The sequence below is a fragment of the Bufo gargarizans genome, chromosome 2 (genome assembly GCF_014858855.1).
Source record: "Bufo gargarizans isolate SCDJY-AF-19 chromosome 2, ASM1485885v1, whole genome shotgun sequence".
In the NCBI taxonomy this organism is placed as follows: Eukaryota; Metazoa; Chordata; class Amphibia; order Anura; family Bufonidae; genus Bufo; species Bufo gargarizans.
The window spans coordinates 469637935-469782113 of record NC_058081.1 but is presented as its reverse complement, the minus strand read 5'-3'; the positions used below and the strand labels follow the sequence as shown (position 1 = coordinate 469782113).

The window sequence follows — 144179 nt, the reverse complement described above, 5'->3', positions numbered from 1 at the left end:
CCATAAAAGCCACATTTAAAGTGCCTTTATGTTCAGTCGCTTTCCTCTGGTGGAGTAGAGAAGTCAGGGGCAATCCAGGCCTTGTTTATTCTGATTAGGCTAGTTTCACACTAGCGGCAGGGGAGTCCGACAGGCTGTTCTGGGGGGTGAACAGCCTGTCGGATCCGTCCTGCCGCTAGTTCATGTGTGCCCCCGGATTGCCACTTCGTCCCCATTGACTATAATGGGGGCGGAGTTCCGGCGGCAGAACAGCAGCGCCCGGCGAGAGGCAGCCGGACTAAAAGTACTGCATGTCGTACAGCTCAGTCTAGTCCCTTATACCCTGCTCTGTGGCGGTGTGCTGTTTGTCACCTAAGCTAATTAGTTTCAGCACGGCCTGTTGCCGCTTCCCCACTGCAGTGCTACACTGCTTCCAGCTACTGGCTGATGGCTGACTGGTGCTGCAAGATGAGAATTCAGAGGTGGAAGTGGAGGAGGAGGTGGAGGAGGAGAAGGGAAGGGGGGTTGCAGCCACTAATGTAGGTGGTGGCGGAAATCCTGATGGAAGTAGGGCCCACAATCCTTAGCGTCGGTAGCACCTGTGCCATCCCAGGGTACGACTCGCTCCTGGCCTCCAAAAGCACTTGTCCATGCGTCAGTCGTTAAGTGGACCTTCCCAATAACTGGGTCGCTGCCATCGAAGGACCGCCGCCGCCATCAGGCGGCGGAAAGCCTCAGTGTCCAGAAGCCTTAATGGCAACATTTCCAGGGTCAGCAATTTAGAAAGGTGCGCATTTAGTGCTATGGCCTGTGGGTGGGTGGCTGGGTATTTGCGCTTTCGTTCAAAGGCCTGGGGTACGGACATCTGTACGCTGCACTGGGACACAGAAGTGGATGTGCTAGCTGATAGTGCTTGCGAAGGTCCAGGTGCAGGGCGAGAGGCATCCGGGCCTGCGTCTTGGCCAGGGGATTGGCCAGCACGTAACACAGGGGAAGAGGAGGAAGTGGTGTGACCCGCACAACACTGGTTGTGGACCCAGGCGATCAGCCCACCTATTAGGGTGGTTTGATGCCATGTGGCGGATCATGCTGGTGGTGGTGAGTTTGCTAAAATAACTGAAGTAAAGTGGCCTAAATGGGAGGAAACGCTAAAAAAAAAACCCACTGTGGCGTGTTTATAACCGGGGGAGCAATTCCTTTGCATGTGATCAGTTACTAACGGCAATCCCCAGCAAAAATGCATAAAATGGAGGATGTCGGCAGCGAAATACATGCACCACAATGGTATCCTACACAAGATGGAATAGTGTGTGGATGCAAATATAAAAATACATAAATCACTGCGAAAGGTGCACCACAATGAAATGCACTTGACAACTCGGGCTAATCCCTACAGCTGATGTTACGAGCTGAGACTTTAGCCAATGTATTCCTGTCAGAAACACATTGGAGCCCTTTTGGACCACCGTCAAGGTATCTCAGTGTGGCATGGGTTCCTACCACTAGACTACCTAGTACGGTACAGGTTGCAAATGACAATTCTTTTATCGGCCGCACTTTCCTAAAAAACACCTAGCGGAACACCTAGCCCTTGACAAGGGAGATTGCCGCAAAGGGGGTGCTCCAGAGAACAGTTGTGGGCCTGTTTGGTGTGGCCCGCCTTCTCCCTTTTGCCACCCCACTGCCTCTTCCAGCCTGTTGCAGTGCTGCGGATCAGTCTCCCTCTGTACTGCTGTCCTCACTCTGATCATCCTCCTGACTTGTTAACCTAACAAGAACCTCACTTATTGACTGTGTCTCATCCTCTTCTATAGTGGTGGAGCTCTGCACACTGGGTTGGCTGGTGTCAGCAAGGACTAGATAGTCGTAATTAGTCGTAATTAAAGACGAAAAGATTGCGGCACACAGGAACTTCTTTGCAATTACATATCATTTATTAATTTGACATCATAATCTTTGTCATGATCCAGATACATTATGCATTATTATAGCCACTTTTGATAATCGTGCCGACTGGATGTTTCGATCCTAGATGGACCTTCTTCAGCGGTCTAGTTATCTATGGTACAATGACAATATGAATCCCATTAGAATCCCGACATACATGATCAAAAATATGATGTGGAATAATATAAAGATAAAAAAAACTTCCATCTGGAGGTAAAGCATGTTGATCAGACATTGATAAGAGTTGCCTATAGTAATAGGAGTGTAGAGGCCCCAATACAAAGGAATGGGGAGTAAGGGGCGAGAGGTGAATGGTCAGTTAGTCGATCGGAGAACAGGGTTGCTAAGACTAGTCAGCTAGCATAGATATAAGTAAAGAGATATATAGGGGGAGATATAACAAAAAATAATAAATAAAGAATAGGTGGTGTCCCACTAGTAATACCTGGTGTCTGTGGCTGGAAATATGGCACGCTGGATCACAGGACGCTAGCCTCTGAGCGTGGTGCTTTAAAATGTATGGGCTGCTTGAAGTTCCGTGATCGGAGCTTCACGTGATGTGGGAGGCGGCGGCCTGGCATGCGTTCCACCACTACGTCACGTGACCCCAGAATTAGCGATCTGCGTACCACAGGGATTGCCTATAGTTTAAATGGGGAGGAGGGACTGGAACGGATTAGAAGATAATGTGGTTGTATGCAATACCGAATTACTACTTGAGGAGAATAATGGAGTTGAAAGGGAGGGGATATATGCACTCTGTGTATTCTATTGTATGTAAGCATGAGTCTCTGCAATATGTAGAAAAGAAAGAGGGAAATTGTCATCACATATGTGATTGGTGCATAACGGGTTGCCACATTGCATATCAAGTTATCACATTGTATAGAGATATGAATGATGGAGAATTCAGATTATGCAAGTGAGGAAGGGGAGAAATTAAAGGGTAAAGAGCGAATGAATATCTAAGTAAAAGGGTGAAGAATAAAAAGGAGGGGGGGGGGGGGAACACATAGGGTAAATAAGATTTTCCTGTAGAGGATTTAACACCATCGTTATTAGTATATATAGTTAACATCAAAGGCACCTGGTTCTAGAAGGAAGGGGGAGGGGAAAATAAATGGGGGGGAGGGGATAAGGGGGGTAAAAGGGAAGTGGGAGGGGGGGTGTCTCCCCCTCACCAGATGCGACAAGAAATTCAACGCGTCTGAAATGTATTCCAGAAGGGCTTATCATTTTGTCCCACACCAAATCTAAATACATTTACTCTGGAACAAGGACTCTAGAGATTCTATCGAACGCTAAGACTTAAAGTTCATTTTAATCAGGTGGACTCTAAGTCACAAACTACCACAAATCCACCCAATGAACTATCAATAGAAACTTTGGGTCTTAGAAATAGGAGCTCGTTCATGCCTCCACAAAATAAACATCCAATTGAGACTTACATCACTCTCTCTCAAAATACAATACAGGAAATCCTGACTATGAACACCCAAGGTTATTTTAGACATACAAATAATTTATCAGTGGAGGAAAGGATGGCCTTCAATACCCTACAGACTAATACTGACATTGCTATCAAGCTGGCTGACAAAGGCAGCGCCTTGGTAATAATGGACAAAGCGGAATACCTCCAGAAGATCAGAAGACTACTAGCAGATACCACTACGTATAAAATTTTACAAAATGATCCCACCAAAAATATTCAGGGATTAATATCACAGACATTGATGACATTTACAAGCCAAGGGGAAATCGACTCCAAAACAGCCACATTTCTCACAAAACAGGACCCCATCACACCGTTTTTTTTATACATTACCTAAAATTCACAAGAGACTTAACAATCCCCCGGGACGCCCCATAGTGGCCTCCACAGACTCCGTCTTCTCTCCTCTTGCAATCTATATGAAAAAAATCCTTACTCCACAGATCAGATCGTCCAAATCCTTTCTGCTTGATACCACCAACTTTGTCACCAAATTACACAAAATTGACTTGACACCCAACTGTACACTACTGACGTTTGATTTAAACTGCTTATATACGTTAATCGAACACGATAAGGGTCTTTAAGCAACAGCTAGGTTACTCCACACTAATTCCAACTTGCAGGACAGACAACAAGACTTTTGTCTCAAACTATTGAATATTATATTCACCAAAAATTTATTTTTGTTCAGGGATAAATATTATGGCCAGAGGAGGGGGACCGCTATGGGGTATAATGTGGCCCCTCCCTATGCAAATGCATATATGATGGCATTTGAAGATTATGCATATACACGCCCCCTATTTAGCCAATTTGCAATTATTTGACATCGATGACATCTTTTGCATATGGAGGCACCCCGAACCCACTATCCACAAATTTGTCCAGGATCTTAACCAGGCACATACCGAGTTAAGTTTCACCAGTCACACCAGTCAGGACTAAATTAGTTTCCTAGACACTATGGTTAAGATTGACCAAAGGGGAAACATCACAGTGCACCTTTATAACAAACCCACTGACTGTAATAGCCTGCTCCATTACAAAAGCTGTCAACCTAGAGCAGGGGTCCTCAAACTTTTTAAACAGGGGGCCAGTTCACTGTCCCTCAGACCGTTGGAGGGCCGGACTATAGTTTAAAAAAACCTGAACAAATTCCTATGCACACTGCACATATCTTATTTTGAAGTTAAAAAACTAAACGGGAACAAATACAATATTTAAAATGAAGAACAAGTAAAGTTAAATCAACAAACTTAACAGTATTTTAATGGGAACTATGGGCCTGCTTTTGGCTAATGAGATGGTCAATGTCCGGTTCCATATTTGTCACTGCTAGTCGTAACAAGTGATGCAAGTGTGCAAATTGTATTCTTTAAACACAGACACTGTATTCTGGCATATCAGACACACAACTCTTTCCTTGTACTGCATGAAAAAGTAATCATAAGTCCACTGTTCTTTAAATATCCTACGCTCCGAGTCAATTTTTCTTTTTCTTGACATCATTGTTTCTTAGGGATTCCAAATTGCTATTAGTAAAATACCAAAATATACAGTACAGACCAAAAGTTTGGACACACCTTCTCATTCAAAGAGTTTTCTTTATTTTCATGACTATGAAAATTGTAGATTTACACTGTAGGCATCAAAACTATGAATGAACACATGTGGAATTATATACATAACAAAAAAGTGTGAAACAACTTAAAATATGTCATATTCTAGGTTCTTCAAAGTAGCCACCTTTTGCTTTGAGTACTGCTTTGCACACTCTTGGCATTCTCTTGATGAGCTTCAAGAGGTAGTCACCTGAAATGGTTTTAACTTCACAGGTGTGCCCTGTCAGGTTTAATAAGTGGGAGTTCTTGCCTTATAAATGGGGTTGGGACCATCAGTTGTGTTGTGGAGAAGTCAGGTGGATACACAGCTGATAGTCCTATTGAATAGACTGTTAGAATTTGTATTATGGCAAGAAAAAAGCAGCTAAGTAAAGAAAAACGAGTGCCCATCATTACTTTAAGAAATGAAGGTCAGTCAGTTCGAAAAATTGGGAAAACTTTGAAAGTGTCCCCAAGTGCAGTCACAAAAACCATCAAGCGCTACAAAGAAACTGGCTCACATGCGGACCACCCCAGGAAAGGAAGACCAAGAGTCACCTCTGCTGCGGAGGATAAGTTCATCCGAGTCACCAGCCTCAGAAATCACAGATTAACAGCAGCTCAGATTAGAGACCAGGTCAATGCCACACAGAGTTCTAGCAGCAGACACATCTCTAGAACAATTGTTAAGAGGAGACTGTGTGAATCAGGCCTTCATGGTAGAATATCTGCTAGGAAACCACTGCTAAGGACAGGCAACAAGCAGAAGAGACTTGTTTGGGCTAAAGAACACAAGGAATGGAAATTAGACCAGTGGAAATCTGTGCTTTGGTCTGAGGAGTCCAACTTTGAGATCTTTGGTTCCAACCAACTCTGGTAACTCCTTCAAGACTGTTGGAAGACCATTTCCGGTGACTACCTCTTGAAGCTCATCAAGAGAATGCCAAGAGTGTGCAAAGCACTAAGCAAAGCAAAAGGTGTCTACTTTGAAGAACCTAGAATATGACATATTTTCAGTTGTTTCACACTTTTTTGTTATGTATATAATTCCAAATGTGTTAATTCATAGTTTTGATGCCTTCAGTGTGAATCTACAATTTTCGTAGTCATGAAAATAAAGAAAACTCTTTGAATGAGAAGTTGTGTCCAAACTTTTGGTCTGTACTGTGAAAATAAAGAAAACTCTTTGAATGAGAAGGTGTGTCCAAACTTTTGGTCTGTACTGTGTAAATAAAGAAAACTCTTTGAATGAGAAGGTGTGTCCAAACTTTTGGTCTGTACTGTGTAAATATATATATATATATATATATATATACAGTACAGACCAAAAGTTTGGACACACCTTCTCATTCAAAGAGTTTTCTTTATTTTCATGACTATGAAAATTGTAGATTCACACTGAAGGCATCAAAACTATGAATTAACACATGTGGAATTATATACTTATCAAAATAGTAAAAAACAACTGAAAATATGTCATATTCTAGGTTCTTCAAAGTAGACACCTTTTGCTTTGATTACTGCTTTGCACACTCTTGGCATTCTCTTGATGAGCTTCAAGAGGTAGTCACCTGAAATGGTTTTCACTTCACAGGTGTGCCCTGTCAGGTTTAATAAGTGGGATTTCTTGCCTTATAAATGGGGTTGGGACCATCAGTTGCGTTGTGGAGAAGTCAGGTGGATACACAGCTGATAGTCCTACTGAATAGACGGTTAGAATTTGTATTATGGCAAGAAAAAAGCAGCTAAGTAAAGAAAAACTAGTGGCCATCATTACTTTAAGAAATGGAGGTCAGTCAGTCCGAAAAATTGGGAAAACTTTGAAAGTGTCCCCAAGTGCAGTCACAAAAACCATCAAGCGCTACAAAGAAACTGGCTCACATGCAGACCGCCCCAGGAAAGGAAGACCAAGAATCACCTCTGCTGCGGAGGATAAGTTCATCCAAGTCACCAACCTCAGAAATCGGAGTATAACAGCAATTCAGATTAGAGACCAGGTCAATGCCACACAGAGTTCTAGCAGCAGACACATCTCTAGAACAACTGTTAAGAGGAGACTGTGAATCAGGCCTTTATGGTAGAATATCTGCTAGGAAACCACTGGTAAGGACAGGCAACAAGCAGAAGAGACTTGTTTGGGATGAAGAACACAATGGACATTAGACCAGTGGAAATCTGTGCTTTGGTCTGATGAGTCCAAATTTGAGATCTTTGGTTCCAACCAGTGTGTATTTGTGTGATGCAGAAAAGGTGAATGGATGGACTCTACATGCCTGGTTCCCACCGTGAAGCATGGAGGAAGAGGTGTGATGGTATGGGGGTGCTTTGCTGTTGACACTATTGGGGATTTATTCAAAATTGAAGGCATACTGAACCAGCATGGCTACCACAGCATCTTGCAGAGGCATGCTATTCCATCCGGTTTGCATTTAGTTGGACCATCATTTATTTTTCAACAGGACAATGACTCCAAACACACCTCCAGGCTGTGTAAGGGCAATTTGACCATGAAGGAGAGTGATGGGGTGCTGCGCCACAGTCACTGTACCTGAACCCAATCGAGATGGTTTGGGGTGAGCTGGACCACAGAGTGAAGGCAAAAGGGCCAACAAGTGCTAAGCATCTCTGGGAACTCCTTGTCACGGCTGAGGATGGGGAAAATCCTCAGCCGTGCGATGCCAGAAGATGTTAGGCTGCTCGGCCAGGACGACAGGATTAGGGAGCAGGTCACCTCCTAAAGCGTCCCTAACCTGACCCTAACTCCTAGCTGCATGGGCCGACCTTTAATGTAGGAGGACCCATGCTCAGGAACCTCGGATCCCTAACTCACCCTCCGACCGGTCCCTGGACTAGGAGTCAGGGTAAGACGGCCTGTTCCTTCTGGACATGGAGGAACAGGGGTCTCACTGGCCAAGCTGCAGGGAAAAGGGGAACACTAACAGTCTTACGGATATGGCAGGTGAACTGAACTAGTTCCACCTACCTGCCACAGCCTTGCTGACTGGATCCCTGTGCACACAGGAATCCAGATCCATAAGCTGCACCAAAGGAAAATCCCAACTGAACATGACATAAACATCACACATAAACATGACATAAACTTACTGTGACATAATCTTTATGACCACAAGGGTGGCCCTCACTGGCAGGTTGAAAACACAGGAGGCTGCTCCAGCTAAGCATGGCTGAAGCAACCCTCAGACATGTGCTAAACACTGAGGCTTTATAGGCCAAGAAGCCACACCCAACAGTCAGACACACCCAGTGACTCACACACACACTGGGAAGGGAGTTAACCCTTCCAGCACCAGGGAAGGGAAACACAAACTTAAAAGGGAAAGTGTCCAACTCAAGAACACACTGTGGCTGTTGCCGCAGGCAACGACATGGGTGGCAACCATGTCCTGGGAGTCAGACTGAAGGCCGGGACACTGCCACCACATGTACACAATACAGGGAGTGCAGAATTATTAGGCAAATGAGTATTTTGACCAAATCATCCTCTTTATGCATGTTGTCTTACTCCAAGCTGTATAGGCTCGAAAGCCTACTACCAATTAAGCATATTAGGTGAATTAGGTGATGTGCATCTCTATAATGAGAAGGGGTGTGGTCTAATGACATCAACACCCTATATCAGGTGTGCATAATTATTAGGCAACTTCCTTTCCTTTGGCAAAATAGGTCAAAAGAAGGACTTGACAGGCTCAGAAAAGTCAAAAATAGTGAGATATCTTGCAGAGGGATGCAGCACTCTTAAAATTGCAAAGCTTCTGAAGCGTGATCATCGAACAATCAAGCATTTCATTCAAAATAGTCAACAGGGTCGCAAGAAGCATGTGGAAAAACCAAGGCGCAAAATAACTGCCCATGAACTGAGAAAAGTCAAGCGTGCAGCTGCCAAGATGCCACTTGCCACCAGTTTGGCCATATTTCAGAGCTGCAACATCACTGGAGTGCCCAAAAGCACAAGGTGTGCAATACTCAGAGACATCGCCAAGGTAAGAAAGACTGAAAGACGACCACCACTGAACAAGACACACAAGCTGAAACGTCAAGACTGGGCCAAGAAATATCTGAAGACTGATTTTTCTAAGGTTTTATGGACTGATGAAATGAGAGTGAGTCTTGATGGGCCAGATGGATGGGCCTGTGACTGGATTGGTAAAGGGCAGAGAGCTCCAGTCCGACTCAGACGCCAGCAAGGTGGAGGTGGAGTACTGGTTTGGGCTGGTATCATCAAAGATGAGCTTGTTGGGCCTTTCGGGTTGAGGATGGAGTCAAGCTCAACTCCCAGTCCTACTGCCAGTTTCTGGAAGACACCTTCTTCAAGCAGTGGTACAGGAAGAAGTCTGCATCCTTCAAGAAAAACATGATTTTCATGCAGGACAATGCTCCATCACACGCGTCCAAGTACTCCACAGCGTGGCTGGCAAGAAAGGGTATAAAAGAAGAAAATCTAATGACATGGCCTCCTTGTTCACCTGATCTGAACCCCATTGAGAACCTGTGGTCCATCATCAAATGTGAGATTTACAAGAAGGGAAAACAGTACACCTCTCTGAACAGTGTCTGGGAGGCTGTGGTTGCTGCTGCATGCAATGTTGATGGTGAACAGATCAAAACACTGACAGAATCCATGGATGGCAGGCTTTTGAGTGTCCTTGCAAAGAAAGGTGGCTATATTGGTCACTGATTTGTTTTTGTTTTGTTTTTGAATGTCAGAAATGTATATTTGTGAATGTTGAGATGTTATATTGGTTTCACTGGTAAAAAAAAAAAATTGAAATGGGTATATATTTGTTTTTTTGTTAAGTTGCCTAATAATTATGCACAGTAATAGTCACCTGCACACACAGATATCCCCCTAAAATAGCTAAAACTAAAAACAAACTAAAAACTACTTCCAAAAATATTCAGCTTTGATATTAATGAGTTTTTTGGGTTCATTGAGAACATGGTTGTTGTTCAATAATAAAATTAATCCTCAAAAATACAACTTGCCTAATAATTCTGCACTCCCTGTACAACCAAACATTGCCACGGGCAACCACAGTGAAGGGAAGATGTCAGTGCACACCACACATAAAACAGCGTGCACACAGACATACAAAAGTGCATACAAACCGCACACATAGCTGTTGTCCGCGGCAACCGCACTTGAGGCTAATCACATTATGCCTCCAGCTGCGGTTGACACCGCAACCCAAACCGCGGGCAACTGTATGCGGCTCCCAAGGAGTCACGGCCATAAACATGGTCGTGACACTCCTTCAAGACTGTTGGAAGACAATTTCAGGTGACTACCTCTTGAAGCTCATCAAGAGAATGCCAAGAGTGTGCAAAGCAGTAATCAAAGCAAAAGTTGGCTAAAATATGACATATTTTCAGTTGTTTCACACTTTTTTGTTATGTATATAATTCCACATGTGTTAATTCATAGTTTTGATGCCTTCAGTGTGAATCTACAATTTTCATAGTCATGAAAATAAAGAAAACTCTTTGAATGAGAAGGTGTGTCCAAACTTTTGGTCTGTACTGTTCAAAAGTTTAAGACCACTTGAAAAATGGCAAAAAATCATATTTAGCATGGCTGGATCTTAACAAGGTTCCAAGTAGAGCTTCAACATGCAACAAGAAGAAATGAGAGTGAGACAAAAAAAATTTGAGCATTCAATTTAATGAAAACAACGAATAAACAGAAACAGGCTGTTTTTCAGCTGATCAAAATTTTAGGACCACATGCCTTTAAAAGGCCAAATCTGTGCAAAGATGTGGATTCATTGTCATTTTCTGTCAGGTAGTCACACGTTGTGATGGCAAAGGCAAAAAAACACCCTTTTTGAACGTGGTCGGGTTGTTAAACTGCATAAGCAGGGTCTCTCACAGTGCGCCATCGCTGCTGAGGTGGGACACAGTAAGACAGTCATTTGGAATTTCTTAAATGATTCTGAGGGTTATGGAACAAAAAAGTAAAGTGGAAGACTTAAACAAAAATGTCATCAGCACTGAGCCAGAGGATCCAATTGACTGTCCGTCATCACACTGGACGATCCTCTACCCAAATTAAGGCCCCTACTGGTGCTGAATGCAGCCCCATAACCATCAGACGGCATCTGAGACTGAAGGGCTTCAAAAACAAAAAAGCCTTCAAAGACCTCGTCTCCTTGAACGCCACAGAACTGCTCGTTTGGACTTTGCAAGAGAGCACCAAACATGGGACATTCAAAGGTGGAAGAAAGTTTTATTCTCTGATGAGAAAAAATTTAACCTTGATGGTCCTGATGGTTTCCAACATTACTGGCATGACAAGCAGATCCCACCTGAGATGTTTCTTATGTGCCACAGTGGAGGAGGTGCCATAATGGTCTGGGGTGCTTTTTTCTTCAGTGGAACAATGGAGCTTCAGGAAGTGCAGGGGCGTCAAACGGCCGCTGGCTACGTCCAGATGTTGCATAGAGCATTCCTCATGACTGAGGGCCCTTGTCTGTGTGGTAACAACTGGGTTTTTCAACAGGACAAGGGACTTCTTCTAGGAGAATAATGTTAAAGATGTGTGAATTTTATTCTATATTTTGTATATCTAGGATTGTAATGAGTTAACTTTTTCTACTTCCAAGTGCCCACCCACCCCCCTCTTTGTTTCAAGATTGGAGAAGAGAGGGGGGGGGGGGCAAAGGGCTGTGCTGTGAGAGGTGTCTGTTTTCTTATCCTTGTACAGGCGTCCCAACAACGGAGCTATATAGAGAGTGAAGGAGTGCAAAAGCCAATTATATGGCTCGATGATATGTATATATTATTCACTGCCTATAGAGAAGCACCTCTTTGAAGTGTCACATATGACGTAGGCAGTATTCTTGTCAGAATAAACTCCATTACAAAATGGCAATGGTAACTAGATGTTTACATTAGTTCACATTTCAAAGTAGGACCCAGTGCGCAGAAGCCAGGGTGCTATCTCCTCTTTTCTTATCTCTTCTTCCCTTTTGACCAATGAAACAATGTTTTAAGCCTCAGTGAGGACTGCTCTCTTCTGAAGATGTATATACGCTTACCCCATGTAATAAAAGTTAGAGATTGCTTTGACTAACTTCTGTGTCATTGTCTAGTCTCTCAGCCACGCGTGGATATTAACCACTGGGGGAGTTCATTGATTTGGAACACCAGAGTGTATCTTAAATGCCCTAATTTAGGGCGGTTTAAACAATAACATCACTCTTTTGGCCCATCCTGCGTGTTCCCCTGATCTAAATCCATTTGAGAACCTTTGGGGATGGATGGCAAGGGAAGTTTGCAAAAATGGACAACAGTTCCAGACAGTTTAGATGGCCTTCGTGCTGCCATCTTCACCACTTGAAGAAATGTTCCCACTCACCTCATGGAAACGCTTGCATCAAGCATGCTGAAACAAATTTTTAAAGTGATAAACAATAACGGCGGAGCTACTCATTAATGAGTTCATGTTTGGAAGTTGGATTTCTGTTTTGGGGGGGGTTTAGTTTTTTTTTGGAGGTGTGGTCCTAAACTTTTGATCAGCTGAAAAACAGCCTGTTTCAGTTTATTCGTTGTTTTCATTAAATTGATGCTCAAAAAATGTTTTGTCTCACTCTCATTTCTTCTTGTTGCATGTTGAAGCTCTACTTGGAACCTTGTTAAGATCCAGCCATGCTAAATATGATTTTTTGCCATTTTTTCAAGTGGTCTTAAACTTTTGATCAGGACTGTACCAGCAATAACTTTGCACGTCTCCCTCTCTCTCCCACGAGCCAGCGCCCAAATTCACTGCCCACAAGTCACCGCGCAAGTCACGTCCAGCCGGCCCCTCCCACATGCCCTGGCTGCCTCTGAGTCATGAGGTGGGAGTTGTAGTCAGGCTACGCTATTCGGTTCCTCCCACTGCCAGGAGCTTGATTGCGGCCGGACTACAATTCCCATGATCCAGCGCTTCAGCCGGCCAGCCAATTGGTGGCCGCCGCCCCCTCTTCCTCTTCCACCAATGATAGACTGGCTGCCGGACTGTTCGTCTTTTATGTTGTAAAAAAAAGTAACGTACAGGCAGCGGCGGCAAAAACATAAATGTCCTCGGCGGGCTGTAGTTTGAGGGCCCCTGCCCTAGAGCAACCGAAAAATCCTTACCCCGATCACAATACTTACGAGTCAATCGCATTGTATCAGACCATGACATAAAAAAGAGAGACTTAATGACATGATACAAAAATTCCTTACAAGGGGCTATCCACAATCCCTTCTTGACACAGCATTAACTAACTTGGGAGGAGTCACATCACGGCAAAGTCATAACCAAAAGAGAGTAGCATGTGTTACCACATACCATCCCATAATACCCAAGATCCATAAGGGTTTAAGGCAACACTGGCCATTACTCACTATAGCATACTCAGATAATGAAGAATTCTATCAACCTCCACTAACATGTTATAAGAGATCCCAGAATATCAGAGACAAACTCGTCAAAGCAGATGTAGGGAGCTTTGCCAGAGTACCGAGACAAATGTTTCTGCGAAGCCAGAAACAGGGAACATTCCCCTGTGTGAACTGTGCTAAGTGCTCAAGTGTTATTAAGGGCGAATATGTCACCCACCCACGTACAGGACGACTTTTTCCTGTCAAAGGATTTTTCACATGTGATTCCAGCTTTGTGGTGTATTTAGTGAAATGCCCGTGAGGTCTCGTTTATGTTGAAGAGACCACACAACACATTCGAGATCGTGTGAGTAAACACAAATCTACCATTAGACTCGGACACACCATGTTGCCAATCCCCCATCATTTCTCTGAGAAAAAACATCAAGCATCTCAGTTACGCTTTCAAATATTGGAACAGACTGATCCGCCCAGACGTGGCGGTAATCGGACACTGATTTTGAAACAGAGGGATGCCCGGTGGATCCATAAACTTGAAGCCTTGTCGCCCAATGGACTGAAGCGTGAATGCAACTTTTTTTTATAAGTATATGAACTTTATATACATACAGTATATATTGGTTGTTGTTTCCATAATATTGAGACTCAAAATCAATTTTTTCTTTCAGACCCATTGATTTTCTTGTCGCATCTGGTGAGGGTGAGACACACACCCTTCCCCTTTTACCCCCCCTTATCCCCTTCCCCCCTTCCCCTTCCCCTCCTCCACTCCTCCCCCGTCCATATACCACCCCATTCTGCCCCCCTTTCTTTTCCCCTCCCCTCCTCCCCTCTAGAACTAGGTGCCTTGATGTTAACTATATACCGTATTTTTCACCCCATAAGACGCACTCCCCCCCCCCCCAAAAGTTTGCATACCACCACATTATCTTCTAATCTGTTCCAGTCCCTCCTCCCCATATAAACTATAGGCAATCCCTGTGGAACGCAGATTGCTGATTCCGAGGTCACGTGTTGCGGCAGTGGAACGCATGCCGGCGCCTCCCACATCACGTGAATCTCCGATCATGTGATCGGAACTCCAAGCAGTCCATACAATTTAAAGCACTGCGCTCACAGGCTAGCGTCCTGTGATTCAGCACGGCATATTGCCAGCCATAGACACCAGGTAATACTAGTGGGACATTACCTATTTTTTGTTATTTATTATTTTTTGTTACATCTCCCCCTATATATCTCTTTACTTATATCTATGCTAGCTGACTAGTCTTAGTAACCCTGTTCTCCAATCGACTAACTCACCATTCACCTCTCACCCCTTATTCCCCATTCCTTTGTATTGAGGCCTCTAAACTCCCTTTACTATAGGCAACTCTTATCAATGTCTGATCAACATGCTTTACCTCCAGTTGGAAGTTCTTTTTAAGCCTTTATCTTTATATTATTCCACATCATATTTTTGATCATGTATGTCGGGATTCTAATTGGATTCATATTGTCATTGTACTATAGATAACTAGACCGCTGAAGAAGGTCCATCTAGGATCGAAACGTCCAGTCGGCACGATTATCTGGATCATGACAAAGATTATGATGTCAAATTAATAAATGATATGTAATTGCAAAGAAGTTCCTGTGTGCCGCAATCTTCTCTTCTATCATCCTTATCATCAACCTCTTGAGACACTAATTTCCGTTAACTTATTGGCAACTGTGTCTCATCATCATCATTATCCACCTCGTGAAACACGAATTGCTGTTCCCCACTGTCATCTTCTTCTGACTGTGGATGCTCAAGAGTTTGGGATTTAGTGCACAAGATCTCCTCATGTCCCTCTTCAAGCGGGGTTGGCGAGAAGCCCAAATCAAGGAATGGCGATGAAAAGAGCTCCTTGGAATATCCGAGGGTGGGATCACTTGTTTGCCAAGACTCTCCATGGTGGAAGGAAGGAAAATCAGGGTGAGGATTCTGTTGACTAGACTCTTGGCTACTAATACTGGACTTTGTGGAAGACAGGGTGGTATTTAACCAACTGGAAGCATTATCTGCTGCAATCCAACCGACCACCTGGTCGCACTGATGTGACTTTGAGAGTGGTGTCCTGCGTTGCCCTGCAAACTGGGACATGAAGCTAGGTATCGTGGATGAGTTTCTTGTGCTCTGGCAACAGGCACACATTCACCGCGCCCAGAGCCACGGCCTCTTCGTGCACCATCAACAGCACGGCCACGTACCTGTCCCTTACTGCTCGTTTTGAGCATATTAAATGGTATATATGCTTGCAAGTATGTCACATGTACAGTAGCGCACATTTTGTAAGTGTATGCGCAGATAAATTAGACTGAATGTCACAGATATTTAGGATGGGCAAACGTTACACAGGAGATGTAGAGCAGGTAATGTCGCCATCACCAGCGGTGAACAAATTAGGCAGAATTTCACAGATATTTAGGATGCGCAAACGTTAGACAGGAGATGTAGCGCAGGTAATGTCACTGTCACCAGCGGTGAACAAATTAGGCAGAATGTCACAGATATTTAGGATGGGCAAAAGTTACACAGGACATGTAGCACAGGTTATGTCGCTGTCACCAGCAGTAAAATAATTAGGCAGAATGTCACTGATATTTAGGATGCGCAAAAGTTGCACAGGAGATGTAGCTCAGGTAATGTTGCTGTCACCAGCAACGAAAAAATTACACTGAATGTCACTGATATTTAGGATGCGCTAACGTTATACAGGAGGAGATGTAGTGCAGGTAATGTCGCTGTCACAAGCGGCGATAAAATTAGGCAGAATGTCACTGATATTTAGGATGCGCTAACGTTATACAGGAGGAGATGTAGTGCAGGTAATGTCGCTGTCACAAGCGGCGATAAAATTAGGCAGAATGTCACTGATATTTAGGATGCGCAAGCGTTACACAGGAGATGTAGCGCAGGTAATGTCGCTGTCACCAGCAGCGAAAAAATTACACTGAATGTCACTGATATTTAGGATGCGCTAGCGTAATACAGGAGATGTAGCGCAAGTAATGTCGCTGGCACCAGCAGCGAAATAATTACACTGAATGTCACTGATATTTAGGGTGGACAAATGTTATACAGGAGATGTAGCGCAGGTAATGTCGCTGCCACCAGCAGCGAAAAAATTGCACTGAATGTCACTCATAATTAGGATGGACAAATGTTATACATCAGGCTGTTCTTGGAACTGCCTGCTCCCAGTGACCGCATGTGTTTCAAAGCGGCTCACGGCGCAGACACAGGTAAGGACTTACCTCTGCATCGCCGGACTTGGGAATAAAGATGGCAGATCGCATGTGTTCGTCGGCAAACACTGCGAACTGGCCATCACTGCAGGTAGGTGTCACGACCTATCGCTGACCCTGTTGTGCCTGGGGTCAGAAGGTAGCAGGGGGTGCTACTCATTCGGTTTCAAGAGATCACTCCATGACCTAGTGGCGGGAATGGATCCTGGTCAAGGTTTTCCTGCTTAGGTTTGCGATCCTTTTCTAGTTACCAGGTTCCCCGCTCCCTGCACCTGGTCCCTGCTCCACTGCTTCTCCCCGTGCACAGATGAAAACATCTGGTGTCAGGGGGGGGGGGGGGCATAGGGAAGCATTGGTTTTCATGTGTTAAGCGTTTTACAGTGCGTTTGAACGCTCTGTAAAACGCACCAAGGCCCGGCTATCACAGTTTCTCTGCAGCCCCTATAGCAATGGCCCTGAGCAGGACCCAATGTCAATTAATGGGGGTAGAGTGAACCAGTGTCCAAAAAAAGCCCCTTTATATTTTAGCTATTGCCTACTTCTATATGGTTACCCCTCAAAGCGTACATTCCAGGCAGTGTCATGTCATATCTAGTTCAGTCCATGCTATAAACATTTTCCACCGTCTGGTTCACAAGATTCCTTAAGTAACCGTATTCATCTCTGTCGTTTGTTCAGTCCTATAAATAAATTAATTGTTAAAATGTATAAATGCAAAATAAAATGAAAGAGCAAATACAAAAAAAGAGAAAATATGTCACTATTACATACCATATTGAAAAACACTGGATACAATTGACATGGGGATAATAATGGACAACAAACTGAAGTGTAGCAAGCTGTGCCAGCAGCTGCTGCGCAGGCAGATCAGATCTTCTGCAAGCAAGTAGCATATCTTCCATGGAGGCAGAAGATCCAACTGAAAAGGGGGATGGGGAGGCCCTCATGAAACACTTCTGTTCCCAAAAATTTAAAAAAATACATTTTCATGCAACCGCCATTTGGGAGGGTCAGTGCAAAGAGTTTTTTATTAAAGCTTCCATTGCGATCCATGGCAACTGTATAAATTCCTATTCACTGAGCCCCCCTAGTGGTGACTTCAGGCAGTTTCATAATGCACTGTATGAGGGAAGCTGCATATTTAGAGCTGTATGGAAGATTTATCAGGCATTTATGCCAGTTGTTTAGTGTGACTACACTGATAATTATGGTGTTCAGAATGAGCACCATATTTATGAAGCACGTGTTCGGACTTTTCCAATACAGAGGTCAGATCAAGTGTTTGAGGCCAAGAGCGACCTTTTTTTTCATTTTTTTTTTACAGTTTTTTATAGCATTTGTTTCCACTAAATAAAAAAATGTAAATTCTTCAGAAATATGTGTTGTTGCACTTTCTGTTCTGCATTGCCTAGCAGTGTTTGACACACACATATTCTGAAACTGGGTGGGGCAGGGGAACTCATACTAAGTTTTGCAATGGGGCTCTGTGAAATCTGTATACACCCATGTTAGGAAAATAAAGAAGAGCAACCATAAGGAAGCAAAATTCCACAAGGTTGTACTGCTTACAACATCTTTTACTCTATACAACCTGACAGATCCTTGCAGATCCTTGCATTGATATAATCTAAGTTACCTAAGTTACCTAACCTGGCTACTTACCTAACTGATGTTCTCCTTTTCTTGAACTTATCTATAAGGTATAACTAAAAATAATCAAAGATTCAAAAATAAAAAGAAGCTAAGAGAAAGGGATATTAAATATTCTCTTATATTCCCGGCCAAATTGCGGATTGTTTTTGATGATAAACCCTTTTTTTTGACACCGCAGAAGAAGCCGCGGATTGGCTTGATCGAAACAATCGATGATATAATTGGGTTATGATCTGGCGGGAATAATTAGTATTATAAGGGGCTTATACCCCTAAATGTAGTTTTCTTTGCTTCTTATTGGCGGTGTGGGGGTGGCTGAGTGGGGGGAGGGTCGGGGGTTGGTCTTAGGAAAGAAATCTACTACCATATGTGGTGGATTGTTTGTGGGAGGGGGGTGAGGGGGGGGGGGGTTGGGTTGTGGTGCGTCAAAGTGGATGTGGTTCCCCTTTTTTTGGTTTACTAATTTTTTTTTTCTTCTTGTTTTTTCCTCTTTCCCTCTCTCCTGGTCCTCTATTTAATCATTGTTGATGACGATGATCAGAATTTTTGCTTGGAATGTACGGGGTTTGGGGGAAAGAGGTAAGAGACAAGCGGTTTTCGACCTGACTCAGGCCCATTTACCAGCAATAGTATGCCTGTTAGAGACCCATCTCACTGAGGAGACCACTAGAATGGTCGACAGGGGATGGGCTGTGCATAGGTACCATTCTACCCTCTCCAACTACTCGAGAGGTGTTACGGTGTTGATACACAGACTTATTGACTTCGTTTGTGAGGCATCCTCTGTCGACCAACAGGGGAGATTTATTTTTCTATATTGCAGGTTAGGGGGAGAGTTATGTATTTTGGCTTTTGTCTATATCCCTCCGCCATTTTCTTTTTTGGTTCTTAATTCTCTGTTACTATTTATGGATAAATGGCCAGAATGTCCAACACTGATTATTGGCGATTTTAACTGTGTCATCGATCCTCTACGTGATAGGGTCTCTATGAGTGCTAAGAGTGTCAGTCCGGTCCAGGGGTCTCCCCTCGCACGGTTTTGTCTGGAGGCTGGATTTGAGGACGCTTGGGAATATCTGGGACAGGGGAAAAGGGTTTTTTCATGCTTTGGTAAAGCAGGTAAATCGTTGTCCAGAATAGACCTTGTATTGATAAATAGTAAATATGTGAAATTGATAAAACGAATGAAATATGAAACAAGGTCAATATCCGACCATTCCCCGTTAGTACTAGAATTATGCTTGTCTCCGGAAAGATATACACTAAGACCTCCCTTTAGACTAAACCCTCACTGGCTATCAGTTATAAAGACACATGAAGTAATTCGAAATGATATAGGCCGATTTTGGGATATTAACTACGGCTCAGCAAAAATTCAAGTGGTATGGGATACCTTTAAGGCGTACATGAGGGGATTGATGGTTAGCAATATCACGAATCTTAGAAGGGAATATGGAAAAACACAGAAAAATCTAGAAAAACATGTAGTGTCAGCGACAGAATCCTTTCACATGAATAAGACGGAGAAGAATGGGGAAAATATGCAAAAAGCCACACAAATATATGCTAATTTTCTACTGGATAAAGCTCAACAGAATCTCTTTTTTAAAGGGCAAAAATACTTTTCAGAGTCTGGGCGACCCGGTAGACTCCTCTCCCGAGTAATCTCCAATCAACAACCCAAAAAATATTTAGACAAGGTTCGAATGAGGGATGGTAGGATAGTTTCTGGACAGGGTCCGGTGGAGAAGGCCTTTGTTGATTATTTTCTAGATTTGTATAAGGCTGATTCTAATATTACAGATGATAAGATAGATCTCTATCTAGATAGGATCAACTTTTCAACTATCACTGAGATGCAAAAGAAGGCATTAGAACTGGAGGTCTCACTTCATGAACTTGAGGGAGCTATTAAACTATGTTCAGCTAATTCTACTCCTGGTTCAGACGGGCTTCCATATGAATTCTATAGTAAATACGGGGATTGTATTCTTCCTAGACTATTGGAGGTTTTTGCCAAATCAATGGAGGATGGGATGCTGCCAGATTCAATGATGGAGGCTACAGTGATACTCATTCCAAAAAAAGGCAAGGACCCTCTAGATCTAGAATCTTATAGACCAATTTCACTGCTTAATGCAGATGTAAAGCTTTTGGCGAGGGTCCTTGCTACAAGGCTTTCTGGGGTCGTCTCCTCCATAATCCATCCGGATCAGAGTGGTTTTATTAAAAATAAGGGCACACATCATAACTTACATCGGCTCTTTTCAAATATCCAGGCCCCTGGGGGGACCGCCCGCTCCATCCTGTCATTGGATGCCTCTAAGGCCTTTGACAGGGTGGAGTGGCGTTTCCTCTGGAAGGTTCTTGCTAGGATGGGCTTTGGAGAGAGGTTTATACGCACTCTTAAGTTATTGTATAGATCCCCAAGGGCTAAATTGAGTCTTAATGGAATTCTGAGTAGCAGTATCGAGTTAAACAGAGGCACCCGTCAGGGTTGCCCATTATCTCCCTTATTATTCGATATGTATATCGAACCCCTTGCGATGGCCATCAGGCAGGACGATCAGGTTAAAGGATTTGGTACGCTAGGAATACAAGACCGTATCTCATTATATGCAGATGATGTTCTGTTTTTTATAGATCACACGGAAACTACTCTCCCTAGGATTATTCAAATGGTTAAAGTATTTGGTGAGGTGTCTGGTCTTCTTATAAACTGGGCCAAGACCAGTCTGCTCCCAATAGACCCCCTGCCACAGAAAGAGGTTCCTGTTACACAGTTGGATATTGTTGATACTTTTCAATATATGGGTTTGACTATATCGCCTCGGGTCGAAAACTTTGTAGAACTTAATCTGATCCCCATAATGGTAAAGATTAGAGCTAAAATAGGGATCTGGCTGAAACTTCCCCTATCTAGAGCTGACCGAGTTTCACTAGTTAAAATGGTGATACTACCACAATTTCTTTATGTGCTCAGGAATACACCTATTTGGATACAAGACAAACATTTTAAACTTATGGAAAGAATAATTAATGATTTAATATGGGGAAGAAAGCGAGTTCGAATTAAGTTGGAATATTTGTATAAATCAGTGGAGTGCGGGGGGCTAAATCTTCCATACTTTAAGGGGTATTTTATTGCAGCCCAGCTATTGAGGTGCTATGAATCAGAGGACAGTGCACTCCTGGGGAAGTTGGTATCTAGTCACGCTCACAATAATATTTTTACCTTGTTGGAATCTGGCCTATTGAAGAGCTACGAGCAAGGCTATAGAGAGACTATAAAATTACTCCTTAAGGTGTGGGCTACAACTAGGACATGGTTGAAGGTTAAGGGTTCACTTACATTTACGCCTCTTTGGCATAATTTGTATTTACAAAGGCTGGATGAAATTGCAGCCGACACATTTTGGCAGAAGAATAAAATTTTATATATTTCACAGGTAGTTAAAGATAGAGAAATTAAACCCTTTATAGAAATGACACATAATATAAAAAATCTTTCATGGTTTAGGTATTTTCAGTTGCGATCTGTATTATCTAGTTTGGATGATAAGCGGCTGTTGGATATAGATAATTTATCCTTTCTGAATGATTGGGTAGGGGGTACACTTTCTAGAATAAAAATTTCAAATATATATAAGTTATTACTTAAGGTACGGTTTAGTGATATACACTCACCAGGACAAAAATCGTGGGAGGTGGATTGTCCGAATTTACAAATAGAAGGGTGGGAGAATATTTTTGGGAATTTATTTTTATTGTCCCAGAACTTTAATCATGTTTTAATACAATTCTATATTTGCCACAGATTATATATTACTCCCCTATGGATGAATAAATGCGGGTTAAGAGACACGTCCAACTGTCCCAAATGTGACACTGCAGGAGCAGACTTTCTCCATATGATATGGACCTGTCCAGAACTTATAAATTACTGGAATGGTATCAATAATTATATTATGTGTAAACTAAAAATTCGAATTCCTTTTGAACCACAAGTATTTGTTCTTAATGACCTTTCCAAACTAAAAAATCATAAGTATCAAAAGATCTTCCTGAGTAGAATATTGATGTTGGCTAGAGTTTTGATCAGTCGGACCTGGTTTGCCCGATCCATTCCAGACATAAATACATGGACAAATTTAATTGATAAGGTAAAGAACTACGAGAAAATTACATATAGACGGAGGGAAATTGAATACCAGTGGAGCAGGATATGGGGTGGTTGGAGGTCTGATTAGCTGAGGTCAAGTTGTTTTATATATAGGGGTCCTACTTTGACGCACCACAAATCGGGGGGGAGGGAAGGGAGGGTTTTCTAAATGTTATGAAAAGACGAGTTGAATATATTTATATATAATTGGTTGGGTCACTAAGAATTGAGAGATTGTAAAAACTTTTTTATTGTAAATGTTTTGTAGTTTTCCCAATAAATTTTTTTGGAAATAAAAAAAAAAAAAAAAAAAAAAAAAAAAAGATTCAAAAATAAAAAAAACAGACACTATAATAATAAAGCCTTAGATACATTTCTTTAATAATAGCAACTGATGATTCTGCTGATTTACCAATGCTCTGGGGGAATGTTCACATATTGGATTTTTCCAAGGGAATTTCTGCCATATATTTTAGTTGCATATGCCACGACCTGCTGTGTTTTCTGTGTGGTTTCCATGTAAAACAGTGGCAAGAATTAACATGTCCATTCTTTTCGACTCTGAGCACTCGTATTAACTATAGAGCGGATTTCAATTTAAAGGGATTCTGTCACCTGCTTTTAGCATTTTAAGCTGGCACCATCGCCCAGAGGGGCGTTTTTTTCACTCTCCGGTGCCCAGTGACACCCCCCTGCAGTGCCCAAGACAGCCTCCTGATCATCAAAACACCTCCCACAGCCCGGCAAACGGTTCCGCCCCTCCTCACATCATAATCTACCTTATAGATATGCCCCGTCCTCCTTCCTGTCTGCGGCCAGCAAACTCGCGCAGGCGCAGTACTGCCTGCGGCCTGCGCGTGCGCGATCATCAACCTCCTGAGGGCAACAGCCTCAAAAGTCTCACTGAGCATGCGCCGAGCCCAGTGATGTGACCTGAGCGCTGTTGCCCTCAGGACGTTGATGATCGCACAGGCCGCAAGCGGTACTGCTCCTGCGCGAGTTTCCTTGCCGCAGACAGGAAGGCGGACGGGGCATATCTATAAGGTAGATTATGACGTGGGGAGGGGGCGGAACCGTTTGCCGGGCTGTGGGAGGTGTTTTTGAGGCTGTCTTGGGCACTGCAGGGGGGTGTCACTGGGCACCAGACGGTGAAAAAAACGCCCCTCTGGGCACCTTGGACCCTAATTAGCATAACATAAAAATCGCTTTTATATCAAAACTACCAAACGAAAATAAGTAAAAAGAAGAATCCTGGAAATAAGGTACTTTAGTCAACATAGCGATGGTGCCAGCTTAAAATGCTAAAAGCAGGTGACAGAATCCCTTTAAATCAATGGAGCACTTATGTTAAGAGACGTATGCTGTCAGCAAAAATGCGGATCCGTTTTTTTGAAGATTAGATGCTGTCCCATTCACTTCTATGGGACCTTTTCTTCCATTGCACAGCTCATCAAAACAAATAAAACATGTCCTATACTTGTCAGTGAAAATCAGGACATGGCCCCATTGAAGTCAATGGGTCAACAAAAAAAACTGAACTGTCCGCAAAAAAAAAATCCGCATTTTTGCGGACAGCATATGGCCGTCTGAATGAGCCCTAATTGTTTTAAATGATGCATGAAATCCAGCACTAAAAAATTGCAAAAACACATTTAAAAATGCAATGTGAACATAACCTAAAAATGAAAAAGAAAACTGAATAATTGTAAACTTGATTTAAGTCTGGATGATATAACAAAAAAAAAAAAAAAATATTATAAAGGATGTATCCAAAAATGAAGAAGGTCTAAATGACATCATACTGGGATGCCCAAAGATGAGTATTTATAAGGACCGTCCAGTTTTGAAAACCAATTCATATATACTATTAGGGAATTCTGAGTTATTAGACAGGGTATTGGTGAGAGTGGAGAGTCCAGAGCTTTTCACACTCTGGAGGACCAGTCCTGCCCCGCATAACACAGAAACCCATTCATTAGAATAGGAACTGTGCAGTGGTTAATTTTCCCAGTGTTGGTCCTGAAAAGGAAATAAAACACTGACAGGTTTCCCCACAGATTATAGATCAGGGATGTCCATCCGGCAGCACTCCAGCTACAACTCCCACCATGCCCTCCTGTAGGCTGTAAGCTGTTCGGGCATGCTGGGAATTGTAGTTTTGCAACAGCTGGAGGGCCACAAGCTGAGCATGCCTGTTATAGATGATCGCTGGGGTCCCAGTACTGTTTTCATTTTATTGTTGAAGCATGCCTGTGTTTAAAAAAATGGCTGTGCTTCTTTTCTTTCATTATTTAACTGTTAAAGCATACCTAAGTTTTCAAAAACAAAATTATATAATGGCTGTGGTTCTTTATTTAATCATAACTGTGAAGGAATGTGTCAACTCCCTAAAGTCTTTTTCAGCCATATTTTCCTGTTTCAGCTGCACAGCTAGATGCATTTCACTCAGAAGCAGGAGGCGTATCCTTTCTGTGAAATCTGCCAGCACTGTACCGCTGTGAGGTCCTTTCTCTTACTTCCCACTATGTTTGTTTTCAGCCCCGGAGCTCACAGAACAGATACAAATGGGGAAATCACATTTACAAAAAGGCAGGAGGCTCCTGTGAGTTCAGAAGCAGTTCTTTAATCAAGGTCAGGATCTTAGCTACCTCTGACACATCACGCTATCACATCCTCTCTTCTGTCTCTGTTACTAAGGGTGGATCTTGCCTGACAACAGGCAGTGGACTGCAAAATAAGTGGAAGTAAGCCCTAGTGGCCCTAACTTTACAGCTTCTTTCAAGTGGATGCAGGCATAATTTAGAAATGTGTTATTTACACCATTGTCTATTAAATGAAATAAAATTGTGTGAAAAAGAACAGTCATTCTTTAAGGGATCCTAAATGCAGCATACGGGTAGGCTACCTGACACTGCTAGATTGGAATGTGTATTTCCCTTTAAGCCAGTCAGGCCGGTTACCGGCAATCCTTGTCACAGCCAGCAGAGGGAGCCCCCAGTTCAGTATAAATAGGCTAGGGCCTAGCTCAGGAAGGCAGAAGTTTCTAGACTCAGTGCTGAGAGGGTAGAGTAAGCCCTGTAACCGGATTCCAGATCCGAGGAGAAAGTTCCCCTCCTGAGTCAGTATTCGTAGAAGCAAGAAGGGCATAGTTAAACAGCCTGAAGACCCAGAATAAAACAGAAGGCGAGTCTAATCAGCAAGAGGTACTCAAGGTAACAGAGGAGGTACTTGATAAAGACATATTCAAGGATACGCCAGAGCTAGGGCATCAGACCTTGGAGAATAAGTCACATGTTTCAGGATCAGTCAGGAATAGAGTGCAAGCCTCCTGTACTACAAGTCCTGTGTTTAACCCTCTGAAAATCACCTTGCTATTTCCGGCCTGTCTGTAACTTATGCAAACCCACTGTCTTCATATGCAAATCAACTGTCTTCAATGGAACTGCGTTTCCACCTATGTCCATGCATGATTATTACTGAAAACCAGTAAAGTTCCAGTTTTGGTTGGCTATCACGTGGTTACTCCATTATTCCACATAACATTACACGGCGTGTCACCATTCAATTGACACTGGCGTCACGAACATTTATGAACTGCCTGTTCCAGCCGCTGCCCAGATTGAAGACGACAGTGAATCCCAGGTTAGTGGGTTGCCCTGCACTACAAAGCCCAGCATACCTAAAGCTACACTACTGACCCCCTGGGACACTGCATCGCTCTTTTTGGCGTCACGAACAGGATCCGCATACTTCTGAAGTGCAGAGAAGTGTGAACTGTGTGCTTTAACTATTCCACCACCGTATTGCGAGGACTGTACCCTTTATTTCCAATTCGGTGGATTACAATTGTGCCTGGGAGAAATCGGAGGCGCTGTGCTGTGTTGCGCTACCCCCAGGAAAAGAAAATCATGGTTGTGGATTATAATTCATTAACTCCTCAACAACCCTGCTTGCTGTCAGGGAATGGTGATCAAGATGGCCACCGGCCGCCTGGAGTAAAGTTTCCCGCGCTGCTAAGGACCTTCGTGGGCGGATCCCTTCAAAGACATTGAAAATCCCGCCCCTCTTCATCATCGCACCGCCGCGGCCCTGTTTCCTCTACGTCACTGCGGTCGCAGGAAGTCCGGAGTCTCTCGAGATTTGGCCTGCTTCACACCCGGCGATACCGGTAAGAACTTGTATCCAGAGGGAAGGGGATTGTTCCGGCCCTTTTAGTCGCCAGCGGCCGCATCTTATTAAACTAACATGTCAGATCCGGGAGTTGCCGAGCGGCCGGACCCGGGAGAGCTTGCGGCTCCTAATCATCCTATAGCCCCCAGCATGATGCCCTTTACCATGCCTTACTATTTTGGGGCCCCATGGTTTCCCCGCTATAACGGAGAGGCCCATACCCTAAGAGACTTTAAAGAAAAGTTGCTGGCCTTATTCAAACTGTACCCCATAAATGCCGATCAGCAAATGGAAATCTTGCTAGCGCAACTGGAGGGGGCTGCCCGCAGAGAGGTATTATCCTGGCCTGCTGCGGAACGGAGTACTCTAGAGCAGATATTCACCAGCCTCAGGGCCACTTTTGAAACGAGGACTGCCTCAGAGATAAAGATGCACTTCTTTGGCAAGAAACAGAAGTCCGGTGAGTCCCTCCGTGACTATGCCCTATAACTTCAGGAGGCTTTGGGGGCTGTAATCCAGATAGATCCCAAGGAAGCTGATAACCAGGATCAGACCCTGAGGGAACAATTTATTACCGGAGTGTCTAGTGAGCAAATAAGGACCCAATTAAAGATGCTGTCCGCCCAACACCCTAACAGTACCTTTCTGGACTTTAAAGAACTGGCTATAAAAATTCTGGGGTCAGCAGTATCTACAGAGTTGAGCACACCACCTGAGTTATCAGCCTGCAGGTCAAAACCGTTTATCATTAACCGAGCTGAGGCCGGTCAAGCTGTTCAAGCTACAGCTACCGATACTATCGCCATGCTGACAGAGCAAGTAAATCACCTCACTAAAAGGGTAGAGAGAGTGTGCAGAAGAATGGAGGAATGGGAAAAACCTATGATGTCAGAAGAAGAGTTCCTGTCACCTCCTAAGCCGTTCCCACCTCCATACCAAGAGACTCACCCCAGGGATCCTGGGAGGCGTAATAGGGATCGCAAGTGGCCCGTGTGTACATACTGCAAAAAGGTGGGACACACAGAATCCACGTGCTGGCAGTTAAACGGGCAACCCCTGAGGCTGAGGACCACCCCTCGGGAGGTAGAACACTAGGTCCAAAAGATCCAAATTGGATGCCACGGTATGTAGGATCCCATCCTAAAATCAATGTCGAGATTAACGGGGTCCCCTTTGAAGCCCTATTAGATACTGGGTCTCAGGTCATTACTATTCAGCTGCCCGCCTTTGAAAGATTCTGGGACACCAACCAATTGACCCAGCCGCCTGAATCCTGGGTAGAGATTATCGCCAGCAATGGCAAACCAGTAAAGATTCATGGGTACTGGGAACCCACCCTGCAGGTGGGAGAAGTAACCTTGCCTCAACAGGGGGTGATAGTAGTACAGGCCGGCGACAGAGGAGGACATCCTGTCATTCTAGGCACCAATGTCTTCAAAAACTGTTATTCAGAAATACTTGCCATATTACACCAGACCCTGCCCACTGCTTCCTCTGCATCCAAGAGGGTGATTCAAAAGACTATCACTGTGTTAAGTGCCCAGCAGAGGTTTGCTAATGGGAAAGGAGAAATTTGTACTGCCAGGATCCGTGATAATAAGCCTGTGACTTTGCCTCCTAATTCCCAAACTCTCTTATGGTGTCGTGCTGTCCTGGGAGTCCAAGGCCAAGATTATCCAGCCCTGGTGGAACCAATCCAGATGGAGAACTACCCTTATGTGAGAGCTGCCAAGTGCCTGGTGAACGTCTCCCAAGGTAAAGTACCTGTCCGTCTGATCAACCTGAGTGATCATCCTGTTGCGCTTACTAAGCATTACCCTGTTGCCCAGCTTTCTCAGGTGTTCTTCCAAGACATCATCCGTCTTCCAGTGACAGAAAAGCCGCCAGCTGCAGTCAGCGGATGTCCGCCGGTGCCCCAGTCACAAGTACCCTGGTGGGAAGAGCTACATGTCGGGGACGAGACTACCCCCCAACGTCAACAAGAAGGGATACTACAGCTTGTCAAAGAGCACCACCAGGCCTTCAGTAAACATGCTACTGATTATGGAGAGGTTAGTGCCATACAACACACCATACCTACTGGCTCTCACACTCCTATCAAGGAGAGATACAGACCCTTACCGCCTACTTCATATCAGACTGTAAAAGAAATGATCCAAGAGATGAAAGACTCTAATGTAATCCGGGACAGTCGTAGCCCGTGGGCAGCACCCCTGGTCCTTGTAAAGAAGAAGGATGGTGGTATCCGTTTCTGCGTGGACTATAGAAAAATTAATCAAATAACCCACAAAGACGCGTACCCACTGCCCCGCATTGAGGAGTCACTAACTGTTCTGGGCTCCGCTGCCTATTTCTCCACATTGGACTTGACCAGTGGCTACTGGCAAGTACCCATGGCCCCGGCAGATAGGGAAAAGACTGCTTTCACCACTCCCATGGGCCTGTTCGAATTCAATTGTATGCCGTTCGGGTTATGTAATGCCCCAGGAACTTTCCAGAGACTAATGGAGCGGTGTTTGGGTCACAAAAACTTCGAAACAGTGCTGCTGTATCTAGATGACGTCATTGTGTACTCAGAAACATATGAAGACCATCTGAAACACTTAGCAGAGGTCTTTGAAATCCTTATCAAATATGGCCTGAAGGTAAAGCCATCCAAGTGCCACTTGCTCAAACCTGCGGTAAAATACCTGGGGCATGTGGTAAGCGGAGAGGGCGTACAACCTGACCCTGATAAGTTAGCGGCTGTCCGTAACTGGCCGGTCCCCACTACCGTCAAAGAGGTGAGGGGTTTCCTTGGTTTTGCCGGCTACTATAGATGTTTTATCCCCCATTTTGCTCAAATAGCCGATCCTATCCAGGAACTCTTGAGGGGGCAGCCCAAGAAAAGTCCTAGAACTCCAGTGCCCATTGAGTGGAATGAAGAAAGAGAGATAGCGTTCCAGTTGTTAAAAAAGAAACTGACCGAGCCTCCCGTGTTAGGTTACCCAGACTACAGCAAGCCCTTCCCTCTGTATACTGATGCTAGCAAGCGAGGCCTGGGGGCTGTGTTAGCCCAGATCCAAGAGGGAAAAGAAAGAGTGATAGCTTATGCAAGCCGCTCCCTGAAAGGAGCTGAGAAAAATGACCAGAACTATAGTTCCTTCAAACTAGAGTTCCTGGCATTAGTGTGGGCAGTGACGGAGAAATTCAAAGATTATCTAGCCGCTACCCCATTCATTGCATTCACTGATAATAACCCTCTGGCACATCTAAATACAGCTAAATTGGGGGCTTTGGAGCAAAGATGGGCCTCTCGCCTCGCCAACTATGATATCTCTGTAAAATATCGTGCTGGACGTACTAATGACAATGCTGATGCTTTTTCCAGGCTTCCCACAGAGACAGCTCCTGATGATGTGCGAGATGCTTGGGAAGATGTAGAAATGCCGGCCTTCTACCATAAATTTGCTCAACAGGATCAGGCTCGGGCTACCAGTGACAGAGCTGCAGTTCCTTCACCCTCCAGTAGGCCTGAACTCAAAGAAGAAAGGTGGGTGAAACTACAGTCTGAAAGTAGAGTGCTGGGTGAATTGTTGGACTTCATTACCAGTGGCAGAGCCCCTGAGAGGATTCGGCGTAAGAGTACAGATCCTGAGCTCATCAAACTGTGGATCTTCATACAAAAGGGCCTGTTGCTACGGAGAAGCCTAGACCCAGTGTCCAACGAAAGAGTGCATCAGATTCTCATACCCCGACGAGATGCAGGTATGGTGTTGGAGATGTACCACAATCAATCCGGTCACTTTGGGGTCCAAAAGACTGAGGCAAATATCCGCCAGCGGTTTTACTGGGTGGGCATGAGAGAAGACATGGAGAAGTGGTGTCGGGAGTGTGTAGCCTGTGCCTTGAAACGAGGTGAACACCATGATCAGAGGGCACCACTGAGACCCATTGTAAGTACTCGTCCTCTTGAACTTGTCGCCATCGACCATGTGAAACTGGAGCCTAGTCGCTCAGGGTATGTGTACGCTATGACTATTATTGACCATTTCACTAAGTTTGTTGTAGCGGTGCCTGTGAGAGACCAGACGGCCAAGACTACAGCCGAACTGTTCTGGAAACACTTCCTCCTGCCCTACGGTTGTCCAGAAAAGATCCTCACCGATCAAGGTCCTGCTTTTGAGTCCCATCTGTTCCATGAACTGTGCCGCCTGCACAACTGTAAGAAGATCCGGACGACGGCCTACCATCCGCAAGGTAATGGATTATGTGAAAAAATGAATCAGACCTTGATAGAGATGCTGAGGACCGTGCCTCCTGAAACCAGGGGAGATTGGCCTAATCTGTTGCCACAGCTCATGTTCACGTACAATCATACCATACACTGTTCCACCGGGTATACCCCCTTTTATTTGATGTTTGGGCGCCAAGGGTTATTGCCTGCTGATCACTCCTTGGACGTACTCGTACCTGATTGCATCAACCCATTACCTAATACCGACTGGGTTGCTGAACACCAAAGGCGATTGAATACGGCCCAAGCTATTGTTCAGGAACGTATGGACTATGCTAGAGACCGGCAGCAGAGAGACTATGACCAAGCAGCCCATGCAGAACCCTTGACAATAGGGGCTGTGGTATGGTTAAAAAATAACCGCCGTACCAGTAAACTGGACAGTAAATGGGAGCAAAGTCCCTATGTTGTCACTGCAATCCCAAATGTTGGAACTCACACTTATGAGATCACCCGGGAAGGCAGGGGATCCCAAATTGTACACCGAAACCGGTTAAAGCTCTGCCTGACACCAGAACCCAGTGCCGAGAGTTCTATATCTGAACCCCCTGTGTCAGAGTCATCAATACAGCCCGAGGATCCTATGCAGGCTGTCCGTAATCTAAGGTATGACGCTGATCCCATGCATTGGCTTCTGACACCATGGTTGAACTTGTTGGTGCCCGCTCCGGCACCTACAGTACCTTTACTTCCAGAAGAGCCGGTTCAAGATGCCCCGGATCCAGTTCCCCCTCTAGTGGATCCTGTTGTTCCTGTTGTTCCTGACCAAGGTCTCACGGATGGAGATCCTCCTGTTGCTACTCTCTCTTCTACCTCGGTGCTAAGGGAAGAGGAAACCCCTGTGTTGAGAAGATCCACCCGGATGACCAGGGGACGTCCGCCAGTCCATTTAGGAGACTTTGACTATGCTGGTGGTGTCTCCTTCCGAACAGTTGTTACTAGAAATAGCCTGCTTGACGTGTCTGCGCAAGAATGGACTCCTCCACGTGAGCCCTTGCCTGTTCTACACCCGCAGGAAAATCCTGTGTAGTTCTTTATTATACTTCAGTCAAGGAAAAAATAGACTAACCTGGTTCACCTTAAGTCCGCTGTGCTAGGTCAGCGGCCGTGCCTAAGAAGAAAGAAGACGCCCCTTTTTCTTGCGTCATTTGTTCATCAAGTCGCAAATGTTATATTTTTGTGTGAAATAGTTGTTTATCATATTTATAATGTAATGTTTAAATTATGCATCAGCTTATGTTGGTTCAGGTATGTGTGTGAGTACGAGGCCTTACTCACGTTAAAGTCTGGGGGTGTGCAGCATACGGGTAGGCTACCCAACACTGCTAGATTGGAATGTGTATTTCCCTTTAAGCCAGTCAGGCCGGTTACCGGCAATCCTTGTCACAGCCAGCAGAGGGAGCCCCCAGTTCAGTATAAATAGGCTAGGGCCTAGCTCAGGAAGGCAGAAGTTTCTAGACTCAGTGCTGAGAGGGTAGAGTAAGCCCTGTAACCGGATTCCAGATCCGAGGAGAAGGTTCCCCTCCTGAGTCCGTATTCGTAGAAGCAAGAAGGGCATAGTTAAACAGCCTGAAGACCCAGAATAAAACAGAAGGCGAGTCTAATCAGCAAGAGGTACTCAAGGTAACAGAGGAGGTACTTGATAAAGACATATTCAAGGATACGCCAGAGCTAGGGCATCAGACCTTGGAGAATAAGTCACATGTTTCAGGATCAGTCAGGAATAGAGTGCAAGCCTCCTGTACTACAAGTCCTGTGTTTAACCCTCTGAAAATCACCTTGCTATTTCCGGCCTGTCTGTAACTTATGCAAACCCACTGTCTTCATATGCAAATCAACTGTCTTCAATGGAACTGCGTTTCCACCTATGTCCATGCATGATTATTACTGAAAACCAGTAAAGTTCCAGTTTTGGTTGGCTATCACGTGGTTACTCCATTATTCCACATAACATTACACGGCGTGTCACCGTTCAATTGACACTGGCGTCACGAACATTTATGAACTGCCTGTTCCAGCCGCTGCCCAGATTGAAGACGACAGTGAATCCCAGGTTAGTGGGTTGCCCTGCACTACAAAGCCCAGCATACCTAAAGCTACACTACTGACCCCCTGGGACACTGCATAAAGAGCAGTGACTGTCCAAAACATAAAATCTTTTTTTTTTTCAGTAATAGCAGTATAGCACCATTCTTGTCCATAGGTTGTATGAGGTAGGTTCTAGGTCAGAGCTAATTACTTGAATGCTGCAAAATTAAACAAAACCAATAGACAGCAATGACAATAGTTCTGGAAAAAAACAATAGCCTAAAACATACAAATTTTTCTAGGTTTATGTAACTCTCAGTGGAGAGACCCTGGGGACTGGACTTCACCAGAGAATTGACTATCCAGTTTATAAAACTCCTTTTCATTACATTGGTGATACTCTTGTAATCAGCAGTTATAGCCAGGGAAGCTGCAGGGGAAATAAAGCAAAGCAATTGTGGGACCTCCCTCTGTTACATCCATATTTTACATATTCTAACTGTTATCTATACTTTAAAAAGGCGGAACTCTGATATAAATATTTGCTCCCCCATCTACTATATATATATATATATATATATATATGGAATTTTCTTATTTGCCCCCCTTAGTCACCACGGCTGAGGTGTGCCTGCAATCTCTGCATCTTATATAACTACCTGGCAATATATTTGATGGGATTTTGTTTGTTACTTACATATGTATGACATAACAGCAAAATGTATGGCTGCCAATATAAGAAATATGAAATAGATATAGGTCTCATTCTTCTTATTCGGGGGCTCAGAAGTTGGTGACAGTATCTAAAATTCAATAAAAACTAAATAACAATGCAGTAATTAAAAAACTTGTATATAATATCTACTACTAACATCTAACTAAGGGCCCATGCACATGACCGTATTATGTGGTCCGAAAAAAAAACAGATGACATCCATGTAACGTCCGTGTTGCATCCTTTTTTTGCATCCTTGTAACAATGCCTGTCCTTGTCTGCAAAATGGACAAGAATAGGACATGTTAAAAAAAATTTGCGGAACAGACATGCAGACATACGGACACAGAATGCATATGGAGTCATTCCCGTTTTTTTTTTTTCAAGCCCCATTGAAATGAATGGTTCCGCATACGGGACGGGAAAAAAACAGAATGGAAACGGAAGAAAAATAAGTTTGTGTGCATGAGCCCTAAAGGTGCATTCACATGACCATATGTATTTTGTGGTCTGCAAAATGCGGATCTGTAAAAAATACGGATGACATCTATGTGATGTCTGTATTGCATTGTTTCTTTTTTTTGCGGACCCATTGTAACAATGCCTATTCTTGTCTGCAAAAGAGACAAGAATAGGACACGTTCTATCTTTTTGGGTGGAGATGCGGAACAGACATACGGATGCAGACAGCACACAATTTTTTGCGGACTCAATGAAATGAATGGGTCCTCATCCGTCGGATGCAGAGCAAATAATACGGTCGTGTGAATGGGCTGAAAGGGGCTTAGATACTGATGACCCATCCTCAGGATATGTCATTAATATAATTGGTGGGGTCCGACACCTGGCATCCCGATCAATCAGCTGTTTTGGGAAGCTGTGAGTGCTGGAAAATAAACAGTGGATATAGATGGAAGCAGAAAGCTCAATCCACTGTGTAGATTCCAGGTCCATGCACAGTGGACAGAGTCTTTTGCTTACGTCTTCCCAAAACAGCTGATTGATAGGCGTAGTGTGTGTCAGCCCAGCCCGCCCATCACTATCTGATTTTGATTACCTATCCTGAGAATAGGTCATCAGTAGTGTTGAGCGAGCATGCTCGGTCGAACTGCCGTTCGGCTCGAGCATTGCTATGCTCGGCAGATCCGAGTGCTTGGCTGAATACTTCAGGTGCTTGAGTACAATTTAATACAATGAAAGTCAATGGGAGATCTGAGCATAAAACCAGGCACCCCCTGCTCTGAAGAAGAGAGGGTGTCTGGTTCACAAAAAAAGGTTAGAATGTGATGGAAAGCCCATCAAAATGGTTTGGAAACAGCATTAAGAGGATAGCTGGATGCATCTTGGACTCCTATTATCTACAACATACAATAGACAACCACACAAAGACATACAATAGACAACCACATCTATTGGTTTTATAGTCTTCTGACAAGAATATTAAACTATGAGTTTTATGACAAGCTTATTAGTGTAGCCTTTTGCATGGAAAATTCGCAATAAAAATTTGCAATTAGAATATTCGCGATCTCCACTAGGTCAGATATCTGACACTGAGAAAGCTGAGTAATAACTCAGTGATAAAATCTGACACTGGGAAAGCTGGGTAATAACTCAGTGATAAAATAGGATACTGGGAAAGTTGGGTAATAATTCAGTGATAAAATCTGACACTGGGAAAGGTGTGTAATAACTCAGTGAAGATATCTGACACTGGGAAAGGTGTGTAATAACTCAGTGATGATATCTGACACTGGGAAAGCTGGGTAGTAAGTCAGACATGGCTCCCCTAATCAGCACCCAAGGGAACCATTCAGGCCCTGGGAGCACAGTGAATTAGCTCCAGGTGTGTGCTGTTTAAAGCAGCAGAAACCCATCAGCTATGGTCCCTATCCAGCTTCTTAGCAGGTGGCATGTTTAAAGGCCTTACTTCCACCATACATGTATAGCAAAGGTTGGGAAGGGGTTAAACAATCACCCTATTGAGTATCTATGTAGAGGCAATTTTATATACACATTAATATGAATCCTGTATAAGTGTGTATACATAGAGAGCTGTCACTCATAAGACCACCCACATGACTATTGAGCTCAGAAAGAGCAGAGATTTTAATCTATAAATTACAAGGTTTACTGAATCTTTTCCCACAAAACTATCTATCAATCTGCTCATCTCCTCCTGCTCATGCTGCCTGTGAATTGCACTGCATTTTCATGGTAACAGGTTCCCTTTAAAGAGACTGAACATTGTTGCTATCAAGGACTGAGAGAGGCAGGTAAAGGCTGGGGAGACATGCTTCATTTCCTGACAAGTTATGGACTGTTGTTCTTGTACATAAACTCTTATAAGCATTGAATCTTTCTGAGAGAACCTCTACGCTTGTGTCCACCCTTGTGAGAGTATTCAGTAAGAGTTGGGCCACAGTTTATGAACAAAGCCTATAAATCTGAGTGAGTCATTACAGTGTAGAATTGTTCCCCTTGAAACTTAAATAAAAATCTTATGTTTTGCATCATTCTTAACATCCCCTGCACACTTCCCCAGCTATTATTGTAAAACTTGGCACTGAAACAGCAGAGTGGAACTCAAGATGTCAGAGGGTGGAGACAAGCAGAACCTTCATTGTGACATTCTTGTTGGAAGAGTAGCGCTCCCCTACATCTTCACAAAGCTATTACGTGTTCGTGACAATCACATGGAAGACCACCTACCCTTTTCAATCTTCAAAATCACATCTACCATCTTATCTTTGAATAGTCCAGGAATCTCCACACGGCAGCAGTAAGATCCTTCATCTTCTTTAGTGGCCCTAGTAATGGTCATAGACACGTTTCCCAGATTAATGTTCCCCAGTAACTGGTATCTATCAGATTTGCTCCAGGTCACATTTTCACCATCAGTTTCAATTACCTTACTTACAATAAACCCATAAAGTTGAACACATGTCTCGTCCCCAGCACATGGTGTATGTCCCATCATTGGTATTATAATTGCAGGGTAACATCACTGTTCCATTATTTGTCCCGGTCAAATGTTCTATTGCTGCCAATACAACTGTGCATTAAGAGTACTTATTAGAATTTAGAAATAAAATACCATTATCTTTTATTTATCAACATTTTCTCTTAGTAATCCAGTTTTACATTTCCTTAACAGAAAACTAATATAGTAATGTGTTATCTTAGGTGAGAAAGCCATCAAAAGATGCAGCAACAGGACATATAGAATTATTATCCATCTGGGGTAAAAAAAAGGGTCGGAATTTCTAAAGCAAGGGATGCTGCATGACTCAATCAAGCTAGATCTACAAGAGTATGAGTCAGAGTATGTAGTCTGCACAACTTTAGGTAGAACCGAATTCTCTGTTCTCTAGTTTTTTGTTAATTCAATATGATGTGAGAGATATGTGTATTATTATTATTTATTATTAAAGTGCCATTCATTCCATAGCGCTGTACATATGAGAAGAGGTATACATACATAATAATGTCACGGAAGGTGTACAGGAAACTAGAAGACACAAAATGAATATCCGACTCACTGGATCCAAAACTAAGGAACAAAAGGGAGAGCCCTGCATCAGACCTGGCTCTCTCCCTGACTGCTCAGCCTATGCGAAAATCCCAATGGTAGATGATCGCATATCCTCGTACCTCGACTGTATAACACCTGAACACCCTATAATAGTGAGGGGACGCGGCCACCGGCTCCCTACACTTGATACGGAGGGAGTCAGGGTCACCTGGGCCGGCTGCTGCAGTGAAGGGAAAATGTCACAGTGCACACCAAACATAAAACAGAGTGCAGACCAGACATACAGAGTGCATACATACACACACATCAACAGGTGTAACCGCATGCACTTGACAGTAAGCAACCTAGCACCAGCTCACATGTTGCCAGCGGCAACCACAAGTGAGGCAACAAACTAGCGGCCCTCACCTGTGGCTGAACAACAACAACCAAACCGCAGGCAACAGCATGCGGACACAGGAGTCATGACCGTGGCCGTGACAAATACAGACAATTGCACTAATCATAAACAAGACGAGTTAAAAACTGGTACAGAAAGAGAGAGGGCCCTGCCTGTGAGGGCTTACAATCTACATGGTATGGGAGAATGACACAGTAGGTGCGGGTGAAGTTGGTCATGGCGGTATAGAGGCAGCAGGGTCACTGGTTGTAGGCTTGTCTGAAGAGGTGGGTTTTAAGGTTTCTTTTGAAGGATTCCACTGTAGGGTCTGATATGTTGGGGTAGTGAGTTCCAGAGTATGGGGGATGCACTGGAGAAATCTTGGAGTCGATTGTGGGAAGAGGCGATAAGAGGAGAGGAAAGAAGGAGGTCTTGTGAGGATCGGAGATTGCGTGTGGTGGTGTATCGGGAAAGTAGCTCAGAGATGTAGGTAGGGGACAGGTTATGGATGGCCTTGTATGTATTTGTTAGTACTTTGAAGTGAATTCGTTGGGCAATGGGTGATGTCTGGACCACAGAGGTAGATTTGTGTGTCGTCAGCATAGGACTAATACTGAAAGCCATGGGACTCTATGAGCTGTCCCAGGCCAAAAGTGTAGATAGAGAAGAGCAGGGGTCCTAGGACAGAGCCTTGCGGGACACCAACAGAGAGGGAATGAGAGGAGGAGGTGGTGCGGGAGACGCTAAATGTCCGGTCTGTGAGGTATGATGTGATCCAGGAGAGGGCCAGGTCAGTGATGCCAAGGGATGAGAGAGTTTGCAACAGAAGGGAGTGGTCAACAGTGTTGAAGGCAGAGGACAGGTCAAGGAGAAGGAGGACAGAGTATTGTTTCTTGGTTTTGGCTGTCAGTAGGTCATTGGTGACTTTGGTGAGGGCAGCCTCAGTCGAGTGGTGGGGTCGGAAGCCACATTGTAGGCGGTCAAAGAGGGAGCAGGAGGAGAGGTGAGAGGACAGTTCAGAATGGACATGTTGTTCAAGTAGCTTTGAGGCATACGGAAGAAGTGATATGGGGCGATAACTGGACAAAGAAGATGGGTCAAGTGAAGGCTTTTTGAGGATGGGTGTAATGGTATCATGTTTAAAAGCAGAGGGAAAGACACCAGAAGTTAGTGATAGGTTGAAGAGATGAGTTAGGGCTGGGATAAATACTGTGGTGAAGTTAGATATGAGGTGGGATGGGATTGGGTCAAGTGCACAGGTGGTGAGTAGTGATGAGCGGCAGGTGCCATATTCGATTTCGACGAAATTCGCGAATATTCGATAGAATATTCGTTTTATATTCGTCGAAATCGAATATTCGTCATTATGCTAGTTATCGCGAATAATATGCGATTTAAAAAATCGCATATGCAATTTTTTTTAATTTTTTTTTTATTTTTTTTTTTAAACTTAAAGGCTACTCTCCTATTGAAATCGCAAATGCGATTAATATAACACGAAATAATCGCATTTGCGATTTCAACGTAATTCTCAAATCCGACAGTACATTCTAGTATATGGAGACGTTACCATGGTGATGGGGACGCTCCATGAGCATGGCATATAGCAGGGATCAGCAACCTTCGGCACTCCAGCTGTGGTGCAACTACAACTCCCAGCATGCACACCTCCATGGCTGTTCTCAGGACTCCCAAAGAAGTGAATGGAGCATGCTGGGAGTCGTAGTTTGACAACAGCTGGAGTGCCGGAGGTTGCTGATCCCTGGAATATAGCATTACTAAGTAAAAATCGCAAATGCGATCATTTCGTGTTATATTAATCGCATTTGCGATTTTTTTTATTTATTTTTTTTATTTTTTTTTACTATGGTTGGCTTCAATGGTAGAATTAGCGAATATGACGAATATATTCGTTATATTCCACAAAACGAATATACGAATGTATTCGTCATATTCCACAAAACGAAGATAACGAAGTATTCTGCATCTCAGTTATATCTACCTATTCATCAACTTCGCTAATTCTAGCAATCATATAGGACAGTTTACTATAGAGACAGATAAGTATAATTCGCTATGCGATTATATGACAGCTTTTTTTTTTATATAAATAGAATAATTATAATACCTGATAATTATTATAATCTATTTATATAAAAAAGCAAAGTAATATAATCGCATAGCGAATTATACTTATCTGTCTTTATAGTAAACTTTCCTATATGATTGCTAGAATTAGCGAAGTTGATGAATAGGTAGATATAACTGAGATGCAGAATACTTCGTTATCTTCGTTTTGTGGAATATAACGAATATATTCGTATATTCGTTTTGTGGAATATAACGAATATATTCGTCATATTCGCTAATTCTACCATTGAAGCCAACCATAGTAAAAAAAAAAAAAAAAATAAAAAAAAAAAAAAATCGCAAATGCGATTATTTCGTGAAATATTAATCGTATTTGCGATTTTTTTTTTTTTTTTTTTTTTTTTACTATGGTTGGCTTCAATGGTAGAATTAGCGAATATGACGAATATATTCGTTATATTCCACAAAACGAAGATAACGAAGTATTCTGCATCTCAGTTATATCTACCTATTCATCAACTTCGCTAATTCTAGCAATCATATAGGAAAGTTTACTATAAAGACAGATAAGTATAATTCGCTATGCGATTATATTACTTTGCTTTTTTATATAAATAGATTATAATAATTATCAGGTATTATAATTATTCTATTTATATAAAAAAAAAAGCAGTCATATAATCGCATACCGAATTATACTTAGCTGTCTCTATAGTAAACTGTCCTATATGATTGCTAGAATTAGCGAAGTTGATGAATAGGTAGATATAACTGAGATGCAGAATACTTCGTTATCTTCGTTTTGTGGAATATGACGAATACATTCGTATATTCGTTTTGTGGAATATAACGAATATATTCGTCATATTCGCTAATTCTACCATTGAAGCCAACCATAGTAAAAAAAAAAAAAAAAAAAAATCGCAAATGCGATTAATATAACACGAAATAATCGCATTTGCGATTTTAACTTAGTAATGCTATATTCCATGCTCATGGGAACGTCTCCATATACTATAATGTACTGTCGGATTTGAGAATTACGTTGAAATCGCAAATGCGATTATTTCGTGTTATATTAATCGCAATTGCGATTTCAACGTAATTCTCAAATCCGACAGTACATTCTAGTATATGGAGACGTTCCCATGGAGATGGGGACGCTCCATGAGCACGGAAGGCGGCAGAAGCGGCAACGGGCACTGACTGGAGCAGCCAGGAAGCCAGGAATCCAAAGGACAGGTAAGAACAACTTTAGGGAAGTGGGAAAGAAAAAAATATAACAATTAAAAAAAAAAAACAAACGAATATTCGAAATAGCGAATTTATAGCACTATATTCGAAATATTCGCGAATTAGCGAAGTGCCGATATCCGCGAAAAAAATTCGCGATTCGAATATTCGCGCTCAACACTAGTGGTGAGATGTGATCTGGAGAGTAGAGTGGAGAGTTTTTCTTCTGTAATGGTGGAGAAGCAGGTTTTGGGAGAAGAGGACCGAGCAGTTGTGTAGAGGGTCTGTGGGGACTGTGTAGTGAAGCTTTCTCTGATGTGGACTATCTTTTGTTTGAAATATTTGGCAAAGTCCCCGAGACAGAGAAGGGAGTTAAAAGTGCTAAAAAGTTGTTTAGGGCTGTGGGCCAGGGAAGATATGAGAGATTAGAAGTAGGCCTGTTTTGCATCAGCGAGTGAGGATTTGAATATGAGGAGGGAGTGCTTGTATGCGGTGAAATGATCTTTAGAATGGGATTTCTTCCATCGCCGCTCGGCAGCCCTCGAAGCTTGTCTGAGTTTTTGGGTCAGGTTGGTGTGCCAGGGTTGTCTGTTAATTTTTAGGGTTTTGTTGTGTGTGAGGGGGGCAACAGTGTCCAGAGCTGTACTTATTGTGGTATATAGGGTGGTAGCAGCATCTGGGTCTTGGAGGGAACAGATGGTAGAGAGTGGGAGAAGAGAGTCAGAATGCAAGCGAAATTCGAGATGTTTAAGGTTCCTGCGGGGGTGGTCTAGTGTGTGGACCGGGGGAGCAGCAGAAGAGACTAATGAAGAGAAGGCGAGTAGGTTGTGGTCGGATAGGGGGAGAGGCGAACTAGAAAGGTTAGATAGGGAGCAGAGGTGGGTAAAGATAAGATCCAAAGTGCGACCATCTCTGTGGGTGGGAGCTGAAGACCACTCTGATAGGCCGAAGGAGGAAGAGAGCGATAGGAGTTTAGAGGCGGCCGAGTGGCAGGTGTCAATAGGGATGTTAAAGTCACCCATGATGATAGTGGGGATGTCTGCAGAAAGAAAGTGGAGGAGCCAGGTGTTAAAGTGGTCAAGAAAGATGGTGGCTGGGCCAAAACACCCAAGCAGGCATCCGTATCCAGTGTGACGCCACACAGAAGAATCCCTTCATTGGATTACTACCGTGGCTTCCCTCGCGCGCGAGAGTCACCGGCCGGGAACACGCACGCTGGGAGAGGAAGCTGAAGACTCACGTACTCCACAGCAAAACAGCACCACCACCTATACTCAAGAGCAGTGTTTCCCAACCAGTGTGCCTCCAGCTGTTGCAAAACTACAACTCCCAGCATGCCTGCACAGCCAAAGGCTGTTGGGAAACACTGCTCAAGAGCAATACCAGCTGACATCAGAAACAGGCAAGCGAGCGTTCCAGAGCCTAATTATTTAGTATATTATAGTACTTAAATGAAATGAAGGTAAAAGTAATTGCACATTTTTTATTTTTACTGTTTACTGATCACTAGTGATGAGCGAAGTTTTGAAAAAGTCAATTCGGTCGATTCACCAAAATTCGATTCATTACAAATTAATTAGTCACCCATCGCTATAAATCAGTTATACCAGTGGCGTACCTACAATATAGGCAGACCACGCAGCTGCTATGCGGCCCGTGAGGAAGGGGGGCCCGCAGTGAAGTAGAGTCCACGCCCCTGTCTATCTTCCTAACTGTCTCCCGTCTGCTAGCCCGACCTCCTAGCTCCGCCTCCCGCCTGCTAGCTCTGCTCCCGCCTGTTAGCTCCATCATGCCTGATTCCTCTGGATTGCCACAACCCCGCCAGTAATGAAGTAAGTGACCACTTGTAGTTGAGGACAGTGCAGAGGTGTGTGTGGGGGGGGTCACTCAGCTTTCCCAGGCTATTCCTCTGCACATATGCCATTCAGCTGGTTGTCACTACATTATGTAATGTGACTCCGCTTTCCTGATGTCCTGCATGGCACAAATGCAGAGGCATGAGAAGATATGAGGGTAGGTGGGAGTTGTGTTACTCAGCTTTCTCAGACTATATCTCATGTCTCTCCACATGTGCCATTCAGGGCAGCAGAAAAGCTGGGTGCTGTTACATCATGTAATGTCACTCAGATTTCCTGCTATCCTGCAAGGCATCAATGCAGATAATAAGAACATGGAAAGGCAGGGCGGAGGGGTTCACCCAGCTTTCCCAGAGACTCCTGTCTCTGCGCATGTGTCATGCAGGATAGCAAGTAATGTCAGTGTCTCCCAGCTATCCTGCATGACTCGGGGGAAGGGAGGCACCCACTTCCTCAAACTTTTCTCATGTCTTTACTCATGTGCATGTGCCATGCTGGACAGCAGGAAAGTTGGGTGGTATTACATCATGTAATGCCCCAGATTCTTGTCAATATATGCTGAACACCGCAGGAACCTACCAGATACCATTCACTATAATGGGTCTGTTGGGTTCGGGCGTGAGTACTGCTGCATGAGGTGGGGCAGGGGAGAAGTTAGGGAGGGTAGTGAGAGGAGCCAGGGTGCATAGTGGGAGGGACTAGGAAAGGGCATGGGGTCCCAATTTAAATTCTTGCTATGAGGCCCAATGATTTCTGTATACACCCCTGAGGTATACCCATATGTCATGATGGCTAAGGGAACTGTTGGTACCACTTGGAACCGAACTCGAGTTCGGGAAAAGGTTTTTAACAGTAGAAATTATTTTTTGACATTATTACCCAAAGTCTCGCAAGACTTTGCAAAGTAATAACTTTGGCTCATCTGAGTCAATACATTCTAATACTGTACGGAGCTCCGTACAGTATTTAAACAGAATTTTATGCGAATCCACTTCGGATGTTTCATCCAAAGTTGATTCACTCATCCCTAGTCTGAACTATTAAAATATTAATAAAAATGTTATGTGTGCTAATCGCTGTAATGTAAATTTTTCAAAAAATTATAGTGATCAAAAAGTTGTACATACCACAAAAAATGTACCAATAAAATCTAAATTTCATCCAATGAAAAACAAGCCCTCATACAGCTCTGTAGACAGAAATATTAAAAAGTTATGGCTGTCAGAAAACGGTGATGCAAAGAATTTTTTTTTATCTGTTATTTTGATATTTATTTATTTTATTAGTATTTTTTATTATGTTTTTATTTTATTAACCCCTTCAGTACCAATCCAATTAAATCCCAGGGAGATTTTTGCAAATCTGACATGCTTCACTTTATGTGGTAATAACTTTTGAACGCTTTTACTTATCCAAGCCATTCTGAGATTGTTTTCTTGTGACACAACTTTATTCATGAAAAAATCCCAAATTTACCAAAAATTTTGACAAATTCACAATTTTCTAAATTACAATTTCTCTGCTTTTAAAACAGAAATTGATACCTCATAAAATATCTATTATTTAACATTCCCCATATGTCTACCTTATGTCGGCATCATTTTGTAAATGTCATTTCATTTTTTTTTTGGGATTTTCGAAGGTTTAGAAGTTTAGAAGCAATTTTTCTAATTTTCAACAAAACCATTTTTTTTTAAGCACCAATTTGTGGCAGTAAACTGCTCTATGGGCAGGTGGCAGTGGTCAGAAGGAAAGGAGCGCCATATGGATTTTGGAGGCAGATTTTGCTAGAATGGTTTTTAGGCACCATTTTGTATTTGAAGAGACCCTGATGTACCCCTGCAGTGGAAACCCTCAAAAAGTGATCCAATTTTGAAAACTACACCCCTTAAAGACTATATTAAGGGGGGTACTGAACACTTTGACACCGTATGCGTGTTACAGATTTTGGAAACACTTGGCTGTGAAAAATGAAAAGTTTAATTTCTTCCAATAATATGTTCCTTTAGCCCCAAATTTTTCATTTTCACAAGGGGTAACAGGAGAAAAAGCAACCCATAATTTGTAACCCATGGCACGATTCAGAACGGAAGGAGCACCATATGGCTTTTGCAGCGCAGATTTTGATGGATTGGTTTACGGTGCCATTGTTTTTCATTTTTAAGTGATTGTCCTATGTGGGGGCCCATTACAGGACGAGTTGATGTTTTCATTGGTACTATTTTTGAGTACATAAGAGTTTTTGATTGTTATTACACTTTTTGTGAGGCAAGGTGAAAAAAATGGCTCTTTTGGCATAGTTTTTTAATATATTTTTTTACAGCATTCACCTGAGGGGGCATATAATGTGATATTTTTTATAGAGCAGGTTGTTACGGACAAGGCGATACCTAATATGTCTATCATTTTTATTTTTGTCAAGTTTTACACAGTGAAAGCCTTTTTGAACAGAATAAGAACTTGTTTTTTGTGTTGCCATTTTCTGAGAGACATTTTTTAATTTTTTGGCCGATTGTCTTAGGTAGGGTATAATTTTTTGTGGAAAGTGATGATGGTTAGATTGGTTCCATTTTGGGCTAAATAAGCCTTTTTGGTTGCTTGGTATTACACTTTTTGTGGGACAAGGTGACCAGAAAAAAACAGTTTTGGCACATTTTTTTTTTTTTTTTTTGCGGTGTTCACCTGACTGGGTGAATTATGCAATTTTTCTATAGAGCCAGTTGATACGGCCATACCTAATATGTCTACTTTTCTCTTTTTCCCTATTTTTCAAAATTTTTTAAAAACTTTATTTTGGGAAAAGGATGCTTTTTTTTTTACTTGAAACTTTTAATTTTGTAAAACTTTTTTTTTTTTGCTTTTTTTTATTTATTTATTTGTCCCACTCTGGGACTTCAACTTTTGGGGTCTGATTCCCTGTATAATGCATTACAATACATCTGTATTGTAATGCATTGGCTGTAAGTTTATTACTCAATGTAATACACTTACAGCCCGCTTCCTGTGAGATCCAGGGGACTGGATATCACAGGCTCACAGGTAAGGCAGCCACGATTTCAGGCATCATGCTGCCTTCCAAGCCATCAGGTCCCCGTCACAGCAGCGGGGGGACCCGATGAACACCCAGGACCTGTGAGGATACTGCACATGCCGCAGTTATCGCTGACCATGGCAGCACGAGGGTTAATGTGCTGGCATCTGTATTTTCCCCAATGCCGGCATATACAGCAGGGGTCTGGCTACTAGTGACTGCTGGACCCCTGTAGCTGATCGAGCGGGTGCAGCTCCTGTGCCCGCCCGATCAGCGCGCTGTACCTGTATGGCACTGGGATTTCAGACCCAGTTCCCAGCGCCGTACATGTACGGGCTGGTATCCTACGGGTTAAAAGTAATTAATAAACCTAAAAAATTCAAGTTTCGTATTGCCATATTCGTATTGAGCTGGAGAATAAGGACATTATGACATTTTTAAAGTACAGTGAACGCAAAACCCCAAAAACCTTGGTGGAATTGTATTTATTTATTTTTTATTTAACCCCACAAATAATTTTTCCCCCTATTTTCCAAAAACTGACATGGTAAATTAAATAGTGCTTTTAACTAATACAACTTCCCCCCCCCCCCTCCCCAATTTAAAGTTATGTCTATTGGAACTTTGGGAGGAAAAAAAAAATGGGCCCTGTACTATATGCTCTGAAAAGAATACAATAAAGAACTTTCAAAATGGACTGAGAATAAATATAAAAAAGTACACATTAAAATTGTAAATGGCTCTGTTCTGTCAAATGGAAAACTACTTAAAAAACTGAAATTATTTTTTAACACTGTAGACATTAATCCCTTTAAAAAAAAAGAATGATTTCCATATTTCAAGTGTAAAATAAAAAACGATACCAAAATATACTTTAAACTGTATGGTATTTTGCTTTAAACATGTATTACAGTTACTACCAGATGGGCCGAACATGGTGGATGGCTCAAATATAGCCGCAGGAATATTGCCACAAGGGACGGGAGCCTGAAAACTAGTAGCTGCCATATAATATGTTGGCCAACAGCTGTTGCTGGTATGGGGTTTATTGCTGTTGTGGCCTGCAATCTCCTGAAAATGGGGCCAATAGTTGACCACTATATACATTTTACCTAACAATCAAAGTTATATTTACCTTTAACCCTTGCATCCTGAAACTACATATGAAGATTACCTCGTGGTGCAGCAGGTGACCGGCAGCTGGATACAACGGAGAGAAAAACGGCCATGGGTCAAGAAGAAAGCCACCCCCCCCACTTCAATTGCAAACCTACTTCTCCAACCCCAGTGCTTTCCCTTTCGTCCTAACCAGCAGCACAAGTGGGGTGTGAAGCTGGTCAGGACAGGCGGAATTTTTAATGAACAAAAATTTCTGCCTAAGTATCTTAATTAGTAATTAACTCCCTACCCCATATAACCCGGCCTCAACTAGACGGGGTTGCTTTTTTTTTGTCCTGTGGACTCCGGGACAGGCTAGACTCCTTACTGGAGTCTCCCATTGTTAACCATAAAATTATAATATGGTTATTATAATCTTTAACTCTGCCTTTTTTCTTTTTCCTAGGTATCCTGAACCTGCCCCCTCCTACCTTGGGAGCGTGCCTCCGGTGGATCACTTCAGAGCCCATCTGTGTTAGATCTCCTGGCTGCTGCAGGGGTCTGAAGGCATTATCAGATGCAGGGGGGAGATGGCGGCGGTTTGGCTCCCTGTCTCCCTCCTTGTGTGCCGCTGAAGCAGTCACTTCGCTCCTCTGGCATCTCGCGAGTACCGGAAGTGCGTCGCTGACGTCATTTCCGGTCCTCGGCTCCGGCTTCCAGCGCTGTGTTCAGCGCTTTCAATGCTCAAAGTACACCCTAAGTTCGTGCCTCAGTTTGCTGGGGCACCTAAAGGGGAAAATTAGGAAGGTTATTGTATATTTATTAAAATTGTACCTTTTAACCGGGAATCCACCCCCTGGGGGGGAAATGACGGTAAGCTCCTCCCCTTTGTGCTATTTAAGGCACCTGTGTGAGGCAGGTCAATGTTGCTCTCAGTTTTCTGAGCTCAACTGACTTCTGCTGTTGATTACTCCTGCACCCAGGAAGTTTTTCCTTGAAGTCACCTTGCTTGCTTCTAAGATGGCATCGCCACCTCACGGTAAGGTACTGCTCCCCTTTTTTGTACCAATTTGGGTCCAAATTCTTATTCTGTGCTCTGTGTCCTAGGTAAATCTACCCAGAAGCAGAAACATCTCGCCTGCTCCACCTGCAACACCCCATTGCCGGATTCGTACGAATTCCATCGATGTCCAGGCTGCCGTCACAGACCAGCGGACCCAGAACCTACGATGGTGGATATGTTTTCATGGATGAAACAGTTCATGGATACGTCTATTGCCGAGATTAAGGGAGCAGTCTCCAACAAGAGGCACAGACAGGCTTCTCCTGGTCCTGTTCCCATGTCTGAAGACGTCGTCTCCATTGAAGACAATTCTTCCTCTGAGGAAGAGAGTTCGGCCTTCCTCTTTTCAAAGACTGTTGCGCTCCATCAGGTCAAGGGACCATGATGTTGAGCAAGGGGAAGCTCCACAGTCCACCTCTAGGGGGCCAAGGGCCTTTAAAGTGGACGAGTCTTTAAAGAAATTAATGGCAACCGAGTGGAAACACCCGGAGAAGGGGCCAGTGTTAACAAAGAGATTTAAACTAATGTTCCCTCTTCAGGATGCGGATTCCTTAGTTTGGGTTCCACCTCCAAAGGTGGATATGGCCATATCAAAGCTCTCCAAGAGAACCCTAGTGCCCTCAGACGACGGCAGCAACCTAAAGGACCCCCTAGACAGACGAGCAGAGTGCACGCTTAGACGCAACTACTCGGCTGCCTCCGCCTCTGCCTCAGTTGCTATAGCGTGCTCTGAGGTATCAGAATTAATCCGTGCACGCACTCTCAGAATCCAATCAGACTTGGATTCTGGGGTTGCCCGGGACGACATCCTGGACCAATTCAAGACCCTCTTACTGGGGATCGATTTCCTAACAGATTCCTCCCAACAACAATTTAATTTGCGGCCAAGTCGATGGCGCTTTCCTCAGCCAGTAGGCGCCCACTCTGGTTAAAACCATGGACGGCGGACAACACGTCCAAATTTAACCTTTGCTCCCTTCCCTATGAACCAGGTAGATTATTCGGTTCTGAGTTAGATTCTCTCATGGAGAACCTAGCGGACAAGAAGGGTAAATCCCTCCCCCAGCAGTCCTTTCGGGGTCGAGGAAGGGGTAGAGGAGGAGGAAGATTTCAGGGGGGAGACAGAACCCAGAGGCGTTCTGAAAATAGTAAGAGAGGTAGGGGTCGCGGTCGTGGAAACCGCAGGCCTGATCTATGACTCTCCACAGGCCGTCAACCCCCCTCCCCTCCCCCCTAGTGTCCCAGAGGAAGGAACAGTTTTCAGTTCCCCAGTCGGTGGACGCTTAAGTCTATTCAAAAATTTTTGGATGCAAAAAATTCCAGACCCTTGGGTGCTACAGGTGATAGTGTCAGGGTACACAATAGATTTAATTTCCCTTCCTCGGGACAAGTTCGTCCTAACAAGGACCTTAGCACCCGACAAACAGTTAATCCTGGAAGACTCGGTCCTCCAGTATATACAGAAAGGAGCATTAGAGGAGGTTCCTCCTCGCGAATGGCGGCAGGGGGTTTATTCCCCCATCTTTCTGGTACCAAAACCATCAGGAGACTGGCGGATGATCATCGATTTACGTTACTTAAATCGCTTCATCAGGAAGAAGCGTTTCCGGATGGAAACCATTCGCTCTGTATTAAACATCCTGAACACAGGAGATATGATAGTAACCATAGACCTGAAGGATGCTTACCTTCATGTTCCCATCTGCCCAGCACACAGGAAATATCTCAGAGTTGCTGTGGCCTTGCAAGGGGTAGTGAAGCACTACCAGTTTGCTGTATTGCCCTTCGGCATATCCTCAGCTCCGCACACCTTTACAAAGGTAGTGGCTCCCGTGGTCGCCCATTTAAGGCTTCTTGGGCTAGAGGTCGTACCGTACCTGGACAATTGGCTTTTAAAAGCCGCAAACGCAGATGTCCTGCAGAGTCAGCTTCAACAAGCTCTCCAGATTCTCCAGGGTCTGGGTTGGTTGATAAATTGGGACAAGTCGCACTTAGTCCCGTCAACCACGAGAACGTTCTTGGGCTTTGTGATCAATTCACAACTGATGACCCTATACCTGTCCCCTCAGAGGAGGAACAAAGTAATAAAAGCCGCACAGTCTCTTATACCACCCAGACGAGTCTCCATAAGGGTTCTTATGAGGATGTTAGGCCACATGTCAGCATCTGCAGAGGCAGTTCCTTGGGCCTTATGGCACTTACGCCCTCTTCAGGAGGAGGTCTTAGCAGCTTGGAGTCGCAAGCCCAAAGACCTAGACAGAATGCACTCCCTGTCGGTAGAAGTCCGTTCTTTGCTCAAGTGGTGGAAGAACCTAAAGGATGGGAGGTCTCTGATCCAACCTCGTTGGGTCACTTTGACCACAGACGCTTCTCTGCTGGGCTGGGGGGCCCATCTGGAGGACAATCCAGTACAAGGTACTTGGAATCCCCAGGAGAAAATCCTCTCATCCAACTGGAGAGAGCTGAGAGCGGTCAAACTAGCCCTCCTTCATTTTGCTCCTCTCATCCGCGGTCAGGCGGTGAGAGTCCGAACAGACAACACTACTGTGGTCGCTTACCTAAACAGACAGGGAGGGACGAAGTCCCTAACCCTCCTGAGGGAGGTGGGTTCTATTCTCTCTTGGGCAGAGATCAACCTATCCCACCTAATGGCAGTCCATATCAAAGGGGATCTCAATGTACTGGCAGATCGCCTGAGTCGGGGTCTACCAGTTCCAGGGGAATGGAACCTGAACAAGAACATCTTCTCTATGATTGTCCAGCGGTGGGGCACCCCGGAAATCGACCTGATGGCTACCCGATTGAACGCCAAGGTGAGCAGGTTCTGTTCCCTTTACAGGGAGGACAACCCGGTAGCGATAGACGATCTGTCCATAACGTGGAGGTTCAGGCTGGCATACATCTTCCCTCCAATTTCCATGATACCGAGGGTATTGATGAAGATCAAGCAAGACCAGACCTCGGTGATTGCCGTCATGCCATTCTGGCCAAAGAGGTCTTGGTTCACCCAGCTCATGAAGATGAGTCAGGGCAATTATTGGAGACTTCCCCTAATACAGGACCTTGTGTATCAGGACACAGGTCCCTGTCTAGATCTGAGGAGGCTCAATCTGACAGCCTGGAGATTGACAGGTCCCTTCTAGAAGCTAGAGGGTTATCTGTGGAGGTCCTGAGAACAATTTCTCACTCCAGAGCGGAATCTACAAGCAGAAAGTATTCTAGAATCTACAGAATATTCATGCAATGGTGTAATAACAGAGAGGTAGTTGCCTCAGACCCTCCTCTCTCCGCTATTCTACAATTCCTCCAGGATGGTCTAGACAAGGGTCTAAGCCCATCTACTCTCAGAGCTCATGTCTCTGCCTTATCGGTATGCCTTAGCAGACCGATTTCTCAGGACCCCCTAATCAAGAGGTTCCTGAAGGGAGCCGAAAGACTTAAACCCAGAGTCCTGAGACCAATCCCACAGTGGGACTTAACGGTGGTTCTAAAAGGGTTATGTGTTCCCCCTTTTGAGCCTTTGAATGAAGTGGACTTGAGGTTCCTATCCCTAAAGATCACATTCTTACTAGCTATCACATCAGCTAAGAGAGTTGGGGAACTTCAGGCTCTGGGGGCTTCTGAGCCCTATTTAAAAATCCTTCAGGACAAGGTCCTGTTAAGATTTTTACCAACCTTTTTACCAAAGGTTCCTACTTTTTCTAATATCAGTCAGACGATATGTCTGCCCACCTTTTCACCGGCTGCAACTTCTCCCGAGGAGGAAAGGCTCCGTACATTGGACATCTCAAGAGGTCTTAGAATATACTTGGACAGAACAAGCGAATTTAGAAGATCGGAAAACCTGATTCTGACCTATGCAGGGAAAAACAGGGGTCTGAAGGCCTCAAAACCCACTCTGAGCAGGTGGATTAAAGAGGCAATCCGTCTGGCCTTTCTGTCCCAAGATTTGACGCCTCCTTCTTTCGTCTCCGCCCATTCTACCAGGGCTGTATCCACCTCTTATGCGGAGAAGAAACTGATCCCCCTGGATCAGATTTGTGCAGCCGCTTCTTGGAGTTCTCTGAACACCTTCATTTCGCATTACCGTCTAGAGTCTAGACAGGCGGAGGGAATGGCCTTTGGACAATCCGTTTTAAGTGCCGCCCTCTCCTGAGAGGGGAGTAGGGAGCCCTCCCAATTTGGGTGAGGTTCTTGCTACTTCCCCACTTGTGCTGCTGGTTAGGACGAAAGGGAAGCGTCAATTTTGACGTAAATTTGTTTTCCCTTAGTCCTAACAGCAGCACAAGTGGGGTATTTGCCCCTGTGAAGCTGGTCAGGACAGGCAGAATTTTTAATGAACAAAAATTTCTGCCTAAGTATCTTAATTAGTAATTAACTAATTAAGCCCCTATCCCATATAACCCGGCCTCAACTAGACGGGGTTGCTTTATAACAAGTAAATGACAATAAAACATACAAGGGGAGGGAAATTTGTGTGCTGCTGTTAGGACTAAGGGAAAACAAATTTACGTCAAAATTGACGCTTCCTGCCCTATAGGTGGGAGACCTTCTTCTGCCTTCTGCTTTTCCTCCTTTTTCACATAATCTAATACTAATGATATGTCATCAGGAACACCCAGCTTCTCCTCTATCTGCATTTTGTGGACTTTTCGAGAATATGGAGACTTTGAAGGATGATTTAAAAGAAGTAAAGCCAGAAAAACATGCGGAAGGTCATAATTAAGACCTGGTCTCCCTAAGGGGTGCATATTAAAATAATGATTTCCATTATTGTAGAAAAATTAATAGTTGCAATCAGAGTTTGTGTAAGGAAAAAGGTAAATCCACTTTCCATCTGCCGCAGTTAGAGAAAGACCCAGGTGCTACCATCTTGATTGAAATTCTGAGCAACTCCTCCTCCTCCTTGCCCAGTCTCCGTCATTTATTTACTAACAAAAGGTGTAAAAGGGGCTGGCCCAAGACAAGGATACAGGAAGTTATGACATATCAAAGGACAGGGAGGAGGAGGAGTTGCTCAGAATTTCAATCAAGATGGTAGCCCTGGGTCTTTCTCTAACTGCGGGTGATGGAAAGTGGATTTACCTTTTTCCTTACACAAACTTTGATGCGAGCTGATTACAACTATTAATTTTTCTACAACAGATGGCGAGCTCAGGAAGAAAATATTTTTTTCCCCCGTTATCAGCAGAACTTAAAGGAGACACAGTTTATTTTCAAAAAGCAAAAAAGGCTGGCATAAGGTAATATCCTTTTCCTTACTCTCATTTTTGAGAAAGTTTTGCTCTTTGTGAACTGAAATCTGTGTACTCCAATCTGCTGGTATCAAAGAAAAAAAAATCTATTTAAATAACCTATGTGGTTGTTGTCTGCTGCATCAAGGGGTGTAGGGATAAGGTAAGTGTTTTTCCATTGTGTAGTTTTTGATGGATCTGAGTTGATTGTATGATGAGATTGTATGATGAGCAGTACAGGGAATTGTGTTATTTGTAACTTCTTAACTTTTATGTTACTGTGATTTTTTAAGAGGCGATTTTATAGAGGTTTATAGAGGCAGCAATTGGTTTTCGTGTTTGTACATTAGAGACAGCATTTAGAGAGTGTTTTTATATTGTTAGCCTGTAAATCACCCACAGAGTGGAGGTTTTGCTCTGGTTTCAGGGGGTAGGGAACATAGGGAAATATAAAAACTGTTTTTTATTGCTGGATATTGTAGACACTATCTTGATTTCCTTTGTGTGACAACCATGTGCTTGTCGGCCATCTTTACCATGCTTGTCGGCCATCTTTAAGTTTGTCGGCCATCTTAGTTAGTTTGCTATGGAAAGCGTTTTGATTGTTTTTGCCTGAAATGTTAGTTTTGTCGAATAGTTATCTTGTCTTTTTGTAACCTATGTACAGTTTGATTTTGTTTTGATAAGTTTTGTGATATCAGTGGAGTGTTCAGTTATGGTATAGCGCAGTGACCAGTCTGATACAGGAATCATTGTGTGAACATTAGTGGCAGTTTAGTGGTGAAATCGTCCTATAGTTGATGATTCTGCTTAATGTTTGTATATCTGTGGCTGTTACACTGAATTGTAGACTTGTTTGGCATAATTAATACGGGTACTACAGTGTAGAAAGGTTCTGTGCCAAAAGTATTGGGACAACTCCTAGAAATTGGTACTAGTGTTTGTTTTTTGTGCAATGGAAAGTATTTTTAAAGAAGTAGCAAAGTTGAAGGACACGGCAGCCATTCTTCAGGCTATGCAGGGATCTACTGATCCATGGCTGCAGGCCCAGAATTGTGTAGCAAACCTGATCAGTACCAAAAAATGGCGCAAAAGGAAAGGCAAGTATGCTCTGATTTTTGCTGCTGGGTGGATAGCGGATAAATATCAGAAGTCTTGTAGGCTGAAGCTGAATTTGGAAGGAGAAGTGGAAGATTTAAAAGTGGAAATTGTTAAATTGAGAACTCTTGTCCAGCAGGCAGCTGAAGCTAGCGCTAATTATGAATGTACTGTGAGGTGTAATACTGAGCTGTGCAAGGAAAATGAAAGTTTATCTGAAAGCCTGACGAAACAACCGTTGGAGAGTAATGTGTCTGGGATTAGAGGCAATGTATGAGCTGAAAGCATGGAAAAGTCTGAGGACTGTGGGTCGCATGGTGGAACTGACTCAGGAATGGAAATGGACAATGTGTCTGACCCTGGAGTTGGACGTATTAACACAAGGCCAGAAGATTCCTCAGATGAGTCCGTGGTAAGTGGACTCAATACAGATAGTAGTGTGGGATCTAGTCATGTTAGGATGGTTAATGTTGTGCGCCAAGTCAAATCGCCTTGTGCAGGGAGGCGAGCTATTCTTTGTTTCGCATGCAGGGAATACGGGCACATTGCACGATATTGTGAAGTTGCTAATGGCAACAGACACAGGTATGTTAAGTACCCCAGAACCACACCTAGAAGTGAAGTGGCTTATTCAGCAAGGTGGGGTAATGGTCCCAGACACGCTTCTTTGCAAAGGCAGAGAACACAGGGATAGCCAAGGTCATGGATCAATGAAGCGGATTTTAAATCACAATATGAACGGTTAAAATGTGAAAGAAACCGGTTTTGGGACCTTGTGATGTTAAATCCTACTCCTCTGGTCAAATGAATCTGAAGCTGTTTGGGGCTGGGCAAATTAACATTTCAATTACTGGGTGGGTAGAATTTATCTTGTACGGTTTCAGGGGAACCCTCCAGGACATTGATTTGTTAATTCAGTCCTATACAATTGTATGTGTTCCTAAGGTTTTAGGTTTTGTATCTGAGTTTTGGGTCTTAAGTTAAAATTAACTTTTTACTGAAGCTCAATGTATGTAATCAAGTGTTTTCTCCTTTTTTATTTTTCAGTTATTTGCCTATTTTTGTTTGGGTATTTCGTTGATTAATTTACATTTACATTTTTCTTCTTTTACTAATTCATTTTTATTTTTTAGGTTTTTATTGAAGTCTCTTTCAGTTTTCCTTATTTACCAACCCATTTTTATTTTTAGTCCATTATTAATTTTTTCCCTTTTCATATTTTGGTGCTTTTCTCTTTTTCTGTCTTTCTCTCTCGCTCCCTCTCTTTTCTCTGTAGATTTGGTTAGGAGTACTGGGGGGTCTCATGATATTGTGTGGGAACTACTGTCTGAATTCGAGGGTTGCTGCTGAGCGAGAGGTTTTTGATCAGTCACTGCAAAAAGGGCTTTGTGTGCTGTTCAGCTTGACTATATAGAATCATATCGGCAAAGGAAAGTGAGTTGATGAGCATTTTTTTAAGGAGACAAGGTGATATATATCACCTGGGCATACCAATAGCTGTGTGAGTAACCCCATTCACCACATGAGTATTGTGTGTTTGGTTCCTGTGCACCCCTCGTCCCCACAGAAGGTACTGTGTGTTCTCTGTGCATCCCTCTTCCCCACAGAAGGTACTGTGTGTTCTCTGTGCATCCCTCGTCCCCACAGAAGGTACTGTGTGTTCTCTGTGCATCCCTCGTCCCTACAGAAGGTACTGTGTGTTCTCTGTGCACCCCTTTTTCCACTCCAGGTCAATTGGAAGCCCTATCCTGTGGTCAGGTCACTATTCAGAGCCAAAACCGAGACTGGTATATCTCATTAGGAGACTCAGAGGGCCGCCGTGTGTTGGCGAGAGCCCTTTTCCTCACACTGATTAATCCTTTTCCTGAGGTCTAACTAGGGTGAACGGGGTCCGTGTGGCAGTGCCAGAAACCCTAGGGCAACACAGAGGCGAACGAAGGGGATTAACAGCCGCCCGGCGTAGGTCGCGGGAAAATTCCTTGCGTAGGTTGCGGGAAACTTTATGCTCGAGCATGGGTTTAGGGAAATTTAGGGATCAGAAGGGTACCACTTCTGACTATAGGACAGCCAAGCAGTACATGTTTTCCATCATCTGTTTTGTTTTATGGATTCAGGACTTTTCGTAGACAAGACTGTTTTTTTTTCCAAAGAAGAAGATCGAGATTCGTCAAGGGACACTGGGGAGCATATGACAAAGAGGAGGGACTGTTGTGGAAATTTTATTAGGATGTGTATTTAATATATTGTGTATTGTCATCATGTCTCTCAGTGGTAATGGTAGATTATTGTATACATGTGTTTGTTAGCTGGTTATGTTATTCTTGTCTTCCTATGTCATCACTTCCTGTATGTCATCCCTTCCTGCATCCTTGTCTTGGGCCAGCCCCTTTTACACCTTTTGTTAATGAAAAGTGAACACACTGAGCAAGGCGGGGGGAGTGCTCAGCAAGAATTCAATCAAGATGGTAGCACCTGGGTCTGTCTCTTACTGCAGCTGAGGGAAGAATGGATTTGCCTTTTTCCTTACACAAACTTTGATGCGAGCTGATTACAACTATTAAGATTTCTACAACAAAGTGTAAAATCTAAATCTATACATCAGCTATGTACACCTTTGGGGTCAATTTTTTTTATTAGTGAATTGTACTCATTATGAGCTAAAAATATTTTTTTCTGTTGGTTTTTATGAAAAATATGGAGTCTTTTCTTCCTGCTCCATCAGACAGGGAACTGACTTATCTCAGCTCTCAGACCTTATAACCACTAATTAAAGCTTAATCCTTATCTTACTGATATGAATATGGCTTAAAGGGGTATTCCAGTTGCCATAAATATAACTTATGTTTTAGACTAATTTATCAGCAATAATTACCTAAAAAGTCCATGTCACATACAGTATTTACCATTCACTAGTTATAAAAGTAACAGTGTTTCCTCATAAATTACCATGGTATCGACCTGTAGTTCTGAGCCTTTGTTAGGTCAAGCATGCTCAGTGTGTTACTATCAATCTCCTAGCTAAATGTCTTGTGAAACAAAAGGAGTGTTCGTGTGCTAGTGAGTAGAGGGGGCGTGACCGGACTGTAATATGAGGCAGCCAATCACTAAATATCAACACTAACAGCAGGAAAGCTAGGGATTGTGGGGGTTGTAGTTCTGTAAAGGAAGATCAGACGCCATGATACTCCCAGTGTGTTACAGGCTCACACAGGAGCTAGACAAATGGGTTGCAGGGTAAAATGAAACTCTGGTTATATGTATAGGTATGGGTTATGGTTGGGTCACAGCTTGCAGCCTTAATGCAATTTTTCAAAAATTAAGTTACTTTATCGGAATACCCCTTTCAATAAGTGTTTATGACAGTAATTTAGAGATAAGGGTTATTAGTAGTGATGATCGAGCACCAAAGTATTCAAGTGTTCGGCCCGAACACATTGCTATATTCATGTTCTCGGCCGAGCACCCAAGTATAATGGAAGTCAATAGGAGACAACCAGGCACCCCTTGCTCTGAAGAGGCGAGGGTGCCTGGTCCATTGGAAAAGGTCAGAAAGTGACAGAAACACCACCGAAATGGATCCGGAACAGCATAGGGACGATGTCTGGATGCATCTTGGACTCCCAGCTCGCTGCTGGGAACCATGTTGTACGAAATGTACGCCATTTTTACAGACTGACAAAAAAATACGCACAAAACCCCCCAAAAAATCAATTTTACATGAAAATTTGTTAGGATCCATTCTTTCCTGTATATTCAATTGTATATAAAGTGCTGCAAAAAATTAAAAGCAAGAGGCACTCTGAAACAGCCTGTATATCACATAAAGAAGGGCCTTATTCACATTGTGGTACAATTGTTCAGGTAGTGGGACTCCTACACTCATAAATCCTATGCACTAAGTGAAAGGGCTGCCAAAAATTACAAGGAACGTGCACTCCAAAACACCCTTTGTTACACATAAAGGAGGGAATCATACACATCCTTGAAAAATTATGATTGATGGCCTGCTGGTGACCCTCAAAAACATTTGGAGCAAGGGCCTGCTGATCTGACCATCTAAAACATTATGGGCGAGGGCCTGCTGCCGCTATGGTGACTCTAGATAACCTCTGGGCGATTGCACATCCCCGTGATGGTGACGATCCATTTGGATGTCTGCAGTGGCGTTGCTAGGGCTGACGATTAGGGATGAGCGAACTCGAACTGTATAGTTCGGGTTCGTACCGAATTTTGGGGTGTCCGTGACACGGACCCGAACCCAGACATTTTCGTAAAAGTCCGGGTTCGGGTTCGGTGTTCATCGCTTTCTTGGCGCTTTTGTGACGCTTTCTTGGCGCTTTTTGAAAGGCTGCAAAGCAGCCAATCAACAAGCGTCATACTACTTGCCCCAAGAGGCCGTCACAGCCATGCCTACTATTGGCATGGCTGTGATTGGCCAGAGCACCATGTGACCCAGCCTCTATTTAAGCTGGAGTCACATAGCGCCGCCCGTCACTCTGCTCTGATTAGCGTAGGGAGCGGTTGCGGCTGCGACAGTAGGGCGAGATTAGGCAGATTAACTCCTCCAAAGCACTTGATTAATTGATCGATCTGCAGCTGTGGATCATTGAGCTGCTGATACTCAATTGCTCACTGTTCTTAGGCTGCCCAGACCGTTTGTCAGTCACTTTTTTCTGGGGTGATCGGCGGCCATTTTGTGTCTTGTGCGGTGCTGCGACCAAGTGCATCCAAGCTGCGACCAAGTGCATTTAACCCTCAATGGTGTGGTTGTTTTTTGGCTAAAGCCTACATCAGGGTGAAGCTGTCACACCAAGTGCATTTAACCAGCAATAGTCTGTTTATTTTTTGGCCATATACTACATCAGGGGCAAGCTGCGCCTGTCACCAAGTGCATTTAACCCTCAATGGTGTGGTTGTTTTTTGGCTAAAGCCTACATCAGGGTGAAGCTGTCACACCAAGTGCATTTAACCAGCAATAGTCTGTTTATTTTTTGGCCATATACTACATCAGGGGCAAGCTGCGCCCGTCACCAAGTGCATTTAACCCTCAGTAGTGTGGTTGGTCAAGCTATCACACCAAGTGCATTTAACCAGCAATAGTCTGTTCATTTTTTGGCCATATACTAAATCAGGGGCAAGCTGCGCCCGTCACCAAGTGCATTTAACCAGCAATAGTCTGTTCATTTTTTGGCCATATACTACATCAGGGGCAAGCTGCGCCCGTCACCAGGTGCATTTAACCCTCAGTAGTGTGGTTGGTCAAGCTGTGACACCAAGTGCATTTAACCAGCAATAGTCTGTTCATTTTTTGGCCATATACTACATCAGGGGCAAGCTGCGCCCGTCACCAAGTGCATTTAACCCTCAGTAGTGTGGTTGGTCAAGCTGTCACACCAAGTGCATTTAACCAGCAATAGTCTGTTCATTTTTTGGCCATATACTACATCAGGGGCAAGCTGCGCCCGTCACCAAGTGCATTTAACCCTCAGTAGTGTGGTTGGTCAAGCTGTCACACCAAGTGCATTTAACCAGCAATAGTCTGTTCATTTTTTGGCCATATACTACATCAGGGGCAAGCTGCACCTGTCACCAAGTGCATTTAACCCTCAATGGTGTGGTTGTTTTTTGGCTAAAGCCTACATCAGGGTGAAGCTGTCACACCAAGTGCATTTAACCAGCAATAGTCTGTTCATTTTTTGGCCATATACTAAATCAGGGGCAAGCTGCGCCCGTCACCAAGTGCATTTAACCAGCAATAGTCTGTTCATTTTTTGGCCATATACTACATCAGGGGCAAGCTGCGCCTGTCACCAAGTGCATTTAACCCTCAATGGTGTGGTTGTTTTTTGGCTAAAGCCTACATCAGGGTGAAGCTGTCACACCAAGTGCATTTAACCAGCAATTGTCTGTTCATTTTTTGGCCATATATATACTACATCAGGGGCAAGCTGCGCCCGTCACCAAGTGCATTTAACCCTCAGTAGTGTGGTTGGTCAAGCTGTCACACCAAGTGCATTTAACCAGCAATAGTGTGGTTATTTTTTGGCCATATCCCAGTCTAATTCTTTCACTAAATCCATACCGGTCACCCAGCGCCTAAATACTAGGCCTCAAATTTATATCCCGCTAAATCTGTCGTTACCGCTGTACTGTTGTGGCTGGGAAAGTTATTTAGTGTCCGTCAAAGCACATTTTTTGTTCAGGGTTGAAATACAATTCCCAATTTAGCAATTTCATAATTTAGTGGTTTCTGCTATATCAGAGCTATTTGAAATCTATCCCTAAAAGGCTATATAATATTCAAGGTGCACATAGGGTCATTCAGAATAACTTCACACACACGCTACTGTGCATTTCCAAGTCTAATTCTGTTAGTAAATCCATACCGGTCACCCAGCGCCTAAATACTAGGCCTCAAATTTATATCCCGCTAAATCTCTCGTTACCGCTGTCCTGTTGTGGATGGGAAAGTTATTTAGTGTCCGTCAAAGCACATTTTTTGTTCTGGGTTGAAATACAATTCCCAATTTAGCAATTTCATAATTTAGTGGTTTCTGCTATATCAGAGCTATTTGAAATCTATCCCTAAAAGGGTATATAATATTCAAGGTGCACATAGGGTCATTCAGAATAACTTCACACACACGCTACTGTGCATTTCCAAGTCTAATTCTGTTAGTAAATCCATACCGGTCACCCAGCGCCTAAATACTAGGCCTCAAATTTATATCCCGCTAAATCTCTCGTTACCGCTGTCCTGTTGTGGCTGGGAAAGTTATTTAGTGTCCGTCAAAGCACATTTTTTGTTCTGGGTTGAAATACAATTCCCAATTTAGCAATTTCATAATTTAGTGGTTTCTGCTATATCAGAGCTATTTGAAATCTATCCCTAAAAGGGTATATAATATTCAAGGTGCACATAGGGTCATTCAGAATAACTTCACACACACGCTACTGTGCATTTCCAAGTCTAATTCTGTTAGTAAATCCATACCGGTCACCCAGCGCCTAAATACTAGGCCTCAAATTTATATCCCGCTAAATCTCTCGTTACCGCTGTCCTGTTGTGGATGGGAAAGTTATTTAGTGTCCGTCAAAGCACATTTTTTGTTCTGGGTTGAAATACAATTCCCAATTTAGCAATTTCATAATTTAGTGGTTTCTGCTATATCAGAGCTATTTGAAATCTATCCCTAAAAGGGTATATAATATTCAAGGTGCACATAGGGTCATTCAGAATAACTTCACACACACGCTACTGTGCATTTCCAAGTCTAATTCTGTCACTAAATCCATACCGGTCACCCAGCGCCTAAATACTAGGCCTCAAATTTATATCCCGCTGAATTTGAATACAATACATTGGGCCAAATAATATTTTTGTTGTTGTGGTGAACCATAACAATGAGGAAAACATCTAGTAAGGGACGCGGACGTGGACATGGTCGTGGTGGTGTTAGTGGACCCTCTGGTGCTGGGAGAGGACGTGGCCGTTCTGCCACATCCACACGTCCTAGTGTACCAACTACCTCAGGTCCCAGTAACCGCCAGAATTTACAGCGATATATGGTGGGGCCCAATGCCGTTCTAAGGATGGTAAGGCCTGAGCAGGTACAGGCATTAGTCAATTGGGTGGCCGACAGTGGATCCAGCACGTTCACATTATCTCCCACCCAGTCTTCTGCAGAAAGCGCACAGATGGCGCCTTAAAACCAACCCCATCAGTCTGTCACATCACCCCCATGCATACCAGGGAAACTGTCTCAGCCTCAAGTTATGCAGCAGTCTCTTATGCTGTTTGAAGACTCCGCTGGCAGGGTTTCCCAAGGGCATCCACCTAGCCCTTCCCCAGCGGTGAAAGACATAGAATGCACTGACGCACAACCACTTATGTTTCCTGATGATGAGGACATGGGAATACCACCTCAGCATGTCTCTGATGATGACGAAACACAGGTGCCAACTGCTGCGTCTTTCTGCAGTGTGCAGACTGAACAGGAGGTCAGGGATCAAGACTGGGTGGAAGACGATGCAGGGGACGATGAGGTCCTAGACCCCACATGGAATGAAGGTCGTGCCACTGACTTTCACAGTTCGGAGGAAGAGGCAGTGGTGAGACCGAGCCAACAGTGTAGCAAAAGAGGGAGCAGTGGGCAAAAGCAGAACACCCGCCGCCAAGAGACTCCGCCTGCTACTGACCGCCGCCATCTGGGACCGAGCACCCCAAAGGCAGCTTCAAGGAGTTCCCTGGCATGGCACTTCTTCAAACAATGTGCTGACGACAAGACCCGAGTGGTTTGCACGCTGTGCCATCAGAGCCTGAAGCGAGGCATTAACGTTCTGAACCTGAGCACAACCTGCATGACCAGGCACCTGCATGCAAAGCATGAACTGCAGTGGAGTAAACACCTTAAATCCAAGGAAGTCACTCAGGCTCCCCCTGCTACCTCTTCTGCTGCTGCCGCCTCGGCCTCTTCTGCTGCTGCCGCCTCGGCCTCTTCCTCTGCCTCTGGAGGAACGTTGGCACCTGCCGCCCAGCAAACAGGGGATGTACCACCAACACCACCACCACCTCCGTCACCAAGCGTCCCAACCATGTCACACGCCAGCGTTCAGCTCTCCATCTCACAAACATTTGAGAGAAAGCGTAAATTCCCACCTAGCCACCCTCGATCCCTGGCCCTGAATGCCAGCATTTCTAAACTACTGGCCTATGAAATGCTGTCATTTAGGCTGGTGGACACAGACAGCTTCAAACAGCTCATGTCGCTTGCTGTCCCACAGTATGTTGTTCCCAGCCGCCACTACTTCTCCAAGAGAGCCGTGCCTTCCCTGCACAACCAAGTATCCGATAAAATCAAGTGTGCACTGCGCAACGCCATCTGTAGCAAGGTCCACCTAACCACAGATACGTGGACCAGGGACGCTATATCTCCCTAACTGCACACTGGGTAAATGTAGTGGCAGCTGGGCCCCAGGCGGAGAGCTGTTTGGCGCACGTCCTTCCGCCGCCAAGGATCGCAGGGCAACATTCTTTGCCTCCTGTTGCCACCTCCTCCTTCTCGGCTTCCTCCTCCTCTTCTTCCACCTGCTCATCCAGTCAGCCACACACCTTCACTACCAACTTCAGCACAGCCCGGGTTAAACGTCAGCAGGCCATTCTGAAACTCATATGTTTGGGGGACAGGCCCCACACCGCACAGGAGTTGTGGCGGGGTATAGAACAACAGACCGACGAGTGGTTGCTGCCGGTGAGCCTCAAGCCCGGCCTGGTGGTGTGTGATAATGGGCGAAATCTCGTTGCAGCTCTGGGACTAGCCAATTTGACGCACATCCCTTGCTTGGCGCATGTGCTGAATTTGGTGGTGCAGAAGTTCATTCACAACTACCTCGAACCTGAACATCCAGGTGTTCGCTCAACTCTATTGACGATCCATTTGGATGTCTGAAGCAATAATTTTCTAGCCATATATGGGGTCTATGGTGGTGCTTATAGAACAGACTACACAGTGTAGCGGTATACTGTATATTGTGTGGCACAGTGTAGCGGTATACTGTATATTGTGCGGCACAGTGTAGCGGTATACTGTATATTGTGTGGCACAGTGTATGCTATATGTGTATAACAAACATATTTTATATGAAAACTTACAATTACTTGGCTTGGCCCTTGGGGATCTCAGACGCCACTTCAACACTTTTGCTGGGGGGCTCGGCGGAGCTGATGTTGTGTTTTATCCTAATGAGAAAGATTTCATAATAAGGATTTGGAGAAGGGGCAGAGGGATAGCAGAGCAGGGAGAGGCTGGTGCTGCTACTAGGGGATCATACCATGGGGTAGTAATAAAGCTCACCATAATTTCCCCCCTAGTAGAAATAATTATCCTTATAATGTGCAAAACATACCCCCTTGTAATGCCCCCAGTTGAGCTACTGTCCCCATAGTGCCCCCATAATGTCCCAGTATAAAATACCCCTTGTGAGACAGTGACAGGTCTCACGCAGGTTGGAGGTAAGGAAGGGGTGGATAGTGCGGTCCACACCCCTGTTCCACCACAGGTGAGACCAGCTGGAAGTAATCAGCCAGGCATAAGGCACCTCCCAGAGTGTCAGAAAGGGGGGAGTGTGTTGCCTGTGGACAAGAGGCCTGGAGGCTCTGTGTGGTCCAAGCCAGGAGGGCTGAGAGACCACTATTCCCCATGTGTGCTGAGACACTGGACTGGAGGCAGTGGGTGTACTGTGCTCTGTACAGCCAGGAGGCTGTGGGACATTAGCTGAGAAAGCCGCTTGTGTTCACAGGGTGTGAACAGAGACTTAGGTGAGTCAGGAAACTCTGTGTTAGTTAGAGCCTAGCCGGGCAAGTGTTTATTATTTTATGTAGATGTCACATGTGTTAGGTGAAGCTGCGACTTCATGATAACCTGTATTGGTTGGAGTGTGCACAATAAATGCACGGTTTGGACCTGAAACCTGGTGTCCTAAAGTCGTATCTGTGAGAATGACCCCCAAATAAGTGGCGATCCCTTACACCCTATATAGTGCCCCCAGTAAATTCCCCCATAGTGCTCCTCTCCCCCTTTCCTGCTAGTGCCGCCCATAATGTACCAGTATAAAATGCCCCATATATAGTGCCCCAGTAGATGCCCTCAGTGTTCCGGCCTCTGATAGGCTGCCGGCCTAGTGTCCCCCATAATGCCCACCAATAATGTGCCAGTAAGTGTCCCCATAGATGCCCCCCCATCATGTGCCAGTATCAAGTGCCTCTCTCCTCCCCCATCATGTGCCAGTATCAAGTGCCTCTCTCCTCCCCCCCACATGTCCCAGTATCATAGTGCCATCTCCCCCCAAAAAAGTGCCAGTATCAAGTGCCTCTCTCCCCCATGTGCCAGTATCATAGTGCCATCTCCCCCCATATGCCAGTATTAAGTGCCTCTCTCCTCCCCCCATGTGCCAGTATCATAGTGCCATCTCCCCCCCCAAAAGTGCCAGTATCAAGTGCCTCTCTCCTTCCCACCCCCCATGTGCCAGTATCATAATGCCATCTCCCCCCCAAAAAAAGTGCCAGTATCAAGTGCCTCTTCCCCCCATGTGCCAGTATCATAGTGCCATCTCCCCCCCAATGTGCCAGTATTAAGTGCCTCTCTCCTACCCCCATGTGCCAGTATTATAGTGCCATCTCCCCCCCAAAAGTGCCAGTTTCAAGTGCCTCTCTCCTTCCCACCCCCCATGTACCAGTATCATAGTGCCACCCCCCAAAAAAGTGCCAGTATCAAGTGCCTCTCCCCCATGTGCCAGTATCATAGTGCCATCTCCCCCCAATGTGCCAGTATTAAGTGCCTCTCTCCTCCCCCCCATGTGCCAGTATCATAGTGCCATCTCCCCCCCAAAAGTGCTAGTATCAAGTGTCTCTCTCCTTCCCACCCCCATGTGCCAGTATCATAGTGCCAAACCCCCCATGTCCCTGTATCATAGTGCCATCTCCCCCCCAAAAAAAATTGCCAATATCAAGTGCCTCTCCCTCCATGTGGCAGTATCATAGTGCCAAACCCCCCCATATGCCAGTATCAAGTGCCTCTCTCCTTCCCCCCCCATTGGCCAGTATCAGGTGCCAACCCCCCTCCCCCCATGTGCCAGTATCAAGTGCCTCCCGCTCCCCCCATGGCAGTAACAGTCGGGTATAAAGAGGCGATGCAGCCTCTTCCTGTGTCCCGCCCTGTATGTCTATATATGGAGTCAGTGCTTGTGTATTCTAATTTAGCCTGTATTTCAGAAAAGTTTCTGTTGGGATTCGAACCCACGATTGCATTGCAGCCATAATAGCTGCTATGCCACTTACTGAAAAAATATGAGACTTCTACTGTTATAGCTGGCTAAGTGTACATCTATATACATGACAGCTGCCCTAACACACCCAGCACTGCTATATCTCTATATGATAGCTGTCCCAGCACACTCAGCTCTACTATATCTCTATATATGATAGCTGCCCCAGCACACCCAGCTCTGCTACATCTAATACACATGACAGCTGCACCAGCACACTCAGCTCTACTATATCTTTATATATGACAGCTGCCCCAGCACACCCAGCTCTGCTACATCTATACACATGACAGCTGCCCCTGCACACTCAGCTCTGATATATCTATATATCTCTAAGTATTGCTATACAGTAGATAGATATATAGAGATATAGCAGAGCTGAGTGTGCTGGGGCAGCTGTCATGTGTATAAATGTAGCAGAGCTTGGTGTGCTTGGGCAGCTGTCATGTGTATAGATGTAGCAGAGCTGGGTTTGCTGGGGCAGCTGTCATATATAGAGATGTAGTATAGCTGAGTGTGTTGTGACACCTGTCATATAGAGATATAGCAGTGCTGGGTGTGTTACGGCAGCTGTCAGCCAGCTATAACAGTAGAAGTCTCATATTTTTTCAGTCAGTGGCAATGCAGCTTTTATGGCTGTGTGGGTAAGTGCTTTGCCTTTGATACAGAAGGTCGTGGGTTCGAAACCCAGACACATCCTCTCCTGAGGATGGCAATACAGATGATCTATGCCTGGGATTCGTAAATGAGAAGTGTGCAAGTTGTGACACAGGCAGGGCGCTGACGGTCACCCGGTGCGGCCTGCAACGCCACTGGATGTCTGCCCTATCAACTTTCGATGTTCTTTTCTGCGCCTACTATGGTGATCACGTGGAATCGGGGTTTGATGCCGGAGAGGGAGCTTGAGAAAGGGATACCACATCCAAGGGAGGTCAATGGCTGAAATCTGATTGGGTGGAGAGGGTGGGTCAAGTTATTAAAGCAGAAACATCCAAGGAATGCAGCAGGCACATGGCAATTACCCACTCCCGACTCGGGGAGGTAGTGACGATAAAAAATACAGCACTCCTAAGTGGCCCTGTTATTGGAATGAGTACACTTTCCGTTAACGAGGATCTATTGGAGGGCAAGTCTGGTGCCAGCAGCCAACTTGCTCCCGGCCTCCACAACATTTACCCAGTGTGCCATCATGGTGAGGATTGTGTTGACTAGACTTTTGGCTACTGAGACTGGACTTGTAGGTGAGGGCCTGCTGCCGCTTTGTGACTCAAGATAACTTCTAGGCGATCGCACGTCCCCGTGACGGTGACGATCCATTTGGATGTCTGCCCTATCAACTCTGGAGCAATTTTTCAACAAGGATCTTCTGGTATTGCACCGTTTTGCTCGTCCTCTCCACCAGATGAATGAGAGATGAGAAGTTCTCTTTGTAGTGGGGGTCGAGAAGGGTGAACAACCAGTAATCCGTGTTGTCTAAAATGCGTATAACGCGCGGGTCGCGGGAAAGTCAGCCTAACATGAAGTCGGCCATAAGTACCAGAGTACCAACAGGCAAGACTTCGCTGTCGTCATCAGGAGGATCACCCTCAATCTCCTCATCCTCTTTCTCCTCTTCTGCCCTCCCATGCTGAACAGATGGAATTAAACTTCCATGGGTACTACCGTCTGTAGCGAAGGCAACCGTCTCCTGATCCCCCTCTTCATCGTCCAATTCAAGCTGAGAAGACGAACTGAGGGTGGTCTGGCTATCACCCTGTGTAATGTCTTCACCCACTTCCACCTCTTCCACATGCAAAGCGTCGTCCTTAATTGTAAGGAGCGAGCTTTTGAGTAGACACAGAAGTAGGATGGTTACACTGATAATAGCGTTATTGCCGCTCACCATCTGTGTTGATTCCTCAAAGTTTCTTAAAACCATACAGAGGTTAGACATCCATGCCCACTCCTCGCTTGTGAATAGCAGAAACTGACTGGAAAGGCGATGACCATGTAGTAGCTGGTATTCCACTACTGCTCTCCGCTGCTCACAAACTCTGGCCAACATGTGGAACATCGAGTTCCAGTGCATGCTCAGCTCGCACAACAGCCGGTGAGCTGGCAATTTCAAGTGCTGTTGCAGCGTTGATAGACCGGCTGAAGTTGTCGATGACTTGCGGAAATGTGCACACACCCGGTGCACCTTCACCAGTAGCTCAGGCAAATTGGGGTAGGTTTTGAGAAACCGCTGAACAACTAAGTTTAAGACGTGGGCTAGGCATGGGATGTGTCTGAGCTTGCCGAGCTCCAAAGCCGTCACCAAGTGACGGCCATTATCAGACACAACCATGCTTGGTTCTAGGTTGACACAGCTCAGTCTGGTCTCTTAGCCCCTGCCACAGCTCTGCGGCGGTGTGCTGTTTGTCCCCTAAGCATATCAGCTTCAGCACGGCCTGTTGCCGCTTCCCCACTGCAGTGCTACACTGCTTCCAGCTACCGACTGATGACTGACTGGTGCTGCACAAGGATAATTCGGAGGTGGAAGTGGAGGAGGAGGCGGAGGAGGAGAAGTGGGGGTTGGAGCCACTAACGTAGGTGCTGGCGGAAACCCTGATCGACGTAGGGCCTGCAATCCTTGGCGTCGGTAGCACCTGTGCCATCCCAGGGTACAATTCGCTCCCGGCCCCACAACATTCACCCAGTGTGCCGTCAGGGAAATGTAGCATCCCTGGCAAAATGCACTTGTCCATGTGTCCGTGGTTAAGTGGACCTTCCCCGTTGGTCAGGGCAAATGTGATGTTACGGGACACATGTTGGTGTAAGGCGGGCACGGCACACCTTGAAAAAAAAATTGTGGCGGCTGGGGATTGCATAACGTGGGATGGCCACCGACATCAGGCTGTGGAAGGCCTCAGTGTCCACAAGCCTAAATGGCAACATTTCCAGGGCCAGTAATTTAGAAAGCTGCGCATTTAGTGCTATGGCCTGTGGGTGAGTGGCTGGGTATTTGCGCTTGCGTTCAAATGCCTGGGGTAAGGACATTTGTACGCTGTGCTGGGACACGGAAGTGGATGTGGTCGCTCATGGTGCTTTCAAAGTTCCAGGTGCAAGGCGGGAGGCATCTGGGCCTGCGTCTTGGACAGGGGATTGACCAACACGTAACACAGGGGAAGAGGAGGCAGTGGTGTGACCTACAGACACAGATTGTGGACTCAGGCGTTCGGCCTACCTATTACGGTGCTTTGATGCCATGTGGCGGATTATGCTGGTGGTGGTGAGGTTGCTAGTGTTCACGCCCCTGCTTATTTTTGTATGGCACAGGTTGCAAGTTACCATTCTTTTGTCATCCGCACTTTCCTCAAAAAAACTGCGGAACACCTACCCCATGGTAAAGGAGATTTCTGCATAGAGGTTCTCCGGGGAACAGTTGCAGGCCTGTTTGGTGTGGCCCGCCTTCTCCCTTTTGCCACCCCACTGCGGTGCTGCAGATCCCTCCCCCTCTGTACTGCTGTCCTCGCTCGGCTTTCCAACTTCTCAGGTTGGGTCAGTGACTTCATCGTCCACCACCTCCTCTTCCACCTACTCACTCTGCTCATCCTCCTGACTTGTTGACCTAACCACAATCTCAGTGATTGACAACTGTGTCTCATCCTCTTCCTCAACCCCTTGAGACAGTAATTGCTGTTCAGTTATTGGCAACTGTGTCTCATTATCATCCACCTCATTAAACAGTAATTGCCGTTCCCCACCGTCATCTTCTTGTGACTGTGGATGCTCAAGAGTTTGGGAATCATGGCACAAGATCTGTCCCTCTTCAAGCGTGCTTGGCGAGAGGGCCAAATCAAGGAATGGCGAGGAAAAGAGGTCCTCAGAATATCCGAGTGTGGGATCACTTGTTTGGCCAGTCTCTCCATGGTGGGAGGAAGGAGTATCAAGACTGGACTTGGTGGAAGACAGGGTGGTGCGTAATCGACTGGAAGCATTATCTGCTGCAATCCAACCGACCACCTGGTCACACTGGTCTGACTTCAAGAGTGGTGTCCTGCGCCGCCCTGCAAACTGGGACATGATGCTAGGTAACGTGGATGTTTTTCTTGTGTTCTGGCAGCAGGCACAGTTACACAGATATTTTTGGGATGCGCACACTTTACACTGGAGATGTGGCACAGCTAATCTCACTGTCCGCAGCGGACACCGTCTATTGAAAAAGTACACTGGATGTCACAGATATATTTGGGATGTGCACACGTTACACAGGAGATATGGTGCGGAAAATTTAACTGTCCGCAGCGGACACCGTCTACAGAAAAAGTACACTGGATGTCACTGATATTTTAGGGATGTGCACACTTTACACAAGAGATGTGTCGCGGATAATTTAACTGTCCGCAGCGGCCTATTGGATGCGCTGCAAATATATATTGCTGCTGTCACACGCAATAGTTCTTAAAAGGACTTTTGGGTCTCTGAAAAGTTTTTCTAATAAAAATCTTCCAATAACACTCCCTACACTCTCCCTTCCTATGCACAGCTCTCCCTAAGACTGATCAATTTAGCACAGGTTGCTCTACAAACATATATTGCTGCTGTCACACACAATAGTCCTTAAAAGGACTTTTGGGTTTCTGAAAAGTTTTTGTAATAAAAATCTTCCAATAATACTCCCTACACTGTCTTTCCCTTCCTATGCTCAGCTCTCCCTGACTAAGACTGAGCCGAACACGTGTCATCGGGTGCTTTATAGCACCCGATGGCGCGTTCCGGCCAGCCAATCACTGTAATGCCAGTGCGGGGAGGAGACTCGAGCATTGCGCTCGAGCACATGTGGTACTCGGCCACCGACATCAGGCTGTGGAAGGCCTAAGTGTCCACAAGCCTATGCGCTGAAAATATATATTGCTGTTGTCACACACAATAGTCCTTAAAAGGACTTTTGGGTCTCTGAAAAGTGTTTGCCAGTGCGGGGAGGAGACTCGAGCAGTGCTTTTGAGCACGTGCGGTACTCGGCCGAGCACGGCCATGTGCCGAGCATAGAGATGCTCGAGCCGAACTAGTGTTTGGCCGAGCATGCTTGATCAACACTACTCTGGACCAAACACATCCAATTATTTTTTTTATGTTTTACTATTTAAAAAAAACATATATATCTTTTTGCATCACCACACTTCCAAGACCCAAGAACTTTTAGATTTTTCTTTCTATAGAGTTTTTTGAGGGCTTGATTTTTGCAGGATGACTTGTAGTTTTTATTGGTATCATTTTGGGGTAAATAGCACTTTTTGATCGCTTGTTATAAAAAAAAATCTGTGGCGACTACGAATAAATGAGCAATTCTGGCTTTTTTTTTTTACTGCGTTCACTGTAGGGGATAATTTACATGATATCTGTGTAGTGTGGTTCATTACAGACACAGCGATACAAAACATGTGAGGACATATTTTTTTTTCATTGAAAAGTGTATTTTAAATAGATAAAAGCATATTTTTTTATTGGATCTTTTTTTATTTAGTTCATTTTTTTTTTTAGTTTTTTTTTTACCACTTAATAGTCCCACAAAGGGGAGGGGGGCGACTTTAACAGACAATCTTTGGTTTCTTCTAAAATACAATATCCTTTTAGTGCATTGCATTTTAATGTCAGCGATATACTGACATTGACCAGCAGAGAGGTGCAGCCTTCTGGGGAACACTCAAGGCAGGCTTGGGGCTTATACCAGGTCCCAGCCAGCCTATACACACATCGGCACCCCGCAATTGCATTTGCGGGGTGCCGATGGAAGACAGAGGGAGTCCGCTGGTGGGTTGCCCACACAGTTTGACTGTACGTTGTCTGTCCAGCCGACTGCAGGGATTGCCAGAGAAGATTGATTTGCTTTGCTATAGCATCATCATCATCTACAGGAAACTGGAATTAGCCTTGGGGAAATTAATTGACAACAGCAGAACACACAGGGCTAGGAAGATTTACAGTTGTCACCCTGTGTTTTCTTAGCTTGTTGCTATGCAGGCACATGCTACCTGATATTTTATTATTTAGAAACCCACAAAAGACAGCAGTGATATCGGGACAAGATTACAGGAAATCGCTTTGGAAACTGTGGTTCTCACCAGAGTTTTCTTTCATAGAAACATAGAATGTGTCGGCAGATAAGAACCATTTGGCCCATCTAGTCTGCCCAATATACTAAATACTATGGATAGCCCCTGGCCCTATCTTATATGAAGGATGGCCTTATGCCTATCCCATGCATGCTTAAACTCCTCCACTGTATTTGCAGCTACCACTTCTGCAGGAAGGCTATTCCATGCATCCACTACTCTCTCAGTACAGTAATACTTCCTGATATTACTTTTAAACCTTTGCCCCTCTAATTTAAAACTATGTCCTCTTGTAGCAGTCTTTCTTCTTTTAAATATTCTCTCCTCTTTTACCTTGTTGATTCCCTTTATGTATTTAAAAGTTTCTATCATATCCCCTCTGTCTCGTCTTTCTTCCAAGCTATACATGTTAAGTTCCTTTAATCTTTCCTGGTAAGTTTTATCCTGCAATCCATGTACCAGTTTAGTAGCTCTTCTCTGAACTCTCTCCAAAGTATCAATATCCTTCTGGAGATATGGTCTCCAGTACTGAGCACAAGACTCCAAATGAGGTCTCACTAGTGCGAGCACTTCCCTCTTTCTACTGGTAATGCCTCTCCCTATACACCCAAGCATTCTGCTAGCATTTCCTGCTGCTCTATGACATTGTCTGCCTACCTTTAAGTCTTCTGAAATACTGATCCCTAAATCCCTTTCCTCAGATACTGAGGTTAGGACTGTATCACTGATTCTATATTCTGCTCTTGGTTTTTTACGTCCCAGATGCATTATCTTGCACTTATCAACATTAAATTTTAGGCAGTTATGGTAAATCAAGAAATTCACTCAAAAACAATGCTTTAATGTTCATCAGCTTTGTCATCACATGTACAACATTGATGCAGTTTTATTAAGCAATGTCAATAAAAACAATAGTAAAATTCATCGAGGGATAAGGTATAGTGCAACAATTTGTATGTCCCTGAATTTAAGGAATTCTCTACTGAAATTTATTGTCATAGAAACTCTGATTAATAAGGCACGAAGAGAGTTCTGCTGAAAGCCTCTGCCCCGTTTACCTTTAACTCAACACCTGAGTAACATTAAAACAGAATGGTTGCTATGGACAAGTAGCTTGACAACCTTACTTACAATTAGTTGTTAGGCAGTGAATCCCTAGCAACCAGACTCAAATACATTTAGTCCAGAGGTCCTCAAACTGTGGCTCTCCAGCATTCACAAAGGTCCAAATCCCAGCCAGAGGCTTGGGACCACTAAGACCATTATTAATCAGATTTTTTAAAGAGTAAATTTAAGGGCAGATCCCTTTTAATAAAATCTACATATTAACATTAACAATACCATTCATTTAGATTACATTACAATACAAGGGACACAATTACACTAGTGCAGAATTGTATGTTAATTATTATAACAATGCCGACAGAGATTAGTAGAATTTTTTTCTATGGTAAATTGGAAATGAATGCAACGACATGGTTAGTTTAATTAAGAATCTAGTCTGCAAGGGTAGTGAAGGGGCCAGTGGACAATTTGCATTGCTCCAGGCGGTGCCGTCAGCATGTGTGGGGGAGTGAAGGAGATGGGGGCTCCGGGCAATTGCCCAATTTGCCACATAAAACAAGTCCTGCTAGTTATATATGCATAGCTACCAGAGTAGCAGACATAGCAGGCCCAACTTCCAAGGAGGCTATCTCCACTTAGTGGCGAGGTCCACTCCGACCAAAAAGTAAAATGAAGTAGAGGTATGTGTGTGTGTTTGTGTGTTGAAGGGAGGGGGGTCAAAAACGTCACTCACCTTATGAAAGCCCTGCCGTTCCAATGTCACAGCTCCCTCTGCCACTTAACCTATGCAGTGATGTGCCTGCCATTCTTGCACATGTGACAACTGAGGTCAGTGATTGGCTGCAGCGGTCAGATAGATCAGAACAGCATGTCATCACAGTGGACCTGAATTAAGGGAGACGGGAGTGGCGGTGTTGGAATGGCTGTCTTTCATAACCCCCTATCCTGCCTCTACTTCACCTTAAGGTTGGAGCACCCCTTCAATGATGATTATGAATAATAAAACTAAGGCTACTTTCACACTAGTGGCAGCCATCTCCTGCAGGTTGTTCTGGTGGGAGAACCGCTCATGCACGCATGCCGCCGGAGGTCCGCTCTGGCCCCATTCACTATAATGGGGGCGGGCTGGAGGTCCGGTGGCAGCACCGCAAACATGCTGAGAGGCGGCCAGAATAAAACTATGACAAGTTGTAGTTTTATTCTGGCCGCCTCTCAGCATGTTTGTCGTACTGCGGCCGGACCTCCGACCCATCCCCCCTTATAGCGAATGGTTCCCCTGCTGGAACAGCCTGCCAGAGAAGGCTGCTGCTAGTGTGAAAGTAGCCTAAATGGGGTACCTTTACAAGTTTTCCAATGCAGCCCCATTGTTACTTTTATGTGCATTATCCCAGTTTGACAGCACTATTCTTGTCCTGTGGCATCATTATCCTTGTACTGTGTGCATTATTGCATACCTTGTAAATATATGTTTGCATCTGTATTTTTTTAGCAATAAAGTGTACATTATTCCTGTGCTGTGACATCACTGTGCACATTATCCTTGTACTGTGGTGCCACTGTGTGCATTATTCTTGTACTGCGAAATTTTTGTGCACGATCCCTATACTGTGAGCTATTGCATGCGTGTTTCTTGTGTTGTAGAAGCTAAGTAAATTATCCCTTCACTGTGAAGTTGCAAAGTGTATTATCTCTATGCCATATCATGGTGAACAAAATGCAAAATGGTTATAGGCTTTTCATGTTCTCAACATGATGGTGGTCATGCTGGAATGCTTCCAAGACATAGCACCGACCCCATGATTATTTGTTACGACCCTGGATAGGAGTTAGGTCTATAGGCAGACATTAGCGATTCGGGGACAATTTACTAAAAAATGGCTTTCCTAGTACATCCAGTGCAGAAGTGCAGCAGTACTAGAGAGTTCTTGTACCATTCGTCATGTATTCCTTATTAAGGCTATGTTCATCTCTGCATCCCTAGTAATCACTCACTGCAATCCAGTATTATCCTATTATTTTCATTTAGACATGTTAGAGGATACCATTGGTAGTCTGATTAAGCATAACGAAGAGCATTCTAAACAGTGTATTACATGGGCAGATTTTGTGCGTAATGATCGCTAACGAGAGTTCATATGAACATTCGTTAGCCATCATCTTGCAGTGTAATACTGCCACCGATTACTTGATAAATGAGTAAACATTCGTTCATTGGGCAATCCAGATCATTCAGCATGCTTAAAGATCAGGATTTGCCAGCGGCAGATCATTCTGTCTAATTACGATCTGCCGCCAGCAAACCATTGCACAGCATTGGGGAGAATAGTTGGCCTAACGATCGCGCCTCCCCATGCTGCAGAGGAGGTCTCCTCCGCTAATGAGAAGCCGATTGCCAGGAAGGGACTCTTCCCTCCTGACAATCGTCTGCCTGATCGGGGAGTCTAATACACCCTTAGGGGGAGATTTATCAAACTGGTGTAAAATAGAACTGGCTTAGTTGCCCATAGCAACCCCTTTCATTTTTCACAGCTGCTTTGGAAAATGAAAGGTGGAAAATGATTGGTTGCTATAAGCAACTAAGCCAGTTCTACTTTGCACCAGTTTTATAACTCCCCCTTAATGTTTTGGGCTTTCTTTGGAGACTTCTTTGGAGATATCACAGAATCACCACTGATGGGAGAGCCATTAAATTCAGTAGATCTGTGCACTGCATGCCGTGGACTTTCACCAGTGCTATTATCTGACTTTTGCCAATGGAATTTCAGAAAATATTAGTAGTACCTAGAATATAGCAAATATATGTTATGCAATGAGCCAATATACATTCATGGCTCTGTTTGCTGGACTTCTTGAAGACTGCCTGTATCCACTAGACAACAGGTCTAGTAGTTTAAAGAGGTTTTCGGCTTTGGTCAATCCATTTTTCCTAGAAGGATTTCAGGACAATAAGCTATATTAACCCTTTCATGACCAAGGGTCAATGATGCCCTAGTGTCCAGGTCAAAATTTACAAATCTGACATGCGTCACTTTATGTGGTAATAGCTTTGGAACACTTTTATTTATCCAATCCATTCAGAGATTGCTTTCTCGTGACACATTGTACTTCATGTACTTTCATTTATGAAAAAATCCCAACTTTACCCCAAATTTTGAGAAATTCGCAATTTTCAAAATTTCAATTTCTCTGCTTTAAAAACAGAAAGTGATACCTCATAAAATATTTATTACTTAACATTCCCAGTATGTCTACTTCATGTTGGCATCATTTTGTAAATGTCATTAGATTTTTTTTATAGGACGTTACAATTTCCAAAACCCACTTTTCAAGTACCAGTTCAGATCTGAAGTCACTTTGTGGGGCTTACATAGTGGAAACGCCCCATAAAAGAGCCCATTGTAGAAACTACATCCCTCAAGTTACTCAAAACTGATTCCACAAGCTTTGTTAACCCTTTAGGTGTTTCACAAGAATTAAAGGAAAATGGTGATGACATTTCCAAATTTCACTTTTTGGGCATATTTTCCCTTTTAATACATTTTTTCTTTAACACATTGAGGGTTAACAGCCAAACAAAACTCAATATTTATTACCCTGATTCTGCGGTTTACAGAAACACCACATATGTGGTTGTAAACTGATGTAAGGGCACACAGCAGGGGGCAGAAGGAAAGGAACTCCATATGGTTTTTGGAAGGCAGATTTTGCTGGACTGGTTTTTAGATGCCATGTCCCACTTGAAGCCCCCTTGATGCACCTTACAGTAGAAACTCTCAAAAAGTTATCCCATTTTGGAACTAGGGGACAAGGTGCCAGTTTTATTACTATTTTGTGGTACATATGATTTTTAATTGCTCTATATTACGTTTTTTGTGAGGCAAGGTAACCCAAAAATGTCTGTTTTGGCACATTTTTTTTTTTTTACAAGATTCATCTGACAGGGTAGATCATGTGCTATTTTTATAGAGCAGGTTGTTACAAACACGGTGATATCAAATATGTCTACTTTCTTTGTTTTAGGTTTACATAATAAAGCATTTTTGAAAAAGAAATTATGTTTTTGTGTGTCCATTTTCTGAACGCCATTTTTTTTTCAGCCGATCGTATTTTGCAGGGGTTTGTTTTTTGCAGAAAGAGTTGAGATTTTTATTGGTGACATTTTTGGGTACATAGGATTTTTTGATTATACATTATTACACTTTATAGGGCAAGGTGACCCAAAAATTGGTTGTTTTGGAATATTTTTATTTATTTATTTTTACAGAGTTCATCTGAGGGGTTAGGTCACGTGACAGTTTTATAGAGCAGATTGTTACGGACGTGGCAATACCTAATATGTATACTTTTTCTTATTTATTTAAGTTTTACACAATAATAGAATTTTTTAAAACAAAATTGGTACATGATTGGTACTATTTTGGGGGGGCATATGCCTTTTTGATCGCTTGGTGTTGCACTTTTTGTGATGTAAGGTGACAAAAATGGCTTTTTTGGCACAGTTTTTTAAAAAAATTACGGTGTTCACCTGAGGGGTTAGGCCATGTGATATTTTTATCGAGGATGTTGTTACGGATGCGGCAATACCTAATATGTACACTTTTTTTTTTTTCACTTTAACACAATAGCATATTTGAAATAAAAAAATGATGTTTTTTATCTGAGAGCTATGTTTTTTTAATTTTTTTTTTATTTTTTTATGTAGGGTCTTATTTTTTGCAGGATGAGGTGATGGTTTTATTGGTACCATTTTGTTCGACATACACCTTTTTAATAGCTCGGTGTTGCACTTTTTGTGATGTAAGGTGACAAAATGTCTTTTTTTTTTTACACAGTTTTTATTTTTTTAAGGTGTTTATCGGATGGGGTGGATTATGTGATATATTTATAGAGCAGGTTGTTATGGATGCGGTAATACCTAATATGTCTATTTTTATTTTTATTTTTTATAGGAAAAGGCCATTTATTTTATTTTTTATTTAAATTTTTATTTATTTATTTTTACTTTTATTATTTTTTTTATTTTTTATTAAGTCTCACTTGGATATTGAAGATCCAGTGGGGATGATGGCTGTACTGTACTTTGCAATGCTCTTGCATTGCAAAGTATAGTACTATCAGATTTCCTGTAGATGGCAATATCGGACGCCTTTGCAAAGCGTCCGGTTGCCATGGCAACCATCGGGCGCTGCTATCGCAGAGTGCCAGCCCCGATGGTTGAGAGAGGGCCGCAGTATCTAAGGGGTTACAGCAGAGTGTCAGCATACAACTGACACTCGCTGCTGATTGCGGCGGCTCAGGAACGGAGCTGCCGCCATCAAATACAGCAGGCGGACCGCATCGGGGGCAGGGGGCACAGATGGCGGCAGGATACATGGATTGGGGGGGACCGCATCAGGGGCAGGGGGGGACAGATGGCCGAACGGGAGAGTGCCTCCCCGGCAAAAAAGGAAGGGCTCACAAGGGGGGTTGGATGGGCACATGAGGGGCACAGATGGGGCCCACAGATCGGGGGGCACGAGGACACATTACCTGATTTCAGGCTCTGATCTGGAGATAAGAGCCTGGAACAGACACTTTTACACTGCCGTGATCCGATTGGTCTGCACAGACTAACCAATCGGATCGATTGCCGGCAAGGGACCACTCTGATTGGTCCCTTGCCGGCATTACTGGACTGTATGCTGTCTGTGACAGCAGCGGTGCAGGGGCAGAAGCTTTAATCCAAGTGTTTTGCAGCATTTGGATTAAAGAGCTGTCATGACGTCTATACACGTGCTAGCTGCACGGGGTATGTGCAAATAGCACGTATATAGCCGTATGGCAGTCGGGCAGGGGTTAAGGAAGTCAGCTGCTTGGACTCCAATGAGGTGCAATCTGTGGCAGAACTTGCCAGCATGACTGTGAAGGTTCTCATTTATCCAGGTCATGGTATATATTTGTAAAGAATAAATCAAAGCAACTGGACGTACTGTAGATTTCTTGAAAACGTTTGACTCGTTCTTCCAATGAGCTTTCTCAATTCTGAGTGACTGTACAAAAATTCTGGGAATAAATATGTAACTGAATCCACATCTGGTAATTATACCCAGCATTGGGTCAAAGGTGTTGATTCCATTATCCTAATTGGAGTCAGTAGGTGATAAAGACTTCCCAGAAAAAGGCGTGAAGGAGGCCATCTACGCAAAAATGGAGAAGCCAAGCTTGAATAGAGGTGGTGGGGGGGGGGGGGGGGTTAGACATCTATTGTCTGCCACATACAATGCTGTCTTGACACCTTTTTCTGGGAAGTCTTTATCACCTACTGACTCCAATTAGGATAATGGAATCAACACCTTTGACCCAATGCTGGGTATAATGACCTCTGACCCCATGCTGGGTATAATTACCAGATGTGGATTCAGTTACATATTTATTCCCGGAATTTTTGTACAGTCACTCAGAATTGAGAAAGCTCGTTGGAAGAACGAGTGAAACGTTTTCAAGAAATCTACAGTACGTCGAGTTGCCTTGATTTATTCTTTACAGATATTTGCCAGCATGAGTTCACTGTATCTGCAGTACCCCCAGAGGAGAAGTAAAGTATTACATAATGCATGGACATGACAGTATGTAATGCACGGACATGACAGTCTCCAGCATCCACAGATGTAGTTTGTTTGTCTAATAAATGAAGGTTCTGAACAGTGGATCCCATTCAAAAATGTTTCTGAAACCAGACAAACCCTTTAAAGAGACATTCCATTGAATTGTACAATAAGCATTCCTACATACTTTAAAAAGTGTTAAAAATAATTGATATTTTCATAGGTCACTCATCATTCCTCAGGATACAACATACATTTAATATTTGCTTTAACCTCATGTGCCCATTGTCGCATCCTGCTGGGCAACAATTTATTTGATATAATTACTTCTCAATTATTCAGCCATTGTCCTGATATACTGCCACCTGTGGACAAGAACATGTAGAAAGAAAGAAAAAAAAAGAATTGCCATTTAAGCAAGTTTTTATATAGCGTTCCCCCTCAAGCTTTATGGTTCCAGATGATCCAACTTCTAAATGTGAATAGTGATGCATAAAAACCAAGGTGTGGTCGATTTCCCTAGATGAAATATAGACGATCCAAGTAACTAGACAGAAATCCCCTTTGACTTTATGAATCAGTCTTTAGCTTCGCTTGTATTTCCTATATGGTTAGTTTCAGCTTTGTCCTCTTCAGCCTTGTTGGGGTCTGCTTCTTCAGCCTGTATCTCGCTGGGTGGTTCCTCAACATGGGTGACTAGTTCAAGACTGCGGATAAGACATGAGGGATTCAATATACAGTAACTCAGATTTTGTTGCAAGAAAGTACAACCAATAAGATTTCCTTACAGGGATTTTCCAGGGATTTTGTACTGTAGGAAATTATCCCATGGCACACCATTGACATACATATACAGTGGATATAAAAAGTCTACACACCCCTGTTAAAATGTCAGGTTTCTGTGCTGTAAAAAAATGAGACAAAGAAATTATGAACTTTTTCTACCTTTAATGTGACCTATAAACTGTACCTCTCAATTGAAAAACAAACTGAAATCTTTTAGGTGGAGGAAAGAAAACATAAAACCTAAAATAATGTGGTTGCATACGTGTGCACACCCTCTTATAACTGGGGAAGTAGCTGTGTTCAGAATTAAGCAATCACATTCAAAATCATGTTAAATAGGAGGCAGCATACACCTGCCATCATTTAAAGTGCCTCCGATTAACCCCAAATAAAGTTCAGCTGCTCTAGTTGGTCTTTCCTGAATTTTTCTTAGTCGCATCCCACAGCAAAAGCCATGGTCCACAGACAGCTTCCAAAGCATCAGAGGGATCTCATTGTTAAAAGGTAATCAGTCAGGAGAAGGGCACAAAAGAATTTCCAAGGCATTAGATATACCATGGAACACAGTGAAGACAGTCTTCATCACGTGGAGAAAATATGGCACAACAGTGACATTACCAAGAACTGGAAGTCCCTCCAAAATTTATGAAAAGACGAGAAGAAAACTGGTCTGGGAGGCTACCAAGAGGCCTACAGCAACATTAAAGGAGCTGCAGGAATATCTGGCAAGTACTGGCTGTGTGATACATGTGACAACAATCTCCTGTATTCTTCATATGTCTGGGCTATGGGGTAGAGTGGCAAGACGAAAGCCTTTTCTTACAAAGAAAAACATCCAAGCCAGGCTACATTTTGCAAAAACACATCTGAAGTCTCCCAAAAGCATGTGGGAAAAGGTGTTATGGTCTGATGAAACCAAGGTTGAACTTTTTGGCCATACTTTCAAAAGATATGTTTGGCGCAAAAACAACACTGCACATCACCAAAAGAACACCATACCCACAGTAAAGCGTGATGGTGGCAGCATCATGCTTTGGGGCTGTTTTTCTTCAGCTGGAACTTGGGCCTTAGTTAAGCTAGAGGGAATTATGAACAGTTCCAAATAACAGTCAATATTGGCACAAAACCTTCAGGCTTCTGCTAGAAAGCTGAACATGAAGAGGAACTTCATCTTTCAGCATGACAACGACCCAAAGAATAGATCCAAATCAACAAAGGAATGGCTTCACCAGAAGAGGATTCAAGTTTTGGAATGGCCCAGCCAGAGCCCAGAACTGAATCCGATTGAAAATCTGTGGGGTGATCTGAAGAGGGCTGTGCACAGGAGATGCCCTCGCAATCTGACAGATTTGGAGTGTTTTTGCAAAGAAGAGTGGGCAAATCTTGCCAAGTCAAAATGTGCAATGCTGATAGACTCATACCTAAAAAGACTGAGTGCTGTAATAAAATCAAAAGGTGCTTCAACAAAGTATTAGTTTAAGGGTGTGCACACTTATGCAACCATATTATTATTATTATTATTTTTTATTCCCTCTACCTAAAAGATTTCAGTTTGTTTTTCAATTGAGTTGTACAGTTTATAGGCCACATTAAAGGTGGAAGAAGTTCTGAAATTATTTACCTTTGTCTCATTTTACTTCACAGAAACCTGACATTTGAACAGGGGTGTGTAGACTTTTTATATCCACTGTATCTCACGGAATGCCTTTAGTCAAAGGTTTCTCCCCAACTGACATTTATCACCTACCATTAGACAGAGCCCCCACTGATCACTAGAGCAGGCGTCCTAAACACACCATTCTTCCTCACTGCTCAACTCTTTTCAAACCTTTCACTGTGGTTATGAAGTGAAGGGTGAGCAGGGTCATTGGACACCAGTTCTATTGTTTGTGGGGGGTCACTCAAACATTTATAAATTCTCTGGTAGATCACCGATCACTACCTAAATGATGAGAGGTAGGTGGGGAGTATTCAAGATTTTGTATTAGGGTCCAGGAGCTTTATGTTATGACTCTGGTCACCTATAATGGCTACTCGAGTACTGCCATAATATCCAAGATCAGCCCTTAAAACTTATTTGAAGCTATTACAATCTAAGAACCAACAGTATCAACATCCCATTATCCAAGCATGCTCTGTAATGTTTAATGGGGTAATTTATGCATCTGGTTCGCTGGCAGTGGGATCATTTTCAACTATGTTTGCCTCATCTAGATACAGATACAGTTTAAAACTGTGGGGGAATAGAAAGTCATCTGTCCCCTGTCCCCTCAATCACTCACAACCTTCTTTATAATTATAGGGTTGGGGTCATGGGCAGCATGGCAAAAAGGGAGATGAAGAGATCAGCAATGCTCCTTCCTCTGCCCTGCACATCTTGTTACAGTTGAAGAACCTGCTTGGTCACCTAACCACATCTGTGTAGGTCCATGGAGAAAGGTCCTGTATCACAGAGGAGAAGGTTTGTCCCTGTGTTGGAAGGTTAAGAGGAAGTATGGAGAGTCTGGGAAAAGGGGGGGGGGGGGGGAGTAGACCAGTCTGTGTGTGAACCAGTGTGTAAGGAAGAGAGAGGAGGAACCGTACGGAGCAATATTAGAGAAAACAGCTACATGGAGACTAGTCTGTATGAGAGAGGGTGGTATGGAGAAGCATTCTATGAGAAAGAGAAAGAGCACCTGGAGCCGTATAAACTTCTCATTTCCAGGGGTTACAACCACTCTGCAATCCAGCAGCGGTGGCCATGCTTGCACACTATTGGAAAAAGTGCCCGCATAGGCACACATGTGCAGTAGCTCCCGTCCCGGTAACCTCACATGTGCACTGCAGTAGTGATCATATCCCCTGGAGATGAGCAGGCGCCTTATATTATAATGAGCCGACTCGGTTATACTAGGCGGAGACTTGCAGTTTCGCTGGGGGCTGTTCTCTTCTCCCTGGCTGTGAGCTCATCCAATCAGAGCGCACCACTCTTAGCCAGAGAGAAGCACATCCAATCAGAACGCGCCGCTCTTAGCCAGGGAGGAGCTCATTCTCCCTGGCTATGAGCGGTGCGCTCTGATTGGATGAGCTCACAGCCAGGGAGAACCGCCCCCAGCGAAACTGCAAGTCTCCACCTAGTATAACCGAGTCGGCTCATTATAATATAAGGTGTTGAAATCAACGGGGCCAGGAGCGGAAGAACAGGGGGAGGGGGGTCTTTGGAAAAAAAAAGTGCCATGGCATCAGTGGGGGCCGCCCTATAAGGTAAGACCATAATTAGGCTAGGGCTAAACTGATGAAAGGTCCTCTTTTAAGTATGGGTCGCAAATCATGCACCTTTGCTGAATTCTTGCCCTTTAGCTAAAATTTCCCAGCCAGCGCGTGCAATAAAACATGACATCATTTTCATTTTAACAAACGGTCTATTCAAGTATTGTACAGGTTTTCCAGATCGAGAGATGCCCTTGTAGCAGTTCACTGTGGTGGCTATTAAATAAGGGTCCTGAAGATGGAACACCTCTCTATTAGCTCATAAAAAGGTACTTGAACATGTTTTGTTTTAACTATCCCTGTGAGTCATTACACCATTGGCATTGGATTATTGGATGTCGTAACTCCATATTTTAATATATTAAGGGAGTCATCATTTTATTGGCTATATTTGGGATGCTCAGTAATCCATTATGACATTAGGCTTGTTCCGTGAAATATTTTTGTAAAACTGTGAAGTTTTGTTTAAAACGACAAATAAAATCATGCAATAAATCTAAAATAATATGTCATTTACAAATTAGATCAGAGACAGTTCAGCTGATACTTACTGTGGATCAAAGCCTAAAAGGTAACGTCCTCTTTTTTGACCTAATGGGGAAAAAGTAATTTTGCGCATCTTAGACAAAGATAAAGCGTCATAATTTACTTAATTCACCCTACTAAAAACTTCAGATGGATTCAACCAATATACTAAATATCAGCCATCTCTATTTTATGTCTCTAGATATCCAAAGACCAGGTTTATGGGGTCTTTCCATAAAACAAAGCCTCCTCAGTTTTAGAATACAATGTCAGCTTAAGAGTCCCCAATAAAATAAGGTGATTACATGGGACCCTCAGTGATCAGATGTAGGCCTCATGCACACGACTGTTGCAAATTGCGGATCCGCAAAACACGCATGGCGTCCGTGTGCATTCCGCAATTTGCGGAATGGCACAGACAGCCATTGATATAACTGCTTATTCTTGTCCGCAAAACAGACAAGAATAGGACAGGTTATATTTTTTTGAAAATAATGGGTCAGGATTAAGTGCGTGTGCTATGCGTTCACGTCACGCATTGCACCAGCACGGAAAACTCGCTTCAGTGAAAGGGGCCTTAGGAAGTCTTTAATTTCCCTGCTGTGCCACCATGGTGGAAATTAAGTATTACATAGTGCCCATTGAAATCTATGGCCTGTTCATGAAATGCATTGATATGTTGAGTCCTCCACAGAGAAACCTTCACTATAGGCAGTCTCCATTCGGGTTCCTGAAAGGACCCCCCGTTAACTCAAAACTCCTACTAGGGTATTTTTAACCAAACAAAACCTTTAAATAATTTGACTCACCTTTTAATTTCAGAAGCATCACACAGATCACTATAAGTACAATTAAAAATACGCTAATAGCAATGATGATTGTACTTGTATTCTGCAAAAGAGAGACATTTTAGAATAGTGGTCTATGGAATCTACCACTTGGTATCTCAAAAAATCTTAGTATAAAGGTTTTCCTATGGTATGATTTCATGACCTACTGATTAGACAGGCTCGGACTGGCCCTCCGGGGAGGCGGGGGATTCCTTGGTAGGCCCCCAGTGACCTGCTCCCGGAGATAAGATGGAAGAGTAATTATTTATCTTGTTTCTCAGGAGAGATAATTATTGTAGCCACTAGGTTACAGTATAGAACAGTGATGCAGCCTCCTACTGGTGTAAATTGTACAGGAGGTCCCGCAGTATCTTCTAAACTTCCCTGGTGCTGGCAGTGAAGGAGGAGAGAACATGTCTGGCCATCCTTCTGCCCTCCCTGCTGTCAGGAAACTGTGGCTGCTGGAGAGAAGGACTCCTCTGCGGTGCTGGACTGATTTATCAGGTGTGTGACAGTAGTGAGCTGTAGGAGACTGTAAGGGGGAAATAGGGGATTTGTTTATAGCAGAATCAGCTCTATGAATGTGTGCTGCTCTCTGCAGAGTTCAGAGTGGCATTGGGGGGACTCTGCCCATGTCCCCCCCCCCAATGCATCTGCTTTAGGTGCACCCCTATTAGCCTATTAGTACCACAGCTCCAGATGCCCCCACTCTAAATGCACCTCTAATATTGCCTATTCTCAAGTTGCCCCCCTAATACCTCTGCTCCAGGATCCCCACTATTACCCTGCCTCAGGTGACCCTAATGCTTCTGCTCTAGGTGCACCCCCATTAATGCCCCTGCTGCAGATGCCCCCACTGTCAATGCACCGCTAATATTGCCTCTTCTCCAGTTACCCCTCTTCCAGGATCCCCACTATTACCCTGCCTCAGGTGACCCTAATGCCTCTGTTTCAGGTATGACCCTCCGTTTGTGCCCTTTGCTCACATTGCTCCTCTAGAACCTTTGCTTGGGCTTTGTTAAAGGTTATGACCTGCAAAGTGGGTTGGACTTATGACTGAAAAATTCTGCACAGTGCGTCACATTCTCCAGTACTGACACGTATGGTTTACATGGCGGCAGTGATGATATTCTGTATTTACAGGCATCACTGCTGCCATGTAAAGAGATGCTGGTGGAGGGGTGGAGGATTTAAAGGGGTTGTCCAGGTTTTTAAGTTATACTCTCCATACCATAGGGCATAACTATATGAATAATGGGTCAGATTCTGCGACCCTGACTGATCCCAGGAACGGATCCTGTTCCCCCTTTTTGATGGTGTGGCAGGTCACACATATGCCCTGCTGCTCCATTTATTCTCTTTGGGACCACTGGAAATAGCCAGCATTGTACTCTGCCATCTCCAGCGACCCCCATAGAGAATAGATGGAGAGGCAGGGCATATGCTCGACCTGCCACTCAATCAAGAAGGGGGATCAGTGGGGACTCTGACAAGGTTGGGCGGTTCCAGTGGGGCTACTCTGTACCAAATTCAGCCTGCAAGACATTTAAATACTTCAATCATTCATACATACAGTACAGACACATATGCATATTCGTTGTTACTCTGGAGTGGATTAGTGAAAGGTTATCAACACGCCTAAGGCCTTGGGTTGATCCCTGATGCTAGTAGTAATGATGCAAAAGGCATAGTATGGGTATGGACCCGAGTATGGGGCCTCAATATATCCAATATCTGCTGATATTGGCCAGCTACTGACCCATAGAAGACCTGCTATCAGTAATTAATACTATAATCCAACTTGGAGTTTTTTGGGCCCATACTAGATTTTCAGGATAACTTTTGGCACCATGTAGTCAATAACTGTTCCCTGAAGTTTTACCTTTTTCAGTAGTGTTGTGACATTTTCATGAAACAAATCTGAGATGCCTACAAATAAAACAAAAAAGTTAAAGTGACACCCAGAAAATATATGTTTGCATGACTGTCCCCCAAACACTTATTGTGTCAATGCAGTGACCCAGTGATTCACTGCTAAAGTTATCAAATGGTTCACTGCTAAAAGGTTTAGCAATATGGTTCACTGCTAAAGCTGTTAAAATGTCAGTGGCACAAATGGATAAAATGTCTTAACTATGCAATATGTATTCCAAAAGGCTGTATATGGGTAAGAAAAGTTAACTGGCAGTTCTTAGTGATAGTTGCTGGGTGATGCCAAGAGCGAGGATGTATATGCAGCTGCTGGTGTGTAAGCCAGAAAAGCTAAAGCAGGAGAAAATAAATCTATCCAGGGTGAAACCATGCCTGTGAGGGAAAAGCTGCCAGAAAAGCAACTGTGCTAAGAACCAACCTCTGAGGGAGAACAGAACAGACTCTTTACAGAAGGTTGAGGACCATTAAAAGAGACATTGGTGGACATTTATCAATGACTTTACGCCACAATTGCATCTGTGCACCATAATTTGCGACTTTGTGGTGCTTGGCACAAAAGGGGCGTGGCTTCGCAACGCTCGCCGAATTTACTTTAACTTTCCCCAGCAAGTGGCGGAAGTTATAGTTGAAGTTGGCGTAGACTTCCGTTTTTGGCGCACAACAGGGCAGGGCACAACAGGGCAGAGGTGCGCCTGATTTGTTAAGTGGCTTCTACATTTCTGAATTTGACTTCTGTTTTCTGTATTATTTTGTCGCTAGTCATTTGTTATTTTATCTCCTTTTTACGCGTACCAATTCGGACCCTGCACTTACATAGGAAGGGACTGATGACTAGTTGTGGGCTGCTATTTGGGGTGGATCATGCAAATAGGTAGGGACAGTGCTTAGGTAGGAGTTCAGGGCTCACTGTTCCCTACCGTGACACATATGGTATGCGTGGGATATTGCAAAATTCATTTATCTTCGTATTTCACATACAGGTAGAAAAACTCACAGAGTTTTGTCCATTATGGATTGAACTGTTTATGACTTGCTGACACTGACTTGGATTTCTTTTGGCTATACTTTTGAATTAAGGAGACCCCAAAGTTCAGCGTGTGCCTCTAGGGTTATAAGAGTTGCAACCCTCCCAGCCAGGCATGGGAGAGTGCTGAAGCAAGGTTACTGTAGCTTGGGATTCGGCAACTATGAACATGAAGGGGGTATGCCAAAGCATTGTATTTAAGTCCTACTTAGCTTCTATTTTTCAAATGTTTCTGCTGAGCTCACAAGCATTTATATTAAAGGCCAGAATATTAACCACTGAGCTATATAGCTCAATGTTAAACTGTTGCAGAAAAACCTTATAGTAGTGTCTCATGTATTAGGAATACATATACAGGGGCAGTATCATTTTATATTTTTTTTTGTAATTGTGTGGCACAAATAAATATGTAATTACTAAAAAAAATATTGAAAATGGTATTTCTGATATATATGAATGCACATTACACTGGAAACTACTACTGAAGTTTTAAGCCATAATATGTTTTCAGCAGTTTAACATGGAGCTCTATAGCTTAGTGGTTAAGGTCCTTGCCTTTAATGTAGATGGTTGTTAGTTTGAATCTTGGCAGAAACATTTAAAAAATAAAGGCTAAATAAAGGGTATCCCCAGCAGTGTAAAGTTTGATCTTATTGAAAAAAAGAAAGGAGCAAAACATAAATTTGATATTGTCATGGAACCATGAACCAGACGTACAACAAGAGATAAGTGGGAATAAGAAGGCTTTATTGAAAATCAAGCTGTAAGGCAAAAGTCCAAACGGATGGCTAAACCGAAGCAGGGTCTTGCGAAGCCAGAGGTCAGGAACCAGAAGGGTAGTCAGACGAAGCCTGGATCGGGAACCAGCAGGGTAGTCAGATGAAGCCTGGATCAGGAACCAGCAGGGTAGTCAGACGAAGCCAGGATCAGGAACCAGAAGCAGCAGCAGTCTTAGAAGCATGTGAACACAGGAGGACCAAGCAAGGAACTGAAGCCACAGACCTCCTATATATGAGCTAGGCATCCAGCTCCTCCCAGTGGGAAGGAGAAGCCGCAGGGTGAGGCTACAAGAAACCCAGAAACCAAGATGGCCGCCAGCACATGTCAAACTAAGGAGAACAGCAAGAAGGTAAGACCATGACAGTACCTCCCCCTCAAGGGCCCCTCCTCCGCGGAGTAAAGAACGGTTTCTGAGGGAAGCGTGCGTGGAAGGCTCGGAGCAAGGCAGGAGCATGGACATCTGCGGAGGGAACCCAGGAACGCTCCTCTGGACCATAACCACGCCAATGAACCAAAAACTGCACCCGACCGCGGACCAGGCGTGAGTCCAGGATATTGCTCACCTCATACTCCTCACGATTGCCCACTTGGACCGGACGAGGCCGAGGAACCGAGGAAGTGAAACGATTACACACCAGTGGCTTCAACAGGGAGACATGAAACACGTTGGAGATCCGCATGCCAGGAGGAAGCGCAAGGGCATAGGCTACCGGGTTTACCCTGCGAAGCACTCGGAAGGGACCAACAAAGCGAGGCGCCAGCTTGGGAGTGGGCACTCGAAGGTTGAGGTTGCGGGTGGACAACCATACGCGGTCTCCGACCTGGTAGGAAGGAGCGGGCGCTCGTCTGCGATCAGCCTGGAGTCTCTGGCGCTGCGCAGAGACCTCAAGGGACCTCTGGATCTGTACCCAAGAAGCACGTAGGACGGAAAGGTGATCCTCCACAGCCGGAATATCCTGGGGAGAGAATACCTCCGGTAACACGGCAGGTTGGAACCCATAATTGGCCATGAAGGGAGACGTCCCAGAGGAAGAGTTCACCGCCGTGTTCCTGGCAAACTCAGCCCAAGGCAGGAGGTCAACCCAATTGTCTTGGTGATCGGAGACATAGCAACGAAGGAATTGCTCCAAGGCCTGATTGGATCGTTCTGCGGCCCCATTGGACTGAGGGTGGTAGGCCGAGGAGAAAGAGAGATGAATCCCCAACTGGGAGCAAAAGGCGCGCCAGAACCTGGACACAAACTGACTCCCCCGATCCGACACAATCTCCTTGGGCAAACCGTGCAACCGGAAGACCTCCCTGGCAAAAATCGTGGCCAACTCTTGTGCAGAGGGTAACTTCTTGAGAGGAACACAGTGGCACATTTTGGAAAACCGATCCACAATCATGAGAATGACCGTATGGCCTCGGGATGCAGGGAGGTCCACAATGAAATCCATCCCCAGGTGTGACCATGGACGCTCCCCGGTGGCTATGGGTTGCAAAAGGCCCAACGGAAGGTGCCGAGGGGACTTACTCTGGGCACAAACGGAGCATGCCGCTACATATGCGGCGATGTCGGAACGTAGAGAAGGCCACCAGAACAGACATGAAACAGCCCAGGACAGCTGATTCTTTCCAGGATGCCCCGCGGCGTTGGAGTTATGATAGGTTCGCAACAACCGAGTGCGCAACTCCTCAGGCACAAAACATCTGCCGTTGGGTCTCCCAGAGGGAGCACCAGATTGAGCCGCCAAAATCTGCTCACCCAGGGGAGAGGTCAGGCTGGTGCGAATGGCGGCCAGGATCTGATTCGGAGGTATGACCGAAGTCGGAATCGACTCCTCCCCGGACAGCTCGGAGTACTGCCGTGATAAGGCATCCGCTCTGATGTTCTTGGAACCGGGTAGGTAGGAGACCACGTAATTAAAACGTGACAAGAACAGAGCCCATCTGGCCTGACGTGGTGTCAATCTCTTGGCCTCAGAGAGGTAGGTCAGATTCTTGTGGTCCGTCAGGATGAGAACCGGAACCACCGAGCCCTCGAGCAAGTGCCTCCATTCTTTAAGGGCCTGCACGATGGCCAATAACTCCCTGTCACCAATCTGATAGTTGCACTCCGCGGAAGACAGTTTCCGGGAGTAAAACCCACAAGGAAGCAGAGGACCCTCTGGTGTTCTACGCTGAGACAGAAGGGCGCCTACTCCCATCTCAGACGCGTCCACCTCGAGGACAAAAGGCAACCCAGGGTTGGGATGCGACAGAATCGGAGCCGACACAAAGGCGGACTTTAGAGCCTCAAAAGCTCGGATGGCCTCGAGCGGCCAGACCTGGGGATTACTGCCCTTCCTGGTCAGATCCGTGAGAGGCTTGGCTAGCATGGAAAAGTCCCTGATGAACTTCCGATAATAATTGGCGAAGCCCAAAAAGCGCTGCAGGGCACGAAGACCACTGGGCTGGGGCCACTGTAAGACAGCCGAAACCTTCTCAGGATCCATGGAGAACCCCTCAGCGGAAATGATGTAACCTAAGAAGGTTACCTGGGATCGGTGAAATTCGCATTTCTCAAGCTTACCGAACAGCTTGTTCTCTCGTAACCGTTGCAACACTCGTCTGACATCCAGAATGTGGGCCTCCATGGATTCAGAATATACCAAGATGTCATCCAAATAGACCACCACACACTGCTGCAACAGGTCACGGAAAACATCGTTGATGAATTCCTGGAAGACTGCGGGCGCATTGCACAACCCAAAGGGCATAACCAAGGATTCATAATGACCGGTCCTGGTGTTAAACGCGGTCTTCCACTCATCGCCCGCCTTGATCCTTACCAGGTTATATGCCGCCCTCAGGTCGAGTTTGGTAAAGACCGTGGCCCCTTTGAGGCGATCGAACAGCTCGGAAATCAAGGGTATCGGGTAAGCGTTCTTGATCGTGATGCGATTGAGACCCCTGTAATCGATGCAAGGCCTCAACTCACCGCCCTTCTTTTTCACAAAGAAAAATCCAGCCCCTGCCGGGGACGAGGATTTGCGAATGTGTCCGCGTGAAAGCGCCTCCCTCACGTACTCCTCCATGGCCTCATTCTCCACTACCGACAGTGGATAGACTTTGCCACGAGGAGGAACGGCACCAGGTTGTAACTCTATGGCACAATCGTATGGGCGGTGCGGAGGTAGGGCAACCGCACGCACCTTATCGAATACATCCCGGTACTCCTCGTATTCAGGAGGCAACAGAGAGTCCGAGGAAGTACACAGCAACTTGACAGGCCCATGGATGCAACTAGCCCCACACTGCGGTGACCACGAGAGGATCTTGGCCGATCTCCAATCGAAAGTCGGATTATGCTTCTGGAGCCAGGGGTACCCCAAGACCACCGAGTAGTGTGGAGAAGAAATAACCTGGAGACAGACCGACTCTCTGTGAACGGCACCAATGGCCATCCCCACTGGAAGGGTCTCCTAAGTCACGTGTGGCGGCAGAAGAGGTCTGCCGTCTATCGCCTCAAGAGCCAGTGGGGAACCTCGAGGCTGCAGGGGAATGGAATTGGCGGCAGCGAACACACTATCAATGAACAAACCACCAGCACCAGAGTCCACCAACGCCTGGGTCGTCACCGAGCCCCCGACCCAGGAGAGGACAACAGTGATCAGTGGTTTGTCAACACGGGAAACCGGGGACGAGGAGACTCCACCCAAGATCTGCCCCCGACAGGATCTCAGGTGCGAGCGTTTCCCGGACGGTTCGGACATGCCAACCGAAAATGCCCACCGAGACCACAGTACATGCATCGGCCCTCGCGTCTCCGGAGTACCCTCTCCCCCTCGGACAGGCGAGCAAACCCCAGCTGCATGGGTTCACCCCCAGACAAGTCATCCCCAGGAGGCGTGGGAGGAGAGGGAGGCACGGGTGGGACAGCAAACGTAGGCGCCAATCTGTTAGAAGACCTCCGCAGGCTCTCCTTAAAGGAAGGTCTCTCCCTGAGTCTGGTGTCAATCAAAATCAGGAAAGAAATAAGAGACTCGAGCTCCACTGGTAGGTCCTTAGCTGCAACCTCATCCTTCAAGGCATCCGAGAGACCATGAGAGAAAGCAGCGACCAGAGCCTCATTATTCCAGCCCACCTCTGCTGCCAGGGTACGAAACTCAATGGCGTATTCAGCTACGGATCGTGAACCCTGTCTGATGGACATAAGGAGCTTCGCAGCAGAGGCAGCACGAGCCGGCACATCGAATACCTTCCGAAGAGAAGCAACAAAACCGGAAAACTCGGCAACCACCGGATTGTTGTTCTCCCATAAAGGGCTGGCCCAGGCCAAGGCCTTGTCCGAGAGCAGCGAGATCAAGAAGCCCACCTTTGATCTCTCAGTAGGAAAGGCATGTGGCAGCAACTCGAAATAAATGCCCACCTGGTTAAGGAAACCTCGGCACTGAGTTGGCTCTCCCCCAAAGCGCTGTGGAAGGGGGGCAGAACCGGTCATACCCCGAAACACCGCAGGCGCAGCAACAGGTGTCGGGGTAGACTCTGGCGCAACAACCGGAGCGGCAGTAGGAGCGGGCCCAGGAGCGACAACCGACCCATCGGCAACGGAAGCTAAATGAGCCGTGCGTTCAAGCAGGGTTTGCAACGCCACAGCGAACCGACCCAACAGGTGATCCTGCTGATCAAGTCTGGCAACCAGCGTAGGTAGCGAGGATGGCCCTGTACCGTCAGAATTCATGGCTTGGTCCTAATGTCATGGAACCATGAACCAGACGTACAACAAGAGATAAGTGGAAATAAGAAGGCTTTATTGAAAATCAAGCTGTAAGGCAAAAGTCCAAACGGATGGCTAAACCGAAGCAGGGTCTTGCGAAGCCAGAGGTCAGGAACCAGAAGGGTAGTCAGACGAAGCCTGGATCGGGAACCAGCAGGGTAGTCAGATGAAGCCTGGATCAGGAACCAGCAGGGTAGTCAGACGAAGCCAGGATCAGGAACCAGAAGCAGCAGCAGTCTTAGAAGCATGTGAACACAGGAGGACCAAGCAAGGAACTGAAGCCACAGACCTCCTATATATATGAGCTAGGCATCCAGCTCCTCCCAGTGGGAAGGAGAAGCCGCAGGGTGGGAGGCTACAAGAAACCCAGAAACCAAGATGGCCGCCAGCACATGTCAAACTAAGGAGAACAGCAAGAAGGTAAGACCATGACAGATATGTCACCTGTGTTAATCCAAGCCCCAAACCACGCCAACCTTTTGGACATTGGTATGAAACAGCAGGCACCCAGTTGCTATGGCACCAGCTCCGCTCCAGGCCAGGCACCGTCTTTAAAGACCCGACACGTGCTGAACATTTACGACAGCTGTCAGAAAGGTACTAAGGGTCACATGACTAAATGTGTATAGGACAGAGCTTTCTCTATGCACGGACTGCTGAAGCTCGTGGAGGTACTTTGGGAGAGAGGAAATATGTATGCCTGTGAGCAGCCATGTAAGGGAGGGTCCAGTGGTGTGCAGTGCAGTCCTGGGGTACATGCTGTATGAAGGAGCTCCTTGCTGTGAGGGAAAGGGGCATGTGGCATATTCTGGGACAATGAGGGTGCAGATCTGTGTGAGGAGTGTATAACTCTGTGAGGGCCGAAATTGATAGAATGTGACTGTGTTGTTAGTACATTATTAGAAGATTTGAGGCCCCAATTTTGATTCTGCCCAGGGCCACATTTTGTCTAAAACCGGCCCTGCCTGCGGGCCAGCATGCAGCACTAATTCCTTAAATTTGTTCATGCAGGAATTTAATATTACACAAGCAAAACCTATAAAAGAGCCGCTTAACTATTACAGGCTATTTACAGTTCTGGTGTCCTGTGATATTGCAGAAACCAGGGCCTAGGTGTATCTACAACCTCTGCTCCTGGAACCGTTACAACTCTGACTGGAATCAAAGGTCCAGTACCTTACCCATCCTACATATGACAAAAATAATGCTGAAATTAGCCAGTAGCCCCCAAATAGCATTTTCTGTGCCCAGAACCAAAGCATGGAAAAATCAGGTCAGCTGCTGAATGTTGTAGGCACTATTTTTGTGGATGTGACTTGTGATGGTTTGGGCAAGTATCCCAATGAAAAAATCCCAGAACTAATATTAAATCATTTAAATCACTAGAACAGGAGGGGAGCAAGGAAGCACTAAAAAAGCATAAGAAAAAAAATTGAATATGTAAAAAATAAATTAAAGCAGCCAAACTAGAGACCGAGAGATTCATTGCCAAAGAGAGCAAATCTAACCCTAAAATGTTCTTCAATTATTTAAAGGGTAAAAAGTATAAATCTGAAGGTTTCGGCCCTTTACAGAGTAATGAGGGGAAAGTTGCTGAGAGCGATGAGGAGAAAGCAAAGCTATAAAATAGTTTTTTTCTCCACTGTATTCACTGAGGAAAATAAACTGTCAGATTAAATGCAGAATGTAAAAGTTAATTCCCCATTAAAAGTATCCTGTCTGACCCAGGAAGAAGTACAGCGACATCTTAAAAAGATTAAAATTGACAAATCGCTAATCCTAAGAGAATTAAGTAATGTTATAGCCAGACCCTTATTTCTGATATCTAAGGACTCTATACTGACAGGGAATGTCCCACAGGATTGGCGCATAGCAACTGTGCCAATATTCAAAAAGGCTACAAAAACAGAGTCGGGAACTATAGGCCGGTAAGTTTAACATCTGTTGTGGGTAAACTGTTTGAAGGTTTTCTAAGAGATGCTATCTTGGAGCACCTCAATGAAAATAAGCAAAGAACGCCATATCAGCATGGATTCATGAGGTATCTGTCATGTCAAACTAATTTAATCAGTTTCTATGAGGAGGTAAGTTCTAGACGTGACAGCGGCGAATCAATGGATGTCATATATCTGGACTTCTCCAAAGCATTTGACACTGTACTACATAAAAGGTTAGTATATAAAATGAGAATGCTCGGACTGGGAGAAAACGTCTGTATGTGGGTGAGTAACTGGCTCAATGATAGAAAACAGAGGGTGGTTATTAATGGTACACACTCAGATTGGGTCGCTGTCACTAGTGGGGTACCTCAGGGGTCAGTATTGGGCCCTATTCTCTTCAATATGTTTATTAATGATCTTGTAGAAGGCTTGCATAGTAAAATATAATTTTTTGCAGATGACACTAAACTGTGTAAAGTAATTAACACGGAAGAGGACAATATACAGCTACAGATGGATCTGGATAGATTGTTGGCTTGGGCAGAGAAGTGGCAGATGGGGTTTAACACTGACAAATGTAAGGTTATGCACATGGGAAGGAATAATGCAAGTCACCTGTACATACTAAATGGTAAAACACTCGGTAACACTGACATGGAAAGGGACCTAGGAATTTTAGTGAACAGCAAACTACACTGTAGAAACCAGTGTCAGGCAGCTGCTGCTAAGGCCAATAAGATAATGGGTTGCATCAAAAGGCACATTGATGCCTGTAATAAGAACATAGTCCTACCACTTTACAAATCACTAGTCAGACCACACATGGAGTACTGTGTACAGTTCTGGGCTCCTGTGAACAAGGCAGACATAGCAGAGCTGGAGAGGGTTCAGAGGAGGGCAACTAAAGTAATAACTGGAATGGGTGGACTACAGTACCCTGAAAGATTATCAACATCAGCGGTGCCATCGGGTCCCCGTAGGGCTGTAGGGGGGACCCGATGGCATGGAAGGCAGCGCGATGCCTAAGGAAGGCATCGCGCTGCCTTCCGGTGATGAGCCTGTGAGATCCAGCTGTATTACTCATACAGCCAATGCATTCCAATACAGAAGTATTGGAATGCATTGTAAAGGATTAGACCCACAAAAGTTGAAATCCCAAAGTGGGACAAAAAATAAAGTGAAAAATAAAGTTAAAACAATTTAGTTTTACCCCCAAAAAATTTAAGTTTTAAGTAAAAATAAACAAAAAAGTCATTTTCCCCAAATAAAGTAAAAAAAAATTGTAAAAAAATAGGGGGAAAAAAAGTAGACATATTAGGTATAGCCATATCGACCGACTCTATAAACATATCACATGACCTAACCCCTCAGATGAACACTGTAAAAAATAAAAAATAAAAACTGTGCTAAATAAACAATTTTTTTTGTCAACTTACATCACAAAAAGTACAACAGCAAGCAATCAAAAAGGTGTATGCCCACCAAAATTGCACCAATCTAACCGTCACCTCATCCCGCAAAAAATGAGCCCCTACCTGAGACAATCGCCTAAAAAATAAAAAAAACTATGGCTCAGAAAACGGAGACACTCATCATAAAACATCATTTTTTTTGTTTTAAAAAAGCTGTTATTGTGTAAAACTTACATAAATAAAAAAAATGGATACATATTAGGTATCGACACGTCCGTATCGACCGGCTCTATAAAAATATCACATGACCTAACCCCTCAGACTGTTATTGTGTAAAACTTACATAAATAAAAAAAATGGATACATATTAGGTATCGACACGTCCGTATCGACCGGCTCTATAAAAATATCACATGACCTAACCCCTCAGATACACACCGTAAAAATTTTAAATATAAACTGTGCTAAATAAACAATTTTTTTGTCACCTTACATCACAAAAAGTGTAATAGCAAGAGATCAAAAAGTCACACGCGCCCCAAAATAGTACCAATCAAACCGTCATCTCATCTCGCAAAAATCGTACCCTACCCAAGATAATCGCCCAATAACTGAAAAAAACTCTGGCTCTCAGACTATGGAAACACTAGAAGATAATTTTTTTTGCTTAAAAAATGAATTCATTGTGTAAAACTTACATAAATAAAATAAAAAATTACATATTAGGTATCGCCGCGTCCGTATCGACCGGCTCTATAAAAATATCACATGACCTAACCCCTCAGGTGAATACCGTAAAAATAAAAATAAAAATAAAAACGGTGTAAAAAAAGCAATTTTTTGTCACCTTACATCACAAAAAGTGCAATAGCAAGCGATCAAAAAGTCACACGCACCCCAAAATAGTGCCAATCAAACCGTCATCTCATCCCGCAAAAATCATACCCTACCCAAGATAATCGCCTAAAAACTGAAAAATTATGGCTCTCAGACTATGGAAACACTAAAACATGATTTTTTTGTTTAAAAAATGAAATCACATGTGTAAAACTTACATAAATAAAAAAAAGTATACATATTAGGTATCGCCGCGTCCGTGACAACCTGGTCTATAAAAATACCACATGATCTAACCTGTCAGATGAATGTTGTAAATAACAAAAAATAAAAATGGTGCCAAAACAGCTATTTCTTGTTACCTTGCTTTACAAAAAGTATAATATAGAGCAACCAAAAATCATATGTACCCTAAACTAGTACCAACAAAACTTCCACCCTATCCCATAGTTTCTAAAATGGGGTCACTTTTTTGGAGTTTCTTCTCTAGGGGTGCATCAGGGGGCTTCAAATGGGACATGGTGTCAAAAAAAACTGTCCTGCAAAATCTGCCTTCCAAAAACCATATGACATTCCTTTCCTTCTGTGCCCTGCCGTGTGCCCGTACAGCAGTTTATGACCACATATGGGGTGTTTCTGAAAACTACAGAATCAGGGCCATGAATATAGAGTTTTGTTTGGATGTTAACCTTTGCTTTGTAATTGGAAAAAAATATATTAAAATTCAAAATCTGCCAAAAAAGTGAAATTTTGAAAATGTATCTCTATTTTCCATTAATTCTTGTGGAACACCTAAAGGGTTAACAACGTTTGTAAAATTCAGTTTTGAATACCTTGAGGGGCGTAGTTTCTAGAATGGGGTCATTTTTGGGTGGTTTCTATTATGTAAGCCTCACAAAGTAACTTCAGACCTGAACTGGTCCTTAAAAAGTAGTTTTTTGAAAATTTCTGAAAAATTTCAAGATTTACTTCTAAACTTCTAAGCCTTGCAACGTCCCCCAAAAATAAAATGTGAATCCTAAAATGTTCCTAACATGAAGTAGACATATGAGGAATGTAAAGTAATAACCATTTTTGTAGGTATTACTATGTATTATAGAAGTAGAGAAATTGAAACTTGAAAATTTGCAAATTTTTCCAAATTTTGGTCAAATTTGGTATTTTTTTAATAAATAAAAATGATTTTTTTTAACTCAATTTTACCAGTGTCATGAAGTACAATATGTGATGAAAAACTATCTCAGAATGGCCTGGATAAGTCAAAGCATTTTAAAGTTATCACCTCTTAAAGTGACACTGGTCAGATTTGCAAAAAATGGCCTGGTCCTTAAGGTGAAATAAGGTTGTGTCCTTAAGGAGTTAAGACTACTATTATTTTTCCTTATAACCATGTTATAAGGGAAAATAATAATGATCGGGTCCCCATCCCGATCGTCTCCTAGCAACCGTGCGTGAAAATCGCACCGCATCCGCACTTGCTTGTGGATGCTTGTGATTTTCACGCAGCCCCATTCACTTCTATGGGGCCTGCGTTGCGTGAAAAAATGCAGACTATAGAGCATGCTGTGATTTTCACGCAATGCACAAGTGATGCGCGAATATCACCGCTCGTGTGCACAGCCCCATAGAAATTAATGGGTCCGGATTCAGTGTGGGTGCAATGCATTCACGTCACGCATTGCACCCGCGTGGAAAACTCGCTCGTGTGAAAGGGGCCTTACAGGTTTGTTTTTTTTGCCTTTCTCTGGATCAACTTGCAGGATAACAGGCCGAACTGGATGGACAGATGTCTTTTTTCGGGTTTATAAACTATGTTACTATGTTATATACTATAATAGTCTGATATAATGCTTCTCAGTGTGACAAATTAGATTATTATAAGAGATTGCACTGTGCATGTTACCACCTAAAAACCAAAGTCTATATCTGCCAGTACCGACTTTGCTAGATGATGGAAAACATTTTAAAAAATACAGTTATATTTGAACACCCTCTACCAACCCCTTACCACCACAAATAGGGTGGAATTTATCATGAGGGGAAAATTGAGTCTGCTTTGGAGTACTTTATGCCACATTTATCAAATATCTCATGTTGTTTGATAAATTTGTCTTATCCATAGAACTAATACTTTTGTCTAGAGAAGTTCCTCCAGTTTCCCTCCTCCTGGACTTGATTGGCACTCTTTTGTTTTAAAAGTCTAATGATACACACATGCAAGCAAGTGAGTGAGTGGTGTAAAAATGCAAAAAGTCACAAAAGCCCTATATTTGTGACTTTTTGATACCAGAATTCTGGAGTGAAGGTATAATAAAATCAGGGCCACAGTGTTACCATTATTGTTTGCGGAAAGACTTTCGGTCCATAGAGGAGCTTCAGTGTGTTCCTTGACTTTAGCCTTTGATTCAACAGAAGTGGTCAGTTCATGATCAGGAATAAACCCTGGGATAGCTAGAAAAGGACAAACACAGAAAAATAGATTTTTAGTAAAAAATGAGCACTTAAAAATTTCTGTTCTTCATTAGATTTCTGGTATTACAAAATACCATATACTATTTTGGTGAATATGAAACCTTTCCCTTAGCCCATCTGCTTCTGAATCTACAGAGGTGACCCCAGTGGTCTCTGCCTCTAAGAAATAGTACATACAGCATACGAGTCATTCAACTTTCTTTCCTCCTTCCTCTCCATTCTCCTCGGCTTGGGCATCATCTGACCCTCTTGAGGCTCTTATTCACAGTTTTGTGAACCCCAGTACAAGGTCACTAAATTCCAAGTTTAACTTGATGTAACGCAACTGTTCAAGAGTATTAACCCAACGAATGTGATCTGCAACCACTATACTGTACCACTTATAGAGGACCTGTCACCAGTCCTGAAATGCCTGTTTCAGTAAATAATTGTATTCCACATTGACTAGCTATCCTGGAGCATCTTATGACTGTGTGTTGTGTCCTCCCTCAATTATTCCTACAAGACGTTTTAAAATTATGAATTGTTACCAATTTGGGGTGTGTCCCTGCACAGTCTGCCATTGCCAGCACTGATTGAACAGTGTCAGATGGTGCAGGGATATCCTCTCCACTGTTAACACCAACCGGGCAAATCATTCATCATTCACTAGTAGGAATAACAGAGGAACAGAAACAATACAGTTGAGTCAGTAGAATGCTCCAGAATAGCCATGTAATGTGGAATACAACTGACAGGTCATCTTTAACCCTTTAAGGACGCTTCCAAGTTTGTTATTATAAGACAGAGAGGTTTTTGTTATTGCATTTTAATCTAGACTTTTTCCTGGTGACATAGCCATACAATGTTTTTTTGCAGGGTAGGTTGTTTTTTAAATGACACAATTTTGGGTATATACAATGTGTTGTACAACTTTTATTAATTCTTTTGGGGGCATGGAAGAAAAAACACACCATTTCACCATTTGCTTTTTGTTTTTACGGTTTTGACAGTATTTTATAAGTGGCAGGATAACTTTATTCTGTGGGTCGTTATGATTACAACAATGCCAAAATTATATTGTTCCTAAAAAAAATATTTTCCTATTTTTGCACAATTAAAACGATAGGGGAGATTTATTAAACTGGTGTAAAGTAGAGTAACAGAGGAACAGAAACAATACAGTGCACAGGGTCTCCGGCTCCAACCCTCTCTGTAGGGTCACTTTCTCTCCCCAGTCCTACACAGAGGGTTGTCTTATCCCTCCTTGATTATAGCCCAGCTGACCTCACCTGTGATCTTATCAGCTAAAGGGAATACCTGTAGTGGACTGAGAGACTCCCACTACCAACCTGTCTCCCAGTCCAAAGAAATCCAGCCCATACAACTTTAAACAAAACAATCTCCAGCAAGCTATGCCTTGCTGAAGCAGCACAATTTCTGGATTTCAGTTATCTCACCCATCTAAACTGTACCCCCAGGTGAAATACACACCACCACCATACCTCTACCGTGCACTTCATCACACTGTATGTACATGCATAAAATTATTTTTGTGTACATTTTCCTTTCAGATAGCGCTTCCTGCTGTTTATCCTTCTTGTGAATTAATTTGGTCATTAGTTGTCCCTGCTCCCTTTCCCTCCCTGATGTTGTGATATCACAGTGAAGGAGGCGAAGCGACTCACATACCATTCATTCATTCATTCATTCATTCACCGATACTCATAAATTCATAGAAATACATGATTGAGCCACATTATCATGAGCACCAGTTAATATCCAGAGTAACTGCCGTGTGCAGCATGGAGAACAGCTAGATGGGCTGGAGGTCTTGGTAGGTTGTCACAGATATTTGGAGCCATGTGGTCTGCAATGTATCCCACAACTGCTGGAGGGTGAGTGGGATAGGATTAGTGTTGAGTGAATTCGATCCGAATTTCCGGAAAAATTTTATTAGCCGCAAAGCCAAATTTCCACGTGCTTCATGGTAACGAATCGATAGCTGTATAAATAAAATAAAAATCATACTTACCTCATCCATACGAGCATGAACAGGCTGCCGCAACCATCTTGCTTGGAGATCCCGTGTGAAATCTTATGCACGGTGGATCTTCAAGCAAGATGGCTAAGGGAACCTCTTTGTAATCAAATTGATGAGGTAAGTAAAACATATTTATTTTCCTAAAATTGCAAACACTATAATGCATTAATGTGGATCTCTTTTGAGTGGTTCAATGACTGGAGGGTGGCGCAATCGCCGTTCCCTGTCATTGCACCCGCTATTTAGGGGGTTTTGGGGGAAATTCAGCGAAGCAGCCGAATCGAATTTTAGAGAATTTTGCTCATCTCTAGATAGGATCCATGGAGCGAACACCATGATCGAGGTGGTCCGACAGATGCGCAGTTGGATTCAACTCTGGGGAATTAGGGAGCCAGTGTAGTAGTTGGAAGTCTTGGTCATGCTCTTCCAACCAATGTTGGACATTTCTACCTGTGTGACAGTGTCATGGTCTTACCTCCTTGCTGTTCCCTTCGTTTGACATGTGCTGGCGGCCATCTTGGTTTCTGGGTTGTCTTGTAGCCTCCCACCCTGCGGCTCCTCCTTCCCACTGGGAGGAGCTGGATGCCTAGCTCATATATATAGGAGGTCTGTGGCTTCAGTTCCTTGCTTGGTCCTCCTGTGTTCACATGCTTCCAAGACTGCTGCTGCTTCTGGTTCCTGATCCTGGCCTCGTCTGACTACCCCGTTGGTTCCTGATTCCGGCTTCGTCTGACTACCCCGTTGGTTCCTGATTCCGGCTTCGTCTGACTACCCCGTTGGTTCCTGTTCCTGGCTTCGTCTGACTACCCTTCTGGTTCCTGACCTCTGTCTCCGCAAGACCCTGCTTCGGTTTAGCCATCCGTTTGGACTTTGCTTACGGCTTGCTCTTCAATAAAACCTTCTTATTTTCCACTTATCTCTTGTTGTACGTCTGGTTCATGGTTCCATGACATTAGGACCAAGCCATGAATTCTGACGGTACAGGGCCACCCTCGCTACCTACGCTGGTTGCCAGACTTGATCAGCAGGATCACCTGTTGGGTCGGTTCGCTGTGGCGTTGCAAACCCTGCTTGAACGCACGGCTCATTTAGCTTCCGTTGCCGATGGGTCGGTTGTCGCTCCTGGGCTCGCTCCTACTGCCGCTCCGGTTGTTGCGCCAGAGTCTACCCTGACACCTGTTGCTGCGCCTGTGGTGTTTCAGGGTATGACCGGTTCTGCCCCCCTTCCACAGCGCTTTGGGGGAGAGCCAACTCAGTGCCGAGGTTTCCTTAACCAGGTGGGCATTTACTTCGAGTTGCTGCCACATGCCTTTCCTACTGAGAGATCAAGGGTGGGCTTCTTGATCTCGCTGCTCTCGGACAAGGCCTTGGCCTGGGCCAGCCCTTTATGGGAGAACAACAATCCGGTGGTTGCCGAGTTTTCCGGTTTTGTTGCTTCTCTTCGGAAGGTATTCGATGTGCCGGCTCGTGCTGCCTCTGCTGCGAAGCTCCTTATGTCCATCAGACAGGGTTCACGATCCGTAGCTGAATACGCCATTGAGTTTCGTACCCTGGCAGCAGAGGTGGGCTGGAATAATGAGGCTCTGGTCGCTGCTTTCTCTCATGGTCTCTCGGATGCCTTGAAGGATGAGGTTGCAGCTAAGGACCTACCAGTGGAGCTCGAGTCTCTTATTTCTTTCCTGATTTTGATTGACACCAGACTCAGGGAGAGACCTTCCTTTAAGGAGAGCCTGCGGAGGTCTCCTAACAGATTGGCGCCTACGTTTGCTGTCCCACCCGTGCCTCCCTCTCCTCCCACGCCTCCTGGGGATGACTTGTCTGGGGGTGAACCCATGCAGCGGGGGTTTGCTCGCCTGTCTGAGGGGGAGAGGGTACTCCGGAGACGCGAGGGCCGATGCATGTACTGTGGTCTCGGTGGGCATTTTCGGTTGGCATGTCCGAACCGTCCGGGAGAACGCTCGCACTTGAGGTCCTGTCGGGGGCAGATCTTGGGTGGAGTCTCCTCGTCCCCGGTTTCCCGTGTTGACAAACCACTGATCACGGTTGTCCTCTCCTGGGTCGGGGGCTCGGTGACGACCCAGGCGTTGGTGGACTCTGGTGCTGGTGGTTTGTTCATTGATAGTGTGTTCGCTGCCGCCAATTCCATTCCTCTGCAGCCTCGAGGTTCCCCACTGGCTCTTGAGGCGATAGACGGCAGACCCCTTCTGCCGCCACACGTGACTCATGAGACCCTTCCAGTAGGGATAGCCATTGGTGCCGTTCACAGAGAGTCGGTCTGTCTCCAGGTTATTTCGTCTCCACACTACTCGGTGGTCTTGGGGTACCCCTGGCTCCAGAAGCATAATCCGACTTTCGATTGGAGATCGGTCGAGATCCTCTCGTGGTCACCGCAGTGTGGGGCTAGTTGCATCCATGGGCCTGTCAAGTTGCTGTGTACTTCCTCGGACTCTCTGTTGCCTCCTGAATACGAAGAGTACCGGGATGTATTCGATAAGGTGCGCGCGGTTGCCCTACCTCCGCACCGCCCATACGATTGTGCCATAGAGTTACAATCCGGTGCCGTTCCTCCTCGTGGCAAAGTCTATCCACTGTCGGTAGCGGAGAATGAGGCCATGGAGGAGTACGTGAGGGAGGCGCTTTCACGCGGACACATTCGCAAATCCTCGTCCCCGGCAGGGGCTGGATTTTTCTTTGTGAAAAAGAAGGGCGGCGAGTTGAGGCCTTGCATCGATTACAGGGGTCTCAATCGCATCACGATCAAGAACGCTTACCCGATACCCTTGATTTCCGAGCTGTTCGATCGCCTCAAAGGGGCCACGGTCTTTACCAAACTCGACCTGAGGGCGGCATATAACCTGGTAAGGATCAAGGCGGGCGATGAGTGGAAGACCGCGTTTAACACCAGGACCGGTCATTATGAATCCTTGGTTATGCCCTTTGGGTTGTGCAATGCGCCCGCAGTCTTCCAGGAATTCATCAACGATGTTTTCCGTGACCTGTTGCAGCAGTGTGTGGTGGTCTATTTGGATGACATCTTGGTATATTCTGCATCCATGGAGGCCCACATTCTGGATGTCAGACGAGTGTTGCAACGCTTACGAGAGAACAAGCTGTTCGGTAAGCTTGAGAAATGCGAATTTCACCGATCCCAGGTAACCTTCTTAGGTTACATCATTTCCGCTGAGGGGTTCTCCATGGATCCTGAGAAGGTTTCGGCTGTCTTACAGTGGCCCCAGACCAGTGGTCTTCGTGCCCTGCAGCGCTTTTTGGGCTTCGCCAATTATTATCGGAAGTTCATCAGGGACTTTTCCATGCTAGCCAAGCCTCTCACGGATCTGACCAGGAAGGGCAGTAATCCTCAGGTCTGGCCGCTCGAGGCCATCCGAGCTTTTGAGGCTCTAAAGTCCGCCTTTGTGTCGGCTCCGATTCTGTCGCATCCCAACCCTGGGTTGCCTTTTGTCCTCGAGGTGGACGCGTCTGAGACGGGAGTAGGCGCCCTCCTGTCTCAGCGTAGAACACCAGAGGGTCCTCTGCTTCCTTGTGGGTTTTACTCCCGGAAACTGTCTTCCGCGGAGTGCAACTATCAGATTGGTGACAGGGAGTTATTGGCCATCGTGCAGGCCCTTAAAGAATGGAGGCACTTGCTCGAGGGCTCGGTGGTTCCGGTTCTCATCCTGACGGACCACAAGAATCTGACCTACCTCTCTGAGGCCAAGAGATTGACACCACGTCAGGCCAGATGGGCTCTGTTCTTGTCACGTTTTAATTACGTGGTCTCCTACCTACCCGGCTCCAAGAACATCAGAGCGGATGCCTTATCACGGCAGTACTCCGAGCTGTCCGGGGAGGAGTCGATTCCGACTACGGTCATACCCCCGAATCAGATCCTGGCCGCTATTCGCACCAGCCTGACTTCTCCTCTGGGTGAGCAGATTTTGGCGGCTCAATCTGGTGCTCCCTCTGGGAGACCCAACGGCAGATGTTTTGTGCCTGAGGAGTTGCGCACTCGGTTGTTGCGAACCTACCATAACTCCAAGGCCGCGGGGCACCCTGGAAAGAATCAGCTGTCCTGGGCGGTTTCACGTCTGTTCTGGTGGCCTTCTCTACGTTCCGACATCGCCGCATATGTAGCGGCATGCTCCGTTTGTGCCCAGAGTAAGTCCCCTCGGCACCTTCCGTTGGGCCTTTTGCAACCCATAGCCACCGGGGAGCGTCCATGGTCACACCTGGGGATGGATTTCATTGTGGACCTCCCTGCATCCCGAGGCCATACGGTCATTCTCATGATTGTGGATCGGTTTTCCAAAATGTGCCACTGTGTTCCTCTCAAGAAGTTACCCTCTGCACAAGAGTTGGCCTCGATTTTTGCCAGGGAGGTCTTCCGGTTGCACGGTTTGCCCAAGGAGATTGTGTCGGATCGGGGGAGTCAGTTTGTGTCCAGGTTCTGGCGCGCCTTTTGCTCCCAGTTGGGGATTCATCTCTCTTTCTCCTCGGCCTACCACCCTCAGTCCAATGGGGCCGCAGAACGATCCAATCAGGCCTTGGAGCAATTCCTTCGTTGCTATGTCTCCGATCACCAAGACAATTGGGTTGACCTCCTGCCTTGGGCTGAGTTTGCCAGGAACACGGCGGTGAACTCTTCCTCTGGGACGTCTCCCTTCATGGCCAATTATGGGTTCCAACCTGCCGTGTTACCGGAGGTATTCTCTCCCCAGGATATTCCGGCTGTGGAGGATCACCTTTCCGTCCTACGTGCTTCTTGGGTACAGATCCAGAGGTCCCTTGAGGTCTCTGCGCAGCGCCAGAAACTCCAGGCTGATCGCAGACGAGCGCCCGCTCCTTCCTACCAGGTCGGAGACCGCGTATGGTTGTCCACCCGCAACCTCAACCTTCGAGTGCCCACTCCCAAGCTGGCGCCTCGCTTTGTTGGTCCCTTCCGAGTGCTTCGCAGGGTAAACCCGGTAGCCTATGCCCTTGCGCTTCCTCCTGGCATGCGGATCTCCAACGTGTTTCATGTCTCCCTGTTGAAGCCACTGGTGTGTAATCGTTTCACTTCCTCGATTCCTCGGCCTCGTCCGGTCCAAGTGGGCAATCGTGAGGAGTATGAGGTGAGCAATATCCTGGACTCACGCCTGGTCCGCGGCCGGGTGCAGTTTTTGGTCCATTGGCGTGGTTATGGTCCAGAGGAGCGTTCCTGGGTTCCCTCCGCAGATGTCCATGCTCCTGTCTTGCTCCGAGCCTTCCACGCACGCTTCCCTCAGAAACCGTTCCTTACTCCGCGGAGGAGGGGCCCTTGAGGGGGAGGTACTGTCATGGTCTTACCTCCTTGCTGTTCCCTTCGTTTGACATGTGCTGGCGGCCATCTTGGTTTCTGGGTTGTCTTGTAGCCTCCCACCCTGCGGCTCCTCCTTCCCACTGGGAGGAGCTGGATGCCTAGCTCATATATATAGGAGGTCTGTGGCTTCAGTTCCTTGCTTGGTCCTCCTGTGTTCACATGCTTCCAAGACTGCTGCTGACTCGTCTGACTACCCCGTTGGTTCCTGATTCCGGCTTCGTCTGACTACCCCGTTGGTTCCTGATTCCGGCTTCGTCTGACTACCCCGTTGGTTCCTGTTCCTGGCTTCGTCTGACTACCCTTCTGGTTCCTGACCTCTGTCTCCGCAAGACCCTGCTTCGGTTTAGCCATCCGTTTGGACTTTGCTTACGGCTTGCTCTTCAATAAAACCTTCTTATTTTCCACTTATCTCTTGTTGTACGTCTGGTTCATGGTTCCATGACAGACAGGTTGTATTGTCTTGCTGGAAGATCCCATCTGCCACAGGGAAGACAATCAGTATTTATGGATGTACATGTATGGGTGCAAGGATGGATTCATACCGAAATCGGCTGAGAATGCATGATGAATTGGCCCAGAGCATGCCACAAAACATTCTGCAGATCATAATGCTGCCACTATCTTGTTGTGTTATTTCAGTAAAGGCTGCGGGGTGTTTGTTCTCTGATGTTTCTCGCCTGACATGCCAATGTTCATCCGTTTGATGAAACAGAAAATGAGACTCATCGGAGAAGGCAACCCTTTGTCAATCAGTGGAGGTCCAATTCCGATACTGACACGAAAATGGAAGCCTTTTCAGCCAGTGCAACTTCATTACCATTCGTCTGCTTCAGAGGCCTATATGCAGTAAAGTACACTGAACTGTTGTTTTAGACACATGTCTGGTTGGCCCCTGGTACATTTTGGTGGTGAGCACACCTTTGCAGCCAACATTCACCTCTCACATCAATGGCACATTGTGCTCTGCAGTTTCCATATTGCTTATTCACAATGGTGCCATTTGTCCACTCACCATACACTTTCACCACAGCATCATGTGAACAGTTCACAAACTGCACTGTTTCAGAAATACCTAAAAGCCAATAATCACCCATTTTACATCTCTGATAAATCACCCCTTTTATCCATGACAGCAACGGGGAATATGTGTGCAGACAGTCTATCACACACCTTAGATAACCCACTATGCCAGCTCACAACATGTGACTTCTTCCATGAGCTACGAGCTGCCAACGTTGAAAGTAGGAAATGGTCATAATAATGTGACTCATGTATCTCTAAAGATATATGTAAGGGACTATTCTCTTTGCAGGGGAGGAAGAGGTTCATTGCAATGCATCCTGGGAGATGCAGCTGCTGTCCATCCTAAAGATTTGTGAGTAAAAAAAAAAAAAAAAAAAAAAAAAAGAGCTTTAAATGTGTGGGCTAACCCCTTTAACTCCAGTGCATCTAACATAATAAAATGAAATGATTTTGCAACTAGTTTCTATCAAAAATATCCTTATATTATGGGTATACAACTCCTATGCAAAGCTATGTGTTTCCATGGTTCCAGACTACAAACAAACCCTCAAACCCTGAGCAGTCTGATCAAACAGCGTTATATCCCTTTCTCTTATTGTCAACCAATAATAGAAGAATAAAACTGGACCTACAGAATACAATGGACCTAACAAAAGAGAAAGAAGAATCCACAATTGTTTCCTTTAGGCTAGATTCACACGACCCTATGTATTTTGTATCCATTTTTTTGCGGATCCATTGTAACAATGCCTATCCTTGTCCGCAAAACGGACAAGAATAGGACATGTTCTATTTTTTTGAACGGACATACGGATGCGGACAGCACACGGTGTGCTGTCCTCGTTTTTTGCCGACCCATTGAAATGAAAGGGTCCTCATCCAATCCGCAAAAAAAAAAAAACAGAATGGACATGGAAACAAAATACGTTTGTGTGAATGTAGCCTTAAACTGTTTCAGAAGACTCCATGTCTTCATGCTGGACACAAAATATGACATGTTTCATCAAAAGTCAGTTACTCTAATACCACACAGGGTAAAATGGTACTTCAGTGTCGTAGTTCTTGAACTTTCCCTTGACATAAATCATTTACCTCAATCACATGCTGGACAGAGATCCACATTGTTATGTGTTCCCTAAAGATGAAAAAGGGAAGAGAACAGTACAAACTGCCTCAACTGTTCAGATAAAAATAATTTTTATTCCATATACAGTAGTCACCACTAGAGTTGAGCGAACACCTGGATGTTCGGGTTCGAGAAGTTCGGCCGAACATCCCGGAAATGTTCGGGTTCGGGATCCGAACCCGATCCGAACTTCGTCCCGAACCCGAACCCCATTGAAGTCAATGGGGACCCGAACTTTTCGGCACTAAAAAGGCTGTAAAACAGCCCAGGAAAGAGCTAGAGGGCTGCAAAAGGCAGCAACATGTAGGTAAATCCCCTGCAAACAAATGTGGATAGGGAAATGAATTAAATTAAAAATTAAATAAATAAAAATTAACCAAAATCAATTGGAGAGAGGTTCCATAGCAGAGAATCTGGCTTCCCGTCACCCACCACTGGAACAGTCCATTCTCAGATATTTAGGCCCCGGCACCCAGGCAGAGGAGAGAGGTCCCGTAACAGAGAATCTGTCTTCATGTCAGCAGAGAATTAGTCTGCATGTCATAGCAGAGAATGAGGCTTCACGTCAGCCACCACTGCAACAGTCCATTGGCATATATTTAGGCCCAGCACACACACAGGCAGAGGAGAGAGGTCCCGTAACAGAGAATCTGTCTTCATGTCAGCAGAGAATTAGTCTGCATGTCATAGCAGAGAATGAGGCTTCACGTCAGCCACCACTGCAACAGTCCATTGGCATATATTTAGGCCCAGCACACACACAGGCAGAGGAGAGAGGTCCCGTAACAGAGAATCTGGCTTCATGTCAGCAGAGAATCAGTCTGCATGTCATAGCAGAGAATGAGGCTTCACGTCAGCCACCACTGCAACAGTCCATTGGCATATATTTAGGCCCAGCACACACACAGGCAGAGGAGAGAGGTCCCGTAACAGAGGATCTGGCTTCATGTCAGCAGAGAATCAGTCTGCATGTCATAGCAGAGAATCAGGCTTCACGTCAGCCACCACTGCAACAGTCCATTGTCATAAATTTAGGCCCAGCACCCAGGCAGAGGAGAGAGGTCCCGTAACAGACAATCTGGCTTCATGTCAGCAGAGAATTAGTCTGCATGTCATAGCAGAGAATGAGGCTTCACGTCAGCCACCACTGCAACAGTCCATTGGCATATATTTAGGCCTAGCACACAGGCAGAGGAGAGAGGTCCCGTAACAGACAATCTGGCTTCATGTCAGCAGAGAATCAGTCTGCATGTCATAGCAGAGAATGAGGCTTCACGTCACCCACCACTGCAACAGTCCATTGGCATATATTTAGGCCTAGCACACAGGCAGAGCAGAGAGGTCCCGTAACAGACAATCTGGCTTCATGACAGCAGAGAATCAGTCTGCATGTCATAGCAGAGAATGAGGCTTCACGTCACCCACCACTGCAACAGTCCATTGGCATATATTTAGGCCTAGCACACAGGCAGAGCAGAGAGGTCCCGTAACAGACAATCTGGCTTCATGACAGCAGAGAATCAGTCTGCATGTCATAGCAGAGAATGAGGCTTCACGTCACCCACCACTGCAACAGTCCATTGGCATATATTTAGGCCTAGCACACAGGCAGAGCAGAGAGGTCCCGTAACAGACGATCTGGCTTCATGTCAGCAGAGAATCAGTCTGCATGTCATAGCAGAGAATGAGGCTTCACGTCAGCCACCACTGCAACAGTCCATTGGCATATATTTAGGCCCAGCACCCAGGCAGAGGAGGGAGGTCCCGTAACAGAGAATCTGTCTTCATGTCAGCAGAGAATTAGTCTGCATGTCATAGCAGAGAATGAGGCTTCACGTCAGCCACCACTGCAACAGTCCATTGGCATATATTTAGGCCCAGCACACACACAGGCAGAGGAGAGAGGTCCCGTAACAGAGAATCTGTCTTCATGTCAGCAGAGAATTAGTCTGCATGTCATAGCAGAGAATCAGGCTTCACGTCACCCACCACTGCAACAGTCCATTGGCATATATTTAGGCCCAGCACCCAGGCAGAGGAGGGAGGTCCCGTAACAGAGAATCTGTCTTCATGTCAGCAGAGAATTAGTCTGCATGTCATAGCAGAGAATGAGGCTTCACGTCAGCCACCACTGCAACAGTCCATTGGCATATATTTAGGCCCAGCACACACACAGGCAGAGGAGAGAGGTCCCGTAACAGAGAATCTGTCTTCATGTCAGCAGAGAATTAGTCTGCATGTCATAGCAGAGAATGAGGCTTCACGTCAGCCACCACTGCAACAGTCCATTGGCATATATTTAGGCCCAGCACACACACAGGCAGAGGAGAGAGGTCCCGTAACAGACAATCTGGCTTCATGTCAGCAGAGAATTAGTCTGCATGTCATAGCAGAGAATGAGGCTTCACGTCACCCACCACTGCAACAGTCCATTGGCATATATTTAGGCCCAGCACCCAGGCAGAGGAGGGAGGTCCCGTAACAGAGAATCTGTCTTCATGTCAGCAGAGAATTAGTCTGCATGTCATAGCAGAGAATGAGGCTTCACGTCAGCCACCACTGCAACAGTCCATTGGCATATATTTAGGCCCAGCACACACACAGGCAGAGGAGAGAGGTCCCGTAACAGAGGATCTGGCTTCATGTCAGCAGAGAATCAGTCTGCATGTCATAGCAGAGAATCAGGCTTCACGTCAGCCACCACTGCAACAGTCCATTGGCATATATTTAGGCCTAGCACACAGGCAGAGGAGAGAGGTCCCGTAACAGACAATCTGGCTTCATGTCAGCAGAGAATCAGTCTGCATGTCATAGCAGAGAATGAGGCTTCACGTCAGCCACCACTGCAACAGTCCATTGTCATAAATTTAGGCCCAGCACCCAGGCAGAGGAGAGAGGTCCCGTAACAGACAATCTGGCTTCATGTCAGCAGAGAATTAGTCTGCATGTCATAGCAGAGAATCAGGCTTCATGTCAGCCACCACTGCAACAGTCCATTGGCATATATTTAGGCCTAGCACACAGGCAGAGGAGAGGTTCATTCAACTTTGGGTAGCATCGCAATATAATGGTAAAATGAAAATAAAAATAGGATTGAATGAGGAAGTGCCCTGGAGTCCAATAATATATGGTTATGGGGAGGTAGTTAATGTCTAATCTGGACAAGGGACGGATAGGTCCTGTGGGATCCATGCCTGGTTCATTTTTATGAACGTCAGCTTGTCCACATTGGCTGTAGACAGGCGGCTGCGTTTGTCTGTAATGACGCCCCCTGCCGTGCTGAATACACGTTCAGACAAAACGCTGGCTGCCGGGCAGGCCAGCACCTCCAAGGCATAAAAGGCTAGCTCTGGCCACGTGGACAATTTAGAGACCCAGAAGTTGAATGGGGCCGAACCATCAGTCAGTACGTGGAGGGGTGTGCACACGTACTGTTCCACCATGTTAGTGAAATGTTGCCTCCTGCTAACACGTTGCGTATCAGGTGGTGGTGCAGTTAGCTGTGGCGTGTTGACAAAAGTTTTCCACATCTCTGCCATGCTAACCCTGCCCTCAGAGGAGCTGGCCGTGACACAGCTGCCTTGGCGACCTCTTGCTCCTCCTCTGCCTTGGCCTTGGGCTTCCACTTGTTCCCCTGTGACATTTGGGAATGCTCTCAGTAGCGCGTCTACCAACGTGCGCTTGTACTCGCGCATCTTCCTATCACGCTCCAGTGCAGGAAGTAAGGTGGGCACATTGTCTTTGTAGCGTGGATCCAGCAGGGTGGCAACCCAGTAGTCCGCACAGGTTAAAATGTGGGCAACTCTGCTGTCGTTGCGCAGGCACTGCAGCATGTAGTCGCTCATGTGTGCCAGGCTGCCCAGGGATAAGGACAAGCTGTCCTCTGTGGGAGGCGTATCGTCATCGTCCTGCCTTTCCCCCCAGCCACGCACCAGTGATGGACCCGAGCTGCGTTGGGTGCCACCCCGCTGTGACCATGCTTCATCCTCATCCTCCTCCACCTCCTCCTCATCCTCGTCCTCCTCGTCCTCCAGTAGTGGGCCCTGGCTGGCCACATTTGTACCTGGCCTCTGCTGTTGCCAAAAACCTCCCTCTGAGTCACTTCGAAGAGACTGGCCTGAAAGTGCTAAAAATGACCCCTCTTCCTCCTCCTCCTCCTCCTCCTCCTGGGCCACCTCCTCTTCCATCATCGCCCTAAGTGTTTTCTCAAGGAGACATAGAAGTGGTATTGTAACGCTGATAACGGTGTCATCGCCACTGGCCATGTTGGTGGAGTACTCGAAACAGCGCAACAGGGCACACAGGTCTCGCATGGAGGCCCAGTCATTGGTGGTGAAGTGGTGCTGTTCTGTAGTGCGACTGACCCGTGCGTGCTGCAGCTGAAACTCCACTATGGCCTGCTGCTGCTCGCACAGTCTGTCCAGCATGTGCAAGGTGGAGTTCCACCTGGTGGGCACGTCGCATATGAGGCGGTGAGCGGGAAGGCCGAAGTTACGCTGTAGCGCAGACAGGCGAGCAGCAGCAGGATGTGAACGCCGGAAGCGCGAACAGACGGCCCGCACTTTATGCAGCAGCTCTGACATGTCGGGGTAGTTGTGAATGAACTTCTGCACCACCAAATTCAGCACATGCGCCAAGCAAGGGATGTGCGTCAAATTGGCTAGTCCCAGAGCTGCAACGAGATTTCGCCCATTATCGCACACCACCAGGCCGGGCTTGAGGCTCACCGGCAGCAACCACTCGTCGGTCTGTTGTTCTATACCCCGCCACAACTCCTGTGCGGTGTGGGGCCTGTCCCCCAAACATATGAGTTTCAGAATGGCCTGCTGACGTTTACCCCGGGCTGTGCTGAAGTTGGTGGTGAAGGTGTGTGGCTGACTGGATGAGCAGGTGGAAGAAGAGGAGGAGGAAGCCGAGAAGGAGGAGGTGGCAACAGGAGGCAAAGAATGTTGCCCTGCGATCCTTGGCGGCGGAAGGACGTGCGCCAAACAGCTCTCCGCCTGGGGCCCAGCTGCCACTACATTTACCCAGTGTGCAGTTAGGGAGATATAGCGTCCCTGGCCGTGCTTACTGGTCCACGTATCTGTGGTTAGGTGGACCTTGCCACAGATGGCGTTGCGCAGTGCACACTTGATTTTATCGGATACTTGGTTGTGCAGGGAAGGCACGGCTCTCTTGGAGAAGTAGTGCCGGCTGGGAACAACATACTGTGGGACAGCAAGCGACATGAGCTGTTTGAAGCTGTCTGTGTCCACCAGCCTAAATGACAGCATTTCATAGGCCAGTAGTTTAGAAATGCTGGCATTCAGGGCCAGGGATCGAGGGTGGCTAGGTGGGAATTTACGCTTTCTATCAAATGTTTGTGAGATGGAGAGCTGAACGCTGGCGTGTGACATGGTTGAGACGCTTGGTGACGGAGGTGGTGGTGGTGGTGTTGGTGGTACATCCCCTGTTTGCTGGGCGGCAGGTGCCAACGTTCCTCCAGAGGCGGAGGAAGAGGCCGAGGCGGCAGCAGCAGAATAGGCCGAGGCGGCAGCAGCAGAAGAGGTAGCAGGGGGAGCCTGAGTGACTTCCTTGGTTTTAAGGTGTTTACTCCACTGCAGTTCATGCTTTGCATGCAGGTGCCTGGTCATGCAGGTTGTGCTCAGGTTCAGAACGTTAATGCCTCGCTTCAGGCTCTGATGGCACAGCGTGCAAACCACTCGGGTCTTGTCGTCAGCACATTGTTTGAAGAAGTGCCATGCCAGGGAACTCCTTGAAGCTGCCTTTGGGGTGCTCGGTCCCAGATGGCGGCGGTCAGTAGCAGGCGGAGTCTCTTGGCGGCGGGTGTTCTGCTTTTGCCCACTGCTCCCTCTTTTGCTACGCTGTTGGCTCGGTCTCACCACTGCCTCTTCCTCCGAACTGTGAAAGTCAGTGGCACGACCTTCATTCCATGTGGGGTCTAGGACCTCATCGTCCCCTGCATCGTCTTCCACCCAGTCTTGATCCCTGACCTCCTGTTCAGTCTGCACACTGCAGAAAGACGCAGCAGTTGGCACCTGTGTTTCGTCATCATCAGAGACATGCTGAGGTGGTATTCCCATGTCCTCATCATCAGGAAACATAAGTGGTTGTGCGTCAGTGCATTCTATGTCTTTCACCGCTGGGGAAGGGCTAGGTGGATGCCGTTGGGAAACCCTGCCAGCGGAGTCTTCAAACAGCATAAGAGACTGCTGCATAACTTGAGGCTGAGACAGTTTCCCTGGTATGCATGGGGGTGATGTGACAGACTGATGGGGTTGGTTTTCAGGCGCCATCTGTGCGCTTTCTGCAGAAGACTGGGTGGGAGATAATGTGAACGTGCTGGATCCACTGTCGGCCACCCAATTGACTAATGCCTGTACCTGCTCAGGCCTTACCATCCTTAGAACGGCATTGGGCCCCACCATATATCGCTGTAAATTCTGGCGGCTACTGGGACCTGAGGTAGTTGGTACACTAGGACGTGTGGATGTGGCAGAACGGCCACGTCCTCTCCCAGCACCAGAGGGTCCACTAACACCACCACGACCATGTCCACGTCCGCGTCCCTTACTAGATGTTTTTCTCATTGTTATGGTTCACCACAACAACAAATATATTATTTGGCCCAATGTATTGTATTCAAATTCAGCGGGATATAAATTTGAGGCCTAGTATTTAGGCGCTGGGTGACCGGTATGGATTTAGTGACAGAATTAGACTTGGAAATGCACAGAAGCGTGTGTGTGAAGTTATTCTGAATGACCCTATGTGCACCTTCAATATGATCTACCCTTTTAGGGATAGATTTCAAATAGCTCTGATATAGCAGAAACGACTAAATTATGAAATTGCTAAATTGGGAATTGTATTTCAACCCAGAACAAAAAATGTGCTTTGACGGACACTAAATAACTTTCCCAGCCACAACAGGACAGCGGTAACGAGAGATTTAGCGGGATATAAATTTGAGGCCTAGTATTTAGGCGCTGGGTGACAGGTATGGGTTTAGTGACAAAATTAGATTTGGAAATGCACAGTAGCGGGTGTGTGAAGTTATTCTGAATGACCCTATGTGCACCTTGAATATTATATACCCTTTTAGGGATAGATTTCAAATAGCTCTGATATAGCAGAAACCACTAAATTATGAAATTGCTAAATTGGGAATTGTATTTCAACCCAGAACAAGAAATGTGCTTGAACGGACACTAAATAACTCGCCCAGCTACAGCACTAGGGACAGATTTAGCTGGATATAAATTTGAGGCCTAGTATTTAGGCGCTGGGTGACCGGTATGGATTTAGTGACAGAATTAGACTTGGAAATGCACAGAAGCGTGTGTGTGAAGTTATTCTGAATGACCCTATGTGCACCTTGAATATTATATACCCTTTTAGGGATAGATTTCAAATAGCTCTGATATAGCAGAAACCACTAAATTATGAAATTGCTAAATTGGGAATTGTATTTCAACCCAGAACAAGAAATGTGCTTGAACGGACACTAAATAACTCGCCCAGCTACAGCACTAAGGACAGATTTAGCGGGATATAAATTTGAGGCCTAGTATTTAGGCGCTGGGTGACAGGTATGGGTTTAGTGCCAGAATTAGACTTGGAAATACACAGTAGCGGGTGTGTGTGAAGTTATTCTGAATGACCCAATGTGCACCTTGAATATTATATACCCTTTTAGGGATAGATTTCAAATAGCTCTGATATAGCAGAAACCACTAAATTATGAAATTGCTAAATTGGGAATTGTATTTCAACCCAGAACAAGAAATGTGCTTGAACGGACACTAAATAACTCGCCCAGCTACAGCACTAAGGACAGATTTAGCGGGATATAAATTTGAGACCTAGTATTTAGGCGCTGGGTGACAGGTATGGGTTTAGTGCCAGAATTAGACTTGGAAATACACAGTAGCGGGTGTGTGTGAAGTTATTCTGAATGACCCAATGTGCACCTTGAATATTATATACCCTTTTAGGGATAGATTTCAAATAGCTCTGATATAGCAGAAACCACTAAATTATGAAATTGCTAAATTGGGAATTGTATTTCAACCCAGAACAAGAAATGTGCTTGAACGGACACTAAATAACTCGCCCAGCTACAGCACTAAGGACAGATTTAGCGGGATATAAATTTGAGGCCTAGTATTTAGGCGCTGGGTGACAGGTATGGGTTTAGTGCCAGAATTAGACTTGGAAATACACAGTAGCGGGTGTGTGTGAAGTTATTCTGAATGACCCAATGTGCACCTTGAATATTATATACCCTTTTAGGGATAGATTTCAAATAGCTCTGATATAGCAGAAACCACTAAATTATGAAATTGCTAAATTGGGAATTGTATTTCAACCCAGAACAAGAAATGTGCTTGAACGGACACTAAATAACTCGCCCAGCTACAGCACTAAGGACAGATTTAGCGGGATATAAATTTGAGGCCTAGTATTTAGGCGCTGGGTGACAGGTATGGGTTTAGTGCCAGAATTAGACTTGGAAATACACAGTAGCGGGTGTGTGTGAAGTTATTCTGAATGACCCAATGTGCACCTTGAATATTATATACCCTTTTAGGGATAGATTTCAAATAGCTCTGATATAGCAGAAACCACTAAATTATGAAATTGCTAAATTGGGAATTGTATTTCAACCCAGAACAAGAAATGTGCTTGAACGGACACTAAATAACTCGCCCAGCTACAGCACTAAGGACAGATTTAGCGGGATATAAATTTGAGGCCTAGTATTTAGGCGCTGGGTGACAGGTATGGGTTTAGTGCCAGAATTAGACTTGGAAATACACAGTAGCGGGTGTGTGTGAAGTTATTCTGAATGACCCAATGTGCACCTTGAATATTATATACCCTTTTAGGGATAGATTTCAAATAGCTCTGATATAGCAGAAACCACTAAATTATGAAATTGCTAAATTGGGAATTGTATTTCAACCCAGAACAAGAAATGTGCTTGAACGGACACTAAATAACTCGCCCAGCTACAGCACTAAGGACAGATTTAGCGGGATATAAATTTGAGGCCTAGTATTTAGGCGCTGGGTGACAGGTATGGGTTTAGTGCCAGAATTAGACTTGGAAATACACAGTAGCGGGTGTGTGTGAAGTTATTCTGAATGACCCAATGTGCACCTTGAATATTATATACCCTTTTAGGGATAGATTTCAAATAGCTCTGATATAGCAGAAACCACTAAATTATGAAATTGCTAAATTGGGAATTGTATTTCAACCCAGAACAAGAAATGTGCTTGAACGGACACTAAATAACTCGCCCAGCTACAGCACTAAGGACAGATTTAGCGGGATATAAATTTGAGGCCTAGTATTTAGGCGCTGGGTGACAGGTATGGGTTTAGTGCCAGAATTAGACTTGGAAATACACAGTAGCGGGTGTGTGTGAAGTTATTCTGAATGACCCAATGTGCACCTTGAATATTATATACCCTTTTAGGGATAGATTTCAAATAGCTCTGATATAGCAGAAACCACTAAATTATGAAATTGCTAAATTGGGAATTGTATTTCAACCCAGAACAAGAAATGTGCTTGAACGGACACTAAATAACTCGCCCAGCTACAGCACTAAGGACAGATTTAGCGGGATATAAATTTGAGGCCTAGTATTTAGGCGCTGGGTGACAGGTATGGGTTTAGTGCCAGAATTAGACTTGGAAATACACAGTAGCGGGTGTGTGTGAAGTTATTCTGAATGACCCAATGTGCACCTTGAATATTATATACCCTTTTAGGGATAGATTTCAAATAGCTCTGATATAGCAGAAACCACTAAATTATGAAATTGCTAAATTGGGAATTGTATTTCAACCCAGAACAAGAAATGTGCTTGAACGGACACTAAATAACTCGCCCAGCTACAGCACTAAGGACAGATTTAGCGGGATATAAATTTGAGGCCTAGTATTTAGGCGCTGGGTGACAGGTATGGGTTTAGTGCCAGAATTAGACTTGGAAATACACAGTAGCGGGTGTGTGTGAAGTTATTCTGAATGACCCAATGTGCACCTTGAATATTATATACCCTTTTAGGGATAGATTTCAAATAGCTCTGATATAGCAGAAACCACTAAATTATGAAATTGCTAAATTGGGAATTGTATTTCAACCCAGAACAAGAAATGTGCTTGAACGGACACTAAATAACTCGCCCAGCTACAGCACTAAGGACAGATTTAGCGGGATATAAATTTGAGGCCTAGTATTTAGGCGCTGGGTGACAGGTATGGGTTTAGTGCCAGAATTAGACTTGGAAATACACAGTAGCGGGTGTGTGTGAAGTTATTCTGAATGACCCAATGTGCACCTTGAATATTATATACCCTTTTAGGGATAGATTTCAAATAGCTCTGATATAGCAGAAACCACTAAATTATGAAATTGCTAAATTGGGAATTGTATTTCAACCCAGAACAAGAAATGTGCTTGAACGGACACTAAATAACTCGCCCAGCTACAGCACTAGGGACAGATTTAGCTGGATATAAATTTGAGGCCTAGTATTTAGGCGCTGCGTGACAGGTATGGGTTTAGTGACAGAATTAGACTTGGAAATACACAGTAGCGGGTGTGTGTGAAGTTATTCTGAATGACCCAATGTGTACCTTGAATATTATATACCCTTTTAGGGATAGATTTCAAATAGCTCTGATATAGCAGAAACCACTAAATTATGAAATTGCTAAATTGGGAATTGTATTTCAACCCAGAACAAGAAATGTGCTTGAACGGACACTAAATAACTCGCCCAGCTACAGCACTAGGGACAGATTTAGCTGGATATAAATTTGAGGCCTAGTATTTAGGCGCTGGGTGACCGGTATGGATTTAGTGACAGAATTAGACTGGGATATGGCCAAAAAATAAACAGACTATTGCTGGTTAAATGCACTTGGTGTGACAGCTTCACCCTGATGTAGGCTTTAGCCAAAAAACAACCACACCATTGAGGGTTAAATGCACTTGGTGACAGGCGCAGCTTGCCCCTGATTTAGTATATGGCCAAAAAATGAACAGACTATTGCTGGTTAAATGCACTTGGTGTGACAGCTTCACCCTGATGTAGGCTTTAGCCAAAAAACAACCACACCATTGAGGGTTAAATGCACTTGGTGACAGGCGCAGCTTGCCCCTGATTTTGTATATGGCCAAAAAATGAACAGACTATTGCTGGTTAAATGCACTTGGTGTGACAGCTTCACCCTGATGTAGGCTTTAGCCAAAAAACAACCACACCATTGAGGGTTAAATGCACTTGGTCGCAGCTTGTGCTGGCGCACCACAAGACACAAAATGGCCGCCGATCACCCCAGAAAAATGTGACTGACAAACGGTCTGTGCAGCCTAAAAACAGTGAGCAATTGAGGATCAGCAGCTCAATGATCCACAGCTGCAGATCGATCAGTTAATCAAGTCCTTTGGAGGAGTTAATCTGCCTAATCTCGCCCTACTGTCGCAGCCGCAACCTCTCCCTACGCTAATCAGAGCAGAGTGACGGGCGGCGCTATGTGACTCCAGCTTAAATAGAGGCTGGGTCACATGGTGCTCTGGCCAATCACAGCCATGCCAATAGTAGGCATGGCTGTGATGGCCTCTTGGGGCAAGTAGTATGACGCTTGTTGATTGGCTGCTTTGCAGCCTTTCAAAAAGCGCCAAGAAAGCGTCACAAAAGCGCGAAGAAAGCGACGAACACCGAACCCGAACCCGGACTTTTACGAAAATGGCCATACAAAATTCGGTACGAACCCGAACTATACAGTTCGAGTTCGCTCATCCCTAGTCACCACCCATTAAATATGCATGACAAGTTGGTCAATCCTGAGCTCTTCCTGAACCTAGGCTCTGCCTGAACATGGATTTTATATGACTGTGGCTTCTTCTGGGGTAGTTGAGGTGGTCTGCACTATTCTCTTTTTACATCTTTAGGATACACAGATTAACAAGGTGGATCTCTGTCCAATTTAAAGAACAAGTTGTAATGGAGTAAATGATTCATGCCACAGGTAAAGTGCAAAAACCAAGATACTGAAATACAAATATAACCTTTGTGGTATTAAAAGTGGTAAGTGACTTTTTGTGGAACATTTAGATTTGATATGCACTATGTAGCCACAGGGTCTTCTGCAACAGTAGAATAGATGGCAGAGGGAAAAGAGTACTTCATGACTACAGGATCATAGTTAATAGGGTTTTGTTTGTAGTCTGTTAGTTACCCTTCAGACACAAAGGAATAGTAAACTTTTTTTCATTAAAATTTGCAAAGTTGTTTTATTTTTAATTTTAGATACATAGGACAGATTACAGTAAACTTCCATATAGACGTTGACATAAATCCTTTAAACACAACTAAGTTCCTATTCCTGGCAGAGGCCAGGCCTCATATGGATGGTCGCTCTCCATGTATGTCTGTGGAGGACAGTATTTATCCTTGTGTGTTTAAATTTATCAGTATAGAAATGGCAGCTCTTTAATTATCCAGTTTCAATCACTGTTGTAATGGAATAATCGTCATCCTGAGAAACTACATTATGTCAATGTACGTTAGTTTGCTGTCACTTTATTAGTTAGATTGCATGTAGGATTCTAGCAGGATCGTCCGACCGACTTACCATCTAATGTATACAGGGGTATCCACAACATCACATGTTGGGAAGAGAAGCATTGGTCAGTTGAATTCGTTCTCACTGGACAAAAGCCATCAGCAGATGTGTTTGGCAGCAGCTTACGCCCTCTCCCCACTCAGAACACATTCACGCTCAGCTGAACTGAGTGTGCACATGTATGGGGTGGTGTGTATAAGGAATGTAGGGTCAGCTTAAAGGGGTTTTCCCGTCTAAGACAATGGGGGCATATCGCTAGTATATGCCGACATATAAAAACAACCAAAGTGAAGGAGGGTGCACTGCGCATCGGCTATTTCTGTCCCATAGAAGTGGATGGAAGCAGTGGCCCATTAAGTTCTTTAGAGATTCCAAAAATAGCTGAGCGCTGGCAATTTTCAGTGGCCCAATAGGATCGCTTGGTGGTGGCTGGACCCGACACTGCCGGCCACCACTTTGCCAGCTTTGTTTTCAGCTGCATTTACAAGATAGATGTGGGTCCGAGAGGTGAGACCTATACTTATAAGACAATGGGGGCATATCCTAGCAATGTGCCCCCATTGTCTAAGGTGGGAATACCCCTTTAAGTACTTTATGGACACTTATTTATGTTATGGAAATGTAGTAGTTATAGTTAAAGTCACCCCACTAAAGTCATATTTTTTGGGGGGGGCTAGTTAATTTCCTTATACTGCAATATATGAAAATATAATGGTGTTACTTGCTTTCCTTCAGCAGTTTCTTATAAAAACAAACTTTTATAATATGCAAATTAGGTCTCTACCAGCAAGTAGGGCGTCTACTTGCTGGTAGCCGCCGCAAAAAACCGCTCCCTCGTCGTGTTGATTGACAGGGCCAGCCGCGATCTCCTCCTCCGGCCGGCCCTGTCAGCATTTCAAAAATCGCACGCCTCTGTTCATTCGGCGCAGGCGCTCTGAGATAAGGAGGCTCGCCTCCTCAGAACTCCCTCAGTGCGCCTGCGCCAATGACATCACAGAAAGAGAAGACGTCATAGGCGCAGGCGCACTGAGGGAGTTCTGAGGAGGCGAGCCTCCTTATCTCAGAGCGCCTGCGCCGAATGAACACAGCCGCGCGATTTTTGAAATGCTGACAGGGCCGGCCGGAGGAGGAGATCGCGGCTGGCCCTGTCAATCAACAAGAGGAAGGGGCGTTTTTCTGCGGCGGCTACCAGCAAGTAGACACCCTACTTGCTGGTTGAGACCTAATTTACATATTATAAAAGTTTGCTTTTATAAGAAACTGCTGAAGGAAAGTAAGTAACACCATTATATTTTCAAATATCGCAGTATAAGGAATTTAACTAGCCCCAAAAAAAAATATTACTTTAGTGGGGTGACAAAAGCCCTTTAAAGTTTACATAAAGTGGCCCTGAAAAAATGAAATAAAATAAAAGTGGCCCAAAGTTGTAGGTGAGTCCATATTGACAGAAGGCGGGGCGACACAAATAGACAGGGTCAGCATACCCATAGCATAGCCATCACCATAGTGCAAAATACCGTCCCAGCAGAACCAGATACCACAGTGCAGCACAATATACTGTCCCAAAAGCTGTCCCTCTGTGGTGGCCATCATTAGCTGCCATTTTCCATCTCCTCCTCCAGTTGTCTCTGATTAAGGGCTTGTTCACACGACCGTGCCATGTTTTGCGGACCGCAAATTGCGGATCCGCAAAACACGGATGCAGCCCGTGTGCCTTCCGCAATTTGTGGAACGGAATAGGAGGCCCATTATGGAGATGCCTATTTTTGTCTGCAAAATGGACAAGAATAGGACATGTCTCATAATTTTTGCGGGGTCACGGAAAGGAGCATCGGATGCGGACAGCACATGGAGTGTTGTCCGCATCTTTTGCGGACCCATTAAAATGAATGGTTCTGTAAACGAACCGTATACGGAATGCAAAAATGGCCTGAATACGGAACGCAAAAAACTTTTGTGTGACCAAGCCCTAAGAGATGGAGCAGGGAGTTTAGGAGGTGAGATGTGGGCCACAGCAATTGAATTTACCGACAAGCGCTCATTATGTACCTGGCAGAGAGGAGGGTTGGATGACCTCCCTGGGCATTGGCCCACCCGGATATTTCCCTGGTCAAGTGTGAAGATCATCTTAAAGTGAATTTCCACCCTTGAACACTGATTGGCTTAATAGATCAAAGATTCTGTGTTGATTCATTTCTTGATGTATCTTTGCAGCAATCAGAGCCCCATTTTTATATATCTCTCTAAATCTCCTGCATAGATAAATTCTGGCTACTTGGAACTACCACTAGAGGAAGCATGGGAGCTCATTGCATACAGTGTGCATCAACAGTATGCAGTAAAAGCTCCTGAGATCCCAAGTGGTAGCTGCATGGAGACAGACTTAGATCCTTTTTGTTTTCAAGAAGTTTGAAGCTATGTATCAGAAATATCAAAGCAGGGCTAAATATTTTGTTGGTGGGCTATGGCCATATTTTCTGTCTCACAAGCTCACACTCAAAAAATGCACTATATACTATTATACTAAGAAATAAATATTGCTAGCTTTACCTGAGCTTCTCCGTGTCAGTCCTGTGTGCTCTGTCATAACAGAGGGGAAGACATTCGTTGATGAAGTAATAGTCCGTGCAGTTGAAGATGATGGAATGTCTGTCTTGGTAAGTGGTGATAGTGGTTGTGGTGTATTATTAGTAATGAGTGGAGGTGGTTGAGTAGTTACCTCCACAGATATAGTTAATGGATTGGTTGAGACATAGGACGGTCCTGAAGTAGTCTGAACAGATGTTGGTGTTGGAAGTGCTTGAGATGTCTTCATGGTTGTGGGTGCTTCAGTAGTAGTTTGAACTGTTGTTGTCGGTGCTAAAAAAAAAAAGTGCATTATGTTTTTGTAAGAACCTAAAATAAATTCATAGTATGACTGGTCAGATACATTTAAATCATAGGACTACTGCTCTATTCTAGGGATAACTAGTGAATAATGTTGCAGGATGTATCATCTTTAAGGTCTAATAGCTTATTTGTGAATCAATCCAAAAGAAGTTGACTGTAGCGACAAGTGGTTGTCTTCTGCTGTATCTTTGAAGACTACTATAGAATCAGAAACTTATCCTTTGGTGGGTCAGTCCAACTTTGTCCCACAACAGTTGGTGCCAGATAAGCAGTGCCACATTACGGATGTGTATTGTATCGATAATTTTAGGCAGGTCATGCTTGATATTCAAGAGCATCACTGCTAACGGTACTTGCTCCAGATTCTAAAGCTCTAGTCTTCTGCCTATCCCACTGCACCTTATTGGTGACTACCTTAGATTTTTATTTCCATGGCAGGTGCACCATTTGCATTCATTAATTTACATTCATAAAGGCACTATGTGAATTGGTATCACCTAAGGAAAAAGTTTATTGGTTGAATTATTGGAGCCAATCAACTTTCCACCATTTTTTAAGTACATCCCAATACAGTAATATCAATCACATTAATCAAATTATTTTAATAATTTACCTTTTTCAACTGTAAGCTGTATGTTGTTTTTCTCATCGTTAAACCACCCCTTATGTTCGATACGGCAGCAGTAGGTCCCAGTATCTCCAAGGCTTGCTTGATCGATGGTGAGAGACACTATTCCTTGTCTGATTTTATGCTTGAGCTGGTAGCGTGAAGATGATCGAAAAGTGACCTTGAAACCATCAGTCCAGATGAGTTGTTGGCTGCACTTTGAATTTGGGCAACTGCCTTGTCCCCAGCACATACTGGTGAGGTCGCTGCTTCGGCTAACTCTGTACGAACATGGCAAAGTAACAGGTTGTCCTTCGATTCCTTTTACTGTTTCTTGACATAGCACAGTGACTGCAAGAAAGACAAATAAAAAATACCATGATGAATGGTAACATCATCAAAGCCTGGCCCGGTCAAAGTGGAGAGGGTGCTGCAGTCACAGAGAGAGCAGAGCCTCTAGGTGTAATGGTAACGCCCCCATTGCTCCTAGAGGCTCATTTACATATATTAAAACATCATTTTTCTCACCAATGCGGCCACATATGACCATGGGACCAATACAGATGACTTCAGCTGACAAGCGCACATGTAACAGGTCAGCCAGTTCCATAGGTACAAATCTGCTGACAGATGCCCTTTAACCCCTTCCCAACTACCTAACATAAATTTACATCAGCGGTTGGTTATAGCCGCTAGGTGAATGCTGTTTTACGTTAACCTGGTCTATCTTCTCTGTCTGTACTCCAGTCAAGTTCCCAGCCTGCCTGCCTTAGGCCAGGTTCACGTCACTTTTTAGTTTTCCATTCTTCTGATCTGTCAGAAGAACAGAAAAAAAAAATATGAATCCTGTATTTTGGTCATCTGCTATGCTCAGTTAGGGCTCATTCAGACTACTGTATCTGTTTAGTGGTCCGCAAATTGTGGATCCGCAAAACACAGACACTGTCCGTGTGCGTTCTACATTTTGCGGAACGGCCGGCCCTATGATAGAAATGCCTATTCTTGTCTGCAATTGTGGACAAGAATAGGACATGTTCTATATTTTTTGCGGGGCCACAGAACGGAAGTACGGATGCGGTCAGCACACTGTGTGCTGTCCACATCTTTTACGGACGCATTTAAATGAATGGGTCTGCATCTGTTCCGCAAAATTGAGGAATGGATGCACACACAAATATACGGTCATCTGAATCAGTCCTTATGTACATTTTGCATATGTTTGAGCCATTTCTGCCTGAGATCCGTTATTTTTGACAGAAAAAAGTCCTACACAAAGTATTTTTTTTTCGTCTAAAATAATGGATCTCAGACGGAAATGGCTAAAACGGATGCCAAATGTGCATAACTGAGCATACTGGATGCATAAAACACAGGATCCGATTGATCAGAAGAACGGAAAACTAAACTGTGATGTGAACCTGGCCTTACAGGTATCTGTGTCTCACCACTACCCGCAAGTTTTTCCTGTGTGTACGTTAACGGTGCACTGCTTGGATCTCTTAAACCAGCATTCAAGTCTTGGTGCCTGTTCATACTGTACCTGCAGTTTTCCTGTGTTTTTGGTGCATTTTCTATATCCAGAGCTCCCCTGCTTGCACCGGAGTCCCTGACCCCAGCAGGTCACCTGCCAACTACACCGGGACTATCCCAGGCGGTTGCAGTCGATGTCCAGATACCTGTACAGGGGTTAAAGGCTAAATACCAGCAAAGCGCCAGAATAAGGCCCTTAGGGTTAGCCCTACGCCAAAATGGTTAGTTGTCACAATGGATTCACACTCACTGATCCGTAGCAATAGGTATCTAACTGCAGTCAGTTGTCAGAAGTTTCACTTTAGACCATTGTATGTTTACCCATTACTATCCATTATCTGTACTATATATCTCTGAGAGTGAAATGTTTGGGATTTTCCTAGGCTGTATGCATTGTAAAATACGAGTATCCATCTGTCAATAAAATCCAGAATAATGGAGATAATAAATGCCAATGATATCAAGCGTCAATACTATAATCTCAAAAATGTTAAAAACAGGAAGCTAATGTAATCAACAAAATATGAAGAGATAGTTGAATCCTGGCTCCTTAATGGCTGCCATATAAAAACCCAACTTCCTTGGGAGGACACTGGAGAAGAGAGAAAGTGTAAATCAGCAAATTCACTTCCTTACATGTAATAAGGAAGTTTCATAAGTATGAAAAGTAAAAAAGAAAGACAAAAATACTTCAAGTGTAAGCCACTTGACCTGAGGGTTATGGTTGTAGCTTTGGGTTATGTGTCAGTGGATAAGGGTCCTGAACAATGCCGATATTAAAGGGAACCTGTCACCTGCAAAACGCATATTAAACCGACCACAGTACCTTACAGTATCCCCCAGTGTGTTGCTAATCCTGTTTTTCTTTCCTCTTTGTGTTTCTTCATACTCGTTAAAAATGCTGTTTTAATGTCGGTTGGCGCTGTCTCCGGGTGAGGCTTGAAGTCAAGGGGGCAGCGGCCTCCTTTCTTCAAGTAAAGCTAAGCCGCCCCTTACCCCTCCTCTCTACAATTAGATGGACATGCTGCTGTGATTGCGCTCTTCTAGCGCGTGCGCGGTACGCTGCCTGTTACAGAGTGACGGCCGGGCGCGCGATTAAACGGTCCGGCGCATCCACAATTAACCAAACGTAGATGAGTGAGTGAGGATCGCGCTGTAACAGGCAGCATACCGCGCATGCGCTAGAAGAGCACGATCCCGGCTTCACGGCAGCATGTCCATCTAATTGTAGAGAGGAGGGGTAAGGGGCGGGCTTAGCTTTACTTGAAGCAATGAGGCCGCTGCCCCCTTGACTTCAAGCCTGACTCGGAGACAGCGCCAACTGACATTAAAACAGCGTTGAGTATGAAGAAACACAAAGAGGAAAGAAAAACATGATTAGCAACACACTGGGGGATACTGTAAGGTACTGTGGTCGGTTTAATATGCGTTTTGCAGGTGACAGGTTCCCTTTAAGATATCGGGTGAACTTCTCTAAACATATGTAAGCTATAGGAAAGATATGTGCTATCCGCAATGGAAAGAGCAAGATGGAATCTTGAAGATCATTTGTTGTGTTTATAATTCATGATCCCCCAATTTATAGTACCCTTAGGTTACATTTCCATCTTACAGTAATTTATCCTAGGCTATCATGACTCATAAGCATATACACGGTATTGGCTTCATTTGTATTGTACTACATGTAGTACACTGTTATCTACTTGTGCTTCAGCACTGGAATGGTTGGACTTTCTAAAGTTGCATTTTTTTAATATATATTTTTTGTACTCTCCTCCTTCTTAAATCCATTTCTCAGTTTGGTTGTACAATCGCTTTACAAGACTGTTTAGAGAGAAAATGCCAATAATGTACATGCTACCTCATATATACTGCCTCCCAAGTGTCCCTCACAAGTTAATGGACATACATGCCACAATGCTGGGCTAGTCATAAGTTAGCATGGGGGTTATACTGTAATACTTACTACATCTTCACCCTGTATAGCATATTCCTCAAGTCTATAAATAAAGTTGTCCAGGAGGACCTTTTGGCAGAAGCACACAGAGGGCTGGGAGATGCCACAGCTGCGGATATGGAGGAAAGGCCAGCCACACATTGCATGGTAGTTAGCTAGCAAGTAGAGGTGAGTGACCCTTGTCAATTGGTGCATTACCTCAGGGACTAAGGCAGAGAAGCAATAACACCTTGAACAGATGGGGAGTACTGAGAAAACATAGCTGACTTGCATTTTCTAGCTGCCGTACCTATTGAGCGTTAAGTGGGCCTGAGATAAGCCAGTTGAGGATCAGTTTGTTGTAGTAAGAAATGCATGTGTAAAGAGTGGTGTAATGGACTGTGACAGTGAAGATAGTTGTTGTGTGTACAGTACTGGGGAGAATCTGTGGCTCGCAATAAACAGCAAAGTCATCTTCACAGTGTTGTTGTCACCCACGGAAATTGGGTACAATTTCAGAAACTTGTTGCTAGAGTAGATAAACAGCCTGATAGAGTGAATAAGCCACAAATAACAACTGTGGGAGGAATATATCACAGACTTACACCAGAAAACTGGCCTTAAAAAATTCACGTTTTAGCGCAAGCCTCATTTTGGAAAAATGTGAAACTTTTGGTTGTTTCCTGCTGCCGATGCCACTTCCTCAGAAAGTGGGTGGGCTTAGCAAAGGGGGTGTGGCCTGTCACAGCCCACCAAATATACTCCATTACCTGGTAAATTGTAACTCAAATCTATATCAGCTCATAGCTGGCGTAGATCTAGCTTTCTGGCACATGGACAGCAAGCACAGCGTGGCCTATAGCGCAAAGGGGGCGGAGCTATATTGTATAAACATCCGGTCTTTTGGCAGCCGCTTTACAGCCGCACAAGTTTGGTAGTGTTGCCTCTGAAAGAGTGGGGCCACACTAGGCTGCGAGAAATGTAATTTGGTATAAGATCTCTAAGCCTTGCAGACATTGGGCTTGTAAGAGAGGGGCCATGGTAAGCTGGTAGGAGAATTCAACACTTTCTGAGCCTTGAATGTGTGGTTAGGACTCCTGATGACACACCGCATGGTGTAGAAACGTGTTGAGCCTTAAGGCCGAGACACCACAAATGGATATACTGGTTTGGCACAGATGACCAATCAGCTTAGGGCCGATATATTATGAATTGTTATACTGTTTGAGCACAACTGATAGGTGGCTTACAAACAAGAATTAAAGCCTATGGCTGATACATTGAAATAGTTCCATTGCTTGAGCTTAATGGGCACAACTGAGAGGTGCTTATTTAACTGTAATTAGTGAGCCTATGGCCGATGCATTATACATTGACACACTGTTTGCGCACAACTGGTAGGTGTCTTGCAAACAACAGTTTGAGCCCTGGGCTGAGACCTTCAAAATGGCTACATTGCTTGAGCACAACTGATTAGTGTTTAGTAAGCAGAGTTTTAATTCTCCCATTCTTTTATAGTAATTAAATAAAGAAAGCTTTTCTGTTTTAAGCATCCCATACTGCAGTGAGTTACAATGGACAGCAAGCATAAAGCAAACAAAAAAAATTCATATCTTACTTCAATGCACTTTTTTGTTAAGACAGTGTATGAAACACTAGTCTTAAAGGGGCTGGCCACTTTCTGACTACTGTCGTGAAATGTTTGTAAGATGACTATATGGCACTAACCAATATAGCCTTTGTTGATAGTCTGTGCCATTTCTATATTTTCTAAGCCATATCCACTTGTTAGGCAAATCTTCTATGCTGTCTGCATAGATGTCCTGTCTATAAGATGGCTGCTGATGGACACATCACTCAGCCTCCTCCATTCTAACATGCTGAACCTGCACTAAACTCACAGCAGTGCAAGTGCAGATGGAAGATGCAGTTTATTTAAACAGAGGAGACATCACATGGTGGTGATTTGTCTGGTCACATGACCCTCCATCAGCAGCCATTTTATAGACAAGACCTTTGTGAGGATAGCACAAACAAGGGGCATACCTTATAAATATAGAAAATGGTGCAGAATATCATCAAAGGCTATATTAGTAAGTGCCATATAATCATCTTACAAACACACTGGTCAACAGTAGCCAGAAAGTGTCCAACCCCTTTAATAAATTCCCCCATCTTTGTTTACAAAGTGTGGTGCCTCTAATGAAACCTGAGCCCCCAAAGAGAAAGTGTTGCAACCGTTAAGCCAGTTGCCTCTTGTGAGAACCTAGTAACCACAAAGCAGTTGTCCTTATATGAGTTCAGTAAAGATCAATACTACCTACCTGCACTCCATGGAATATACTGCTTTCCACCTGTTCTACATGTACTGCCGTCTACCAGGACTAGAAGTACTGAACTGCACTCCACCTGGGTTGATATTTTGGAGGCTTTGAGATTAATTACTAGTGTTCAGGGGCTTAAAGGGGTTATCCGACTTAAATAAATTTATTCTAATTACTCTTATTCTAGTTCACTGAAAGTTTCTTTAAATCACTTCTATAAGCTATCTTTCCCCGTTTGGCCAGTTTAATTCTGGGTCATGTGACCCCTGACATCAGTAAGCTGGCTCTGGTGCTGACGTCTCGTTTACAGGCTTCTCCCTGCTTGAGGCAGTGGGCTGGCTCTGTAAACGAGACGTCAGAGCCTCTGGTGCGCGCCCCTCTCTCCCTCTCCTCACACTGCCTCGGCGATGGTATGCGATCGCTCATGCGCGGTACATACCAGAGCCAAGGCGATCTCTTCTCCGGCAGCAGGGTATGTTATCGCTCCTGCACTCACTGGGGCTAGAGGTGCCAGTTTGTAAACATGGATCATTCTTACAGCCCTGTTCCCTGTTCTTACAGCCCTGTTCCCCCCCACTAGTGGACATTACACATTGAACACCCCCTGGGAAAAAATAAATAAATGTCAATCATATTTGTGGATTCAGCTATACATAATCCATATCTGCCACCAATACATATATTTATCTAAGCAATATCTATATTGAATATATATTTGAATAATATAGATATTGCTTAGATACAGATACTGATAATGGTACTTTCACACTAGCGTAAGTGTATTTTCACACTAGCGGCAGGACGTATCCAACAGGCTGTTCACCATGTCGGATCCGCCCTGCCGCTATTTGGCCGTGCCGCTGGACTGCCACTCCGTCCCCATTGACTATAATGGGGACGGGGGCGGAGCTACGGCGCAGCACGGCGAGAGGTCGCAGGACTAAGTCTACTTTCACACTTGCAGCATAGTGATCCGGCGAGCAGTTCTGACGACGGAACTGCCTGCCGGATCCGGCATTGCACAACAACTGAAGGATGGATCCGTCCTTCCGGTCTGCGCATGCACAGACCGGGAAAACTGTGAAAAAGACTGCGAGAGGGATCCGTCCATCCGCACGACAAGCGGATAAACTGACGTGCGCACCTGGATCCGTCTACAAATGCTGTCAGTTGTCACACTGATCGGCGGATCCGGCAGGCAGCTCCGACGACGGAACTGCCTGCCGGATCCGGCACTGGAAAACAACTGAAGGATGGATCCGTCCTTCCTGTCTGCGCATGCACAGACCGGGAAAACTGTGAAAAAGACTGCCACACGGATCCGTTCATCCGCATGACAAGCGGATAGACGGATCCGTTCTTGCAATGCATTTTGTTTTTTGCAAAGTGCAGAGCAGGGTGAAGAAAAGGTCAGGTTGTTCACGCCCAGAAATATTCATGAGGCAGAGCTCAGGCATTGTTGTTACACGCCCCCACAGCATGTAAACAAAGCAATAACAGAACCATGAAAAGGTGTAAATATGGGTTTTAACTTGATGAAATCTAGCCTAACCAAATTATATGTATATCCTGATGGATTTTAAGAGGTTTCATTTTTTTTTTATTAACTCGGATAACCCCTTTAACTATAGGGGAAACAGGGGAAGTGGCTGCTTTGGGGCCTGATCTTAGAAGGGGCCCACCCAGGGGCGCATTAAGTATATCATAGGTCTGGGGCTATTTACCCATCTTGGGTCCCATCGCTCCATTTTCCCAAATCACCCCACCCCCTTTGTATACCACCCCATTTTTTTCTGGTCAATTTTTGGGAAAACTATACCTAATATATAGTACACCCTCAGCCCCTCGGAGAGTAAACTATAACACCCCCAGCCCCTCACAGTATATAGTATAACACCCCCAGACCCTCATAATGTATAGTGTACAACACTCCACAGTAGGCAGTATAATACCCCGCAGTATATACTTTATAATATCACACCCCACAGTATACAATATATAGTATAACACTCTACAGTATGCAGTATACAGTATAACACCCCACAGTATACAGTATATAACACCCCACAGCATACAGCAGATAACACTCCACAGTATACAATATATAAAACCCCACAGTATATACTATAAGACCCTACAGTTTATAGTAAAACAACCGACAGTACACAGTATAACACCCCACAGTATACAGTATAACAACCCGAAGTATACTGTATATAATATACCACCCTACAGTATACAGTATAAAACTCCACAGTATATAGTTTACCACCCAACAGTATACAGTATGTAGCATAACAACCGACAGTATACCACCCCACAGTATACAGTATAACAACCCGCAGTATACTGTATATAGTATACCTCCCTACAGTATACAGTATAACACTCCACAGTATATAGTTTACCACCCCACAGTATACAGTATGTAGTATAACAACCGACAATATACAGTATAACACCACAGTATACACAGTATACAGTGTATAGTATAACACCCCACAGTATACAGTATATAGTATACCACCCCACAGTATACCACCCCACAGTATAAAACCCTGCAGTATACTGTATATAGTGTACCACCCTACAGTATACAGTATAACACTCCACAGTATATAGTTTACCACCCTCCGTATACACTCCGCAGTATATAGTATAACAGCCTCACAGTATGCAATACTCCACAGTATGTAGCATATAGTATAACACTCTCTGTCGCGTTTTCCTGAAGTAATCATCTCATAAAACTATAGCAAATTTCTCCTGCAGCAACACTCCTCCTGGAGGAGAAAGGAACATATGCTATTGGTCACATGGAGATGATGTCATCACAGGTCTTTTCTCTTATAAGTATAACACTGTCCTTCCTTGTAATGGGCATTTTGGGTGGCAATGGGCCTTATCGAAATGGTGGGCCTGGGGCTACTTACCCAAGCACCTCTATTATAATCCATCATTGCACCCAGGAGGCCCTGACTATTTTATTGTCAGGTCCTCCTCTACAGCATTATAGAATGACATATACAGAGACACTGTATAGAATGGCTGGAGCAGCTGCGAGAGAGCGATCTTGACTAGCCTCAGGAGTAAGGATATCATGGGAGGAGAGGGTTGCGAAGTTGCCTGGGGGACCCCGTTCAAAAATTTGCGTGGGGCCCAGTAATTTCTAGTTACGCCACTGCTAGTGTTACACGTAGTTACACTCCCAAGTTTAATGTTATGATACCCCCAAAATCTAACTGGAGTAAATGCTGTAAAAGAGCAGTAAGGGGGAGACACTTGACTGGTCACATTGCAGCGCACTAAAATGAGCCCATCACTCAGCAGCAGAGGGTAGGGAGAAGAGACAAAAACGATGCAGCCCCAGAATATTGATCTTGACGATTACACCTTGATTGACCTGTGCTCCATGCAAGATTAATTAGTCATGCCTGCTATTCATGAATGGAATAAATTAGCGCAAGAATTGCTAACTGATATCAATCTATCAGAACCGATTTCCTTAAAGGGGTTGTCCGTGCTACAGATATTGATGACTTATCCTTAGTATAGGTCATATATATCAGACTGGAAGGGGTCCGACTCCCAGTATCCCCCGCGATCAGTTGTTTAAAGGGGCTGTGGCGCTCATATGAGTGCTGTGTGCTCTTCAGCGTTTACCTGCACTCCGTCTAGTGGTGGCACAGTGTAATTACAACTTCCTCTCCTATTCACTTTAAACAGCTGTTCGTTGGGGGTGCGGACCCTCAACAATCTGATATTGATGACCTGTTCTGAGCATAGGTCATCATTATCTATAGCTTCTTTAAGACAAAATGATAGATTTAAAGCATGAACTAAAATTCATCCAAAAAGGCAGTAACAAGTCATCCAAGAAGTGATAAAACCTCTCAGAACATCATCCAAAGATCTGAAACCAACTCACCTCGAGGCTTTAAGTAATACATTGCAATTAGTGTTGATCGAATTGAAATCCACAAAGTGGACTTCGATCCGAATTTCAGGGAAAATTCAATTTACTGCGAAGCCGAATTTCCTCATGCTTCATGATAACTAATCGGTTTTCCCTGAATGGTGGTAAAAAATGTAAATAATAATACTTTCCTCATCCGTTTGAGTGCGAAGAGCTGGCTGCTGCCATCTTGATTGAAGATCCCTTGCAAAATCCTGTGCACGGTGACATATGACGTTGCCACGCCGGCCAACGTGTTGACGTCATCATGGGCCGTGCAAGATTTCTCGCTAGATCTTCCATCACAATGGTGGCGGCCGACTCTTTGCAATCAAATGGATTAGGTAAGAATGATTTTATAAATTTTTATTTTTATTTTACACTGTAATATAAATGTCAGATGCCGCGATCAGCTATGAACGCGGCATCTGAGGGGTACAATCTGCCGCTCCCTGTAGTGGCGGATTATAATTGGAGCGTTTGGGTCTGTTGCCCCGGGCCCGACTTGGCTGGGGGGCCCAATGCCGACCCAAACACCCACAAACTACTACGTTCCCTGCCCCGCCGCCGTACACCGATCACCGCTATAGGCTTCAGGCCTAGTAGGCCTGAAGCCTATGCGATAGTAAAATCCCGGCGCAGGTGGGCGTGATGACGTCATCGCGCCGTACCTGTGCCCGGACGCAGCACACTGACGTGTGTGCGCAGGGCATCTGCACCATCTACGAGTGAGCGCCGACTGGGTGAGAGTGTGGGGGACAATTAATACTGTGGGGACAAATTACTACCATGGGGGAATGAATATTGTGAGGGCAGTGTGGAGAAATTAATACTGTGGGGGCAGAGTGGGGGGCAATTTACTTAATAGATGGCAGTGTCGGGGCAAATTAACTAATGGGGGCAATGTGGGGGGTTATTACTTGATGGGGCAGTGTGTGGGGCAAATTACTTAATGAAGGGCAGTGTGGAGGGCAAATTACTTAATGAAGGGCAGTGTGGGGTCAAATTACTATATGAATGGCAGTGTTGGGGCAAATTACTAAATGGATAGCAGTGTCAGGGCAAATTATCTAATGGGGGCCAGTGTGGGGAGCTATTACTTGATGGGGCAGTGTGGGGGGCAAATTACTTTGTGGGGGGAATTACTACATGGGAGGCAGTGTGGAAGAAATTACTATATGTAGCAGTGTGTGGGAAATTAATATATGTAGCAGTGTGTGTGTGTGTGGGGGGGGGGGATTACTATATGGGGCAGTGTGGGGGGAATTACTATATAGGGGCAGTATGGGGAAAATTACTATATAGGGGCAGTGTGGGGGAAATTACTATATGGGGGCAGTGTGGGGGAAATTACTATATGGTGGCAGTGTGGGGAAAATTACTATATGGGGCAGTGTGGGGGAAATTACTATATTGGGCAGTGTGGGGGAAATTATCATATGGGGATAGTGTGGGGGAAATTACAATATTGGGCAGTGTGGGGGGAAATTACCATATGGGGTAGTGTGGGGAAAATTACTATATTGGGCAGTGTGAGGGAAATTACTATATAGGGGCAGTGTGTGGGAAATTAATATATGTAGCAGTGTGTGTGTGGGGGGGAATTAATATATGGGGCAGTGTGGGGGGAATTACTATATGGGGCAGTGTGGGGGGAATTACTATATAGGGGCAGTGTGGGGGAAATTACTTTATAGGGGCAGTGTGGGGGAAATTATTATATAGGGGCAGTGTGGGGGAAATTACTATATAGGGGCAGTGTGGGGGAAATTACTATATAGGGGCAGTGTGGGGGAAATTACTATCTGGGGCAGTGTGGGGGAAATTACTATATGGGGCAGTGTGGGGGAAATTACTATATGGGGGCAGTGTGGGGGAAATTACTATATGGGGCAGTGTGGGGGAAATTACTATATGGGGGCAGTGTGGGGGAAATTACTTTATTGGGCAGTGTGGGGGAAATTACTATATGGGGGCAGTGTGGGGGAAATTACTATATGGGGGCAGTGTGGGGGAAATTACTTTATTGGGCAGTGTGGGGGAAATTACCATATGGGGATAGTGTGGGGGAAATTACTATATTGGGCAGTGTGAGGGAAATTACTATATTGGGCAGTGTGGGGGGAAATTACCATATGGGGTAGTGTGGGGGAAATTACTATATTGGGCAGTGTGAGGGAAATTACTATATAGGGGCAGTGTGTGGGAAATTAATATATGTAGCAGTGTGTGGGGGGGAATTACTGTATGGGGCAGTGTGGGGGGAATTACTATATGGGGCAGTGTGGGGGGAATTACTATATAGGGGCAGTGTGGGGGGAATTACTATATAGGGGCAGTGTGGGGGAAATTACTATATAGGGGCAGTGTGGGGGAAATTACTATATAGGGCCAGTGTGGCGGAAATTAATATATGTAGCAGTGGGGGGGGGATTACTATATGGGGCAGTGTGGGGGGAATTACTATATGGGGCAGTGTGGGGGGAATTACTATATGGGGCAGTGTGGGGGGAATTACTATATAGGGGCAGTGTGGGGGGAATTACTATATAGGGGCAGTGTGGGGGAAATTACTATATAGGGGCAGTGTGGGGGAAATTACTATATAGGGGCAGTGTGGGGGAAATTACTATATGGGGGCAGTGTGGGGGAAATTACTATATGGGGGCAGTGTGGGGGAAATTACTATATGGGGGCAGTGTGGGGGGAATTACTATATTGGGCAGTGTGGGGGAAATTACTATATTGGGCAGTGTGGGGGGAAATTACCATATGGGGGTAGTGTGGGGGAAATTACTTTATGGGGATAGTCTGGGGGAGCGCTCAGGTGTGAACCAGGTTAAAGTGAGCGCTGCAGCCTCTTTGCTCGTTACCAAGCACAGTGTTGTCCATTTGATAGCACAGCTCAGACCCAATCACTCAGATGGGACAGCGCTGCACCTAGACCATGTGAACGATGTCATATGACCTAGGAAGAGACTTTGGCGCTGACGAAGCACCGCAGCCTCTTCATACAGAAAAAAAAAATTAAAACTAAAATGGAGGGGGGACCCGAATTTGGTAACAGCCCCGGGCCTATCATGCACTTAATCCGCCTCTGGCTCCCTGTCATTGCACCCACTACTTACAAAGAAATGGGCTTCGTGACGAAGTAATTCGTCACAAAGCGAATATTTTTAAAAAATTTGGCAAAGCAGCAAATCACATTTTTTAATACTTCGCTCATCACAAATTGCAGTGTCAAGGCATACCATTCCAAGTATCACACTCAGCTCTGCTACATCTGTTCATGCCCATCTGTATAGGAAATATTGCAGTCTACAATACATCTGCATGTCCCAAATCGTAGCACATTAACCTTTTGGCTCCCTGAGAGTCAGTAATGCATTCCAGCTCCCCATGACAGTGATGAGGTTAAGTTGTTACCAGATCCTTCTAGACAGAATATGAGACCCCCTCCCTGTGGCCCCCTCTCCCTGTAAACCACACATTCCTTTATAGCCCCCTCATAGTGCTTATTTTTACTGCAGAACAATAGTTAACATTAATATTACAAACTCCCTATAAGTCTTTCTGTCTTTTTATGATCCACTTCTGATTATGGCTCACAAAACTGCGCCAGGAAACCTGACCGCGTGAACGCACGCTTATACAGTAGACTGGTGGGTGTACGTATGCCACACTAGGTGTAGAGGATGTCTTTTAAACAAATATAGATGTAGCAGAGCTGAATGATGTCCGTGTGCATTCTGTATTTTGCAGAACGGAACAGCTGGCCCCTAATTGAACAGTCCTATCCTTGTCCATAATGCGGACAATAATAGGACATGTTCTATTTTTTTTGTGGAATGGACACGGAGTTGGTGTTGAGCGAGCATGCTCGGCCGAATACTGTGTATGCTCAAGCACAATAAAAATCAATGGGAGACCCGAGCATTAAATCAGGCACCCCCTGCTCTGAAGAAGAGAGGGTGTCTGGTTCACAGAAAAAGGTTAGAAATTGATGGAAACACCATTGAAATGGTTTGGAAACAGCATTAAGAGGATAGCTGGATGCATCTTGGACTCCTATTTTCTATGACATACAATAGACAACCACACAAAGGCTATATGCCAAAAGCCAGGTACAGATGTAGCAGGGGTAACACACACACTCTTAACTCATTGTGTTATCTTGAAACAAAAGCCACTGAAAAGCAATTGCTTAACGCATTTAGTTGCATTTAGTTTAGATAACATGTCTCATAAAGCATGTGTGTTAACCCTTCTACATCCGTATGTGCAAGTCAACAATCTATCCATGAGACAGATACAGGCATGCTGCAGTGCGACACCATACACTGCCATTATAAAAATTGTCGCGTGACATTGGTGCAACAAAATGTTGCGCGACAAATGTTGCTGTGTAGTTGTGCCCTATGTTGCGCGACAAATGTCGTCATGTAGCCCTAGCCTTATGGAAACAGTCAAATGAATCTGAGCTCCGTGATGGTGAAGCACATGCGGGCCATGCTACGCCGTTTCCTTAGCTCCCATTCATGTCTATGCTGTTTCTGTAACTGCGACCACCTCGGCCACAGCATAAGACAGAAATTTCGATCTCAGCTATGAATGGTCAAAATTGGAATACCCCTTTAAGAAGTCATCTTGGTACATGAGTAACATTTAAATGTCAAGTTCCGCTCTACTACATCTGTAGCGACATTATTTCCAATCCCGTCTCCTACTCCGATTCCGTCTACTAAGTCCTAATTACAATCTAAACGCTATAGTGGGATCTAAAGGGATATCTCAAGCAACATTACAAGTAATGCAGAAAATACAGCTGTAGCAGAGCTGAGTATGCCAATATAGCAATCACAGTACATTTCCAACCATTACGGTTTTACATAGGAGGCCGCAAAACCTACTGAAGGTGGGTTCACACTAGCGTTAGGGATTCCGTTATGGCTTTCCGTTATAACGTGGTTATAGAACGGAAAATAACGGAATGCCCAGATAGAACGCAAAACGGAATGCCTTTTAAAGGCTTCAGTTTTGCATTCTGTCTGGGCATTCCGCGGTTATAATGGAAAGCCATAACGGAATCCCTAACGCTAGTGTGAACCCACCCTTAGAGAGATTTGTAAAACAGTGAAATAACAAATTCAGCTCTGCTTCATCTGCTCCATTTGTATCAGTAAGTGCTCTTGAAAGGAAACAATGCAGTTATTTAAAGTTTTCGAAGGCATCTTACAAGACGGACGGTGAGAACTGATGAAATGTGGAGATGTTCTTACCTGAGCAGCTGAGCAGAAGGAAGGAAACTTGCAGATTCTCCCTCCAACTCATGCAGAACTTCATCCTGACTGCTGCGTGTTGGTCACTTCTGCAGGGACTGACAACTTATGATACAATACATGTAAGAGGTCACTCCCACATCCAGCTCATGTCATCCAGAACTACATACAATACAGAAGTATGCAGCATGGGGGACACGTGTATATGCATGTATGTAGACGTGTTCTAAGGGGGATATAATAAACCAACATGAATGTACAAAAGTAATCTGAGACAAAACGGCTTCTTCTGGTACCTCCATGACATCAGTGTTGGCTCTAGTGCCAAGCACACAGGGTGGGGGTGCTGGATTCACATCCAGAGAGACTCCTGGCTTAGCGAAGTAATGTTATTCTTTAAAATGATGCTTAACAAGTTTATTCAGAGCACAAATCTAGTCATCCTGGTGCCCAGGGGCGATGACTAGGTCAAAGGCTGGTCCCAAGACTTCAACATTTAGTAATTATCAGTTTCAGTAATATGGGTTGGGTTCCAGCATATAGGCATTAGTGTTGAGCATGAATATTCGAAAAGCAAATTTTTATCTCGAATATCGCAACCTCGAGAATTTGCGAATATTTTGAATATAGTGCTATATATTTGATTTTTAGAATATTCGTCAATGACGAATATTATAAAAAACTAATATATAGCACTATATTGAATATAAATGAAATAAGAGAGAAAAGAAGAGAGAGAGGACGGCGCCTCATGTGTGGTATTGCTGACAATATTAATGCATATGTGTATAAAATTCACTTACTAGAGGTGGTTGTGAGATAGTCACAACAGCTGTATAGGCTCTTGCTGGTATATATTCCGACCAGCAAACGGGTGCTTGGCTGCAGCATGGGTTCCTGCCTGCGCCCAAAAACCGAACGGGTGCTGGAGTGGAAGTAAAACTTGTACCGAATAAAAACCGATGAACCTCTTCTGCGGGCGTTGCCAAGGATACCATTTAGATAAGGCGTATAGCCCTTTGTATGGTAGGGCCCTGATGGTATGTCCTGTGCGTACAATGATGACAACAAAGTTTACAATGTAATTAAATTAGTTTTCCAATTGACACAAAATATACCTAAACTAAAAAGAATTCTGTGGAAAAAAAAACACCCCAAAAAAACACATATTCACCTCCTGGATCCACTGCTGTGCCCGTTCCAACGCTTTCTCGTCCCCTACTGCTCTCTATTTCCTAGACCAGTGATGGCATATTGACACAGGGTCACTGCAGTCAGTAGTTTACAAGACTACTTTGTATAATACAGGAATGTGACTATAGTCTTATGGACAAATTTAAGATCTGGGCCCCCTCCACCAGCTTGTTGTTTTGATGCATCGGACCCATTTTAGCTATAAGACAATTTGAATATGTATGATAATATACCTGTTAATAATACAGTCATATAGTTACCAAATAACACTATATAAAAAACTAATATTATCAACATACTGTGCTCTGTGGAGAGTGATTACAGCACAGTTAATTCCTGGTGACATCTTTACTGATTGGAGGTATTCATTTCATCTTCATCCAGCCCGGACCACCATGAATACTTCTTCCAGCCATGACCTCTCTCTACTGAGTTTTTCACACAGGCATCTTGGACTCATCGATTTTCCAGCACCCTCCTCAATTTTTCTTATTACAACACAAACTCCTCATCCATAGTGCCCCAGATGATAATAAAGACCGATATGGTAATAATGCCTCAATAGCTGCCTCACACTGCTCTAGTACCCTTATTGCCTTTTGTGCACTACACAGTTATACTTCCCCTTTTGCATGCCACACGCTAACAGTGCTTCTCTTATAGAGCCCTCATACAGTAATGTGGGCTTTCGTATTATAGTTGTGTATTGATCACGACACTCTATCTTGTACTGACTGGTTTTGAGTGCGCGTCTCGGTGCGTTCCTTGCTCCACCTCTTGGAACAGGTAAGTATTTCAGAATTTAGACAGCACTCCAATATTGATTAATGATTTTTATTAGCCGGACATAGTGGTCCTTTTTAGAACTGAAGCAACGTTTCGGGCCAAAAGCATGCCCTTCATCAGGCTGGTTACGTGCTCAATAATGCCTCCCTTTGTGTCCCCTTTAAGCCCTTCATCAGTAGTAATATCCCCCCGAGGTGCTCTGATATAACAGCTGTCCTTTTTTGTGCCTCCATATAGTCTCCTCCACTAAGGCCTAGTTCAAACTTCACTGTTTTGGTCAGTATTTGCTTCAGCGATTGCGAGCCAAAAACAGGAGTAAAGCCTACTCATATATAAGGTATAATGAAAAGATCTGCACCTGGTTTTGGCTCACAATCACTGATCAATACACTTAACCCTGTTTCCACGACATGCACTTTGGGGATATAGATGCAGTTGAAAAGGTTGCTCTCTCAGGCTCCATTCCTCTTTAGGCACGGTCACTGCTACTGCAATTCTTACGTCACTTGTACCATAGAGGCAGATGATAAGTTGCTATGGGGTCTTTGAAAAGAGGGGACTCTGTTATGTTAGCCTCCATCCCCTTTGCTATTAGGTCAGATGACCTATGCAGGATTCTCCAGAGGAGCTGTACTGTTAATAAACTAAGGGGGTAGGTATTTGGATCAAGTTATGGCAAAGGAGTGGCCCATTGTCCTCTTAGCAAAATCTAGCTCCATAATGGGGGACCCTATTTGACCACTGCTATGGAGGCTTATCACTGCTGTGTATGTCACTGGTATTTATATAACTAACACCATTTTATGAGCCTTGAAACTGGCTCTATTAGACTCAAATATAGTGAACTCCACAGCTCACTGTCATTTGTGTTTGTAAGTGACCTCAGGGTCAGACTGGCCCACCAGAGAACCCTGTGGTGGGCCCAAGCTCTGACTCAATAATGCACCATTATTAGAACAGATCCCCTAAGGTCTAGCAGAGACAAACTAACATAAAAAGGGGCCCATATGCAGCATCCAGATCCAGTGTCACATTATACAGCAAAAGAAACTGCAAACAATATTATTTATGTGTAATGTATGCCTGTATGCAGATAGTTCTAACAGGCCATAGTCGTAGCCACCTCTAATGGGGCTATTGCCACCC

At 44.6% G+C, this 144179-nt stretch overlaps 1 protein-coding gene across 2 annotated transcripts; it reads right to left on the bottom strand.

Moving 5' to 3' along the window:
- Positions 1–80082: 80082 nt before the first annotated feature.
- Positions 80083–141240, bottom strand: LOC122928325 (T-cell immunoglobulin and mucin domain-containing protein 4-like). Of its 2 annotated transcripts, XR_006387872.1 has the most exons (9): positions 141054–141151; positions 126036–126380; positions 125084–125392; positions 100239–100355; positions 87121–87167; positions 85406–85470; positions 85218–85299; positions 84435–84474; positions 80454–80555 (listed from the first exon to the last, which is right to left on the bottom strand). XR_006387872.1 is itself a non-coding variant. In XM_044281062.1 (8 exons), exons 1-8 carry the CDS (start codon positions 141115–141117, stop codon positions 80426–80428), a joined length of 1134 nt encoding a protein of 377 aa, XP_044136997.1. In that variant the 5' UTR covers positions 141118–141240; the 3' UTR covers positions 80083–80425. The 2 variants fall into 2 exon arrangements, 1 of the variants encoding a protein (XP_044136997.1); XM_044281062.1 differs by lacking the exon at positions 85406–85470 and having other exon boundaries at positions 80083–80555; positions 141054–141240.
- Positions 141241–144179: the final 2939 nt, after the last annotated feature.

Bases quoted from the DNA above. Each gene is read 5' to 3' on its own strand.
- LOC122928325 (XM_044281062.1), bottom strand. From the start codon at position 141,117: ATGAAGTTCTGCATGAGTTGGAGGGAGAATCTGCAAGTTTCCTTCCTT. The intron at 126,381-141,053 runs GTAAGAACATCT...TCTTTCTTGCAG, and splicing joins CCTTCTGCTCAGCTGCTCAG to TCACTGTGCTATGTCAAGAA. The intron at 100,356-125,083 runs GTAAAGCTAGCA...GTCCTTTTCTAG, and splicing joins ACTGACACGGAGAAGCTCAG to CTATCCCAGGGTTTATTCCT.